Here is a 135518-nt window from a genome sequence, read left to right on the forward strand (position 1 = left end):
GTCTGGTGCCCTCTTTTGGCCTGCAGGCTGAACACTCACTGTATACATAATAAATAAATAAATAGATAGATAGATAGATAGATAGATAGATAGATAGATAATAAATAAATAAAAAGTTCAAGGTTCACTTCATTATTCCCTTCCAGCTTGAGAAACATGCTACCCTGTCTTCGTTTTGGTGTTTTGAGACTGGGTCTCACTATGTTCCTCTGGCTAGCCTGGAACTTGCTGTGTAGACCTGGTTGGCCTTGAACTCATAGATCTTCCTGCTTCTGCCTCCCTAGTGCTGAGATTAAAATATACCACCATGCCCTCCTGAGACCCTGTCAGAGAGAGGGGAGGGGGGATCTAAAGGAAGGAACTAAAACCAAAGAAGAAAGGTAAGTGACATAATTGGTTACTTTTGGTTGCCAACTTATTTAGAAATGATTAGATGGTTTAATTCTAATTTAATTCTAATCAATGGTTTCGTTCATTTATGAGCTCAAAATCTGAATAGGCTATTGGGAGGAAAGTGGTGAGATTGTGACCCTCACAGGAATGGAAATGTACCAGCTTTTTTTTTTTTAATTTATTTATTTAGTTTATATGAGTACTGTATCTGCATGTACAACCTTATGCCAGAAGAGGGCACCAGATCTCATTACGGATGGTTGTGAGCCACCATATGGTTGCTGGGAATTGAACTCAGGACCTCTGGAAGAACAACCAGTGCTTTTAACCACCGTGCCATCCCTCCAGCCCTCCTTTCTTCTTCTCCCGAGCCTAGATTTCTCCTCCTATTTATTCTCTCTGTCTGCCAGCCTCACCTGTCGCTCTTCTGCCTAGCTATTGGCCATTCAGCTCTTTATTAGACCAATCAGGTGCCTTAGGCAGGCAAGGTGAAACAAATAAATGCAACTCATCTTTACATAATTAAACAAATGCAGCATAAACAAATATAACAAAACAAAAACAAAAAAACCATAACATATCTTTGCCTACTTGAAATAATATTCCACAACAGACTAATTAGTACCCTCAAAGGGTATGCCTTGCGCCTAACTCTTGTTAATACTTCTCTCTGCTTCCTGGCCACTGTGCATGAGCAACCTCTGCCACTGTGATTCTCTCCCTCACCTGAAGCCCAAAGAAATGGATTCACCTAACCTTGAACTGGAACCTCTGAAGCTGAATCTGGCTTTCCCCCTTTAACTGGACATGGAGGTGCTTTCACTCCGGTAACCCCAGCACTAAGGTGGCACTGCATTCATGCCTGTGCCTGTAGGCCCAAAGAGGGCCTTGGATAGCCTGGAACTGGAGTTAAGGACAGTTGTGAGCTGCCATGTGGGTGCTGAGAATCAAACTCAGATACTCTGGAAGAGCAATAATGCTCTTAACTGCTGAGCCATCTTTCAGTCATCATAATTATTTTATATGATTGTTTCACAAATAGAATAATGGAAGTGGAGTTGTTTACTAAATTGTAAAGTACTAAACAAATCTCAGAAGTTATTAGCCACAACTATAATTCTGCAATCAACTAAGTGTCCTTGGACATTGACACTTTTTTTATTTTTTATTTTATTTATTTATTTATTTATTTATTTATTTATTTATTTATTTATTTATTTATTTGTCATTGCTAGGGAAGAAGCCTAAAGCCTCTGCTAGCTAACTAATCACAAAATCTACCACTCAAGGTACACTCTCAACCCCTAAATGCTAAATACTCTTAATAAATTCAAAGATGATGAGCTGGGGATGTAACTTAGTCAGTAAACTGCTTGCTTGGCATGCACAAAGCCCTGGGTCTGATCTCGAGGACCACATAAAAACAACCATGTCATAAATAAATACTTTTTTTAAAAAAATTAAGAGGGGGCTTAAGTTTGTTTTTTTTAATGTGTGTTTCTGTTTTGCCTGTATGTATATATTTGCACCACATACATGCAGTGCCCACAGAGAACAGTAGAAGACATTGGACTCCCTGCAACTGGAGTTACAGATGGTTAGGTACCATCATGTGGATGCTGGGAACAGAACCAAGGTCCTCTGCAAGAGTATTAAGTGCTCCTAGCCACTGAGACATCTCTCTAGCCCCAAATAAATTTTATAACTTTTTTGAGGGGTGGGCAGGAGAAAGTGAGACAGGGTTCCTCTGAGTAACTGCTCTGGCTGTCCTGGAACTCACTTTGTAGGCCAGGCTGGCCTCGAACTCACAGACATCTGCTTGCTTCTGCCTCCCAAGTGCTGGGATTAAAGGTGTGTGTCACCACTGTTTAGCATAATAACTCTTTAAAAAGAAAAGCAAAACATGTTAGCCTGGCCCAGTGGTACATGCTTTTAATCGCAGAACTCAGGAAGCAGATGTAGGTGGGTCACTGTGAATCCAAAGCCATCCTGGTCTAACATAGGAAGATGCAGGCCAGCCAGGGCTACATAGTGAGACCCTGTCTCAAAAAACAAACAAACACAAAACACACAAAATGCCTGGAGATCAGGAATTCAGAGTTATCCTCTGAAGCATACTATGTCTTGGCTGCAAAAGTCCTTGTCTTAAATCTACAGGAGGGCCGGGCGGTGGTGGCGCACACCTGTAATCCTAGCACTTGGGAGGCAGAGGCAGGCAGATCTCTGTGAGTTCAAGGCCAGCCTGGTCTACAGAGCTAGTCCAGGACAGGCTCCAAAGCTACAGAGAAACCCTGTCTCGAAAGACAAAACAAAACAAAACAAAATAAAATCTACAGGATGAAACTAAACCTGGAATATAAAGAAGAATGGGAGGTGTGACAACTAAGTACTTAATTTTTGTTTTTTTCCGAAACAGGCTGAGGCTGACTTCTAATTTGCTGGGATCTTCCTGCCTCAGCCTCCTCAGTACTGAGAATTAAAGACAATGGTGATTAGTTAACCTTGATTGTCAAGCTGGTACACAGTGAACTTAAGAAGCTAGCCTCATATACATAAGACCCCATCTCAAAATAAATAAATAAGAGCCCGGCGGTGGTGGCACATGCCTTTTATCCCAGTACTTGGGAGGCAGAGCCAGGTGGATCTCTGTGAGTTCGAGGCCAGCCTGGTCTACAGAACAAGATCCAGGACAGGCACCAAAACTACACAGAGAAACCCTGTCTGAAAAAAACGAAAATAAATAGATAGATAGATAGATAGATAGATAGATAGATAGATAGATGATAGATAGATGATAGATAGGTAGATAGATAGATAGATAGATAGATAGATAGATAGATAGATTTTTAATTTTTCTTTCTTTCTTTCTTTTTTTAAGTATGTAGCCCAAGGTGACTTCACACCTTGTAGCCCAGGCCGACCTTAAACTCCGAAGTGTTAGGATTACATGCATGCATCTTGTTTTAAGTGACCAAACTCTAACCGTTTCCTACTAGCCAGGCTAATCTTTGACAAACCAGTTCTCTGTCATCTGGGAAGTCACTTAACAGGCACTCGGCTGGGAAAGCTCTCTGAGAGAAGGGCAATGGGTCAGGCTTGAAGAAAAACAGGGATGGACAATTGTCGGATGACCGAGGAGTGCTGAGACAAACCGCGGGCTGCTTTTATTTGAACCTGCATCACCACCCAACCCCTACCCGAAGACATCACCCCTGCCTGCAGTTTCCAGCGCTGTTGGTTGAGGACGCCCCCCACCCCCTTTCCATCCTCAGGTTATGTTATCTGCTCCATGTCTGAGTCAACCTTGAATGCGCCCTGGGATGAAGCTCCAGTGCCATTCTGTCCCGGCTCGGCCTCGCTCAAGCACGGCCCTCCTCTTCCACGCTGCTAACTTAACATTTTTTAGAATCGTTTGTACAATTTGCGGGTTCAGGGGAGGCCAAAGTCCAGGCCTAGCACGCTCCCTCGCTAACTTCACTAGGGGGCGCGACGGCCCCGGCGACGCAGCGACTGTGGCCCAGGGGCCCCCACCCGCTAAGGCCGGAGCCTTTGGCTTTAGGTTCCCGCTGCTCCTCCTACGACCCGAGCAGCGGGAAAGCCCGGGCAGCGCTGGAGCTGCGGCCGGGGACTTCTAAGAGACCCCACACACAGTTCGGGAGGCACGGCCCGGGCCTGAGCTCGCTCGCCCTCCTGCGCCGGGCGCCCCGGGCCAGTAACCAGGCGCACATGGTCCGCCCGGCCCTGTTTGTCCTGGCAGCGCGCCGCCGCTATTTGAGGCGGTTTTTATCTCCCAGAAACCAGCAAAACCCCAAGCCCAGTCTAGGAAGATGAAAGGAGCCGAGGGGCCCGGGAGGGGAGGATCGCGAGGCTGCGGCGAGCGGGAGCTGGCACCGGACAGGCGGAGCCCGGGAGGCGACACGGCCAGCCCCTGGGGGGTCCTGTGCGCCACGGGGCCCGGGGTCCGCCCTGGCCCCCCACGTCCTGCCCACTCTCCCGGGTGTCCTGCGACCCAGCCCCCAGCCCGCTCGACACGTCCTCGGGTTTCTTCAAAGCGCCTTTGAAAGCGGCGCGCCGGGCGGAGGGCTGGGAATCCTGCACCTGGGCACAGGCGCGCGCGGAGCGGGGTGGGGTCGCCTTCGGGTCCCCGCTCCTCCACCCCGGCGGCGGCGGGCTGGACTGCGGTCCGGGCGCCGCGGCCCGGGGAAGCGCCCCGTGCACCCCCTCAGCCCAGCGGGGGAGCCCCGGGGGCGGGGGCCGCACAAAGCCCTATTGTGGCTCGGGGACGGCCGTCACAGAGTGGCTTTTGTTCCCCTGCTCACTCCGAGGCAGGCTCGACTGATTGCAGGCCCCGGGCAGGGGGCGGGTTACGTGCCAGGCGGGTCAGCCCTGCGGGGAGTCTCACAGCCGACACGCCGGGGCTGCGCTGCCGGCTAATCCATACGGTGACCACAGTTCTGATGATACTCCGGCCCGGACACTGCCCGGACCACGGTCGGGGGTGCCGACGGAGAAAGAGCCCTGGAAGAAAGCACTGGCTTTCCTGCACTCGGCGACTAAAATCCCAACTCCAGTAGAGAGTATGGCCGACCAAGTTTTCTTTTTCTTTTTTTTTTTTTTTTGGTTTTTCGAGACAGGGTTTCTCTGTGTAGTTTTGTGCCTTTCCTGGGACTCACTCTGTAGCCCAGGCTGGCCTCGAACTCACAGAGATCCGCCTGGCTCTGCCTCCCGAGTGCAGGGATTAAAGGCGTGGGCCACCACCGCCCGGCCTTTTTTTTTTTTTTTTTTTTTTTTTCTTTTTTACTTTGAGCGTGAATGCAACGGTGCCGGATTAAATATCTCCCACAGGAAGTCCCCGCTTTGCTAAGGAAATGTCCCGTGGGTCATCCATCTCCCTCCTCTTCCCCTTTTCTCACCAGACACAATTTCAAATCGAACTTTAATTTATTAAATTAAAAAAAAAGACTCCACAAGGGGATGAACCTTTCAACGATGTTATGATGCTCTTCCCAGACTCCACTGGCTTTACCCTTTGTCTTGGGGCCTAGAAGGAGCAGGGACAGAACAGGAAGATCCAACAGTCTCAGGAAAGGCATTCAAAGGCACAAGCAGCTTTTAAAAGTCATTGGAATGGAGTGGAACTCCTAGACTGGGGGCCTGTGGATGTACCCCAAATCCGTTTAGGGACCTCTGTCCTGCTATAAATTCTTTCTCATGGCTTCTAGGCACCAGGCCTTGCACATAGTAGGCGTTCAATAAATACTTGATGTACTTGGATTTGATCCCAGAGAAAGCCTTTCCCCACCTGTTTCTCAGAAGGGGCACCTCCAAACCAAAGTCCCCCGTTAGGTGGGCTTCCCCCAAAGGACATCTTTAACATGGCAGCTGCAAGCTCTCCATAACCATGACAACAGGGGACGAGCCTGATGAGGTCACAGGGGATGAGGAGAGGGTTAGTGGAGGAACCTGCCCTGAGGTCAAGAGAGCTGGGGTACAGTCCAGTCCTCCCCTCCGTAGGACTTGGAGTTTCACAGCTTCTGGCGGGGGCTGGGGATCTTAGTGACCTTACTGAGACACGCCCACAAAAACTCAAACAACCCAATTTTAAAAACTCCACTGAAAAAGAAACCACACTGAGACCTCGATGATAGAGAAGACCTCTATGAACAAGATCTCCACTATCGTTTTGTCTACGCAGAGATGCATTTGACTAGAATTTCCTTAGCAAAAAAAAAAAAAAAAAAAAATCCCCTTCCCTCTCCAGCTCACTCTACCTGACCCGCCATCATAACTTAGATAAATAGAATTATTATTATTACTATTCTTTACTCCTGGGTGCATAGGGGTTAAGTACTCAAGGCTGGGGGCAGCCTCCCTGACCCTGGGGTCACCCCATCTTTGGGATCAGATCCCCCGTTGGTCTGCCCCCTTCTTGGCACTCTGCTCCCGGCCAGGTTACTAACGCCAATCTCCCTAACTCGGCTTCCTAATGAAGAACCACCAGGGGGCAATAAATTATCATCATCATCATTGTGTTCGTTTAAAAAAAAAAAAAAGGCTCAAGGGACTGGAAAGCCCAGGGGAAGTCTGGAACAGCCTGAAGCTGCGGGGTGGGGTGGGGGTGGCAAACAGGGTTGGGAAGCAGAAAAGAAGAGTGACGGGAAACGGGAGGAAAGTAAGAGAAGCTGTGAGGCGGGCAGGGAGGGAAAAGTTCAGGAAGCCAGAGCACAGGACTAGACACAAGCAAGGGCTTGAGAGGAGTTTGCCTAAGCCTCGCGGCAAAGGGAAGCGAGCTAAGGAGACAACCCAGGAAGGTCTAGGGGAAGGCAGAGAGCCCCAAAGTATAGCATGCATAGGAAAGAGCGGGGGGGGCAGCAGTGGTCCCCCACACCAAGAGGACCTGGAGCTGGAGATCTTCCTCTACCCAGCTCAGATCTCTAGCAGGTTGCTCTGCTCCGGGCTGCCTCCAGGGGCTTTTTCTGGGGGTGCAGGCGAGGTGGAAGATCGGGGAGGCTGACTGCCTTCTTCTTCACCGACGCTACGGCCCTCCCCCAGCTCCTTAGGGCCACTTGGGGGCGGCCCCGGGCCTGGCTCCCCGTGGGTGCGCTGGTGTTTGCTCAAGTGATCGCTCCTGGTAAAGCGCTTGGAGCAGAGCAGGCAGGTGAACTTCTTCTCCCGGGTGTGAGTGCGCACATGGCGCTCTAGCTCGTCCGAGCGGGTGAACCTCTTGCCGCAGAAAAGCCAGTTGCAGACGAACGGCCTCTCGCCAGTGTGCCAGCGCAGGTGGGCTTTCAGATGTGAAGCCTTGCCGTACACCTTGCCGCAACCAGGGATGTGGCAGCTGTGAATGGGCTTCTTCCGCAGCCCAGCCGCTGCTGCCCCGAGCCGCTCTAGCTCCTGACAATTGGGGCAGTCGCAAGTGGAACGCCCTGCCCCACTGCCGGCATATCCACCGCTGCCCCCGGTGCCCGCACCCCGGGGGGGCTCGCCTGCACCACTTCCCTCCAACTGCCCACTATTGCCAACTGCCTTGGGCTTGTAGACATCTTGGGGTAGGACATGCTGGGGCCCTGGTTGCAGGAGGTGGGGCGCTGGGTAGGGTGCTGGATTAAGTGGGGCAAAGTCAGATGGGTACGTAGGCAGCTGGGGGTTCAGTGGAGGCTGAGTAGGGCCTGCGGACAGTGTCCCTTTGCAGCCCATCACCCTGGCCCTGCCCTCCACCTAGCCAGTTACCCCCAGGGTGCATGTCCCACCAAGGAGTAGGTGTGTTGCCTGGACCTGGTGAGATACCTGCATGGATGCCTGCCTTGTACCAGGAGCCATAGGGGTGTGCCATGTCCAGAGAGGTGTAGACACTAGGCAGGCAGTCGGAAGAGCCGTGCCCCTTGGGTACCAGTAACCCAGGGTCCTGGGCGCCAGTGGGCCCAGGAAATGAGTGGGGAAAGGGTGGATAGTCATTGGCATAGCCAGAGGCTGGGGCTGGAGGGCTGCCTGCCGGTGAGAGGAGGCCGTTGGTGCTGGAAAAGGGAGCTGGGTAGGCATCCCCCATGGCTTTGGGGGCTGAAAGGTCAGAGTATGGCTTCTTTGTGCTTCCTTTTCCCAGTGCCGCTGAGTCCCGCAGAGGGCTGGAGCCGCCAAACTTACTGCAAGCCGCCGTCAGCATGGCCAGGGGACTGGAGCCATAGTGAGCTTCTTCCTGGAGAGAGAGGGGAGGACGTGTGAGGAGTGAAGGGCGCAGTACCGGACTGAGACCCACAGACACGGAGAACAGAGCACGCACGGAGGCTAGGTGAAAGAGAGAGATGAAACAGAGGGAAGAGCAATGTGCCAGGGCAGAACTAAGGCTGAGTCAGGAAGGGACAGGAGAGGCCCGAACCCCATGCTCTAGTCCAGCAGACCGGAAGAGCCCCCTGTGGAGTCAGTAACGGTGTGCCAGTGTCTGAGGAAGAGCTGGCTGGTTTGTCCTGACCTAGAAAAGTGGATTTGAAGCAGACAGAAGCCAAGCCATGGACAGGGACTCAAAAAAGATGCCCCTCAAAGAGGACCATGGTCTGAATGTGGTAGCTCACACCATAATCCTAGAACTTAGGAGGTGTAGGTAAGAAAAATCAGAGGCTCAGCTACATAGCAATTCCAGGCTAGAATAGGCTACATAGACCCTGTCTCAAAAGCAAACAGGCCAGGTGTGGCGGCGCATACCTTTAGGCTTGAACTCTGTAAGCAGAGGCAGGAGGATCTGTATGCATTTGAGGATACCCTGGTCTACACAGTAAGTTCCAGGACAGCCAAGGCTATGTAGAGAGACCCTGTCTCGAAAAACCAAAACCAAAGCAAACAAAAAAGGCTAGCTCCTCAGGACGCTGAGGCAGGAGGGTCACTTGAGCCCAGGAATCTTTGAAATGAGCCGGGTCAGCACAGCAGGGACACCTCCCATACCCTCTCCACAGAAAGCAGTAGGGGGGCGCAGAGAGAGGCAACAGTACTGGGACCACATTTGACCCCAATCCAGATTTTCCCGGCTTCACCTCAATTCCTCAATTCCGTTTCCTGTTTCTGCTTCAGCCCCCGACTAAAGAGCCGCGCCTCATCTCCTTGAGGTCAAGTCCACATGTCCCTGGTAAGGAATCTCTTGGCATGGACTTTGGAGCTGGGAAGCTGGAGGAAAGGACAGCAGAGACACTGGGACATTGAGAGGGAACAGGGCTGCAGCCAAGCCGAGACTGTGGTGAAGCAAGAACGTCTTTCAAACAGGCATTGGGCAGCTCCTGCTTCTTGGTCCTAGCTAGTATTCCTCTGGGCGATGGAAGAGTCCAAAGTCCTCAGGACTCTCCAAGACGGAGCTGGGTCACAGCCTTACTCCTCTAGGGACATGGGGTTAGTCTGCACCGTACCATTCAAGTGCAGCGAATGGAAGAAGACATGAAAGTGGGCTGAGGAAGGTCTTTTACAGACACAGAGGTAGAGGCCAGCCTGGGCTACAGAGTGAGTTCCAGGACAGGCTCCAAAGCTACACAGAGAAACCCTGTCTCAAAAAAAAAAAAAAAAAAAGAAAGAAAAAAGAAACACAGAGGTAGCCAGGTGGTGGCGCACGCCTTTAATCCCAGCACTTGGGAGGCAGAGGCAGGCGCATCTCTGTGAGTTCGAGATCAGTCTAGTCTACAGAAAGAGTTCCAAGACAGCCAAGGCTACACGGAGAAACCTTTTCTTGAAAAACAAACAAACAAAAATCAGGGTTATCTCCTCAATGCCTACCAATCTGCTGTGACCAATCTGGCCACCCTCATGACGATTGTGCCTCGGGAGCGCATGATACCCCTCCTTAGGTCAGACTCAGAACCTCTTGGTAAGAAATGCACTCCAGCATCCTTGGCTAGTATGTACAAGGTCCTGGGTTCAATCAAATTGCCTTATCAAAAAAAAAAAAGAGAGAGAGAGACAGACAGACAGACAGACAGAGAGAAAATAAAAGACATCCTTCAAAGGCTTGACCACGTGGGGCCAGTGAGGTGGTTCAGTGGGTAAGGGCATTTATTACCAAGCCTGGTGACCCAAGTTCAACCCCCAGAACCCACGCAGTAGAAGGAGAGAACTCCCACAAGTTGTCCTTATTGTTCTTCCAGAGAACTGGGGTTAGGTTCCCAGCACCCACATGGCAGTTCCAACACCCTCTTCGGGTTCCACAGACACCAGGAACACTGTGGAGCACATGCATCCATGCAGGCAAAACACCTATACACATAAAATTTAAAAAAAAAAAGTACTAGTTGTGGTGGCACTTGCCTTTAAACACAGCACTCAGGAGGCAGAGGCAGGCAGATCTCTGAGTTCAAAGCCAGCCTGGTCTATAGAGTGAGACCCAGGATAGGATAGCAAGAGCTATAGAGAAACCCTGTCTCAGGAAAAAAAATAGGAAAGGAAGAAAGAACGGAAGGGAGGGAGGGAGAGAGGAAAGGAGGGAGGGAGGAAGGAAGGAAGTGAGGGAAGGAGGGAGGAAGGAAGGAAGGAAGGGAGGGAGAGAAGGAGGGAGGAAGGAAAGAAGGGGGAGAGAGAGAGAGAGAAAGAAAGAAAGAGTCAATTGTGTAATAGTCTGGTGTCTTTCTAATAAAACTTACAAAGGCAAGAATCCAGGGTTCTCAGACCTGCCTAGCGGCTCCTGGTTCAGTATGTATGTGTGTGAGATTCGATGCCAAGTCCTATAGGTGAGGCTAGTGTCTCAAGGTTTCAACGAAGGAGTTTGCGATCACGACCTCTTCCTGCACCCCAGCTCTCTCTTTCTGAGGTCTGAGAACCCTATGGACTCCCAAATATGAGCCATCAAAAGCCACCCAAATAAACGGTTGCTTATTGTCCAACAGTAAACCCCTGGGCTTTCCCAGAAAGGGAATGGCCCAAGCAGAGAGGAGGCCGGAGAGCTGGTGGGCAGGAGTGAAATCCCAGCATGACTGAGGGGTGGCAGCATGGGAGCTCAGAGACACATGGAGATGCATAAACAAGGGGCACAAAGGACACTGTGCCATGCCAAGCTCCATAGGGACGGAGAGGGGGGCCCACAGAGGGAGATGTCTGCATTAAGAGACAGAAATGGACAGGAGAGTTTAAAAACAAAAGGGTGGGAGAGCTAGTAAACCAGAATAAACAAAGGAGAGGTGAAAAGAGATCCTGGGCCAGGAGAGCTAAGGAAAACACAGGAAAAGACGGGAGAAGGAAGCCGGAGGAGGAGGAGGAGGAGGAGGGAGGCACACGCTTCCCACCTAAGAAAAGCCCACCATGGCGATGGGCCCCAGAAAACCTCGACCAGGCCATTCCTCCCTCCTCCTCCCCCTTAGCTGCTGCCCCCTCCCCCTCTGCCCAGCTCGGCCCTGCTCGGCTCCGGCTCCGGTGGCTTCCCTGCGGTCGGTTTATTTTTAAAAACGCCGACGCGGTCCCCCGCCTGCCCGGCCCTCACACTGTGGCCACAAGGGCCTCAGCCAAGCCCAGGGACCCCACCCAGCTGTGGGGAGGCAGGGAGGGGTAAAGAAGACAGCCAACCCTAGGCTGACATGAGACCCCGACTTTGGGGACTAACAGGGCCCCTGAAGGCCAGAAAGAAAAAGCAAAGTCCTGGACTGCTCTGGGGGTCCATCCCCTCACACCCTCAGTTTCCTTTCCTGGCGGATTGCTCTCCGTGAGAGCTGGGGGAAAGTGTTCAGGATTCTGGGTATGCTCCTATATATCTGATCATGTGTATTACCTTGTAGAAACCAAGATACCCACTTTCCAGTTTCCCTGTTCCCCATCCGTGCTCCACCACCCTTGGAAACAAAAGTCTTAGCCAGGTGTGCTGGCTCATGCCCTTAATCCCAGCACTCAGAAGCAGGCAGGTCTCTAGGAGTTTGAGGCCAGCCTGATCTACATAGGGAGTTCCAGGACAGTCTACATAGTGAGACCCTGTCTCAAAAAACGAAAACAAACAAAATAAAAGGCCTAAAATACTGAATGAGGGAGGGATCTCAAAACAAAGCTCATGTTAGGGGCTGTCTCAGCTTTTGTCCTGATGTCAAGTGGAGCAAGGGGACCCCCTCTTCCCAAGTAACTCACAATGGGAACCCTTACTATACATCTGACAGCTGGGACTAGCTACAGAGGCTGAGCACCGAAGGTCCCTGTTCCTAGTTCCTGACTTTCTCCCAAGTTTCTTAATTCACCCAGCTTTATAAAAATTTTAAAAATTTTCTTGCCAGGCAATGGTGGAGCATGTCTTTAATCCCAGCACTTGGGAGGCAGAAACAGGCGGATCTCTGTGAGTTCAAGGCCAGCCTGGTCTACAGAGAGAGTTCCAGGACAGCCAGGGCTACACAGAGAAGTCTTGTCTTGAAAAACAAACCAAAAAAAAAAAAAGTATATTTTCTTTTATTATGAGTATTTTATTTTTATCGTTTGGCATCCTAGGAATTGAACCCAAGGTCTCATCCCTGCTGAGCAAGCACTGTGGCTCTGAGCTGCATCTCTACACAAGCTTCCCAACTCCATGCCTCCTCTCCTCCCCTCCCCCCTCCCCTCCTCTCCTCCCCCTCCCCTCCTCTCCTCTCCCTCCTCTCCCCTCCCCTCCTCTCCTCTCCCTTCCCCTCCTCTCCTCTCCCCTCCTCTCCTTTCCTCTCCTCTCCCTTCCCCTCTTCTCCTCTGCCCTTCCTTCCCCTCCTCTCCCCTCCCCTCCCCTCCTCTCCCCTTCCCAGCTCCCCTCTCAGTTGGGCTAAGTGTCTTACCCAGCAGCTGCTTCCCTGTCTGAATCTCAGGTTCCTCCCACTGCTACTCATGCCAGAGAGAGGGATTCCCAGGGCATTACAGAAGAGGTAAAAAACCTAGGACCCTAAAAACTAGGTAAAAGAAATGGAGAGATTGCCTTGTGCTGGCCTTTAATCCCAGCACTCAGGAGGCAGAGGCAGGCAGATCTCTGTGAGTTCAAGGCCAGCCTGGTCTATGTAGTAAGTTCCAGGACAGCCAAAACTATGTAGAGAGACCCTGTCTCAAAAAAAAAAAAAAAAAAAAAATGGAGAGACTGGTGTGTCTTTGGGTTAAGCACCGCCCGGTCATAGGGAGCTGGGGGACCTGCAGGCCCAGCATCCATGACACATTTTTATGGCCAAATGCTGCCCCAAGTCTGTGTCTTTCCAGAAAGTCTCTGGGCTGCCCCTCCCCCAGGCACGAGTGCCACGCTGGCATGGCTGGGGTGATGTGCGTACCCAGGACACTGTCCCTGCCCTGGGCAGACCCAGGACTTATTACATGCACCTTTCCCTCCTGCTTCCTCAAAACCATTGTTTCAGTGATGGCTCAACATAGAGTCTGTTGAGTAAAAATATGTGCCCGCAGTCATACATAGACATAATAATAAGTAAATAAATTTAGACTCTATTGGGGAAAGGGCCACTTAACAATCTGTACACAATGCAGGCCCAGCTTTCCAGTGGAATTTTGAGCACACCCTTTCCCCAAGCCTCTGCCTGTTTGTCTGGGAGCTAGATGACAATGGCAGCCACCCATACAGGGACTACTGAATCTGGGCTGGTGCTGTACCAGGTACACACATGGCAGATGTCCCTGTTTCTTGCCACCGGGATCCTATCACAGCCACCAGAAAACACAAAGAGTCCTGACCTTGTACTGTGTCTTAGTTACTTTTCTATTGTGGTGGTGGTGCACATCTTTAATCGCAGCACTCTGGAAGCAGAGGTAGGTGGATCTCTGTGAGTTTGAGGCCCCATCTCTCTTCCCAACCTTGTGAATGTCCCTAGAAGTCCTGCGGCTATCACTGTCAACTTGCAGCCTCAGTTCAAGGGGAAAGACACCCCCACCCAGCACTACCTAGCCTTCTGTCCATCCATCTCTCTATCTGCCTGTTGATCCATGCATCCTTCTTCCCACCCACCTTGCCCCTCTACCCATGTCCACCCAGCTATCCACTAATATAAACCTCCACCAATATATTCCTATCTGGTCTATTTCTTCTTATGTATTCTAACCCTTCCCCAAGGCCACAGAGCTGTCAGTCAGTAGGGAGCAGTTGGGTGTGGTGGGGCCAGGGGAGGTGTAAACTATCGCCAAGCCTGGTTGGAATGATCTTGGGCAAGGGGGCACAGCTGAATGCCCCCAAGATGGCAGTTTCTCAGCTCAAAGGGCTGTCACTCACTAGCAACAGTAGGTAAGGAAACGACGCCCAGAGAGGTAAAGAACGCGCCTGGGGCCAACCAGCCAGGAGAGAGACAGAACTGTCTCCAGGGGTCCTGAAAGCTGCAGTGAGCAGATGAGCATCCAGATCTCACTCTACCCATGTCCTGGTCTGACACACAGTGGACTAGATCTTACTCTTGTCCTAGCTGGCCACTGAGAGCTTGCCGTTTCTAACTCCAGGGGCCTTTCTGTGGAAGAGTCTAGGTGTTGCCAGAGGTCCATCTGAGACCTCCACCAGACCCAGGAACCCAGGAGCTGGTGGGAATCTCAAAGTCTATGGGGCAGCATCCATCAGGAGAGTTGAGGGCAGGGGTTCTCAACCTGTGGGTCATGACCCCATTTGAGGGTTGCATATCAGAATTTGCATTGCAATTCATAGCAGTAGCAAAATTACAGTTATGAAGTAGCAACAAAAGTAATTTTATGGTTGGGGGTCACCACAACATGAGGAACTGTATTAAAGGGTCGCAGCCTTAGGAAGGTTGAGAACCACTGGTCTAAGAGTTTGGGAGGCAGGGACTGGAAATCTTTTCCATACCTTACATTCAGATTAATTCAATTCCACTTCCAGCAAATACCTGCTGAACCTACCATGTGCCAGAACCAGCACTGGGATTGCAATAATGGACATGCTCACAGGGGCATGATGCTCTTGGGAGATGGTCTTAGAGTGATCTCAGAGCACCACCCCTGTCCTTGGCCAGGTGAGGCTAGGTTGGTCCTGGGAGCACCCTCCGAAATTCCTCAAGTGCAGGTAACTGCAGTCTGGATTACCTCTCTCACCTCATGCCTTCCTGCACGCAGGCCTCCTTACCTTCCTGCTGACTACAGATAATCCAGCAGCAACAGCCTCCACTTTAACTTACCCTGCCCCCTACCCACATGTCCCTGCCCTGGTGCACACTCTATTCTACCATCTCTCCCTGGAAGAGGCCCTGAACCTCCAGTATGCCACATCTCTGGTTGATCTTTCCTATAAAGCTATTATTTCCTTACATGAAATGCTTACTACTTAAACAAAATATTTGTAGATTCACGATGAGATATGTGGGGGAATAGTACTCAAGTCTAACCATGAGTCACTCATGTCACCTATAAACCTTACACACTGCCCGAAGGTTCCTTTGTACAATACTGTGTGTGTGTATGTGTACTCACATGTATACAAGTAAGTGTATTTTGCACATGTGGAGGCCAGCGGACAGCCTTAAGTGTTGTTCCTCAGGTGTATCATTCCCTCCTCCCCTTCTTTTTGGCAGGGTCTCTCTATGTAGTCCTGGCTATCCTGGAGCTTGCTGTGTAAACCAGGCTGGCCTTGAATCACAGAGATCCACCTGTCTCTGCCCCCTAAGTGGTCCCTGTGCTCAGCATTCAAGTGCTAGCCTGCTTTGTCCCAGGGCCCAGACACCCAGGGTGCTTGAATCCTGAGATGCACTTTCTGTTTTTAACTACACACCATGGCTCTTCTTTACTTCTGCCTCTCTCGGGATGATGTTTGGGAACATTAGTCCCCAGAAGGGCATCTGAAAAGGTTGGGTCAGGATGTTTTTAGCTGCCTGTAAGCCAGATAAAAGGTTCTGTTGTGGCAGAGCTATTCTGCTCCTAGATGCATCCATCAATTTCAGGAATTATCCGGCCTCACTCAGGAAGAAGGAGAGAGGCCTTTGCCTAAGACAGGAAGGGTTCATGTGTGAAGTCAATGATGGTTTATCACGGTTGACTCTTCCTACCCCAAGTATAATCAATATCTAAAGTTTCCAGGAGGCAAGAGCATACTATTTCCTCCAGGCAACTCTGTGGGATAGGAAAGCTGTCAGCATTTACTGAGAGGGTCTTCTGGGGCCGAGAAACAGAAACTTACAACCATTGGGTGCTGTGGATTCTACACAGTGTGTTTAGGAATTCAGAGAGTGGATTTGGGCAAACAAAAACGTTTCTTTTGGCTGGGTGGTGGTGGCACACACTTTTAATCCCAATACTCAGGGGGCAGAGGCAGGCGGATCTCTGAGTTTGAGACTAGCCTGGTCTACAGAGAGAATTCTAGGACAGCCAGGGCTACACAGAGAAACCCTGTCTGGAAAAACAAACCAATCTCTTTTGTTTGTTTTGAGACACTATCTCCTGTAGCCAAGGCTGGCCTTGAACTCATTATGTAACTGAAGCTGGTTTTGGACTCCTGATCTTCTGGCCTCTACTGCCTGAGTTCTGTGATGCACAGGTCTGTTCTTACGGCTCGTCTTTAAGTTATGCTGTGCGACTATTTCCTCTGAAGTGCAACACACCCCTGGGTGGAGGGAAGAGACTTAAGAACCTGAGGGAGCTTCAATGCCTCTGGAAAATTGCAAAATCCATAAGGACATCTGTTAATCCCTAAGATGAGAAGAGAAAGACCACTGACCCAAACCATCATGGCCAAATTAATAAAGCAAGCTTTTTTATTCATGTACATGAGCTGTCTCCTCCTAAGGCAGGGTTTGAGAGGTCAGCCTTGGATGTGGTTTTTATAGAGCTCAGGTTAGGGAGGTTTCCAAATGAGGGATTTGGTGGGCAAAATAGGTGGGATTACAGGATCAGAACATAAGTATAGCAAGTTAGTCCTACTCGGGCCCCTGAAACAAAGACATAGTTGCAGGGTGGACATAACAAGGTAGTCATAACAATCGGTAGTCATAACAAGGTAGTCATAACAATTGGTAGTCAGCCGGGCGGTGGTGGCGCACGCCTTTAGTCCCAGCACTTGGGAGGCAGAGGCAGGTGGATCTCAGTGAGTTCGAGGCCAGCCTGGTCTCCAAAGCGAGTTCCAGGAAAGGCACAAAACTACACAGAGAAACCCTGTCTCAAAAAATCAAAAAAAAAAAAAAAAAAAAAAACAATTGGTAGTCATAACAAGGTAGCCAGAGGTAGCTACATAACCTTTTGTAAGACTAAGATGGAGACAGGCTAGTTCTTCACATCCCCAAGGTTATGAAAACATCAGCCATTGCTGGGAAAGGATGCTCTATGGCTTTGCCACAAGTCAGTGGGGAGCCCCAGTGGCGCAGCTTTCCCGGTCACCCAGGCTGGGGTGACACAGCTGTCTGAATCACCTGGAGGCAACACTAGTAACTGCACTGGTTCCCTAAGCTAGACTTGGGAAGGATGGTTTCTTTAATCTGTCGTCCGTGATATATCTGCGTGAACAAATGTTTGTTTATATCTCTCCAGGAAGAGTCATACAATACACATGCAGGCGGGAAGCAAAAGTCCAGGAGAAGAGTTTTTAAGAAAGTGTCGGGGGCTGGAGAGATGGCTCAGAGGTTAAGAGCACTGCTTGCTCTTCCAAAGGTCCTGAGTTCAATTCCCAGCAACCACATGGTGGCTCACAAGCATCTGTAATGAGATCTGGTGCCCTCTTCTGGCTTGCAGGGATATGTGCAAACAGAACACTGTATACATAATAAATAAATCTTAAAAAACAAAAAGAAAGAAAGAAAGAAAGAAAGAAAGAAAGAAAGAAAGAAAGTGTCACAAGGTGAGGAAATGTGCCAAAAAGATAAGAGAAAATTGCAGACTTGAGTTTTCATAGTTTCCTGAGCTAAGATCCAACTACATCAAAGCTAGAAGAGATCTCGGTCAATTTTTGGCTAGGTCGTGCTGTGTGACGTACAGTCCCCCAATCTGGTTACTGCAACCGGAACCACTGCTTCCTCGCTCACACTGTGTGTCAGCGGTGGAGGGACCAGCGGCCACTGCTTTTGGACGGCTGCCTTGGCCTTCATTTCTTCCTGTATCTTTTACTGTTTCTGTTTCATCTTGTTTGGTTGATACAGGGTCTCACTGTGTCACCCTGGCTGTCCTGGAACTCACCCACGAAGACCAAGCTGATTTTGACTTTGCACTGATCTTCTGCCTCTGCATCCTGAGTGCCGGCATCACAGGCACCACCTCCCCGTCTCCCTGTACAGCTTCAGGACAGATTTTTGTGTCTGGCTTATTCATTCATTCAGCAAATGTTATACTGGGGTGCGTGGATACCGTGCTACCGTGGAAACAGCAATGAACAAAATCAGCCCTCCAGCCTATGGAATTCACATTCTTCGGGAGACACTAATGGTAACTAAAGCAAGGTCTGTGTAGTTGACACTCACTGTCCATAGGGCATGGTTCCAGGATAGCCCACAGCAGATTTCTCCTGCAACTGAGGTGCCCTACAGAAGTGGAGTAGAATTTACACTTCCTTCACAATTGTCTCATGTTCTTTCAATCATCTCCCGATGATTTTAATAACTAATGCATATCATTACTTACGTATCATCAAATACGTGTATCACCAAATTTGTGATGTAAGCAGTAGTTACACTGAGTTTAGGGAATGATGACAAACAGAAATGGCTATAGTTGTTCAGTGTAGACATAACCTTGGTCTAACTTGTTTTAATCTATGTTGCAAGAGACTGAGCATGCATGTGTGTTCTGTGTGTTTGTGTGTGTGTGTGTGCATGTGTGTGTGTGTGTGTGTGTGGTGCTAAGGAGAATTTTTAAAAGGCAGAGTGAGGAAATAAGACATGCTAAAGGGGTTGTTTTGGATGGAACAGCTAGGGAAGCCTCTGTAAATAGATAGATAGATAAATAGATAGATAGATAGATAGATAGATAGATAGATAGATAGATAGATAGATAGATAAGATTAGCGCCGGGGCATTTGCAGCCTTTTGCTCTGTCTCCAAGCCCTGCTCCTAACTGTGACACCAATGAGTATACCAGGCCCCTGGACTACACAGTGGTTGGTAGTGATCTCCTCTGCCCCCAGACTTAGGGGGTCACCTGGCCTGTTCAATTAAATGAGAGCTCTGGGGTGGTACCTGGGCTAGATTCTTGGCACAGCTGTGGTTTTGATGGGCAACCAGGAAGAGGACACACCCTGCCTCCTCTTTGTACCTACAAGGAAATGGAGGTTCCAAGAGGTGAGGGACATGCCCAGTGCCCCCCACCCCAGTAGCAAACAGTTTTGCAAATCAGGTCTTCTCCGTCCCGCTGACCACTCCCAGCTCAAAGCAACTCAGGAAAAGAGAAGCAGGTGTCACTGGGCATGTCCAGAGGCTGAGAGGAAAGGGGCCAGCTGGAAGACATAACACCTTCTTGTCCCAGTCAGGGGGTAGGGGCTATGCAGGAGAGCTGAGACACAGATGTACCCTTCCTTGTGGAAACCAAGGAACACAGCGGGACTTTCAGGTTCAGCTACAGGCTAGAGCGGCTGGAAACGTCAGGTCAGCCCTAGACCCACACTGAAGGCAGATCACAGGTGGTCCCTATGGGTTCAAGTTTAGGAATCCCAGGAAGGACCCTGGAGCAAGCTAGAACATCCAGACACTCACGCCTCCCTCTAGGGAACATCCTTCTAACCTGCTGCAGTTTCTCCATCTAGGACACATGGGATAAAACTGAACAGGGAACGGTGAGCTGGGAGGACCAGAGATGGGGAATCAGGTGACCCGGCTCGGCCAGCGGGAGGGTCGAAGCAAGTGTACAGCTTCCAGCCAGCAGATTCCCGTGGAGGATGCCCCGGGGTGGGGGTGGGGAGGGGTGCTGATCACGAGCCTTCCAAGAGGTCCCCCGAGTTCTCTGACTCTATTCCAGCAGACTCTGCTAGAAAAGAAATCTTACCTCCCACTTGTAAAACCCAGGGATTTGGTTCCAGGCCCACGTCTTAATGATCTAAATAGACAACAAAAGATAACCAAAACACAACTTTGTGCCAAGGGAAAGAAGCTGAATGAGAACGAAAAGAAAAATATGTCTACACACACACACACACACACACACACACACACACACACACACACCCCGCCTCCGGCCCCTTCCTTCAAGTCCTCCCCCTCGTCATTTGTTCTTGACAGACCAGGTGCATGCCTGGGCCTGCTGAACCTGCTGGGCCTGAGAATGCCTCCTCCTCCTCCTCCTCCTCCTCCTCCTCCTCCTCCTCCTCCTTCTTCTTTACTCTCTCTCTCACTCTCTCTCTCTCTCTCTCTCTCTCTCTCTCTCTCTCTGTGTGTCTCTCTCTGTGTGTTTATGTATATATATGTGTGTTTGCGTGTGTCACTGCTCTATGTATAGCATGATGCTAGTTGTATGTGTGCTAGTAGATGTGGGCATGCATGTATAAATGTATCCCTATACAGATGTGCACGTTTTTGCATATGCCTGTATTTGAATGCTAGTATGTGCACGTACAAATATACACGTGGCCTTGTGAGCCTGCACTCAGAGCCTTTGTGTGCATATGTGTGCCTCTGTGTTCACTGTGTGTGTACATATGGGTGTGGGAACCATGGGGTGAGCTAAGGCTGTCTTTAAGAAGCAGTTTGAGGGCTGGAGAGATGGCTCAGTGGTTAAGAGTACTACTGGCTGCTCTTCCAAAGGTTCTGAGTTCAATTCCCAGCAACCACATGGTGGCTCATAACCATCTATAATGAGATCTGGTGCCCTCTTCTGGCCTGCCGGCAAAACATGCAGGCAGAACACTGTATGCGTAATAAATAAATAAATCTTTTTTAAAAAGCAGCAGCTTGAGAAGTCCAGGAAAGCCTGGATATTGGAGGATTTACCATGCCATTCTCGCTGGTTTCCAGTGCATTATGGGTCCACAGTTTTCATCATGTCTGATTTTGCTGAGGCAAAACTGTCAGTGCAGAACTATGCTGGTGGGTGAGCTAAGCCAACCCACCTGGAGATGAACAGTTCCTTCTGGACAATGACCTCGAAGAAGCCCAATTGCTAGGCTAATGATGGACCAATAAAGACATCCGCTAAAGAATCAGGAGGGGCCAGGATGAGGGCAAAGTCAGTCAAGTGCTTGCTGTACAGGTGTGAAGACCTGTTTGCATCCCCAGGCTCGGCATCATGTGCCAGCAATCACGGTTCTGGAAAGAAAGGCAGAGGCAGGAAGATACCTGGCCAGCCACACAGGCGGGAAGGTACCTGGCCAGCCACACAGAGGGAGCAGGATACCTGGCCAGCCACCCAGCTGAATCCCTGAGCAGCAGGTTCAGTGAGAGACCCTGTCTCAAAAATAAAGTGGAGCTGGAGACATGCGCAGCAGTGAAGGGCACATACTGTATTTGCAGAGGATGTAGTCTGGTTCCCAGCACCCACATCAGATGCCTCACAAAGGCCTGTCACTCCAGGTCGCCAGGATATAGTGCCCTCTTCTGGATCCTGAAGGTGACTGCACCCATTTGCACAGGAACACACACAAATGAATATACAAACAGTAAAATAAGGTTTGGTTGTTGTTGTTGTTTTTTTTTTTTCTCTCTTCCTCCTCCTTTTCTCATTCCTCCTTTCTCTCCTAGCTACTGGCCATTCAGCTTTTTATCAGAGCAATCAGGTGTCTTAGGCAGACAAAGTGAAACAGATGCAACACATCTTTACGTAATTAAACACACATCCTTACCTTGTTAAACAAATGCAGCATAAGAAACGGTGACACACACACCTTCACACAGTTAACATAATATTCCACAGCAGGACTACATCTGCCAGAGGCTCTACATAGACATGGAGCATATCGAGGGAGAAATGAAGGTATGCAGTGTCTGCATCTGTCTGAGGACTTAACTGCTATAGGCCCATTTGTTTTTCCCTCAGAGTAGGGCTTCAGCACTAAGGCAGCAAGCAGTCTCTGCCCCTTGCATCCCTACGATCTGAGCCCTCCTGCATCACTTGTGGGGCAGCACAAGGTGGAATAAGAGGAGGTCCCCCTCTGGTCCTGAAGAAGCATACATTAGCGGGGAGTACCTGTACAATCACGCATAAGCCTGGACTATAATGCAGATGTTTTGAGGTCCTACAGTGAGCGAGACCAGTGGTATAGGCAAATCAAGTTCCTGTGGGAGAGAAATAAGCATCTACATTAAGAGTAGCCATGAGACTAGTATTACAAGAGGCGGAAACGGGGGAGGGACATAACCAAACAGGAGTCCTATGTGAGAGAGTCTCAGCCGGTGTGGATCCAGGTGAGATGTTCTATTTCTGGTCCTGGTCTGGAACAGGCTTGGCATGGGAGTGATGAATCCTGGGGAAGGAGCAGGTGTTGGGGAGGGGTTGTCAACCTTGACTGCAGTTAGCGCTGTCAGGACGGCAGTATGAGGTCCTTTCCAGGTCCATGTCAGTCCTTTCTGAAACTTCTTGATGTATACTTGGTCCTCTAGTTGGAATGAATGATGAGGCACCCATTGAAGAGGGAACTGGATGGGCATCTCGAACCCTAGAAGGGATTGCAGTCTGAACCTGTTGGAAAGACTTTCAAAGAGACTGATGATTAGTCTCCTCAATGATAGGCTCTCTTAAATGGGGCCACAGTTGGGGGGATAGTCTTCCAATCTTAATCTCATAGGGGCAGATCTTGCCTTGTAAGGAGTACATCTTGTGCCAAGAAGGACCAGGGGTAAAAGGTTTGGGGCAGTGTTTACTGGTTTCCAAAATTAATTTAGAGAGAGTGGACTTAATAGTCCAGCTTATGTGTTCAACCTGCCCAGAGCTCTGAGGTCAGTAGGTGTAATGGAGCTGCCAGGTTACATTTAAGTAAGGCCTTACTGACTACTGGAGCTATGGACAAAGTGAAGGCAGGTCCATTATCAGATCCAATTAACAGGGGAAGCTGGAACCTATGAATAATCAATGTTTTAAAAAAATAACTTTTGGGTCACTGTCAGAGCAGTCTCCCTCAGAATGAATAAATGTTTTTATTCATTCTGAGAAGGGTGTCCACAGACATTAACAGATACTTACACCCAATATGAGAAGGCTTCATTGGAGTGCTTATGTAATTACTCCTTATCAATAAAGAAATCAGGGGTCAGATATTGGGATAAGAACCTGAAAGATCAGAGAAGAAGGGGAGCATTCACCAGTCACCTCCTACCTCTTCTGTTCCTTCCTCCAAAATGGCCAAGATTCTCTCTCAACCCTACCCTACTACTTTCTGTCTCCAGTTCTCTAAACCTCTATGATTAATTTTGGTCAGCTAGTGGCTAGCTCTCCCCTCTGACTCCAAGCAAGCTTTATTTGTCAGAACACAAGCAAAATATCACACAACATTTCCCCCTTTTTGTCTAAATAAAAAGCATAGGTTTTAACAACCATAGTAAATCTATATACAATAAAAGTACAATAACTATATACAAATATATACAGGCAAGAATTACATTAACAATGTTCAGTCCATTTGCATTTGACAAATTCAGAGAAAATACTCCATTATCCTATCTTGGTGAGTCCAAAGTGTTGTATCTAATTCACTTCCTATCCTAATTTGTATTACCAACCCAAAACTACCTTTTGATGTCTCTCAACTTTGTACATTTTACACCTCTTTTGTGAGTTTCTTCTCTGAATTTGGTAACAAGGGAAACTACAACTATCTATTCCATCAGAGACCTGAGAAGGATATAATATTACCTGAGTAAACAAGAAGTGCAGAACAAACAACTTCCAAAACTAGAAATGAGAGAAACAGCTGGCTGCCTGGTCACCCAAGGTTCCTCTATAATGTTGGAGCATCCATCTTCGGCCTGCAGGCCTAGAATATCTAACAGACTTTTCTGTGGGGCAGGATTTTGGAAGGACTGTCCTGCCTTGTCTTGGCAAGGTTTGACAGTCACTTTCTTTTGTGTCCTGCTTGTCCAATTCGGACAGCAACTGTGAGCAATTGAGACAAGGGCACTTTCTTGCCCAGTGACTAACTTTTGCCACAAAGAAAGTAAATTACATATGGAGTTTCTTTGATGCCCATCACCTTCTCTGAAGTAGATTGGTGCTGCCAGGAGCAGACGTGTCTCATTGTCATAAAAAAAAAAAACCCCTTATGTTATTAAGATATCTTAAATACCATATTCTGTAGATCTCTGAAGTGTTTGGAGACTGTCTGTCTATCTAAAATATACCTCTTTGACCTTGAAAACATACCTAACATGACTACAAGTATGATTTTAATAGGTGACTGACTAGTAACCTGCGTTTCTTTATTATCCTAAGTAGTTTGTAATAGTAACCTTTAAGGACTAGAAATTTATATTACAATGTTAAATGAGCCGCATAGGTACAATATCTTAAACAAGCATAGAAATGTATGTACAGTATGTTCTAACAAAAACAACCTTACATTTGTATCAATATACAAAAATATCTTAAACAAGAGTAGAAACATATATACAGTATAACAAAAATAACCTCAAATTTGTATCAATATACAAAAATCCATACCAGCGTAAAATATTTAAGACTAGTAGTTGCTTTTTTGGTTTAAAAATAGATTCAATAATCTACCCTTTTATCCTATCATTTCTATATCTCCCCTTTTTCTTTTCAGAACAAGATCCCTAAATCTAATCTCCATTGTTCAGCTTTTTCCTGACCAGTACCAGTAACAACTTGTAACCAACTGCCCTAAATGATGACAAATACCCATAACCCACTGAACAACCAAAAACCACCCACCTTGGGAATGTGGGCATCATGTTCTTAAAATTACTTCCTGTTGTCTGGGGGTGATGGCATAATTGTCAAGTCCTGGGAGAGCTAGCTGTATCATTTGTTGTCCAGTTTCTGTGTAATGGGACAGTGCAGGGCTTATCTTAAGTCCTGGCTAGAGTAGTCTATGAGGCTGGATCATCTTAGCTAGCCACTTTGAGGTAGTCCTAAACAGTTTGTAGTCCAAAGCCAATCTTTGGGTAGTGTTTGTCAGCTTAGTGGCATTACCACAATCCAGGTGGAATTGTAGTTGTGGGGCCCCATCCTCTTTTTGGAGACTTCAAAGGTCACTGTTAGGCATGGTCACAGTTCATTGCAGAAAATTTATTTTAAATGTCATATGCAGCAGATCTCGAAGAGATTAAAGGACCATAATTTGTTATGTACATCCAGAGTACAAAAACTTAATTCCTAGTTACCTGATAGAGACTCAAACCCAAAATCATGTACAGGAAGCTAAATGAAGCCTTTTCTAGATTGGTTAGTACTCTATATGACCATTAATATCATGACCAAAAAGTTTAAGATAGGGGCTGGAGAGATGGTTCAGTCGTTAAGAGCACTGACTGCTCTTCCAGAGGTCGTGAGTTCAATTCCCAGCAATCACATGGTGGCTCACAACCACCTGTAATGAGATCTGGTGCCCTCTTCTTGCCTGCAAGGACACATGCAGACAGAACACTGTATACACAATAAATAAAAATAAATTTTAAAAAAAGTTTAAAATATATATTAATTTTATAATTTTTGAGATAATATTTATACCTTAAGAAAAGTTTTAAAGTGTCAAAATAAAAATCAAAGAATTATGAGATTAGTAGTAATAGAATAGTCCCTTAATTTTGGTTTTTTTTCTATCCCATATCAAGTGGCTCTTCTGACATGAAACAGAGATTTTGGATTTTTCTTTAACAAGCATTCTTGAATTTAGAGAAGGAGAGAGCCACATTCCAACTCCAAAGCCAGATTTAACTTTTAATCGAACTGGGACTACAAAAAGGCCATTTGTATTATATGTCTGTAGAGAACATCAGAAACAAACATTTGGGAAGATTTATGAAATTTTATCCTATTGGAAATGTGATATACCATTAGGCCAATTTACTCTTTTTCTTGGGACTTTTTCTCTGGATCAGTAAAGAGATGGGCCTCTGCCTCAGGCAAGGCAATGTCCTCGAAATCTGAGAAATGTCCAGTGAGTCCTCACAGTCCTGGAAGGGGGTTGTCATCAGGCATCAGGTTGAGACTTTGTTCTTCAGCAAAAGTGAGACAGGAATGATCAAGCAACGGACTATGATACTGAGTGATGTGGGCCTCTGACATCTACTGGCCATTCGCCCTTCAAAGGAGGGTTTTCATAGCATGAAGAGCCTTTAAACTCAAGTCCTGGCCCAGCGTGAGCTTGTCAGCCTCCCTTACTAGTATAGCAGACTATGGCATGTTGTGGGATATTTGGTCCCACTGTGACCCCCGAGACTGTGTTAATAAAGTTAACCTTGAATCAGTGGGCAGAGCCAGTGACCAGCTGACCAGAATTAGCCACCAAGAAGCCAGGAATATGGCTAGAAAAGACGCACAGGAAGGAGTAGGGAGGAACTTTGGAGATTTTGAGGTTTCTTCGAGCTAGGAAATGTAGAGAGAAGGTCAACTGGTCTCTCCTCCACCACTTCTTTGATCTATCAGGTTTTCACCCCAATATTTTGTTTTGTTTTGGTTTTTGGTTTTTGGTTTTTTTCGAGACAGGGTTTCTCTATGTAGCTTTTGGAGCCTGTCCTGGAACTCACTTTGCAGACCAGGCTGGCCTCGAACTCACAGAAATCTGCTTGCCTCTGCCTCCTGAGTGCTGGGATTAAAGGCATGCACCACCACCGCCCGGCTTCACCCCGATATTTGACTCCCGAGTCTTCATTGGTAATAGAACAACTTAGATAAACACATCAATGGCATGCAGACAGGATGGCCAACTAGAGGCCACTGAGTCCGGATACTTGGACAGATTTGCTACAGACCCCCACCAGGGTCCCAGGGTCTGAGTCAAAACACCCTTTGCAATGCCCAAGTCTTGTGGGTGAAGAAGTGGGATGGTTTAAAGATACCTGGGTCAAAGCTGGGGCTTGGGTCAGAGCTTGACTTGGTTCCTGGAAACCCTTTTTCTCTGTTTCGGTTCACTTTAAAGGCTGGTCTTCTGCAGTGGGAGAATAAAATGGCTGGGAAACTCAGAAATCCAGAGCCTGCACACCCCGCCCCCACCCCCCAGGAATTTTCCTACCTGCTTCTCCGTTTGGGGAATGGGGATCTGGAGGATGGTTTCCTTTCCTGAAGCACAGCAAGGATGATTGATTGATTGATTGATTGATTGATTGATTGATTGATTACCTTGAGTGAGCTTGTATCCCAGACAGGAGACTTGTTTGGCAGAACTGAGCTTTTTTTCTCAGAGACAAGACATCTCAATGTCTGGAGCAGCTGGAACAAGTCTTTTGTGTCTTTCAAACAGCTGGTGGTGGCAGCGGCTGCCAATAGATCATCTACATACTGGAGCAGAATGGAATGAGGGTGTGATGCCTGAATCCTGTTATGTATTTTGTAATGCCTCCCCAAAGTGTGTAGGGGAATTTTGAGTCCTTAGGGTAGCCATGTCCAGATTACCTGACTAGCCCCATTGAACATTGGATCAGTCTATTCAAAGGCAAATATGAGCTGGCTCATTGGCACCAGGGGAATGAAGGAAGGATCTTTAAGGTCCAGGGTGGTATAGACCTGGTGGACTGGTGGGAGGAGACTGAGCAAAGTGTACAGATTGGAACAACAGGATGACTGGTTTCAGTCCGTTTATTTACCTCCCAGACATCCTAGACTGGCCGATAATCTGCAGTCCCTGGCTTATGGACAGGCAGGAAAGGCAGATTCCAAGCTGACTGGCAAGGGGTGAGGAGTTAGCTTCTAACAGCATCTTGATATGGGGAGCAATTTCCAGTCTAGCCTTTTGGTTCATGGGATATTGCCAGACCTTATTGATGGGGCTGTAGCCAAGAGACTTACAACTTGGTGGGTGATGTACTGCCGGGGCTGGAGGATTTGTCTCAGCCCATACCTGAGGAAACTGTTGTTGCAAGTCCTGGAGCAAGGTCCCTGGGTCAGGAATTGTTTCTGTTGTGGAGTCTGGGGGAGCTAGAAAGTGTTCTTCAGACTGAGGGGCAGTTAAGCTGAGTTGGTAGCAGGTGCAAAGGAAATTTTAGAAATTTTGGTTTCTTGAGGAGTGAAGATGATGTGGTCCCCCAAATTTCTAAGATCTCTGCCCACAAGGAAAGGGCAGTCGCTGACATCACGAAGGAGTGAGTCACCTGCTTGTAGCCTAGGCTGGCTGTTCTCTCGGGTGTGAGGTGATCGCCCCCAATGGAGCTGCTCCCTGGCACCCTGGCCTGGCGTCTTTTTATTGGTAACTGGCCCTACTTTTTGTTTTTGAGGCTTCCCCCATTGGACACGTGCAGTTTGAACGGAAGGGAGCTCACGGTCCTGCCTGTGTGTGGCTCGTCAGTCGCCAAGACAGCTTGCCCCTAGGGCTTTCGGTGTCTTGGTTTTTGTGGACTTTTGGGGCCACGTTGGTGAACTAACAGGTATCCATCTCTGCAAAGCCCATTAACTTTGGGGGTTTGTTTTTGTTTTTGTTGTTGTTTTGCTTGTTTTCGGATATCCGGAGCTGACTGAGTTGACAAAAGCCAAATTTAATGCCCTAGCATTTTCTGGAGCCCGTGGATCAAAAAGGGTATGAATTCTGAAAGCTTCTTAGAGTCGTGAGAAATACTCCAGGAGACTCTTCTGGGCCCTGAAGGACCCCAGTAGTCTTAGACAGACTAGCGGGTTTTTGAGCTGCACCCGAATTCTAGTCATAAGGTACCTGTGACTAGAAGGTCCTGGGAATCTGTGTAGATATTGGGGTCCCAATCATGTTGCTTTGACGGGAAAATTGCCTCAAAAGTAGCTTTTCAGTATTCACACCAGTGGCTGAGGCCGGAAAAAAAAAAAAAAAAAAAAAAAAAAAAGCTTTTATTGCCTCTGCCCCCTAAAATATTCTCTTTCCTCTGAAGAGTCGGGAGTTGCTGGCCATCATCCCTGGTCGGACAATGAGTGTGGAGGACAGATTGAAGGAGGGCAGTTAGGGCTTCGAACTTATTTAAAAGGAGTTGGGGGGGGGGGTCTGAGTCTTCCAATTATATGCATCTGATATAGATCAGGAAAGGGCAACGCCCTTCCTCTAAGTCATTGCCCTCTGCTGGGCCACGAGCGAGTGGTGCCTCCCTGTGACACAAAAAACAGGCTGGGACCTGAGTCTAGGACGTGGCTGGCCCTCCAGAGGAAAACAAGGATGGTGGGTGAAGTAGGGATGGGGTTCAGGTGCGGTGGTGGATAGAATGCGGTGGGACGGGATAGAGGGGCCTGTGGTTGAGGGGAGGAGGAAGAATCTGAAATAGATGGGGTGGGGGGGTTGTACAGAGAGGGAAGGAAGCCAAGTAGAAGGCAGCAGGACAGAGGACCGGAGGCTGGTGACAGGAGCCCAGCGAGCTGAGAGCAGCTGGCATGTGTCCCCCTCCCTGCCAGCCCTCCGTCCCCACAGCAGGAGCAGGAGTCCCGCACCCCGGATGGAGCTGGGTCGGGGCCCACAGCGAGCGCAGCCTGTGCAGCAGGCCCGGGCTGGAGGTCCCGCCACGCCCGAAAACGACCCTCCACTGTGGATCCCCAGGTCCGAGAGGCGCTGGGGGAGAGACCAAGGGTGTGGCTCCAGGACCTGGAAATTTCCAGCCCTGGAGAGGAAAGGAGACCTTCCTAGCAGACAAAAAGACTGCTAACCATGACATACAGAGGGTGCCACCTACTGGCAGAATCCGGAAAAAGCAGCAGAACGTCAGACTCCCTTGGGGAGTGGGGGGTGGGGGTGGGGCGGGGAGAGACAAAACAGAAACACTAGCAACAAAATCAAGAAATCAAATAAACAACTAACTCCCTAAGCCAAACGTGCCTGTCATGCATTTAGTCGTTCACACAGGTGGCCAGCCATCCATTCCAGCAAAATCGGAACCATCTCTCTCTATTGGGAGACGGTGTAGTGGGTGGCTGTCTGAGCCATGCTTCACCCTAGTAAGGTAGTAGATAGCTGTTACACATGCCTATGACCTTGAGGTACTTGCTCCTGGGGCATGGCCACTGGGGGACCCTTAAGACCTGGGATGCACAAACGCTCTCTCTTCTTCGCGGTCTTGTGGTTTTGGATGCTGGGACAGACCAGGGCAGAGCTCGCCAGAGAACCACATTGGACTGTGCCTCACCCTGCCAGGATCCTGCGACAAATTCCTTTATTCTGTCTTGTGAGTTAACCTCCAAATAAATTCCTTTGTTCATTAAAGGGACTTGGTGGATTAATCCCATTATTGAGACCTAACTATCTGAGCTTTCTTACAGGACCCCACAGAGATACCGTCGCCCCCTCCCTAAACATCAAGAAGCAATTCTAAGAAGACAACGCCCCCCCTCCCAAAGGTTTCATGTTTCTCAGGGTTAGGGATGATGGTTATAGGGTTGGGAGTGGAACGAAAACTTAGACTCAGTATTCTGCTGAGCTCCGTTAACTCATTAGGGATCACACAACTCTGATAGTTTTCTTTCTTGGCTAGGGTATTTCTGAGGCGCATTCCTGACTTAGCTATCGATCACTCATCAGGGCTTTGTCAATATCTTGTCAGTGATTGCTTGGTTAAATTTTCTTCCTTTAGAGGTCACTCAATAAAGGCATACACGAATAACTTAAGTTCTGATTCTTTGTGTCCACACACAAATATACAGATGTACCTATATGCATATACACACAAACATGAAAATGTAAACACATAAACATACGCATGTACACACAAATAGTCCCATGTACACACATGTATATACACATAACTATATGGATGCACATACACACATAAATATACACATGTAAAAATAATTATACAAATATACACACTCATACACACAACAGACTCTTACCATAAAGATACTTTCAATAAACTCCATCCTGGCAGTTTTCTTTCTTTGGGTGTTTTAAATGTGATACTCCATTGTCTTCTCAAAAAGGGGAGTTAATATGAGTCTGATGATAATCTGAATTTCTAAGATTGGTTCTAAGAACCCATATAGAGAAGTACAGAACCAACTCCCACAAGTCACCTGACCTCCACATGTGTGCTGTTGCACATGCACACATATACACCACATGCAAAAAAAAATGAATGCAATAAATGTTTAAGCTTATTTTAAATAGTTTGCTGGGGCGTATTGTCAACATCTTAATGTTACCTATAGTGTAAACTCTGGGTTACTATTAACTTTCATATTATGCAAAAATTTTTCTTCCTATTTATTCTCTGCCCCTTCCCTACTGCTTTTATGGTCATACGAACCACATATTTCAAGGTATGTACATATCAACACAAATTCATAATTGTTATTTTATAGATCTATCTATCAAACAAGGTAATTACAAATGAAATACACTCAGACTTTCTTTTTAATTTATTTATTATTCTTTTATATACATTGGTGTTTTGCCTGCATGTATGTCTGTGTGAGCGTGTCAGATCTTGGAGTAACAGACAGGTGTGAGCCACCATGTGAGTACTGGGAATTGAACTCAGGACCTCTGGAAGAACAACCAGTGCTCTTAACCTCTGAGCCATCTCTTCAGCCCCTCAGACTTTCTTTTTAAGATTTACTTTATTTATGAGACTGACATGCTGCCTACTGTGCTCAGGAGGCCCTGCAAGGCTTATTTTTTTTTTCCCCCTTTGGTTTTTCGAGACAGGGTTTCTCTGTGTAGCCTTGGCTGTCCTGGAACTCACTCTATAAACCAGGCTGGCCTTGAACTCAGAGATCTGTCTGCCTCTGCCTCCAGAGTGCTTAAAGGGATTAAAGGAGTGTGCCACCACTATCCGGCAGCTTGTTCTATTTTTAATTATAGGTATTCGTGTGTGTTTCTGCATTGGGGTAAGTGCCCACGAGTGTAGGTGCCCACGGAGGCCAGAAGCAAAAGAGCCTTTGGAACTGGAGTTATAGGCCATTGTGAGCAACCTGACATGCATGCTGGGATTCGAACTCAGGACTTCAATAAGAACAGTATGTACATAACTGCCGAGAAGCCCCCTATTTACACTTTCTTTCATATTTAACTGTAGTTTTTATTTGCTGGTGGGTAATAGTAAATATAACTGTTTGCTTCTTCATCTGGATCCAGTGTACTGTCTACCAGTCTTTCATTTGTACCTAGAGAATTCTTTTAGTATTGTTCGCAAGATGGCCTACTGCCAGTGAGCTGCCTCATGGTTTTATTTATCTAAATATGTCTTGGTTTCTTCCTCACCTGAAAGGATGGTTTTACTGGACATAGGTTTCTTAGTGGGTAGTTGTTTTCTTTTTTATCCCAGCGTTATTTCTTCTAAACATTGCAGGCCACTGCTTTCTGCTACCGTAGATTCAGATGAGACATCAGCTGAGGAGCTGAGACTCGAACCCCTTCTTTCGCTCCTCAGAAATCCTCTTGGTCGTTAGCTTTTATAGCTAGATTGTGATGTGCCTCCGGGTGACTCTCTGAGATTTTTATCCTGCTCACTGTGTCGAGCTTGCTGGATTCACAAGCTAACGGTTCTCGTCAAATGTAGGAAGTTTCTGGTGTCATTTCTTCATCTACCCCTGCTCCCCTCCCTCCCATCCTCCTGTGACTCACTTTAGAGTCATAGACTAGATTGTATTCCCTGACTCTCTGAGACACCATCCATCTTTCTTTCTCTTCCTCAGTATCAGTAACGTCAAATGACCTTTCTTGCAGTAGCTGGCTGCTTTGTGGGACTATTCAAATCTGTTCATCTAGCAGGATCTCTTTTGGTGTGTGATTCAGATTGCCTCCAAAAAGCCCCCATTTTATCCCTACATGAAAATAGCATTGCTCTTCATAGAACAGTTGGAGTCATGATCCAGTATAAGGAAGCAGGATTGAAAGTCTTGTCATTTTGACAAACTCATCATGATTTTATCAACTTTAATGAAGAGTTTATGACAAACGTCCTAGCAATGGATCCGACCTAGTAAACTAAATTCTGCTGTTCATGACTTTTTGTAAGTACAGCTGTGAATGTTTTGATCACCATCTTTATCTGACCTCTTAGGTAAAAGACCTAATTAGTCATCAGTGCAAGGCAATAAAAACACTGTGGCCCCTGTATTTCATTCTAATCCCAAACCATAATCCTTCACACACTTGCCCCTCCTCTGCAGCACCTAATTGCTGTAAATATAGCTTGCTTGCTTCTGGGCAGTGGTGGCGCGCGCCCTTAATCCCAGCACTCAGGAGGTAGAGACAGGAGGATCTCTGAGTTTGAGGCCAGCCTGGTCTACATAACTGAATTCTGGGACAACCAGAGATACACAGAGAAACTGTCTTAAAACACACACACACACACACACACACGCACGCACGCACGCACGCACGCACGCACGCACGCACGTACGAATATGTATATATTTGCTTGCAAGCAGATATTCTTTTTTTTTTTTTTTTTTTTTTTTCCTTTTGGAGCTGAGGATCAAACCCAGGGCCTTGTGCTTGCTAGGCAAGCGCTCTACCACTGAGCTAAATCCCCAACCCCGCAAGCAGATATTCTGAGGCATGTATTTCTTGTAGTCCCCCAACAGCAAGAACAACCTGCCTGAAAATTATATCATTTATATTAAAGTTGATCCTTTCATATATCAATCACAATCATGTGTTCTTTCTAGATAAAAAGAAGGAAAAGGGAAGAAAGGAAGGAAATTCTTTGTTATTCCACCAGAGGGCACCATGACAATTTTCACTTTTAAAAGAAACTATTAATAGGCCATCTAAAAAAGAAAAAAATCCAAAATTGGAATATTGAAATAAATGGACATAATTAAAGCAGCAATATCTTGGCCAAGACTCAGTCAGTTGCCGGATGGTGGTGGTGCACACCTTTATCCTAGCATTCAGGAGGCAGAGGCAGCCAGATTTCAGTGAGTTCAAGGTCAGCCTGATCTAAGAGAGTCCCAAGACAGCAAGGGCTATACAAAGAAGTCCTGTCTCAAAAAAAAAAAGATTGATTCAATTATGACTTTAAAATCCCTGTAGAAACAGGCGGTGGTGGCGTATGCCTTTAATCCCAGCACTCGGGAGGCAGAGCCAGGCCAGGCGGATCTCTGTGAGTTCGAGGCCAGCCTGGGCTACCAAGTGAGAGAAAGAGAGAAAGAAAGAAAGAAAGAAAGAGAGAGAGAGAGAGAGAGAGAGAGAGAGAGAGAGAGAGAGAAAGAAAGAAAGAAAGAAAGAAAGAAAGAAAGAAAGAAAGAAAGAAAGAAAGAAAAAGAGAAACGAAGAAAAAAGAAACTGATGGGGAACTTACTGACCAGCTTGTAAAACAAAATCCCTGAGTGGGTGACCTGAGACAGGAAGAAGAATCTGCAGTGTGATAAGGATAACAACAGCAGCCGCGTGGCTGACTCCCTCAGCTGGAGTGTTCTGCGGGGACACCAGGGACACAAGGGAGGCCGCTGTGTGTGGAGCGGTGCGCCCTGGGCAGAGGCACGCGAAGTGAACCCAGGCTGGATCGTGCTGGAAAGCTTCACATTGTATTCTTAGTGTAACTTTTAAGCCGATGACACGGTCCAAAGAATTGATTTGACAGGAGGAAGACAAAGTTAGCAAAGAGAGAGTATAAGAAACTGGAGAAATGAGCTAAAACATCATCACAGCGGCTCAGAGGAGAAAATGGTGTCTAGGCGTATGACTTAAGCAACCCGGACTAAAAAGTTTTAGAAATGACATCTACAGGCCTTACCGAGGTGTTGTACGTGGGGAGAAAGTTAAGACAAAAGCGACTTGCCTGTTTTCAGCTGGGACAGCCGGTAAAAGGCTGTGCTGTTGAGTAAGCCTGGGAAAGAGGTGGCTTCCAACTTACACATCGGGGCCTGTGAGCCCACCGTCCCAGGTAAACATGTTCACTCTGAGCACTCAAGACACTAGCTCCATTTATACCACCATGGTCCCTCTTCCTAATGTGCACAGAGACGTTCCCTGGGCGATGTTTTCAAGGTCTGTGTAGTGAAGGGCACGGAGCCCTCCGCCCTCGCTGCACGTCCCGCTAAACTGTACCTGATGTGGCTTCCAATGTTTTCTTCTGTGGACAGAGAATTGGCTCTCTGTCCCTCCGAATAACTCCAAATTGCTATTTCCAGAGAATCGATAGCGCCAACGACCCTGGGTTTGCGCTAAGATACCCAGGCTGTTTTTCTTACTAGCAGTGTAACCTGGGGGAATGTCTTTAACTACGGAAGCCTTGAAGGTCTTTCTGAAGACCGGAGCAGTAATTATAAGTAACCCATTTTGTAAACAGTAAGCAGTTACAAAAATAGGTGTTTTTGTTTTCATTCATCTCGACTGCCACCACTGTTACAAACAACCCGTCACATTTGGCCGATCTCTTCCCTCTGGCCTGCTTCTTCTACCTCCTGTCCTTTCTGCCAGACAAATTTGTTTCCCTGCAAAAGGCTGATTAGTTGGAGACATCATCACCAGCCAATCAGAGCTCAGCACTCCTTGCTGGTAAGCCAATCAGATGTAAGCTCCAAGCCTCCTTTCGGTGTTGCTAGGGCTTCAGGTCTACTTTGCAAAGCTGGCTTGCTTGCTATTGGTTCATCTGTCCCTGTCTCCCTCCCTTTTCCCTTCCTACCTCCCCTCTTCTGGATTTGGAGCAATTCCAAATGCAGAAGCCTTCCGGAAATTTGGATTATTATGAATAAGCAAGGTTTAAACAGTGCATTTTCTTCCTCAAGAAACGGAGGACAGCTATTCCATATTCAATTTTTAAAGCATGTGTTTTAGCAGCTTAATGTCTCTTGGCTCCATAAAACAGAGTTTGTGTCTAAGGAAAAAAAAATGTTTTGGTGCATTGACTTTTACTCAGACGACTAGAACACAAACTGGCATTAAATTTGGCAGTGAAGCGTCCTATCACTTGAACCTCATTGGGCTCCACAGAATGAATTCTAAGTGTTTCCAAGTTCTTCCCGTTTTAACTGCTGATGGATGATAGCATCTAACAGCATCGCAGTTGTTAACTTCTGTCTTAGACTTTCAGTGCTGGGATTTCTGGAGGAAATGATTGCTGGGCAGTGATGGGGACTCTCACCACAATGCTAAGTGAAAATCCCCCCCCCACACACACACACCTGGCTCGTCTATGGACCCATGGGTCCTTTTAGATGCTCTCTAGCTGGGTGTGTGAAGATGCCCTAAACACAAACTGTCTCTGCCTTCGAAAAACCTAAGGGCAATGCTAAATTGGCTAGGAAAATAACAACACATGTTGTGTCTTTCTCTTAACCTTTACCGTGTGCTTAAGAACTAGAATGGTACAAGGACTTGCAGTGTAAAATGACCAAAGATAATAGCAAAAAACCTTAATGATTAACATAGGGGTTGCTGCCTTCAGGCTCTGACCTTTAGAACTAACCCGTCTTCACTAGGGTTTTATTGCTGTGAAAAGACACCATGACCATAGCAATTCTTACAAAGGAAAACATTTAATTGGGGCTGGCTTACAGTTCAGAGATTTAGTCCATTCTCATGGTGGGAAGCATGGCAGTGTGCAGACAGACATGGTGCTGGAGGAGGAGCTCAGAGTTCTACATCTGGATTCACAGGTAGCAGGAAGTGACAGTGACACGTTGGCCAGGCTTGAACTTTTGAGACCTCAAAGCCCATCCCTAGTGATACATCTTCTCCAACAAAGCCACGCCTACTCCAACAAGGCCACACTTCCTAATAGTGCCACTGCCTGTGGACCTATGGGGGCCATTTTTATTCAAACCACCATACCGGCTTCACCCGTTTAGTTTTGCTCCTTTAGGCTAAAGGCATTACCATCTAGCTATCCAAAAAGAAAGAAGACCCAGGCAGTGGTGTCACACACCTTTAATCCCAGCACTTGGGAGGCAGAGGCAGGCAGATCTCTGTGAGTTCGAGGCCAGCCTAGGCTACACAAAGAAACCCTGGGGGGGGGGTGGAGGTGGGGGAGCAGAATAAAGCACTTTGTTAGGGACAGACCGAGCCATCAGACACACCAGTAGTGTGTCTGCAGACACACTAGTACACAGACAGACCAGTAGTAACAGACACAGAGAGAAGCAGAGAATTGAAATTTGGGCTCCCTCTTGGTTAAACTAATCCCAGAAGAAATTGCTTCATTTTCATCCTTTAATACATCTGACTCACTTTGACGCCTTCTCTGTGGTTAACTTTAGTGGGTTAACTGATGCATTGTGATACTAACATGAGAACTTGGAGATAAACAGGAGGGAAAGTTATTAGGTGATGATGTCTTTGTGTGTCAAGCTGACAAGGAGTCAATTGTTGGCTAGTCTCAATGTAACACAAGCCAGGATCATCCGGGAAGAAGTAACTTCAGCCTATAGGCAAGTCTGCGGGGGCATTATTTTCTTGATTAATGACTGAGGTGGAGTGTCCAGCCCACTGCCACCATGGCCTGTTTGAGTTCCAGCCTCCGGTTCTTGCCTTGGCTTCACTCAGTGGTGGACGGTGATCAGGACATGTAAGACAAATAAACCCTTTTCTCCCCAAGTTGCCTTCAGTCACTGGTTTTTGTTGTTGTTGTTGTTGTTTTCCAGACAGGTTTCTCTGTGTTTAGTCCTGGCTGTCCTGGAACTACCTCTGTAGACCAGGCTAGCCTGGAACTCATGATCTGCCTGCCTCTGCCTCCTGAGTACTGGGATTAAAGGCACCAGACACCACAGGCCGGCTTTGGTCTGTGTTTTACCACAGCAATAGAAAGTCATGCTAAGGCAGTAACGATCAATCTATCTTCTATAACTACTTCCATATTGATGATGGGCATAGTCTCTGCCAAGAGGGACCACAAGACTTTGTTTTATCTGGTTGAAGAGGAGTTAGCTAAAATTCCTGCATCATAGGGAGTTTAGTTTGAAATCATTACATCTCCAAGAAGACAAGAATCTTACTAAAATACAAGGGTTAAGGAAGAGTAACAGGATTGTGTCAATGAATGACCACAGAAAGGGCGAGAGAAAGGAAAGCCATGGCATGGGTACAATCCCTTGATTGTGTTGTTGTTTCTCTCTCTCTCTCTCTCTCTCTCTCTCTCTCTCTCTCTCTCTCTCTCTCTGGTTTTTCAAGACAGTGTTTCTCTGTTTAACAGCTCTAGTGTCTTGGAACCACCTGTGTAGACAAAGCCTGCCACCACCTCCTGGCTGTTGTTTTTCAAACATATTGGTGACATTACATTAAGAATGTGGCTTAGCCAGGCGGTGGTGGAGCACGCCTTTAATCCCAGCACTCAGGAGGCAGAGGCAGATGGATCTCTGAGAATTCGAGGCCAGCCTGGTCTACAGAGTGAGTTCCAGGAAAGGCGCAAAACAAAGCTACAAAGAGAAACCCTGTCTCGAAAAACAAAAAAAGAAAAAAGAAAAAACAAGAAAACCAGAGCATGTGAGGCAACAATTACTGAGGGATTTACATAAACTATCTAAATAGTTTATTCTTGTATTATAGCTGAGGTACCTATGGCTATTTTATAAGGAATCACAGTACCTCATATACAGGATCTAATGGAAGGCATATTTAAGGATGAATTTTTCTTATCCCCTTTAAAATCTACTTTATTTTTGTGTTACGGCAATCATTTTAATCTTTGGGCATTTAAGACCATGCAGTTGGCCAAAATGAACCCCCCACCCAACCCCGGCACTTTAAGGCCAGTTAACAGTTAAATCCTTAAGGTTCACTTGGGCTGAGAAGTCCCTGGATCTTTCTTATTCTTTTATACCAGTAATTTCACATGTTGACAATGAACCAAAGGCCTTGCTTGATCATGGCTTCACTTATAACTGATGAATTTCCCTCTAATTGGACCTCCTCTTTGTAAATGTGGACTATTAAGAGTCCATCCGCATATAAAAATAAATAAATCTAAAAAATAATAAAATAAAAAAGAAAGGTTAAATACAGCAGGACTCCAGGTTGCATCTAGTCTAGGATGTGAGTTTGGGCAACACCAGCAGATTACACTAGTGTGAAGACTCCTGGTTTACCCGAAGATCTCAGCTCGGTGGAGCAGGGGTACAGTACTGCTGTCAACCCTTAAAGAGGCAGTGAGTAGGCTGGCAAAATGGCTTAGTGAGTAAAGACAACTGCCACCAACTCTAGAGACTGAGATCAATCCCTGAGACGTTATCCTGTGACCTCCACACATGTGCCTAGCATGCTTATACATACCTACGCACATACACGTTGGCACACATAAATAAATAAAGATTTTTGAAAAAGACTCAGTTCAAGTTAGGGCAAGTAGTTCCTTGGCTCCTAAGAACAAACGGTGGCCTGACGGAGGCCACACTGGCTCTCTGACGATGAAAACCTCCTCAGAAAAAAAGCCAACACTGACAAAGGGCTAAACCCTGACATCAGAGCTGGACCAAGTAGTGGCAGCCCCCTGCCTCACCTTACTCCCTCTAACCAGACATTAGACTCTTCCACGCATCACCTATTTCTTTAAAAAAATATTTATTAGGGTGATCTAACAATATAGAAAGCACTAAACCAGTGGCCACCAGGGCATCCTTTCAAAAGTGAGCCCCGTGTATAATTACACAGCTTCTTCAGTTCCTTACCACCAGTAGCTACTCCCGGAGACTGGAGCACCATTTCTTTCTACAACCCACTCAACAATCAGGCTTGTCACAGAAGAGTTCCCAAACGCATCTCTCTTCTGACAGGAGGAAAATTTCCTAGAAAGTTTCCACATGACAGTTTCACGCTGGTTAGCAGCTTCATGTCCACACACCAGTTAGGAACAAACCAATCCCATGAAAGATCCCCAGCCTCCCCGCCTAGCATAGCTTAGTTTAGCTGTTTTTGAATAAAAGCCTGAGAGGTACTGAGGAGCTCAGTTAGCCACCTGGCCCCAGAGCGGGGAACAAAAAGGTCAGAAAAACACCCTGTACCCTAGACAGAAGCTAGGCGTGGGCGAGCTCGGGGAGAAACCACGAGCTGACCTGGGTTCGAACCTTGCCTTATATGAATCATCCAATCAGAACTGGCCTCATTTGCATCATCCAATCAAAACCCTGTAACCAGGCTTCTTGCTTCTGTACCCGTGCCCGACCCTATAAAAACCCTCTGCTCCAGCCCGTGGGCGCGCCAGTCCCTTGAGCTTCTCGAGAGTCTGTGTCGCCCCGGGTACCCGTGTTCCTGAATAAAGCCTCTTGCTGTTTGCATCTGATTCGTGGTCTCGGTGTGTTCCTTGGAGGCGAGGGTCTCTCCTGAGGGAAGACTGCCTTCGGGGGTCTTTCACCCATTTCTGCTGAGAGGATTCCTAGAAGAGCCTGGCACTCAAGACAAATCCCCACACCTCCCTGGAGGACGATGACTAGTCCAGAATGTGGGAGAATCTAGAAGAAATTGAACCGAAACTCTTCACCAGTAGAGTCCACAGCGGCCTTGGTTCTTCCCGCTGCACGAGGCCTGCAGACCCTTCCACTCTTCTTTCTGGCCGCCTCGCCTACAAGCTGTACCTGAGCTGAATGGGTAGCTGTAGGAAGTGGGAGGGAAGAGTCAGAACTGAGTAACAGCTAACATTGTCCATGCAGTTATGATTGCCCACACAACATTCCTATAATGTCGATATTGTCATTCCCTGATGAGATTCACAAGAGATGCAGTAACTTTTGCCAAAAATGTTAAGATCTAAATAACAGATCCAGGATTTTGAACCCAGGTTATTTAGTTCCAAGAACTACACTCCAACTGGTAAGGGGCTTTGTGGTCAGTAGAATGAACCAAGGCCTAGACAGATGAGCTGGTTTTTCCCACCCCAAAAGCAGAACCAGACGAGGACCTGGGTCCTCCTTCTTCCAGGACTGCTGCCCCGGAGAGGTATATACATTGTCCCTGCTTAGGCGTTTCCCCTGAGCCCATCTCCTCCCACATCAACCTTGCTGAGCTGAGCTTCTCCCTACCCCCTTGAAGTAGATATACTTCCCAGTTCCTCACCAGTCTTTAGAGCCCTCAGGGCTTCCCGCCATTCAGCATCCATTTGAGCCCTGTAGTCCCCAAACAAGGAGCGCATCAGTTGTCTCTTCCGGGGCAAGGGCGTTTTTTCACTGCGCAAGGTTCGGATTGCCCCAACAGCCTGCTCTTCTGCAGATAAAAATAAGGAGCTGGTAACTTCATACATACTCCCTGTCATCCTACTACAAAAGCAAAGATTCCACCCCCTGGCAACACCATCAGGCCACAGCACTGTCACCGTTTATATTTCCCTAACTATAAAGAAGGAGCTCTCACTCTGCTTGGGGGTGGGTCTCTGCGTCTTGAGACCCAGCTCCAGCTGTTCCACACACCAAGCCAGCTCCCTCGCCAGCTGCTCCGCCTGTGATGGGAAGAAGGATGTGGCTGTGAAAGGCATCAGGATCCCGCAGACCCCAGTCCCATCCCTTCGAGTGCCTTAATTCCACACACCTAGACCACAGAGGAATCCCTCTCTTACCTGGGCCTCAGCACTGGGGGGAGCTTCGTCTAGGACAGGTTTCTCGGAGGTCTTTTCGTCTCCATTTGTCCCAGAGACCCTATTCGGGATTTTCTTCTTCTTTTGCTTCATCGACACTGTGTTGCCTGGCGCTCTGGTGGCGGACTCACAAGCAGGTTGCACTGAACTGAGAAGGGGAGGGTCTGAGGCACCGGAAGTCGAGCGGGGGAGCCGGCGTCGAGTTCTCCGGCTGGAGGCTGCTGGTGCCTCCCGAGCAGCATGCCCTGACTCCTAAAAACACGTGGGACAGGACGAAATTCACAGGGGCCCCACACCCAGGGCCTCGCCACAAACACGTCTTCTCCCACAGCTCACCGCCATGTGCCGGAGCGGTCACCGGAAGCTACGTAAGTCCTAACTACAGCGGTGAACTCAGTCCTCTGGAAACACGTCTATGGCACAGAGTTCCGCAGAAGGCAGCGAGCGGCCCAGTGGTCGGTGTGGCAGGGGAAGCGCTCAGGGAGCGGCGCACAGCACTCGGGGGCCCGCACGCTCCTGCTGGGCATGCAGCTCTGGGAGGATCCGGACAGAGAGCCCAGGGACGAACGTAGAGGCTTCGGAGAACCCAGCAGAGTGCACCTCCGAGAAACCAGACCCGTACGCGGTGAGCTAGGGCTGGAACAACACCCGCCTCCCCCCGGGGCGGGGCAGGGCGTGGCAAAACACGACTGTCCCTAATGCCAGTTCCAGGGAATCCAAACACACACACACACACACACACACACACACACACACACACACACACACACACACGTAGGCAAAGCATATATACTAAAAATAAACGTTAAAGAGAGTTGGCTCACTGGTTAAAAGCACTTCTTGTTGCATAGGACCCTGTTTCGATTCCCAGCACCCACATGGATGCTCACCACCTCCTAGGGCACCAAGCATGAATGTGCTGCGCTGATATACATGCAGGCATAACACTCATATACAAAAGTAGTAAAAATAAATCTTAAAAGAAAAAAAGGTGGTGGTGGCGCACGCCTTTAATCCCAGCACTCGGGAGGCAGAGCCAGGCGGATCTCTGTGAGTTCGAGGCCAGCCTGGTCTCTAAAGCGAGTTCCAGGAAAGGCGCAAAGCTACACAGAGAAACCCTATCTCGAAAAACCAAAAAAAGAAAAAAAAAGAAGAAAGAAAAGAAGAAGCTGTGTGTGTCAAGACCAATCGACTTATAGAACTACAGTAATAAGAGGATATTGGAATATTGAAGGTCTAGTGGCTAATTACCTTATCTTGGACTAGTTCTAGAACACCCTTCCCTTACCCATCTCTGTGTCAGAACTAACTTCTTGTTGGGATTAATAGATTAAAACCCTTTTAGAATCTGTTAACTTAGCAGACCACTAATTCCCACCAACGCCAAAGCTCCAATAACACCTTAGACCTATAGAAATGCTTCCCTATCTCATTGTAACTGCCTCCTCTCTGGTGTACTGACCGAGGTATTTTAAACTTGTCTTGATTTATGACTTTCTTTGTTCTGTAAAACCGAGACTCTGTGAAACTGTTTGCACACTGGAACCTGGATTTTAGGATAACCTAAATCTGTGTTCCTGGGTCATGGCCACTCAAAATGGCTCCAGAACAAACCATCTCTTATTCCCTTTTAGTGCTGTGAGCTTTGCTTCTACAAGGCACTCGATTATTGGTGCATTTCTTTTCACATCTTGAGGAACAGCCCGTGACTACTGTTGTATGGCATTTTCCTCAGAATCCCTGACAGGATGTGGGGAGGAGGCTTATGAGGTTCTGGGGGAAAACAAAAGGTCCAGAAAAAAAATGGGGAAGACAGAAAGATCCTCACCAGCTGTGTAAAGGGAGTAAGAACTGCTGGGGAGGGGAGTTTGACTGGCTTTGGTGTGGGGAGGGTTCTCAGACGTTGAAACTGCTACAGGCTGTGCAGAGCCCCAGGGCTACACTTTCCCCAGTCATCACCCAAGCTGGGGTGAGGATTTAACATGGTGCAGTGGTTTGGGGGTCATCCCTGCTCCTGTTAGTACCCTTCACTCAGACTCCTCTTAGTAACCCTTCACTCAGACTCCTGTTAGTAACCCTTCACTCAGACTCCTGTTAGTAACCCCAATAAAAAACTCATTGCTTCACCAACTTGGACTTCAGTGCTATCGTTACTTTGGCCTGTCATGGGTTCCCTTTCTGGGGTGAGTAGCTATGTGTGTGTGTGTGTGTGTACCAGAGGTCATTCTCAGCTATCATTGCTCATAAGGGATCCACTTTATTTTTGTTTTAATATAAAACTATGCCTTGCCGGGTGGTGGTAGTGCACGCCTTTAATCCCAGCACTCGGGAGGCAGAGGCAGGTAGATCTCTGAGTTTGAGGCCAGCCTGGTCTACAGAGTGAGTTTATGCCTAAGTGGCCAGGCAGTGGTGGCACATGCCTTTAATCCCAGCACTTGGGAGGCAGAGGCAGGTGCATCTCAGTGAGCCAGCCTGGTCTACACAGCAAGTTCCAGGACAGCCAGGATTGTTAAACAGAGGAACCCTGTCTCGAAAAACAAACAAACACACACACACACACACACATACACACACACACACACACACAAAACACAAAAAGCCCATGTCTTAGTTAAGGTTTTTATTGCTGTGAAGAGACACCATGACCATGGCAACTCTTATAATGAAAACATTTAATTGAGGTGGCTCACTTACAGTTCAGAGGTTCAGTCCATTATCGTCATGACAGGGAGCATGGCATTGTGCAGGCCGATATGGCTCTGGAGCTGAGAGTGCTACATCTTGCAGGCAACAGGAAGTCAGCTGACTGTCACACTGAGGGAAACTTGAGCAAAAGAGACCTCAAAGCCCGCCCCCACAGCGACACACTTCCTCCAACAAGGCCACACCTCCTAATAGTGCTACTCCCTTTGGGGGCCATTTTCTTTCAGATCACCACTTTACTCTTCTTTGCAATTTTCATTACATATTTGTTTAATTTGTGAGAGTGTGTGTGAATGTGTGTGCATACACTCATATAGACCATGACACACAGGTAGCGGTCACAGGAAGATCTTAGGGAGTCAGTTCTCTCCACCATATGGATCCCAGGGCTCCAGCTTGAGTCCTCTGATATGGTGGCAGGTGCTGTCACCATTGAGCCATCTCACGCCACCCTCCTTGTTTTGAGACAGGGTTTCTCACTGGGATGAAGGCTAGTCAATTAGGCTAGTTTGGCTTGCCAGCAAGCCTCAGATGCACTAGCCTCTGCCCCTCTTAGCACTGAGATTACAAGCATGTCACTAAACCCGACTTTTACATGGGTTCTGGGGATCCACCTCAGGTCCTCATGTCTGTACTTTACCTACAGAGTTAGTTTCCCAGCCTCTGATTGATTTGAAATAGGGTCTCGTGTCCTAGGCTAGCCTTAAACTCACTATGAAACTGAGGATAACCTTGAACTTATGATCCTTTTTTGATCCTCCACCTCTTTGATACTAGGATTACAGGTGAGTTTATGAATTGCTGGAGATCTAACCAAGAGAAAGGTTTGTGCATGCCGGGCAAGCATTGTACCAACTGAGCTCCTTCCAAAGCACAATATACATACACACCTGAATGCACGCACTGAGAGTGTCTGTGTGTGTATTTGTTGTTTGTTGCTAGTCAAAAAAAAATACTAGCTTAGGATAAATACATTTGTCTATATAAACAAAAATAATTTTCTCTTGAGTACACATTTGAGAATGAAGTGTTTCTTTTTTTTGTTTGTTTTGTTAGTTTGTTTTCTGAGACAGGGTTTCTCTGTGTAACAGCCCCTGGCTGTCCTGGAACTCACTCTGTAGACCTGGCTGGCCTCAAACTCAAAGAGATCCACCTGCCTCTGCCTCCTGAGCGCTGGGATTAAAGGTGTTAACCACCATGACCCACCTGCCAGCCTAAATATTTTCCTTTTTTATTTGTTTTTTATTTTACGTGCATGGGTGTTTTGTACGCATGTATGTCTATTCAGGACTTGTGTGCCTAGTGCCCAGGGAGACCAGAGGGCTGCAGATCTGCTGGGAATGGATTTAACAGGTAGTTGTGAGCCGCCATGCAGATGCTAGGAATCAAACTCTTGGTACTCTGGAAGAGCAGCCAGTGCCCTTAACTTCTGAGCCATGTCTCCAGTGCATTGTTTACTTTTCTTCGATTTATAGTCTGCAATTTTCCAGGTAATTTTTATAAGGTTATCTACTCAATATATCTGAAATTCCAACAGGTTTTTTTTGTGTGTGAACGTTTTGTATAGTAACAGTTTTTGTCTAATATGCCTATAAAACGAGCATATAATTAATTTTGTAAATGTTCTACAAAAAATAAATTACTTGCTTAAGGAATTTGTTTTGTTTTGTTTTTTTCACTCACCTGTCAAACCGTTGATTCGTTCTTATGTGTTTACTTTTCATTTACCAATGTGAGACATTGAAGCTGTGGCCTGGCACACACTAGGCAATCCCTCTGCCGCTGAGCTACACACCAACCATGTTACTTTTCCAATCAAGCTACAATCTGTTCTAATTCTTGGAGCCTTTGAATTAAAATCTCCCATTATCCCGGTACGTTTAGTTCTTGCTATGCTTCTGATGGTATCCTCTATACTAAGCTGAAACTTGGTTGTGTGCTCGGGTCCTTTATAAACGCCTATATCCGTGAGGGGATGCCGGAGTTCACCGGGTATAGCTTGGAACCATCGAGTCGCCAGAGTAGCCGGACCTTCTTGGGTCTAGAGCGGCCATGCGGAGGGGCACGGGGCGGGGCCGCGGGCCGGAAGTCGGGAGGGATTTGGAGGGTTGATTGCGGTTGATTTGGGTTAGCACCGTGCCCAGCGCGACTGCGGTGGTGAGTTCATTAGGCGAAGCGTCCGCTTGGGAACCAGCATCCTGTGTCCCTGGCGTGGCGGCAGCCGATGCGTGGGGCTGGTTCGAACTGGGGCAGAGGCGGCGTGGGAGGGGTTGTGATGGAGCTGGGGCGGGGGGACTTGACAGGTGTGCGATGAAGGCGCTCCGGACTTGGGAACTCAGTTGACGTTAGAGAAGAACACAGCCCGGGGTTGCGTTGGTTTGGCTCCACTTCAGGTGTTCTGTCCTTGATGCCCAATGGTGGTGGATCGTTGGAGCCAGTTCTGAGAAGAAAGAATTTTATAGCTGTTATGGGGCTTCTGGGAGGGGCGTGGAGGAGTCCTGCAGAGGCAGTGTGATAGTGGGTCTTTCAGTTAGCTCTGCCTTTAGCCAGGAAAATTTGCCTCCAAGTTTATTCAAGCCATTGGCAAGATCGATTGCCTTGTGGTTGCTACACAGGTGTATATTTCTTTGCTGCGTTCTGGCAAGAGCAGTCCGTAATTCCTGGAGGTTCCTAATGTGGCTGCACATCTGGGGACCGACACTGACTTATCAGGGCTTTTATAGAGTTGGTGGGATTAGATTGGGCCCACGAGGGTCATCCTGTTCATAATTCTAATTCTTTTGCAAAGTCTCTCCTACCCTGTGGTGTAGTGTATCTGCAGGTCCCAGGGATTAAGACATGGACTATCACAGATTAAGTATATGACCGCTGGACGAGATGATTAAAACAAGTACACACTTGGGTATACTTGATAACAAAAAGGACCAAAAAGTGTATATTTGCCTGTGGAAGTCTAGAGTGATCTGGACGGATGCACCAGAAACTAGGAAGGGGCATTTATTCATTAATTTTCTGTTGCTGTGATAAAATATCATGACCAAAGCAACTTATATGAGAAGGGATTTAGTTTGGTTTGTGGTTCCAGAGAAATAAAAAAGCCCATCGAGGCAGGGAGACATTAGCAGCAAGTGTCAGGCATGGCAGCTGGAACACGAAGCTGGGAACCCACATCTTCAGATGCAAGCACAAAGCAAAGGGAGTGAACTGACCGTGGAATGGGGACATAGAACCCTCATACCCCCAGGGATGTACCTCCTGCAGCAAGGCCACACCGCCTCAGCCTCTCCAAACTGCCACCAAAGACCAAAGTTCACAAACCAACCAAAGACCAAGTGTTCACAAAACAAGGCTATGGGGGGCATTTCTCAGTCAAACCATCACAAGAGGTTTTGTTCTGCTTCTCCTGGTCCACACATATGAACTGTGCCTTTTTTTTAAAATACCAGTGTAGAGCAGAGGTTTTATTTATGTATTTTTTTATTGTGGTTTTGCCATGGTTGTCAGATCACCTGGAGCTGGAATTACAGGCAGTTGTGAGCTGCCATGTTGGAGCTGGGAATTGAACCCAGGTCTTCTGGAAGAGCAGTCGGTGTTCTTAACCACCAAGCCATCTCTCCAGCCCCTAACTATGCCCCATTTCATCAGGCAGCCAAGACCTCTTTGAGTCTGTCCTCAGTGCCCACCCCTCTGAGCTCTGTCCTTAAACCTGCTGTGTGACATCAATCTGAGAGTTAGTTGTTGGTTCCTCTGACCTCAGTCCAGCAGCTTTCCAGCCCCTTCTTCCTTCTCAAAGCACCCCAGTGTTGGTCCCTGTACCATCCTCCCACCACCCTTCTTCAGAGAAACCATTGCTCAGCCCCGTTCTAGACCATCTTCACGTCACTTCACTCCACAGACGAGACTGTTGCTGCCTCCTGATATCCCCCTCAACTATCTCTCGTCCTGAAGCCGAACAGAGCATCCCTCCTCCCGGGGGAAACAGAAAGAACAGCCCATTGGCCAAAGACACTGCATTTGGACAGCGTGTTTTCCTATACAGGGTGTGTGCAGGGTGGGGGTTACCTATGTTGCCCTCTAAGCACCTTCAGACCTCATAGACCTGTGCTGCAGAGCCTTTACCTAAGGATGCAGGCCTGGGGGACAGTATCATGCCTCTAGGGTGTGCTCTGCTTTCTCTGTCCACCCTGGCCGGCTCACTGCTTCTAGAACCTGCCCCGCGTGCCTCTACACTCCCCACGTCCTTCGCTTCTACCATGTTTTCCCTTCATCTTTCAGTCACCTGTTGAGTGAGACCTGCTTTAACTACCGAGTTAAAATGGCCCTTCTTCAACTCCTCTGCTGCCCTGTCTCACTGATGCATTTACTGTGCTCTTTTATCCCAGTGAAAGGACGGTGTTCCTTGCTCTGTCACCCCAAGAAACAAGCACGATGGTTGGTGTGCAGGAAACACTCTTTTTATTTTATTTATTCTTTTTTTTTTTTTTTCTCCAAGACAGGGTTTCTCTGTGTAGCCCTTGCTGTCTTGGAACTTGCTCTGTCGATCAGGCTGGCCTCAAACTCAAGGATCCACCTGCCTCTGTCTCCTAGATACTGGGATTAAGGGCATGCACCACCATGCCCATTTCAGGAAACATTCTTTTTTAATAAGAGCGGGAGGGGAGGGTGGTTACCCAAGAGGAAAAAATCCAGTTCATAGGCTGGCAGGCATTAGCTACTGGAGCAGTAGTTCTCAATCTGTGGGTCTCGACCCCTTGGCGTTGCATGTCTGGTGTTTACATTATGCAAAATTACAGTTATGAAATAGCAATGCAATCATTTTATGGTTAAGGGTCACTACACTATGAGGAACTGTATTGAAGAGTCTCAGCATTAAGAAGGTTGAGAGCCATATTTCTTGCCCTTTTTCTGCTCCGGAGATGGAACATTTGGAACGCAGGGTAGAAGGACTGAAGAATATCAGTCCCTTTCTTTTGTGCACCCTGAGGCAAGGTCTAAGTAGAGAGGAGCCAGGGGCAATCAGTGACTCACCTACGTGAAGAGCTCACAGGCCTCTAGGTGGGAGTGTCCTGTCTTCCACCCAGAAAAAATAGTAAAGACTGGAGATGAGCCCGAGTTGAAGAGGCTTGACAGGGTTTTGCTTCCTTGGGGTCAGATAAAATCACTAAGGAATTTAAAACAGGGACTGAAGTGAACCCTGAGACACCAAGAGAAAAGGAAAACTGAGGCTGGACCAATGGATGGTGCTGTAGTGGGAGGGCATTGGCAGGGGTAAGAAACAGGGGTACCCATGACTGCTGCCACACCCATCTCAAACTTGACTGCTAGGATGGGCAAGCACTGAGCATGGCGGCTGTTGTGTCCACAGTGTCTGCTGCCCTTGACTGTTCAGATGTTTAGGGCCGCTGCTTCCTTGCAGTAGATGGTCTTGCACATTCAGCTCCATAGGACTGTGTGACGGGAGCCAGGAGTGAGAAGACTATGTCAGGGCTGTTCCTTTCTTTATGTCAGGACCGGGCCCTTCAGTGAGACGCTTGCCAGGCACCAGGGGCTTACTTTGCCTTGGGGATCAGCACACCTATTCTTCGTACCTACAGTCTAAGGTAGAAGAAGAGCCTCTCTCTTGTAAGATGATGGATCCCTGGTACTGGCTCCTGTGTACACTTACTGGGTCCTCTTTGGTCTTCAGGTCCCAGCCTCAGAGTGCACCCCAAGGAGGCAGAGAGGTGAAGCCCTCAGCTCCAGGACCATCTCCTTGGACTCCTGCAGCGCAGGCCTGTACGAGTGATACTCGCACCGTGGATCTTCAGTCTGTGGCCCCTCTGCTGTCAAGGGGCTGGAAGCCGTCCTCCCTCACCATCAGGAGGCCAGGTACTAGGAACTGGTTCCCCACCGGTGTCCTCATTCTGGAATGATGGTGGCCACATGCCCCTAAGCTTGCCTTTGAGAAGCAGTCGCCTGCGTTACGTTTCATGCATGGACTCAAGGGGCCAAGGCTGGATGTCAGAGCACTGACTTCTCCTCACCCCTTGTCCCCTGAGTGGGATATTTGGCTGTCAGCACCCTTTGCTTTGGCCTACAGGCCTGACCCCCATGACCAGGCTGGCAACAGCTTTGTACCTTGTGACCATCTTGCCTTCTGGTTACGTCCACGTCACCCTGTTGTCCCCACTCAGAGCCCTTCCCAGATCACGTGGGTAAGCGGTAAGCAGGATGGCTCCTCGGCATTTGCTTCCCTTGCTCTAGTCAGGTAGCAATTTTTTTTGATTTGGGATTTTTCTGTTGTTGTTATTGTTGTTTTAAAGATTTATTTATTTATTATGTATATAGTGTTCTGTTTGCATGTATCCCTGCAGGCCAGAAGAGGGCACCAGATCTCATTACAAATGGTTGTGAACCATCATCATGTGGTTGCTGGGAATTGAACTCAGGACCTCTGGAAGGACAGCCAGTGTTCTTAACCTCTAAGCCATCTCTCCAGCCCGCAAATGTTTTTTTTTAAGGGAACACTGTATTCACCAGAGAAGACTGCTCAAACATGTATTTAAGCCAACAGAAATTCTTTATTAGCTGGCTGGTGACTACACTGGGTGTTCAGGATCCCAGTGCAGTCCCAAGCCTTTCTCAGGCTGAGATTTTAAGCACAAAAACCATGTCCTGAGTTGACATACTTCAGTTAACAAGAACAGTTAGCCAGAAGCAGAACTACAGAAGTTAAAAAGCAAGGTTAGTACATTTAGAGACTTTCCCAGAAGTATAGACTTTGATGGATTAGGTCTTTGTTTTAGTTATGGCAAGTGGTGCTGTCTATGTGCTGAGTTTCACAGCCTGAATGGTACTTTCATCATGGAGTCAGTCATGCTAAAGTGTGAGGCCCTGTTACAAACACCCAAGCCAGAACCAATGCAAAAAGGGATGGTTAGGCTAAGGGTAGAGATGGTTCAGACCATGTAGAGATACAACATAGGCTAAACAAAGTATGTTGTAAATGGGCGGGACTGGGGGGGAGATGTGAGAAGGTCCCACAAGTGACCCTGAGGACAGACCTGCTGACCACACTGAGCAGAGGCAAGATGTTAATTAGCTTGCCAAGAGGTCCCTGCTGGGGATGTTAAGCAGAGAAGGATAAGAAATACAACACCCAGCCGGGTGGTGGTGGGGCATGTCTTTAATCCCAGCACTGGGAGGCGGAGGCAGAGGCAAGCGGTCTCTCTGAGTTTGAGGCCAGCCTGGTCTACACAGCGAGTTCTAGGACAGCCAAGGCTACACAGAGAAACCCTGCCTTGAAGAAGGAGGAGGAGGAGGAGGAAATACCCTTCCAGAGTAGGGCTGGGACCTTCGCTGATAGGGACCCCTATTCCTTTCTGGTTTTGTTTCTGTTTTTGCTTTGATCCATATTCTGAAAGCCACTGTTGGGGCCTGGGGAGATGCTCAGCAATTAAGAACACTTGCTGTTCTTGCAGATGACCTAGCTTCACTTCCCAGCACCCACACAGTGGCTCACAACCCTCCCTAACTCCAGTTCCAGGCATCCAGAGCCCTCTCCTGACTTCCACAGGCACGACCTGTATGTGGTGTACATACATATATGTGCAGGCAGAACATCCACAAACATAAACAAATCTGAGAAAAAGAAGTTTAAGCCACTGCGGAACAAATTGTCAAGGCAGGCATCTCTAAGGACCTGGTCCGCGACATAAATGTTTAAGTAGATTAGAAATTGTCACAGCCAACTTCATCAGAAAAGTAGAAAACGGGGCTGGAGAGATGGCTCAGAGGTTAAGAGCACTGGCTGCTCTTCCAGAGGTCCTGAGTTCAATACCCAGCAACCACATGATGGCTCACAACCATCTATAATGGGATCTGGTGCTCTTTCCTGGCATGCAGGCAGAACACTATGTACATAATAAATAAATAAATCTTTAAAAAAAAAAAAAAAGAAAAGTAGAAAATGGTCACGGGTTTGCAGCAATCAGTGACATACTACGTGGCGGCTGTAGGCTAGAAGGACCTTTGTCACGTCCTGCCTGCCTGTGCCCCCACCCCTCCCTGCCTGTGCCCCCACCCCTCCCTGCCTGTGCCCACACCCCTCCCTGCCTGTGCCCTCACCCCTCCCTGCCTGTGTCCCCACCCCTCCCTGCCTGTGCCCACACCCCTCCCTGCCTGTGCCCTCACCCCTCCCTGCCTGTGCCCCCACCCCTCCCTGCCTGTGCCCACACCCCTCCCTGCCTGTGCCCACACCCCTCCCTGCCTGTGCCCTCACCCCTCCCTGCCTGTGCCCCCACCCCTCCCTGCCTGTGCCCCCACCCCTCCCTGCCTGTGCCCCCACCCCTCCCTGCCTGTGCCCCCACCCCTCCCTGCTTGCTATCCTGAGAGCAGGAAACCTGCGTTACCAGTGTCAGACCTGGGCCCCTAGTTCCAGAAGGAACTTAGCAGCAGATCTTGCCCAGAAGTTCCTGGCTTTGCCCTGTCTGGGCTTCTCTGAAAGGACAAGACTTAGCTCTGTTCTGCCTAACTCAATTTAGGACATGAAAATAGCCAGGTCAGAAACATTGTAACTTTTGTTGTTTTTCAAGTCGGGGTTTCTCTATGTAGCCCTGGCTGTGCTGGAACTCGCTCTGTAGACCAGGCGGGCCTTCAACTCAGAGATCCACCTGCCTCTGCCTCCCCAGGGATGGGGTTAAAGGCGTGCACCACCACTACCCCCTGAAACATTGTAATTCTAAAGGAAACCACCTGGTTTATTGTTTATAGTTAACGTATAGTCAGCTACCAACAACCTGGGAAGATACTCTGTTGGGAGAAATGAGAGAATTCAGAGGTACAGTTGGGGAATCTAGAAAGCTGAGCATGGGCCCAGGTAGGGGAGGAGCCCAGAAAGACCTCTGACGACTGTAAGCTTCAGCTCCAGCGGATCTAACCTTGCACAGGAACCGAGAGAGCATTGTTATTGATATCAAAGGGCCGGGCGGTGGTGGCACATGCCTTTAATCCCAGCACTCAAGAGGCAGAGGCAGGTGGATCTCTGTGAGTTCGAGGCCAGCCTGGTCTACGAAGAGAGTTCCAGGAAAGGCGCAAAGCTACACAGAGAACCCTGTCTCAGGGGGAAAAAAAAAAGAGACTTATTGGCAGAATTATAATACAAAATCTAGTTTTTAGCAATTCAAAGAAAAAAAAAAGAGCCCCACAAAATATCATTGAGAAAACCCAGATATTGGACTTAATAGAGACTTTAAGCAACTGCCTTAAATGCACTCAAAGAACTAAATGAAACCATGAGCAGAGATTAAAGGAACCAAGAAAAAGTTTTGTTAATGAAAAGATACTATCAATAAAGAGACACATTTTTTAAAAAATGAACCTAATGTAAAATCTATACCAAAAAGTACAATAAAATGAAATGAAAATTCACTAGAGCATTTCAACAGCAGATTTGAGCAGGGAAGAGAAAGAATGAGGAAATTCCACGTTCAGATGGTGGATTGTCCACTCTGAGGAACAAGAGAAAAGTTCAAAAAGAGACCAGAGCTTCCTGGACCTGTAGGGCACCATCATGTCTTCTGTGAACCCAAGAAAGAAAAGAGAGAGGGATAAAAATATGTATGATAAGAGCTGAAAATATCCCAAATTTGATGAAATAACCTCAGTTTACAGGCCCAACCCAACATACTCAGTAGATTGAATTTAAAGAACTCCACACAAAGTTCCATTATAATTAAATTGATGAGAGACAATAAACATGGTAAGAGAGAGGTATTTAACCATTACCACGTTATCTGGGGCGAGGCGGCTTGCATCTGTAATCCTAGCGGGTGAGAGGCTAGAGGATGCTGACAAGTTTGACTTCCGACTAGGCTACAAAGGAACACCAGTATTTCCTAAAGGGGGAAGTGATTAACAGCTGATGTTCAATAAAGTTATCGAGATCAAAAGGCCATCAGAGTAAGACATATTTAAAGTGCCGATGGCCTTGTCACCCTAGAAATCTGTGAACAACCAAGGCACAGATTGAGGAGTAGTTCAGACATCCCAGATAAACAATAGTTTGTAGAGGGATCATCATGAGTATACCTTCCTCTGAGAGGTGCTGAAGGGAGCTGAGATGACAGGATTCTGGTCAAAGAATTACACTGCTAAGTACTGTATTTTGGCTTGTGAGTTCACGTTTGTTGTTTTGAGACGTGGTCTCACTATTGTAGCCCAGGATGGCTTCAGACTCATGATCTTCTTGCCTCCGCTTCCCAAGGACTGGGACTACAGACATGTGCCACCACTCTGGGTTCTGTGAATCCACTTTTATTTCCCACAAAGAATAAATAAATGTGTTCATATATATATATATATATATATATATATATATATATATATATATATATATATACATGCATACACATGTTAGTGCTGAGGATGGAACCCGGTGCCTCCTACATACTAAATATGTACTCTCCCACCGATCTAAACCTCTAGCTTCATAAACCTTTTGAGCCAAGAGTACAGAAAGATAAATCTGTGATAACAAATTATAAGGGTAACAGCTGCGTTGGGAAGAGTTTTGGCATCAGTTACTCTAGGATATTTGTTATAACTCCATGGTAAATATTAAGGAAACATCCAACAAAGTCACACACAAAAAGGAAAAAAACCAAAATGACACTTTACTAAAAAAATAATAGTTGAATATGAAAGAATGTGGCAATAGAAAAATTCAAGAAGAAAAACGTGAAAAAATATACCCCAAACAAATAGCAGCGTGACAGAAACATTCCATCAGTGCTGAGCCTTATAGTCCCAGCTACCCGAGAAGCTAAGGCAAAGAATTACAATTTCAAATCCAGTATGGGTGACACAGTGGGATTGTATCTCAAATGAGGCTGCGGAGAGAGCCCAGTAGATGGAGCGTTTGCCGTGTGAGGGTGAGAACTCCAGTTTGGATCCCCGATCCCATGAAAAGCACGGCAGGCATGGTCACCATCAGTAACCCCAGCACTAGGGAGGCAGAGAGGAGAACTAGCTAGACTAGTTGGTGAACTTGGGGTTCAGCAAGAGACCTTGACGCCTCAACAAGTGAAGGGGAGGACAACAGACGAAGGCACCCCACATCAGCTTTGCTCCTCCAAACTCATGTGCACACACTGCGGCCACACACACGTGTGAACATGCATTCCCACATCAGCTTTGCTCCTCCAAACTCATGTGCACACACTGCGGCCACACACGTGTGAACATGCATTCCCACATCAGCTTTGCTCCTCCAAACTCATGTGCACACACTGCGGCCACACACACGTGTGAACATGCATTCCCACATCAGCTTTGCTCCTCCAAACTCATGTGCACACACTGCGGCCACACACACGTGTGAACATGCATTCCCACATCAGCTTTGCTCCTCCAAACTCATGTGCACACACTGCGGCCACACACGTGTGAACATGCATTCCCACATCAGCTTTGCTCCTCCAAACTCATGTGCCCACACTGCGGCCACACACACGTGTGAACATGCATTCCCACATCAGCTTTGCTCCTCCAAACTCATGTGCCCACACTGCGGCCACACACACGTGTGAACATGCATTCCCACATCAGCTTTGCTCCTCCAAACTCATGTGCCCACACTGCGGCCACACAACGTGTGAACATGCATTCCCACATCAGCTTTGCTCCTCCAAACTCATGTGCACACACTGCGGCCACACACACGTGTGAACATGCATTCCCACATCAGCTTTGCTCCTCCAAACTCATGTGCACACACTGCGGCCACACACGTGTGAACATGCATTCCCACATCAGCTTTGCTCCTCCAAACTCATGTGCACACACTGCGGCCACACACGTGTGAACATGCATTCCCACATCAGCTTTGCTCCTCCAAACTCATGTGCACACACTGCGGCCACACACGTGTGAACATGCATTCCCACATCAGCTTTGCTCCTCCAAACTCATGTGCACACACTGCGGCCACACACGTGTGAACATGCATTCCCACATCAGCTTTGCTCCTTCAAACTCATGTGCACACACTGCGGCCACACACGTGTGAACATGCATGCAGGCACACCACATACACAGAGTTTCCATTTTAAGGTAAGAAAGAAGGGTGAGGTGTAGCACGAATTCTAATTGGTCTTAATAATAAAAACCTGGAGTCAGATATCAGGGTAAATTCTGAAAGATCAGAGAGACAAAGGAGCAAGCCACAGCCACATTTTACCTTGCCAACTCCTCAGCTGAAAAGGAGGAGATCCTGTCTCTAGGAATCCTCAGACTGAATGGGATGAGCTCCTGTCTCCTTCTTTATATTCTTCTCTCTGCCCAGCCATATCCCTTCCTGTCTCCACCGCCGTACCGCTGGGATTAAAGGTGTGCCACCACTGCCTGGCCTCTCTGGCTAACTAGTGGTTAGCTCTGCCCTCTGATCTTCAGGCAAGCTTTATTGTTAGAGCACACACAAAGTATCACAGCTAGGGATGTAGCTCAGTAGTAGAGCATTTGCCTACTATGCCCAAGGCTCTAGATTTAATACCCAGTATTGCAGGGGGAAAAAAATTAAAGACAGGAAAGAAAAAACAAACCCTTCCAGTCAAAATGATATATTGACAGAATGGGCTGGGCGGTGGTGGCGCACGTCTTTAATCCCAGCACTGGGGAGGCAGAGGCAGGCGGATCTCTGTGAGTTTGAGGCCAGCCTGGTCTATGGAGCGAGATCCAAGACAGGCACCAAAACTACACGGAGAAACCCTGTCTCGAAAAACCAAAAGGAAAAAAAAAAAAAGGAAGAAAGGCTTGGCAAGATGGCTCAGCAGTGAAGGTGCTGCTGTGATTGATGGCTTACAGCCTGACTTCCATCCCCAAACCACGTGAGGGAGGAGGGAGAACCACCCCACTAACTTGTCCCCTGGCCTCCACCCGGAACTGCGCATGCCCACATACCATGCATGTGCACACACACAATAATAACAAACGGTGTTTTAAAAAGGAAAGCTATTGAATCAGTAAGGTAACTTAAATCTTGAGAAACAACAAAACATGCCAGTGGAGATGGGACAAATAAAGAGTGAAAATCAACAAAAAGTTAATTATTAGAAAACTGTTAACTTTTAGAGTAACAAGGAAATAAGACAAAACTAAAATAAAACATGAAAGTGGAAACATTTTTACCAAACTTGTTTGTTTTTTGAGACAGTGTCTCCCTATGTAGCCCTGGCTGTCCTGGAACTCACTCTGTAGACCAGGCGACCTCGAACTCACAGAGATCCACCTGCCTCTGCCTCCCGAGTGCTGGGATTAAAGGCATGAGCCACCACGCCCAGCTAGGCAAACATTTTTTCAAATCTTTTTTTTTTTTTAATTTATTTATTTATTATGTAAACAGCATGTATGACTTCAGGCCAGAAGAGGGCACTAGATCTCATTTCAGATGGTTGTGAGCCACCATGTGGTTGCTGGGAATTGAACTCAGGACCTCTGGAAGAGCAGTCAGTGCTCTTAACCTCTGAGCCATCTCTCCAGCTCCCCAAACATTTTTTAAATGCTATAGCTCAGTGGTAAATCTCATAACTAGTATGCACAGGGCCCTGGACTCAATCCCCTGCACCATTTTTTAAAGGAAATAAGAAAAACTTAGAAGCTAGTACCCTTTATGGTTAGAAATACACACTCAACAAAATAAGGGCAAGCAGAATGAGGACTGTGTTAAAGTATACTCCATGATCATCCAGGATTGAAGGCAGGAATGGAAGGACAGTTTAACAGGAAACCCACCAGTGTAACTTATCAGTAAATACAAAGTGGGAAAGCCATGGTTACCTCAGGTTAGACAGAAAAACCAGCTGCCCTGCAGATAACACTTAGAAAATAATACTCAGAAAGTTTGTAATTGATGCAGACCTATTCAACATGGTGGACCCACCACCAAAACGTACCTAACTTTTGTAAAGAACTTTTAACAAACATGTCTAACTTAGTTAAGAAACAATCTAAGCCGGGCGATGGTGGCACATGCCTTTAATCCCAGCACTCGGGAGGCAGAGCCAGGAGGATCTCTGTGAGTTCGAGGCCAGCCTGGGCTACCAAGTGAGTTCCAGGAAAAGGCTCCAAAGCTACACAGAGAAACCCTGTCTCGAAAAACCAAAAAAAAAAAAAAAAAAGAAAAGAAAAGAAACAATCTAAGTATTTATCATGTGCTGCTAACAATCTTAACAGCTTTGTCCTGTAGGGCTTGGGATGTGTGCCAAGTTCACCTGGAAGACAAAATGCAATTATGAGAAATGTCAATAATGTAACCTTATCATAAGTCAGAGAACCTTACACCCGTCAGAATGGCTAAGATCAAAAACACTAATGACAGTCTATGTTGGAGAGGATGCAGAGCAAAGGGAACTCTCCTCCACTGTTGGTGGGAATGCAAACTTGTACAACCATGCAAACTTGTACAACCACTGTGGAAATCAGTGTGGCGGTTTCTCAGGAAATTGGGAATCGATCTACCTCAAGACCCAGCCATACCACTCTTGGGCATATCACCAAGGGATGCTCAATCATACCACAAAGATACATGCTCAACTATGTTCATAGCAGCACTATTTGTAATAGCCAGAACCTGGAAACAACCTAGATGCCTGTCAACTGAAGACTGGATTAAGAAAATGTGGTACATATACACAATGGAGTACTACTCAGCAGAGAAAAACAACGACAGCGTGAAATGTGCAGGCAAATGGATGGAACTAGAAAAAATCATCCTGAGTGAGGTAACCCAAACCCAGAAGGACAAACATGGTATGTACTCACTCATAAGTGGATTCTAGATATAAAGCAAAGAACAATCAGACTGCAACCCACAGAACCAGGGAGGCTATATAGTGTGGGGGGGGGGACCCCTAAGATGACTGTGGCTTATAATAAGTTTTGGTTTTGCTCAATTGCTGGGCAAGCCTCAATCAAACATTTCTTATCCAAACATTAGGATAAGAATTTATACTGTATCAAGCTGATAATAGAAAAATAAATAAATAAAAATGGGGGAAAGAAAGAAAAAAAAACAAGTCAGAGAGTCTGTGAATGTACATGTTCATAGCATAGTCTCTATAACCAAAAACTGCAAGCAGACCAACTTATATCAGTAGATGGAAAGATGAACAGATGGCTATACACACAATGGGATATAATTCAGTATAAAAAGGAATGTAGTTCTGATACACACAATAAAATGTATGAGTCTCTAAATCAGTATGCCACATGGAAGAACTCAAGACATATATTGTATGATGACATTTTTATGAAAAGTACAGAATTGGCAAATCCATAGAGAAGTAAGTTGATAGTTGTCAGGAACAGAGACATAGGTTGATGGTTGTCGGGCACTGGTAGCAGAAAGAAATGGGAATAAACTCCTTACTAGATACAGTTTTGTGGGGAAAGGGAAGAGGGACTAGTTCAGGGTTTAGCTACATGCCTGCCAATGCTAACCTCAACTAACACCTAAGCTCAAGTGATCCTCCTGCTTCAACTCCCCAAGTGGCTGGGACGAGAGAAACATGTACGCCTATATGCCAGTGAAGGTTTTACTTTGGAGCGATGGAAATGTCTTAGAAATAAAGCTGCCTGAGTGTGGTGATGCCCCTTTAATCCCAGCACTAGGGCAGAAGTGGAGGGGCAGGCAGGTCTCTGTGAGTTTGAGGCCAATGAGGTCTACATAGTGAGTTCCAGGTCAGCTAGGGTTACAAAGTAATACCCTATCTCAAAAGAGAGGGAGAGGAGGAGGAAGAGAAGAGAAAATGAGCTAGTTGTTGGTTACACAACACTGAATGTGCTCAATGCTGCTGCAGTGTCTTCTGGAGAATGATTAATATGTGACTTTCACCTAAGTAAATCATTAAATAAAAATGAAACAAGTCAGCAGGGTGATGGTGGTGCATGCAGTTAATCCCAGCATTCAGGAGGCAGAGGCAGGCGGATCTCTGTGAGTTCGAGGACAGCCTGGTCTCCAGGACAGCCAGGGCTACACAGAGAAACCCTGTCTCGAGGGGAAAAAAAAGAAAAAAGAAACATGTCACTATAGGAGGTGGGAGACCAATGAAGCCACTACTTGAGTGTCAGGTATTTCTTGGATCTATACAGCAGATTAAAAGGTAGCTAGTTGGACATGGTGGCATTTACCTTTAAAATCTCAGCATGGAGGTGGAGGCAGAGGCAGGTGGATCTCTGAGTTCAAGGTCAGCCCGGTCTTAGTGAGTTTGAGGCCAGTCAAAACCACATAGTGAGACCCTGTCTAACTAAATGAATAAAATCTACCATACTCTTGGTTGTTTTTGTTTGTTTCCCTGGCTGGCTTGGAATTCCCTATGTAGAAACCCGCCTGCCTCTGCCTCCTGAGTGCTGAGTTTAAAGGCGTGTGCCACCATGGCTAGTAGAGTGGATTCACTTTTGTTTGCTTGTTTTGTTTTGTTTTGAGACAGGGTCTCACTGCGTAGTCCTGGCTGTCCTGAAACACCCTATGGAAACCAGGTGGTCATTGCTCACAGAGATTCACCTGTCTCTGCCTCTCAGCGCTAGTATTAAAGGCATATGCCATCATCATACCCTGCGTGGATTCACTCTTGTTTCCTAATAAAAGACTCATCTAAATAGTGGCTCAAACTGGAAAGTTCGTTCCTTCTTTGTTTTGTTTGTTTTTCAAGACAGAGTTTCAAGACAGTGTAACCACACTGGCTGTCCTGGAACTCACTCTGTAGACCAGTCTGGCCTCAAACACAGAGATCCACCTCTGCCTCCAGGGTGCTGGGATTAAAGGCGTGCACCTGCCATATCTCTTGATCCACTGCAGTGATGCTTCGTCTCAGTCAGGGTCATCAGATCCATCTAACAAACTCTTTACAGCCTGCAAGCTAAGATTGGACTTGGGTTTTTTTTTAAGAGTTATGGGAAATTTGTGGGTTTATGTTTGGTTCTTTACGGCAGGGTCTCATCTCTCAGAAGGCTTGCCTTTAACTCGCTGTGTAGACACTTCGCCCTGGAATGTGTGACCACCTTCCTGCATCAGCCTCCCACGGACTAGGACTGCAAGCCCACACACCTTGCAGTTTCCTGTTGCAGTGCTTGGGGCGGAGAGAGGGCCTTGTGCTTGCCAAGCAAGTGTTCTCCCACGGGACTACGACATCCCTAGTGCTTAAAGGTTGTTTTAAAAACAACATGTATAGAGGCTGGAGAAATAACCCAGTTTCAAGAACACCAGGGTTTGGTTTCCAGCACCCACATCAGGCGGCTCACAGATGCCTGTAACTCCAGTTCCAGGGCACCCAGTGCTCTCCTCTGGCCCCTGTGGACAGCTGCACACACGGTGTGTAAACTCAGGCACACACATGCACATGAAGTAAATAAATACACATTTTTTAAAAGACATCCATGACCTGCACAGACATGCCACACACACACCTGTGAGAACACTTAGGCAGCTGAAGCGGAAAGATCAGGGGTTGAAGGTTCATCTCCAATACACAGGAATTTTGAGGCCAGCCTGGGCTACATAAGACTCTGTCTTAAAAGAAGAGCTCAGGCCAGACGTGGTGGCACATGACTTGATTTTGGAGGTAGAGACAGACAGGCTTATCCTGGTAGTTCAAGGGCAGCCTGGTCTACATAGCAAGTTCTAGGACAACTGGGGCTACCTAGTGAGACCCTGTCTCAAAAATAAGAAGAGGAGGAGGCAGAGCTGGATAAAGTGGCATGTCCTTGTGATTCCAGCTTTTGAGGGACTGAGGCAGAAGAATCACTGCCAGACCTGGCTACATAGTAAGCCTGGGGGCTATCGAGTGAGCTGATATCTTACAAAAAAAAAAAAAAAACCCAGCCAAGACTGTTTATGACAGAGATCATGAGATCATGCGGCCGGGAAGTCTTGGGTGGGTACTCTCTGACTTGCATGAAAAATAGTTACAGGCTGTTATTGTCATTGTCTCGGCCTTCTTCCTTCCCTGGCTGGTGTTTTCTCACACAGCTAGAGGAGGGCAAGGGACTCCGGGTGGGCAGAGGCACGGCAAGCTCCAGGCTGTCCCTGAAGCCCTCACCCTTTCCTCTGTCCTTACTGGGGACTCGGTAGCATGGGCACACCATGTTTATAGACACTCCGTGAAGCTGGTGCTACTGGAACCCATATAAAGTATGTGCCATAGCATTCCCCGGGGCAACAGGAAGGAAAGGCAACCACTGTCATTTGTGCCAGCCCAATGGCAATGCCGCAGGAGGGAGTCTTGACCCCAGGTGCAGGGTAGGGGTGCACTGTAGCTGAAGTGCCACCACACCGTGGCTGAGCCCCAGGTGTCAGGGAACAGCATGGCACATTGCCAGAAAATAGGCTGGTGCTCTTGAAGGCTGGGCTGAGGACAGGTAAGATCTGCAGGAGTGGCCCAGAGGACTAGACATATACAGACTAGAAACAGATCCTGGGCCGGGCAGTGGTGGCGCACACCTTTAATCCCAGCACTTGGGAAGCAGAGCCAGGCAGATCTCTGTGAGTTCGAGGCCAGCCTGGTCTACATAGTGAGATCCAGGACAGGTACCAAAACTACACAGAGAAACCCTGTCTCAAAAACAAACAAACAAACAAAAAACAGATCCTGCTTGTCACAGATAGAGATATGTACTGGTGGAAGTGGCAAAGGGTAATGGAGAGAGACATCCATCACCACTGAATGTCTCTGAGTGGATCTCCACAGGGATCCTTCCAGACTGTCATAGGAGACAATAAGGATGGGTGAGGAAAGTCCAGAGCTATTGTGTGTGTGTGCAGGAGTTAGGGAACGACTCTCCAGCAAGACCAGTCGGGGAGCCATACAACCAAGAACCAGTTACTTCATTAAAATTAATGAGCATCTCCACACCTACAGCAGGGTGTCACCTCTGCATGCTGGTGAATTCTGAGACTGAGTCTAAATCCTGTTAGCGACACTGACCACATAAAAGACTGCATTCTGGGGAAGAAAAAGGAGTAAGTGTGTGACAGTATAATACAGCTGGTCAGACAAGGTGACTTAGTGGGTAAGGGCTTCTGTCACAAGCCTACTGACCTGAATCTGATCCTGGAAACCAACAAGGTGGGAGGAGAGAACAGACCCAGTAAGGTGCCCTCTAACCGTGCATCACATCATGTGCATCATGATGTGCACACACACACACACACACACACACACACACTCACGGTAAATTTTTTTAAAAATGTGTGTACCTGTGGTATTTCCTTTTACATGGGGGAAAGGTGAGGAACACCTGGGTTTGGGTACTTTTATTTTTTATTTTATATTTATATATATTTATATAAATTTATTATACATTAAATATTAATATAGTTATAATATTTGTGAGAATGTTATATATTCATATTTATATAACACATTAAATATATGCAATATAATGTTATATATAAATACATAGTAAATAATATTAAATTTTATTTTATTTTTAGATAAAGCCAGCAATATTTGCTGGGTGTGAACAGAAGGGGGCGCTGAGGGATGCTCAGAATCTTGTCCTGAGCCAAGGGCAGACTGAAAGTGCATCCTTGGCGTGTGGAGTCCTGGAGAGGGCAGGTGGTTCTTGCTGGTGTCCAGTGCCTGTGTAGCCCTGTCACTGGGAGCTCTCCTAGTCCTTCCACAAGGTCTGGGGGTCGCCTGCCCCATTGCTTCCTCCGGAGAAGCGAGGCCAGTAGTTCTGTAGATCTGTTCTCCTGTTCAGTCACAGTCCCTCCTTTGACTTCGTATTTATGCTTTCAGATTGCAGTACTGAGAAGTCTTATCCCGAGGAACACATTTATGACAGTTGGGATCACAGGCAGCAATACCAAACAATTGTGCTGGTGATGTTTCTCGGTCTCCACAGTGTGGAGGGCCCTGTGATGAGATACTAGAAAGAAACTGGAATGTCTCTGAAGGTGAGAGCCTGGTACAGCCCCTCTACTGGAAGGATGACGTCACACCAGTGACCATGTTCCTTAAGGGCCCCTTAGGGGAGAAGGGTCTGATTTGTAACGGCTTTGACAAAAACTTCCGTTTGAGCCCAAGTCCGTTAGTGTGTCAGGGAGTCTCTACAGAAGAGAGGCCACATCCTGACTACACTCCAGAGAACTTGGAGCACAGTAGAGACCTAACTGGCCAGGAGAGGCTTCCTACACTTGAAAGCCCATTCATATGTGCTGGGTGTGGGAGGACATTCAGAGGAAGCCTTGACCTTGTTCAGCATCAGAGAGCCGACTTTGGAGGGAAGTCTCTCGTGTGTTCTGAATGTGGAAAATCCATTAGCCAGAACTCAAGCCTTAAAGAACACCAAAAGTCCCACATGATTGAGAAGCCTTATGAATGCAATGAGTGTGGAAAGGCTTTCAGGCGGCGCTCGAACCTCATCCAACATCGAAGAATCCATTCTGAAGAAAAACCATATGTCTGCAACCCGTGTGGGAAAGCCTTCAGGCGGAGCTCAAACCTCAATAAACACCACAGGACTCACACGGGTGAGAAGCCTTTCGAGTGCAACGAGTGTGGTAAAGCCTTCAGCCAGAGTGCACACCTCAGGAAGCATCAGAGGGTTCACACCGGAGAGAAACCTTACAAGTGTAATGACTGTGGCAGGCCATTCAGTCGTGTCTCAAACCTCAGCAAGCACCACCGGGTGCACACCGGAGAGAAACCTTACCAGTGCAGCGACTGCGGGAAGGCCTTTAGCCAGAGTTCTAGCCTGACTCAGCACCGGAGAATTCACACTGGAGAGAAGCCTCATGTGTGCAGTGTGTGTGGGAAGGCCTTCAGTTACAGTTCCGTGCTCAGGAAGCACCAAGTAATTCACACGGGAGAAAAGCCGTATGGGTGCAGTATCTGTGGGAAGGCCTTCAGCCACAGCTCAGCCCTCATCCAGCATCAAGGTGTGCACACTGGAGACAAGCCCTATGAGTGCCACGAGTGTGGGAAGACCTTCAGCCGAAGTTCCAACCTCATCCTTCACCATCGAGTCCACACTGGAGAAAAACCTTATGAATGTCCTGAATGTGGAAAAACCTTCAGCCAGAGCTCAACCCTCATCCAGCACCAGAGGATTCACAATGGCTTAAAACCTCATGAGTGTAACCAGTGTGGCAAAGCCTTCAACCGAAGCTCAAATCTTATCCACCACCAGAAAGTTCACACTGGGGAGAAGCCCTACACCTGTGTCGAATGTGGCAAGGGCTTCAGCCAGAGCTCACATCTCATTCAACATCAGATAATCCACACTGGGGAGAGGCCCTATCAGTGCAGTGAGTGTGGAAAGACCTTTAGTCAGCGTTCCGTCCTCAGCCAGCACCAAAGGGTTCACACTGGAGTGAAGCCTTATGGCTGCTCTACCTGTGGGAAATTGTTCAGCCAGCGGTCAAAGTGGGCCAAACACCAGTTAATCCATGCAGCAGAGTAGCCTGGAGGCTGGGAGGAGTATAGCGAGCCATGGTTCCTCCCTGATTCTTCCCCTTCCTAGACCTGAAGCCAGGCTCACTGTGTTTTATGCCCAGTTGCCACAAAACCGGGAGCCCTCCTTTGTAACGACCTGCAAGGCTCTCTTTGCCGGTGGCTGCCGACCCGTGTGACCGCTCATCTGCATTGTGTCATTTTTATGGTTTGAAAGCAGACTCATGTTGGTTAGAAGGAAAAGATGACAAGACTTTCACGTTCTCAGTTTATTATTGTAATCAAAAGGAACAAAAATAGGTAATGTGACCGTTGGCTGGAAAGTACCTCAGTAATCCTTCGTTTAGCATTTAGTCATAGGGAGTGAGTTCTGATTTAGTGTTTATTACTGATATTTTGTTTACGTAAGACCGATGTGAGGGTTTTTCACCAATTGCCATCCTCTCTGGAGGTATTTCTCCACTTCCTTTCCCCTCCCATCCTGTGTCTTACTCCAGATCTTCCTGTGGTCCTGTTTTTATCATGTCTTCAGTCGGTATTGAGTGTTGCCATACATACCACGTGCCCCACAAAGCTGCTTTCTTACAGAACCTGGGACCACCAGCCCAGGGGTGGCCCCATCCACAATGGGCTGGGCCCCTCCACATCAATCACTAAGAAAATGCCCTATAGTCTTGCCTACTGCCTAATCTTATGGAGGCATTTTTCCAGTTGAGACTCCTTCCTCTCCTGACTCTAGCTTGTGTCAAGTTGACATGAAACTAGCCAGCACAGACTCTTGTCTCAAAAGTAAATAAAAAGACAGATAGGTGAAATTAATGTCCAAGTTTCTCACGCTGAAGTTGTTGTTTTCCTTTTCAACTACTGTAGACAACCTGTTTCTCATCAATATCTACCCTGTTTGTGTCTCACCATGATTCTTCGAATTACCAAAGAGTTTCACCTTCTCCATGGTCTTGCCAGTTTATTTCCTATGGGTTCATCATTGGTTCCTGTTCGTTTAGTGAGCTGCAGTCTGGAATTCTCATCATGTGTTGTGATACTCGGATGGTCCCCGCTTTGACCAGTAGAAACCTGTTCTCCATACTCCTTCACGGCCCTTTGCACATCTTGTTATCTCTCAGCCTTTCCTTTGCTTTCTGGCATAAAAAGCTATTCCAAGCTCATCCTGTGTGTTCCTTTCCCCAACTGTGCAGTGAGTCCTTTTCCCCAGGAAGTCCGCATCCTGTTGTGAACATGTGAACATCCCTGTTGAGGCAGGAGAAGTTATGTGTCCGAACTAAGACAGGGAGATATGTCCTGGAGGCAAGGGGTTGATGATGTATCCACCACAAGCTAGGTTTGTGCCCAAGTGTGGTCAAAAGCTGAGCACTTTAGGTGGGGACTTGGGCTGCTGGCAACTTCCGGGGAGGAGCCGCCACGGCCACCAAGAATGCGGAACTGGGCTTTTTGGTGCCTTTTCTTTGTTGGAGATTCTCTAAGAGGATGGGGTTTGGAGAGAGATCAAGTAGGAGTGAGCTAGAGGTTCCAGCTGAACAAAGCCCCCGTTCACTTACCTCCCCCTATATATTGTAGCACTTCGGTGAAGATAGTGGCTGTTTTGCTCCGAGGAACGCTTTCCACACCTATCAATATTCTGTGAAAATACTATACTCGTGTCTTTTTTTTTTTAAGATTTATTTATTTATTTATTATGTATATAGTGTTCTGCCAACATATCAGATCTCATTGTAGATGGTTGTGAGCCACCATGTGGTTGCTGGGAATTGAACTCAGGACCTCTGGAAGAGCAGCCAGTGCTCTTAACCTCTGAGCCATCTCTCCAGCCCCCTATGCTTGTGTCTTGCATGGGTCCCCCCCACTTTCATAGTAGCTATGTAACTCATTTGACTCATTTGTAACAATTGTTGGGGATCTCCAGCTTGGGCCCCATTCCAAACCCCGCCCTCAGCAGGCCAAGCAGCGGCTCCTCCCTGGGAGCTCCTCAAGACCCACTCCAGGGTATTTAATACCCGGCCCACAGACTTGGCCTCGCGGTTACCCCCTCGTGGTTCCTCCTCTTCCCCTGGGACCACGTGGGAATGCTTTGCTCAGATTAAACCTGGACTTATTAATTTGACCTGATCTGACTTACTGCATTGTTGGTTTTTTTTTTTTTCTGTTTTTTGTTTTTTTATTTTTGGAGACAGGATTTCTCTGTGTAACAACCCTAGCTGTCCTGGAACTCACTCAGTAGACCAGCCTAGCCTCAAACTCACAGAGACCAGCCTGCCCCTGCCACCCAAGTGCTAGGATTAAAGGTATGCGCCACCACACCTGGCTTAAGGGACTTCCACTTTTAAACCATAAAATTCTTCAGATGTGAAAGGGAGACATGAATAAATAGTAACAACTCTTTTGTTTGTTTATAGACCCATTATGTGGAAGCTGAAAGTTCTGAATTATCTATGGGTTCAGTTTAGTGCGCGCATGCGCCCCCCACCCTGTATAAATCCAAGTGGAAAACTGGCTTGTAGTAATTCAGATCATGCTAATGGCACAATAATACAGGACTTCCTCCTTCCCTACCATACTTCTGAACTGCTCAGAGAGCACCTTGAGATGCTGAATGGATAGCAGCACGGAGAATTCATCACCACTCACAGCTGATGGTGCTCAGCAAGAAGTAGCTGCTTTCCTCTTCTTGAGTGGGACATCCCTGGCCAGCCACACACAAAAGTCAATACATCTGGCCAAACTTGAGGATGTCATCTTAGCGCTGGGATCCTTAGCCAGCAAACATCCCTCTCCGCACAGGTCTATAAATTCTTAGGCCACTTCCGAAGACTTGCGCCTTTGTTGTAAAGAACTCTAGGAACGCCTTACTGTGCAATAGCTCAGATACAAATCAAGACCACAGATGTGTCAGACTACAAACGATGCTTCAACATAAGAATCCTCATCACACCCCGAGCTCTAGACACTACCGATAGTGGACAAAGTATCTTATTCATTCCTCTCTCCTCACCCCCTTTTTAAAATTTTTATATATAGATATCTTGCCTACATGTATGTGTGTGCACCACATGCATGTCTGGTGCCCACAGAGGCCAGAAGTGGATGTCACACCACTTGGAATTTGAGTTACAGACAGTTGTGAGCCACCATGTTGGTGCTGGGAATCAAACCTGGGTCCTCTAGAAGAGCAGCTAGTACCCTTAACCACCGAGCCATCTCCTCAGCCCCAATATTCATTTCTCAGAATATGTAATCCTGGACACTTTCACAAATTCAATTCAGTTAAGTAAAATAGAATGAGTCAGTTAAACATCAGCAGTGAATTCTAATGAACAGTGTGGCTCTGTGTGTGTGTGTGTGTGTAGGTAGATATATGCATGAGTGTAGATGCCCGCAGAGACCAGAGTTGGATTCCCCTGGAGTTGAAATTACAGGCAGTTGTGAGGTACCTGACTTATTATCATTAATATTTTATGTGTATGAGTGTTTTGCCTGCATATACACACACACACACACACACACACACACACACACACACACACACACAAACACACACACCCCACCTGTATTCAGTACCCACAGAGGCCAGAAGAGGGTAGCAGATCCCCTGGAACTGGAGTTACAGGAGGTTGTGAGCTGACAATGTTAGTGCTGGGATCTGAACTCTGTTCCTTTGGAAGAGTGCTCTTAAGCACTGAACCACCTTTCCAGCTTTCCCGATGAAGGCATTAGCCTCAGACTACCTCTTCTTTTTGCGCCCACATATAGATCAGTTGATAAGGAAGCCTGGGTGCTTTTCCTTCTTCCTTAGGAGTCAAAGGAAACCATGCAAACCTCTGTGTAGTCTTAGAGACAGTCGTGCTGATGGCAGATGTATTAGTTAACTGTCACTGCTTTGACAAATACCTGACAAAAGAAACTTAAAGAAGCGGTTAACTGTGACTCGCAGGTCAAGGACAGTCCATCATGGTGGGAAGGCGTGTGACCTAAGTTGAGGCAGTTGGTCACATTGCATCTGTGGTCAAGGGGAAGGGAGTGTTGCCAGCTCGTACTAGGTTCACTCCTTTTCATTCAATCAAGAATAGCTCATGGAATGGTACTGCCCACATTTAGGGTGGGTCTGCCCTCAATTAACCTAACCTAGACAATACCTTATAGACATGCCCATGTGTCTCCCAAGTGACTCTAAATCCTATGAAGCTGACAAGATGAACCATCACACTACCTTATCCCAGTTCTCTTTGTGCCTTTGAGCAATTTTGGGCCTGTGTAGAGACATGCCCGACTCTTTCCAGAGAGCTCAGCTATATCAATAGTAAATGTGTTCATAGCCTCAAAAATATCTCTAGGGTCCCCACACCGTCCCTTCTGCTTCATCGTTCATGGACATCAACAGCCTCTCTATGTTGTGACTTCTCTGAATGTTCCATTCAGCTTATTGTCCTGATTTAAAACTGGCTGCCCCTGGGGCTGAAGAGAGCTCAGCCAGGCAGCGGTGGTGCACGCCTTTAATCCCAGCACTCGGGAGGCAGAGCCAGGCGAATCTCTGTGAGTTTGAGGCCAGCCTGGGCTACCAAGTGAGTTCCAGGAGAGGCGCAAAGCTACACAGAGAAACCCTGTCTCGAAAAACCAAAAAAAAAAAAAAAAAAAAAAAAAAAAAAAAAATTAAAATTCAATGGCAGCTCCATCACACAAATCCCAACCTGGTCCACAAGGTCTGGAAACAAGGAGGCTGTTCTTGTTCCTTATCTCCATTTCCAGACATTAGTCCCCACCTCCAGCCCCAAACCACCATTCTTTTTTTTTTTTTTTTTTTTTTTTTTTGGTTTTTTTGAGACAGGGTTTCTCTGTGTAGCTTTGCACCTTTTCCTGGATCTAGCTCTGTAGACCAGGCTGGCCTCGAACTCACAGAGATCCACCTGCCTCTGCCTCTGCCTCCCGAGTGCTGGGATTAAAGGCATGCGCCACCACCGCCCGGCTAAACCACCATTCTTTAAAGAACAAAAAACCTCACATATAGCCGGGTTGTGGTGGCAGGTCTCAGTGAGTTCAAGTGAGTTCCAGGACAGCCAAGGCTGTTACACGGAGAAACCCTGTCTCGAAAAACCACAAAACAAAACAATAAAAACCCACATCTAATAACCAGTTAAAAATAATAATAAACCCTTCCTTAAGTTTTTGTTAGGTATTCTGTCACAACAGAAGACAAGTAGCTAATGAAATTGGAGAAATAAAAATTAAAACCATAATAGAGGGGTGGGATCCAGTGCAACTCAGTGGGAGACCATATGTTTAACATACAAGAGTGCCTGAGTTGAATTTCCAGCAAAGAGTGTGTGCATATGGAGGCTAACGGTCCATCTGAGGAGCCATCCACCTTGATGTTTTTTTTGTTCTGTTTTTTTTTTTTTTTGTTGTTGTTGTTGTTGTTGTTGTCGTTTTTGAAAAGGCTCGCCGGAACTTGACACTTGCCAGTTAAGACTAGTCTGGCTGGCCAGAGAGGCCTGGGGATCTTTCTTGTCTCCCCTTCCCGTGTTGGGATTACGAGCACCATCACACCCAGCCATTATTTTTACGTGGGTAAAGGTGACCAAACTCAGATCCTCAAAGTCGGGCAGCACTTTGACTGTTGTGTCTCTCTAGCCCCAGAATAACTCGTTTTTAAAGACCGTTTATATCAAGTGTGGGCAAATACAAGCAGCAATGGAATAGTCATACACTGAGTCTAGAGGATGTGCTGATGCTATAGCATAAACCCAAGCAGCCCGAGTCAGCATGATGGGTTCCGGGACGAGTGCTACCTCCCGGCTACCTGACCACCGGGGGAAATGGCTAGATGGCAAGCACGAGCTTGGCGGAAGTGACCGAAGCCCCCCTGGAGCAGAGGGGGCCGCGGGGAGGGGGCGAGGCGGGGAGGCACTCGGATTTGTAGGGACTGTGGGCGCCCGCTTCCGCCGTTGTCTCAAAGAGCAGGCGCGGTCTCTCTAGGCACCGCGGAGGCCTCGGCTCTCAGTGGCCCCGGGGCGCGGGCCAGGAGGAGTCCTTTACCAAGAGAAGCCGGAGGCAGGCGGGCAATCCGACCCTCAGGCGTCGCGGTCCAGGACGGGGGTTGGGGGTGGGGACAGGGGGCGGGGTCCCCCGGGATTGACGACTGCGCAGACCCGGCAGGACGGCCCCTTTGTCTCAGGGAGCTGAGACAGCCGCCACGGGGCGAAAGGTTGCAGCAGATGGTGAGTGGCGTTCGGTTGGATGCGCGGGACCCTCTCCTTCATCCGCACCCAAGCTCCGCATCCTCACGTGCGCCAGCCCTTCCCCCGATGGATGGCTGCCGCCCCGCTGCTGCCCCCAGGCCGCACCCTCCGCCCGGGTCCCTCGGACCCTCCAGGCCCCTCTTCCCCTGGACCCCTCACGGTGGCTCCCCCTTGCCTGGGTCGGGATGGATGGATGGTTCTGATGTGCATAAGGTTTCTTAGTGGCTAGTTCGGTTGGGATGTGGGTAAGATTCTGTTTGGTGAAATAGCCGCGTCCCAGACTGCTCAGGAAGTCCTGGGTTCTCACGATCCTCCCCCATAGCCGGAGTTACCGGTAGGGTACCATACAGAGTATGAACCCAGGCACAGACCCGTGCGGCATCCTCAACAGCTGCGGCTATTTCCTGTCAAAGTGAAGGTGCTCTGCCCTGTTCCACATAACCCAGCTTCTTCTTGAATTTATTTTTCTGCTGATGCTCTCTTGTTACTTTGCAAAAGCCCCTTTTAATGGGTGACAACAACTTCTCTAACGTGGTATTTTCTTGTTGAATTTTTATGTGTCTTTGTGTTTTATCTGCCTGTATATTATGTGCATACCTGGTGCCAGCGGAGGCCAGAAGAGGGCATCAGGTCCCCTGGAACTGGCTGTGAGCCTCCATGTAGGTGCTGGGAATCGAGTATGGGTCCTCTGGAAGAAGAACATGTGCTCTTAACTGCTGAGCCATCTCTGCGGTCCCCGCATTTAAATTTTAACAGAAAGTGATGTTGCCGGGAAAAGAGGATGGCTCAGTTGAACACCTGAGTCCGGATCACCAGAACCCACTTTTTAAAAACCGGATGTGGTGATGAATGCTGTTATCCCCAAGACAAGCAGATCCTTGGAGCTCACCAGCTTACTTGGTGAGTTCCAGAGACGCAGTTGCCCCTCATCCCCAAAGGTGAAAGGATTCTGAGGAATGATACCTGCCTGAGGTTGTCCTCTGGCCTCCGAGTGCTTGCCAGTGTGTGGGTACACACACAGAGGAAAAATATATACAATAATTCCCTTGTATGTGTGTGAGGGGAGGATTATTCCCTAAGGCCAGAGGACATTGGACGGAATGCCCACTGAGCCATCTCCCCAGCCCACAAGAATTCTTTTAAATGTCTATCCGTGAATGCACAATGGGAGCAGTTTCCTGTGTATCTTTCTAGAATAATTGGAAGCAAGTACTACTGCTGGTGCATGTGCACACTCCCTTGTTATTAATATAAAGGGGAGGCTCCAATGGGCTCTACCACCTACTAGATAGATGCTTCTGTGTAAAGCTGTGTGGACATCAATTCTGTCACTTTGCACACTGGGAATTTCCTTGTGAGGGACACAGAGAAGTGGAGTGAGGTTATAGGCTAGGGTTAGTAAGCCACCTTGCCATCATATATGGAGGCCAGTCCCTGGGGCAGTCTTGCCATAAAGATATTTCCATTTCCATCCTCACTTGTTACTGGTGAGTGTGAAACCACTGCATGTATATGTCTTTTAGCTGTTTGTATTTCTGTTCAGATTAACCAGCTTGTGTTCTTTTTGTGTATGTTAAAATACACACTTCCCTATGTCTTTTTAGTCCATTAAAAGTGTCTTCTTTGATTTTGTTTTATTTATTTGTTTGTTTGTTTGTTTTATTTTATTTTTGGTTTTTCTGAGGGAAGGTTTCTCTGTGTAACAACTCTGGCTGTCCTGGCGGGCCTCGAACTCACAAAGATCCGCCTGCCTCTTCCTCCCCTGCGCTGGGATTAAAGGCGTGCTCCACCACCGCTTGGATGTTGTTTCTGTTTTATGGGCAAATAATTTCCATTAAAGTATGTTGGCTTTTTGCTATGTTTTAAAGGGCTTCCTTATTTCAAGATTATTTTCTAAATAATCTGGTTTTGTCTGGTACTTTGTTTTAAATAACTTACTTCTTTTTATGTGCATTGGTGTTTTGCCTGCATGTGTGTCTGTGTGAGGGTGTTGATCCCCTGGAACTGGAGTTACAGACACTTGTGAGCTGCCATGTAGGTGCTGGGAATTGAACCCAGGTCCTCTGGAAGAGCAGTCAGTGCTCTTCACCATTGAGCTACCTCTTCAACTCCTTGTCTGGTACTTGTAAAATGTTGGTTCTATATGGAATTTATTTCGATAAGGGGTAAAGTTAGAATACAGCTTCACACACACACACACACACACACACACACCGCCAATCATAACCATTGCTAACATTGTCCAATGTATTGGATAATTTGTCTTTCAGTTTACTTGAAAATACACCTGTGTCATAGACTAAATTCTTCCCTATGGGTAGGCCTGTTTGGAGAGGGATATTGTTGTTAGATTTATTTATTTTATTTTGTGTGTGTGTGGGGGGGGGTGTTTTGCTTGCATGCAGGTGTTTAGTGCCCAGGGAGGCCAGAAGAGGGCATCGGGTCCCTTAGAACTTGAGTTACAGATGGAGCCTCCATATGGGTGCTGGGATTTAAACAGCAGCCATCTCCTCAGCCTGTTCTGGAGTTTGGGGTGGTTTTGGTGTGCATAAGGTTTCTTACTGGTTGGTTAATTCTGGTTTGGCTTGGGGTGTGGAGGAGGTTTTGTTTGGTAAAATAACTCAGTGTTTAGAACAAAAACAAGTTTGTTTAGTACACGGCAAAGCACAAGGGGGCGTGGCCGGAAAGGAACTTGCTTGAACATGCGGATAGACTGTGGGCAGCTAGCTTGGTCAGTGGTGGTCCGGGGTGGTTAGGATGAGTCACATTGTTTGTAGTTTCTCACTATGCAAATGAGGGCAATCTGGTATAGAGTTTCAGGTCATTTTGTTTGGCTGTTGTTCCAGCTTTTGGCAGAAGAGAGCTGTGGCTGTTAGGTTTGAGGATGTTTCCTGGTCCAGGCTTGTACTGGAAATGTTTCTGCTCTCACTCACACTTTCCGACCACAGTGTTTGGTTGGTTGGTTTCACTTGAGACATGATCCCTGTGCGGCGTCAGCTGGCCCAGAACTCTGAAGACACTCCTGTCTCAGCCTCCTCAGTGCTGGGATTTCAGGTTTCTGCCTCCATTACAGCTTGATGTGATTTCTTTGTCCTTTTTAAAATCTCTTGCCTTTGTCCCATTTTGTGATAGTTTGTTGAAGAGTGTATAAAGATTTAATTTTATTTATTTATTTTTTTCTTTGTTTTTTGAGACAGGGTTTCTCTGTGTAGCTTTGCACCTTTCCTGGATCTCGCTCTGTAGACCAGGCTGGCTTCAAACTCACAAAGATCCGCCTGGCTCTGCCTCCCGAATGCTGGGATTCAAGGCATGAGCCACCACTGCCCGGCCTAATTTTAATTTTTACCAAAATACTTAAGCACTTAGTTAATCATTTCTTTCTAGCAGTTTGAGTCTCTCCTCCAACCTGGACTGTGCTGTGTCTGTTTCTGAGCTGTCTACTCTTCCTTCTCCTACCTCCGCTATTTCCTGCGTTTCGTTTGTTGTGTTTTGTTTGAGAGTCTTGTTATGCAGCATATATAGTGGCTTAGAACTCACTGTGTCGTCTCATGTTGGCAGTCTGCCGAGCTCAACTTCCCAAGTGCTAGGGTCACAGTGTGTGCCAACACACCTGGCCTGTCTGAGCTGTCCAGCCCAGGCCCATGTGGCTCTCATGAACTCGGTTGGCCCTGTGGCTGGTGGAGCTCCCTCCCTGGTGTTTCTGAGATCTCCCTGTGTTTGTTGAGTCTTCCCAATGAATATAAAACTATTTAGTTATGACACCCTGTACCCCTCTAATCCTCCACAAAAATCTTGATTAATGTTGTGAATAAAGTATACAAATTAGCATTACTATGAGTTGTGGTGTCTCTTCTTTCATGTCTTGGACCAAGTGTCACTTGGTGTGTAGGAAAGGTATCAACTAGATAGATAGATAGATAGATAGATAAATAGATAGATTGATAGATCTAGATAGATAGATCTAGATAGATAGATCGATCTAGATAGATAGATAGATCCATAGATAGATAGATGGATATAGATAGATCGATAGATAGATCTATATAGATAGAAGAATAGTGGGGGAGGACTGAGAAAAGGAGGAGAGGAGGACACCAGAGGCCAGCCACCCAGCCACCAGGCCACACAGCCACACAGCCAGCCATGGAGTAAGAAGGAAAGAACGACATATAGAATAAAGAAATGTAAAAAGCCCAGAGACAAAAGATAGACAGGTTAATTTAAGTTAGAAAAGCTGGCAAGAAACAAGCCAAGCTAAGGCTGGGCATTCATAAGTAAGAATAAGTCTCCATGCATGTATTTGGGAACTGGGTGGCAGGCCCCCAAAGAGTAAAAACAAAATAAACGGAAAAAAACCAAAAAACAAAAAACAAAAAACCAACTACAGTTGGACTTTCTTTCTTTCTTTCTTTCTTTCTTTTTTTTTTTTTTTTTTTTTTTGGTGTTCTGAGACAAGGTTTCTCTACATAGCAGTCATTCCTGGCTGTCTTGAAACTCAGTCTGTAGACCAGGCTGGCCTTGAACTCACAGAGATCTGCCTGACTCTGCCTCTCAAGTGCTGGGATTAAAGGCATGTGCCACCACTGCCTGGCCAGTTGGGACTTTCTTGTCGGACTTTCTTTTGAACTGCCAGCCTCCAAATAATGACATGGAGACTTCTTACTAATTATGAAAACATGGCCTTTAGCTTAAGCTTGTTCCCAACTACCTCTTATAGCTTAAGCTGTTTCTACTAATCTTCCTTTTGTCACATGGCTTTTTACCTCTCCGTTCTGTGTGTCCGACTCCCTCGGTGTCTCACTGATGTCTTTTTCTCTCTTCCCGGAGTCCCTCCTAACCTTTCTGCCTATCTATTGGCCATTCAGCTCTTTATTAAACCAATCAGGTTCCTTAGGCAGGCAAGGTAAAACACATCTTTACACAGTTTGCTCAGATATCCCACAACAAAAATGAATGATTGGTTTCTGATTTAGCTTACAAAATAAAAAGGTGATAACAGCGGGTGTAAGTGGCACATGCCTTTAATCCCAGCACTCGGGAGGCAGAAGCAGGTGTATTTCTGAGTTTGAGGACAGCCTGATCTACAGAGTGAGTTCAAGAACAGCCAGGGCTATAAAGAAACCCTGTCTCAAAATAAATAAATAAATAAATAAATAAATAAATAAATAAATAAATAAATAACAGACCTAAATTCTAAGTTCTTCATGTCATGGTGAGAGCAGATCCCCTCAAACATACTTGGCAAAACATATCTCAATAAAACATATCTCAATAAAACATATCTCAATATATTGTGGCTTGTACTGATTTTCATTAAGTGATTTTTGCTTCTAAGATCATTGATTCCTTGTTTTTCTTTTGTGTTATTCCTTTGGAATGTGTTTTGTTTTTTTTTTAAAGATTGCTTCATGCTGACACCTTTTTCTTTTCTTTTTTCTTTTTTTTTTTTTTTTTCGGTTTTTCAAAACAGGGTTTCTCTGCGTAGCTTTGGAGCCTGTGCTGGAACTCATTCTGTAGCCCAGGCTGGCCTCACCTGGGTCCTCTGCAAAAGTAGCAAGTGTTAGGATCCTGCCCTCACTCCTCGGGTCTTGCGTCTTTTTTTTTTTTTTTTTAAGATTTATTTATTTATTATTCATTATGTATACACTGTTCTGCCTGCATGTATGCTTGGACACCAGTAGAGGGCAGCAGATCTCATTATAGATGCTTGGGAGCCATCATGTGGTTGCTGGGAATTGAACTCAGGACCTCTGGAAGAGCAGCCAGTGCTCTTAACCTCTGAGTCGGGTCTTGCGTCTTACGTTATCTTTTTTTTTTTTTTTTTTTTTTTTTGGTTTTTCAGCAGGCACTGGTGACTACATACCTGCGCGTGGTCACCACGCGGACCCCACCCTCCCTCTCTGTTCCCTCTGCTCTCTCTTTGTACCCTGCTCTGCTCTGCTCCCGCCATCTTTCTCACTCTCCGGGCCTGGCTCTCCTCTCTCCTATCCCCTCCTTCCTTCTAATAAAGCTCTCTGTAACTCTGGTAGTCGTGGCCGAGGCTCGTGACTTTTCCACCGGTAACCAGCACGGCCACCTGTCAGCAAGTACTCTTTAACGTTAAGCCCTTGAGCTCTCTTTCTCTAGCCTTACTTACCTTATTTTTTTAAAGGGGGGGGGGGGGTGGCAGGGGAGTGAAGCCCTGCTTGGCCTAGAACTCACTATGTAGACCAGTCTGGCCTTGAACCCACAAAGATATAACAGCCTCTGGCTCCCCTTATCATTTTCAAGTGGGACTTTCCCTGACTAAGCCTACTAGATGCAGCCGGCCCAGGAACCATATGTTTGCTCAGGAATCTGCACTAGAGAATCCCAGTGTGAGCGTGGGCCTGGGGACACGGGACAAAGCAGGACTACAGTGGCTTCAGCTCCCTGGAGCTCACTTCAGCGTGCCTCTCACTGACTTTACCTGACAAGGGATCCCCTGGGATCTGTCGAACTGGACTCTCATGTGTTCTCTCTTCTTTCTCAGCCCCACAGGATCCTCTGACCCCTCTTGTCCTCGCAGACCCAAGAAACCAAGATGGCAGCAGCCGGACTTCTGCCACTGCCAGCAGGACCTCAGGTGAGTGGTCCCAAAAGCTTATTCGGTGGCTTGGCTGAAGCTCCTTCTGTGCCCAGGCAGTCCGAGTATCACTGCAGCTCCTGAAATGGATTCCTTCAGATCACACGTGACTCTAAGGGGGCTCGCCACCAGTCTCCCGCGTCACATGTACTACCTGTAAGATGTGGACTTACTCAGAACCCGGTCATTCCAGGTGAAGGTAACCTTCGAGGATGTGGCTGTTCTGCTGTCTCAGGAGGAGTGGGCCCGCCTGGGCCCTGCTCAGCGGGGCCTCTACCGAAATGTGATGATGGAGACCTACGGGAATGTGGTCTCACTGGGTAAGGCTCCTCCGTAGCCCCATCCGTGTGTCTTTGTGCACTGGATTCATGTGGGGGGGGGGGGTTCCCAGGGGAGGCAGCTGCTGGGAAGAGGGGGACTTGGTGCAGACTGATCCTGAGGCTGGCCGACCTCCAAGGGTTCAGCTCCAGCAGAATGGAAGTCTTGTCCTTTTTCATGTTCCTACGTGGAGCGTGGATTAAGGGAGTATCTTAGCAAATATTGTATAATACAGGGGCTTCCCTCCTCATGAGCAGGACTCCCTGGATCCAAGCCTGTTGTGATCTCCCAGCTGGAGCGAGGAGAAGATCCATGGGTCCTGGATGGGCAGGAATCTGAGCAGAGCCAGGGCCTGGGAAATGGCCATTCAGGTGAGTAAGGAGAACTGGTCCTGCTTTCACTGAAGGCATGCTTCATACGGAGCCACTGGTGGAAGAAGCTTCCATTGGTCAAAGGAGAGTTCTGTCATTCTTTCTCTGACAGAATGTCCAGACTAGGAGGTCCTGGGCCAAGAAGGAAGTGTGGGTGTAGTGGTGAAGCTAGATGAGGTGGTAAACCTTGTTACCAAGGAGAAGGACAGACAGCTGAGCTGTGTAGAGGCAAGGGATTTTGCCACTGCTCAGAAAGATCATAGTTGGCTACCCAGGTATTAGTGGAATATTTAGGCTGTGAGGGTTACTCTGAGGGTTGATTTAGAACAACAAGGCTCTTAGTATAGAAGGGAAATTTCTCAACCTGATACTCAGGCTGAAAGTCTGAGCTCAGTTATAAAAGAATCCACTGTCCCCCTGACCCATGATATATTGTACTGCAGTCCCATGTATGATATAAAGAAAAGTTAAAAAAAATATATATATATATATATAAGAATTGGAAGGGAAAAGTATTGTTTGAAGTTTATATGATTTTTAACTTAGAAAGATTGGTATTCATAAGAGAACTTAGCAATATTGTTAGAAAGTAAAAATCATTGTATTGTTATCAGCAATAAACAAAGGTATAAATATTAAAAGGTATAAATATTAAAATTGTAACATTTATAATAGCATCAGAAAGTTACTTGTGGCTTAGTGGTTAGGAGCACTTGCTGCTCTTCCAGAGGACCGAGTTCAATTCCCAGCATCCACATGGCAGCTCACAAGCTTCTTTAACTCCAGTTTCAGCGGATCTTATACCCTCTCTCTGTTGGCTTCCACAAGCACCAGGCACACAAGTGGTGCACAGACATACATGTAGTCAGAGAACACTCATACGCATAAAGTAAATAAAAGCTTTTTTTTTAAGTAAAAAAAAAAGCTCATGATTTTATTGTCTGCATAACGAAATTAGCTTAGAACTGGATCACTTGGCTCTCTCTCTCTCTTCTTACCGACTCCCAGTTCAAAATGCCAGCATCTCTTACTAGCCAGCATCCTCTTAGATCTCGGTTGGGCTCAGCCCACTCAACTCTCAGTGTGGTTTTCTTTGTAGGTTGTTTTTTTTTTTTTTTTTAATAATTTATTTTTATTTTCTGTGCATTGGCATTTTGCCTGCAAGTATGTCTGTGTGAGGGTGTCAGATCTTGGAGTTACAGGCAGTTGTGAGCTGCCATGTAGGTGCTGGGAATTGAACCCTGGTCCTCTGGAAGAACAGCCAGTGCTCTTAACTGCTGAGCCATCTCTCCAGCTCCACTTCTATGTAGTTTTAGCCTTTTCATGGAAAACAGGCCTAGTCTTCCCACCATAGTCACGGTTTCCTGTCCCAGTGCCACTTTCCCTGGACATACAAAGAACCCGTGTCCTTGTACTGTGTCACCTTGTGGGATTGGCGCTTACCACATTTCTTGCAGAATGTCTGGCAGGCTTAGGAACGATCACCATGTTGGGAGGAGTGATATCAGCACAGAAAGAGGCAAGACCGGCAACTATAAAAAGTGTTTTTTGTTGTTGTTGTTGTTGTTTTTTTGTTTTTTTTTTTAAGTTACTTGAGAAAAACTATAAACAGGGAAGATGGTATGATGTGGCTAGGTCCAACCTGGAAGTCTGCGTTTACAGTTGCATTAGATGAAGAATCCCCAACTGCAGATAACATCAGGGTCTCAGGAAAACCACAGCCAACCTGTCTGTCCTTCCCGGATGCGCCCTCAAAGTGGGAAGGGATAGCGTAGCGACAACTGTATGGCTGATGGGCTTCAGCGTTTCAGTGGAGCCATTTTTCCCTTAAGAATTATCCTTTCTCTCTAGAGTGGTATGGACAGAGACGTTAACAGTCAGTCTTCCTCTCACTGGCCTGAAAATCATGTCTCCTCTGAGCAACAATGACGTCACACCCCAAAGGAGACTGGCTTTCCAGGACCATAAGAAGAGGGCACAGAGCCGGGCGGTGGTGGCGCACGCCTTTAATCCCAGCACTCGGGAGGCAGAGCCAGGTGGCTCTCTGTGAGTTTGAGGCCAGCCTGGGCTACCAAGTGAGTTCCAGGAAAAGGCGCAAAGCTGCACAGAGAAACCCTGTCTCGAAAAACCAAAAAAAAAAAAAAAAAAAAAAAAAGAAGAGGGCACAGCACTATGTGCGTCACAGATATCTTGCAATGACCTTTTTTGGGGGCTCTTTTTCTTTTCCTCCTGAAGCTCACCTGATCCTTCTGCCTAACCTTTCTGAGTAGCTACAAGTGTGCCTGGCTTTGTAGAGCAAGCTACTGATAGCGGCCATAGGAGACTGGAGTGGGGGAGGGCGGCATTTTCAAATACTGCCAAAGCTGTCTGTGGAGGCCGGCCATAGGGGATTGAAACATCCGCTTGGGAGCCTTTGAGTATCATGCTGGGAAAAACAAAACAAAACAGATTCTGTAGAAATGCAGAAGCACCTCTGTGGCACAGGCCACCACAGGGTGCCACTGATAGCGTGCATGTGCTGGGCTGGAGAGATGGCTCAGCAGTTAAGAGCACTGGCGGCTGCAGGGCGGAGGTGACACACGCCTTTAATCCCAGCACTCAGGAGGCAGAGGCAGGCAGGATCTCTGAGTTCGAGGCCAGTCTGGTCTACAGAGTGAGTTCCCAGATAGCCAGGGCTACATAGAGAAACGTTGTCCCGAAAAAACAAAACAAATAAAAAAGAGCACTGGCTGCTCTTCCAGAGGACCCAGGTTCAAGTCCCAGAATCCATCTGGTAGCTTATAGCTGTCTAACTCCAGCTCCAAGGGAGTTGACACCCTTATGCAGACATGCATGCAGGCAAAACATCAATGTGTATATAATAAAAATAAGTAAATCACTTAAAAAAAAAAAAGTGAAGGTCGGCCATAGCCTCTCCTGTATCTGGGGCCCATACATGGCACACCAGTTCAGTCCCAAGGAGTGAGAACACCCAGTGTTTTTCTATACTAACATCGAAGGGAATGGAAGAGGCATGATCTCTGATGCTGTACTTGCCTGTGATCCTGGCCAGAGCTTACTAAATCTGTACTTTGCCCTAAAGTTGTTGATCCCACTGGTACTTGCCAGAGACCCTTGTGTGTCCTTTCACAAGAGTGAGATTTTTGGAGTTGCAAGATGGCTCAGCAGATAAAAGTACTTGGCAACCTTTGTGAACAGAGGCGGCGGATGGGGGTGGGGTGGGGGAGTGGGGGGGGTGGGGGGATAGATGGGAGGTGGGGGGAGGAAACAGGAGGAGAAGAGGGAGGGGAAACAAAAAAAATAATAAAATTTTTAATTTTAAAAGCTGGATTTTTTTCACAATTAAACAGAAATCTAGATAATTAATAAAATATTTTTTAAAAATTAAAAAAAGTGGGGCTGGAGAGATGACTCAGAGGTTAAGAACACTAGCTGCTCTTCCAGAGGTCCTGAGTTCAATTCCCAGCAATCACGTGGTAGCTCACAACCATCTATAATGAGATTTGGTGCCCTCTTTTGCATGCCGGCAGAACACTGTATGCATAATTAATTAATTTAAAAAGCTATTGTGCCCAAAATGTAATTGGAGATATATTAATTTACTTTTAATCAAAACATGAAAAAAATATTTTTGTCCTCTGACCTCCATGTGCAGACAGTGTATGCGCACCCCCCCCATATTAAATTTAAAAAGTAAGCTTCCCTTCTTACATCTTTCTCTGCTGTGGGGTTCCTATCCTAGGCTGTCTGTCAAGTATGACAACCCATTCAGGGAGTTCCACAGCCAAGACCCTGGATAAGTGGTTAAGGCCTGAGGGCAGGCTAGCATCCTGAGCCTGGCGACTAGGTTGTGCCCTATGGGAGGCCACAGGATGCACAGGAGCCTCAGGCACTGAAAGGGCTACCGTCCTCTGCAGCAGGAGAGTATAGTGGACCTTTTTACCTGAGGAAACCTGAAGGGACTAACCCCCACTGCCGCCATGCAGAATTGGCCTCTTACCCTGTTAGGCCAGTTCTGCATGAGATGGAAGGACCTCTCAGCTCTCCACACTGTGGCCCAGTGTAGCTGTCTCCACGTGAAGACTCAATGTGACAGACATCTTTAAACTTAAGACATGAAACATGGTTATTCTCAATACTCATATCCCCAACCTGGTCTCCCTGTAGAGCCTGTCTCTTGGTTCCGGAACGTCTCCACTCAGCCTTCCTTTTTGTCTACACTGCCGCTCTCTCCAGCCTGTGTCCAACCTAAATGTGGCACCAGATGCCCATTATCTGTCTCTTAAGTATCCAGTGCATTCTCCACATTGAACTGTTGTCCACAAAGGTGACCATCGGCATGTACGAATCCCTTGGCCCAGGATAGCATCCTCTGACCTGCTCAGGCTTCAGGCTTCCCCTCCCAGCCCCAGGCCAGGCTTCATTGCTCCTGTGCTGCTGCCTGCCTCACACAGACCTGCTGGTCCTGCACTCAGCACCACCACAGCCTCTGGAGACTTGGTCATGGTAATTCCAGGGAGAACACGAGGATGTGCCGCCACTATTACGTGCATTCTGCACAGGGCAGACACGTTGAAGCCTTCCCCCTTCATCCCATTATTGGTTGTTTTGTTGAAAGATGTTCCCTTCTGATCTCACATCAGAGACTATGCAGCAAAGCTGACTTTAGGAGTGGATTGCACGCTGCAGCTTGGGGAAGTGCTAACGTTTTGTGGGTTTTTTGTGGTTTTGTTTTGTTTTTCCTTTTTTTTTTTTTTTTTTTTTTCTGAGACAGGGTTTCTCTGTGTAGTTTTGGTGCCTGTCTTGGATCTTACTCTGTAGACCAGGCTGGCCCTGAACTCACAGAGATCCACCTGTCTCTGCCTCCTGAGTGCTGGGATTAAAGGCGTGTGCTACTACCGCCTGGCCCTTTTGTTTTTATTCTGGTTTGGGTTGGTTTTTGGTTTTGTTTTTTTTTAAGATTTATTTATTATGTACACAGTGTTCTGTCCAGGCCAGAAGAGGGCACCAGATCTCTTTACAGATGGTTGTGAGCCACCATATGGTTGCTGGGAATTGAACTCAGGACCTTTGGAAGAGCAGGCAGTGCTCTTAACCCCTGAGCCATCTCTCCAGCCCTTGGGTTGTTTTTTAAAGTTGCTCTTGTAGGTAGCCCAGACTGATACTGAATTCACAGTCCTCCTGCCTCAGCCTCTCAAGTGCTGGGATTATAGGCATGTACCACCCACGCCCTGGCTAGTGTTCACCTTTTCATTTTGTATTTGTTGTTTCAGAATGGAAAACCAAGGACGAGAACCAGAACACAAATTTGAACTTGCAGCCATTGATCTCAGATGAAAAGACACTGCTCCTGGGGGACGCACTGTTGAAGGCTAATGAAGGTCACTACAAAACAGAGAACTTCTGCCCGAGTCCAACCCCTGTCAACCCCCGTAATGTCCAGGGATCGAATCCCAGTGTACCTCTTGCTCGCCACCAGATGGCTCCTAGTGGAGAGAGACCCTATATGTGCATTGAGTGTGGGAAGTGCTTTGGGCGGAGCTCCCATCTCCTTCAGCATCAGCGAATACACACTGGTGAGAAGCCCTATGTATGCCATGTGTGTGGGAAGGCCTTCAGCCAGAGTTCTGTCCTTAGTAAGCACAAGCGGATCCACACAGGCGAAAAGCCCTATGAGTGTAATGAATGTGGGAAAGCCTTTAGGGTCAGCTCAGACCTTGCCCAGCACCACAAGATACACACGGGAGAGAAGCCTCACGAATGTTTGGAATGTGGGAAGGCGTTCACTCAGCTCTCACACCTCATCCAGCACCAGCGGATCCACACAGGGGAGAGGCCGTACGTGTGTGCCTTGTGTGGGAAAGCCTTCAACCATAGCACTGTCCTGCGGAGCCACCAGAGAGTGCACACTGGAGAGAAGCCTCATGGGTGCAGCGAGTGTGGGAAGACATTCAGCGTGAAGAGGACATTGCTGCAGCACCAGCGGGTCCACACTGGGGAGAAACCCTACACTTGCAGTGAGTGTGGCAAGGCCTTCAGTGACCGCTCGGTGCTCATCCAGCATCACAACGTGCACACTGGGGAAAAGCCGTACGAGTGCAGTGAGTGTGGCAAGACCTTCAGCCACCGCTCCACCCTGATGAATCATGAGAGGATTCACACCGAGGAGAAACCCTATGCGTGCTATGAGTGTGGGAAGGCCTTCGTTCAGCACTCACACCTCATCCAGCACCAGAGAGTCCACACCGGAGAGAAACCCTACGTGTGTGGCGAGTGTGGGCATGCTTTCAGCGCGCGCAGGTCTCTGATCCAGCACGAGAGAATCCACACAGGCGAGAAACCCTTCCAGTGCACAGAGTGTGGCAAAGCGTTCAGCCTGAAAGCAACTCTCATCGTGCACCTGAGGACCCACACAGGTGAGAAGCCCTATGAGTGCAATAGCTGTGGCAAGGCCTTCAGCCAGTACTCGGTACTCATCCAGCACCAGAGGATCCACACGGGAGAGAAACCCTATGAGTGTGGGGAGTGTGGGCGTGCCTTCAACCAGCATGGGCACCTGATCCAGCATCAGAAAGTGCACAAGAAGCTCTGATCCATGGCTGTCAGAAGCCCAACTTAGAACATACACGATACATGAACAGCCTTCCTCCTCCTAGGAAGGAATTCTGTTAAATCTGCAGGACCTTTCTTTGGTGACTCAATGTCACGATTCCTTTTCCTTCCTAGGGAAAAACATTCTTCTGTTAGTTTTATTTTCCTCAATATCTTGGTGTTATATTGGAGAATAACCCTACAGTTGTGGATATTGGTAAAGATAGCCATAATTCTCCCTTTGCTTATTTGGCATTAGCTTTATTGAAGCAACTGAAAAGTTCAGACGAAGGGACTATTGACATTTTCAAATGACGTTCCTTTTCTTACTAGCTTCATGACTTTCCTAAATGCATCTGATCATTCTAATATTGTATTTAAATTTATAACACTGGGCTATTTTGGGTATTTTTAAATTTTTTTTTTGGGGGGGAGGGCTAATTTGAGACAGGGTCTCTGTGTAGCCCTGGCTATCCTGGAACTTACCACCTACCTCTGCTTCCTGAGTGCTGGGGTTAAAGGGGTGTGCCGGCACTGCTCGGCTTATTTTTGGTATTCTTATAAAACACTTATGTACTATGTGAATAAAGTGATATTAAAAAAAAAAAAGATCCTGGGGGCAGATGATGGTTCAGTGGGGAAGACCTGATAACCTTTTGCGTTCTAGAACCCACATGGTGGACGAGAAAACCAACTCCCACAGGTTGTCATCTTGCTTCCATGTGAGTTCCGAGTACGTGAGTGTGTGATAAGCATACACACATAAATAAAATCGATATTTTAAAATATTCTTATGAAATATTCTGAAGCGGCAGTTCTAAGTGTTTGGAAAAGTGAAAATAGCTACATTAGTGAGAATTTACGTAAACTGAAAAAGCCTGTTTGGTGTCTGCCTTGGGTTTTCTATTGTCCCGATAAACCACCATAACCAAAGCAATTAAGCGGAGAAAGGGTCTATTCCACTTCCACGTCACAGTGCATCAAAAGTCAAAGCTGGAACTCAGTACACAGGCCATGGAGTAACACTGCTTACTGGCTTGCTCCTCACGGCTGCTTTCGTATCAAGTACAGGTAGGATCCACTGACACCTGTTGGTCCCATGGTACCAGCATGTCCAGAGTGCTAGGCTCTCTTCAAGGACTATAGGTATCAAGCCAGCTATAAGGTGTCAAGCCTGTTTCTCTCCAGGATCCCTTCTACCCTAGGGCTTCTATGACTGAGGCAGCACCTTCACTGGGCTTCAGTGCCTTCAAAACCTGAACCACCTTGAAAAATCTTACACATTACTGAGTTCAGTTGCCTGCCCCTGGACCACAGCTTCTGAATGCTAACCCTGAGCAAAATGACCTCCCTGCCAAACACATACACACACACACACACACACACACACACACACACACACACACACGTACACAGGGTTTCCTAGGTAACCCTGGCTGTCCTGGAACTCACTTGGTAGACCAGGCCTGCCTGTTGGGATTAAAGGCATTCAGCTAATTCTTCAACTCCAGCTGACCTAGACAGTTCCAGCAAAGCAAAGGTTCACTTTAATGGTTCAGGTCTCTTGGTAAGTTCTTTACTCTCAGCTGACCAGAACAAGATTCTTTTTTTTTTTTAAGATAGATTTATTATGTATACAGCATGTATGACTGACTGCAGGCCAGAAAAGGCACCAGATCTCATTACAGATGGTTTGTGAGTCACCATGTGGTTGCTGGGAATTGAACTCAGGACCTCTGGAAGAGCAGTCAGTGCTCTTAACCTCTGAGCCATCTCTCCAGCCCCAGAACAAGATTCTTAATTGAAGTATCACACACCCTTAGTGCTAACACTTGGGAAGCAAAGGCAGATGGATCTGAGTTCAAGGTCAATGATAGCTATAAGTGGGATCCTACCTCAAAACAAAAAATGTCAGGCATGGTGGTGCAGGCCTTTAGTCCCAGCACTCAGGAGGCAACAGGACTAAATTCATACCCAGAGCTACAGAGAAACCTTGTTTCAAAGACACCAAAAAGAGCAGCCCCTGGTCTTTAAGGGCTCTCCAAACTTCCCTCTGAAACACCACTTGCACTGCTCCCAGCATTCTCTACGTTCCCACCATAGCTCATTACGCTCTGCACACTCCATGGTTCTATCCTACAATCCTCCCACCAAAACTGGCCAACAATGTTGGCACCTATTCTGTCTTAGGGTTGCTGTTGCTGTGACGGGCACCATGACCAGAAGCAACTTGAGAAGTGTTTCTTTGGCTTACATTTCCACATCAATCACATAAGGAAGTCAGAGCAGGAACATGGCCCCAGGCACATGCCACCAAGATCGACCCTTAATGGCTTGTTCAGTGTTTTCTTTTACAACCCTTGACCACGTGCCCAGGGGTGGCAGTGCCTACAATGGACTGGGCTGCCACATCCATCATTAATCAAGAAAACGCCTGACAGACTTGTCTATAGAGGCATTCTTTCAATTCAGAGTCCCTCTTCCCAAATGACTCAAGCTTGTGTCAAGTTGAGAAAAAAAAGTGCTATAATTGTATCCATCAGATAGGATGCCCTAACCCTCTAGTGAAAATTCAACTCATGACCTAGCGAGATGGCTCAGTAGGTAAAGGTACTTGCCACCAAGTCTGACAACCTGAGTTCAATCCCCAGAGCCCGCGTGGACAGGGAGAACACTAGTCCTGACATCCACACTCATGCACACAAACACACACAATAAAAATTGAGCCGCCCACCCAAATTCCAGGCCCAGCACATCATGTCCCCCTAGGGTGCAAGCTTCTGACCCTGAACACTTGGGTGTTTTAAGTTCCTGCACCGTTCACTTCCCTATAAACCAAGGGGCTCCATGGCAGGGATCCCATCTGTCCCCCCAAAAACCGAGGCTCACACACACCTATTAGCCAAAGGACAGACTTTATTAGCTCCTGAGCTCTAGTTCTCCTTCTCCTGTACAGTTTTGGTTCCACGTAGTCGCCCAGTCCGGCGGGCAGCAATGAGACCCACTTTGCGCCCAGCAGGGGCATCTCTTCGGATTGTGGAGGGTTTGCCAATGTGCTGGTGGTTACCACCTCCAAAGGGATGCTCCACAGGCTGTAGAGAGAGCATGAGGTTAGAGTAGGGGTAACCTCACCTACCCAGGGAAGACAGTGGCAGAATCCAGTGCCTAGGACCTCCACCACCACCACCACCACAAACACCGCAGATCCTAGCCCAGGAAATACTGTCCACTCAGTTGTGGTTACTTACATTCATGGCCACACCCCGGACACGTGGCCAGCAGTTCCTCTTTGCCTTGTACTTGTGGTAGGCACGACCAGCCTTTAAGATAGGTTTGTCAATTCTGCCCCCACCGGCCACAACACCTGCAAAAATATAGGACACCTCTGAGATGTGCATCACAAAGCCCTCCAGTCACAAAGACTGCCCCCCACTAGTGCTATGCCAGGAATCTACAAGCCCAATGAAATGTACCATCCAAGAGCCTGTACCAAGTTTCACCTAGGAAACCCCTTACACTCTGCAATCCGTCATTTCCACTGACAGGCAATCCAAGGCCCACGCATGCATTATGTTGGCTCTGCCCGTTCCCAGGTGTGCACCTCAATATTCAGTGTCTGAGATCAGGACAGGTCCTCCAACCTCTGAAGACACCTCCCATACAAAAGGCAAAATCCACTGAGCAAAGGCATCCTCTGTGAACATCTATCCTCAGAATCTACCCTGTCCAGCAGATGAGTTTAGCAGATTGGGAGATGCTGCCAGGTAACAAGAGAATCTGACTCAAGTTCCATTTCACTGACTTGGATGTCTTTTAAAAGTCATTAATGCTGGCCCTATCTTCTCTGAAATTAACTAGACACAAGGGCAGCATTCAAGTCCTAGGTTAAGTCACAGTGTACAAAAATAGATGCATTATCTGTATGTATGTCTGTACACATTTGTGCAGTACCGGAAGAGATCATCAGATTCCCCCGGAACTGGAGATACAGTTGTGAGCTGGAAGAGCAACCAGTGCTTTTAACCACGCAGCTATCTCCAGAGTCCATGCTGTAACAAACCCACAAAAATAGATATTGTACTACTCTACAATTCAACCCAAGGTTGTATCCCGTGTTCAAAGACGGCGTCCCCAAGAACCGGGATTAAGGGCCCAGGCCCAGCAGCTGGCAGTTCATATGCTGACCACCCAGTCTTCAGGGTTCCACTACTCTCTGGCACTCACCAACAACAGCTCTGTTGGCTGAGGAAATGACCTTCTTGGAGCCTGAAGGCAGCTTCACTCGCGTCTTCTTGGTCTCTGGGTTGTGGGAGATGACCGTGGCATAGTTGCCAGAAGCTCGTGCCAGCTTGCCCCTGTCCCCCGGCTTCTCCTCCAGACAACACACGATAGTACCCTCGGGCATGGTGCCCACGGGCAAAACATTGCCGATGTTCAGCTGGGCTGTCGAGAGAAGTGGCAAAGCGACCGATAAAGCCAAAAGCATTGCGAACCCACACCGCTCCCACACCGTAAAGCACGGGCATAGAGTGCCCGGGATCCAACCCTTCCTTCCCCGCTTTGGACCTCACCTTTCTTGCCGCAGTACACAAACTGCCCCGTGTGGATTCCCTCCGCGGCGATGAACAGCTCCGTCCGCTTCTTAAATCGGTAGGGATCACGAAAGACCACTTTGGCGAGGGGAGCGCCGCGACCAGGGTCATGGATGATGTCCTGTGGGTCGAGGTGGCAGGATTAAAAGGTCTCCTCGGGGCGCCCTGTTCCCCAGCCTGCTTGCCCCCGCCGGTGCCCTCGTTACCTTTACGATGCCCTTAATATAGCCGTGCCGCTCGGCGAAGTCCACAGCACGCAGGCGCGCGGCGCCCTTACGGTGTTTCACGTGCGCGCGGAACACAGAACCCGCACCTTTCCGCTGCCCTCGGATCACACGGCCCATGGCGGCGAGTCTGGAAAGGACTCACGTTCAGCGTCCAGACAAACAGATCCCCGCCGGCTCCCAAGGCCGAAGACACCGCCATCCCTCCCTCCCTGTGCTGGATGGGTGGACCGGGCCGCACGACACACCACCGAGTAGCGGACGGTGGCGGATGGCGGTGGATGATTTCAAGCCCACAGCGCCCCAAACACAACCTACCTGCCGGCAAGCACGGCCGAAAGAGGAAATACGGGGCTGCAAGCAGCCTTATCTTCCGGGGCGGGGCTCCGGAAGGGGCTCCGCCCCTTCCCCTGCGCGATGTCTGCCGGGGCTTGTAGTCACGCGTGGGTGTCCCTGGTCTCTACCTAGTAGCCGCAGTGAGGTTAGGCACTGAGGTTTACATCTACCTAGGAGCCCTGGGGAGAGGCGGACTCTGTGGAAACTAACTCAGGAGTCTTATGGCGGGAAAGTGGGCCGCGGCGGAGGCTTCCAGAGGTGGAAGGATTTGCCCAGGGCTAGCGTCACTATTGGTCTACAGAGTAGCCATCACTACAGAGACGAACATGCTGTGGTCATTTGGGGCTTACATAAGGTGACAACCATGCTGGTGTCCTGGTCATCAACCCTTCTGTCCTTGTGACACTTTACTGTCTACCCTATCTGTATGCTCACTCAGGACACATAGGCCCTGTCCAAGATCTGGAGAACCTGAGAGTCTCAGGTTGGGATTGCATCTGTCCTTTTTAAAAACAACAAAACCACCTCTTTTGAGATGGTCTCTTCATGCTGTGCTGTCCATGCTGGCTCTGCTGTGCTGGTTAAATGCATTACAGCCTCAGAGCCTGGCAGCAGTGGTCACGCCTTTAATCCAAGCACTTGGGATGCAGAGGCAGGTGTATACTCTGTGAGTTCGAGGCCAGCCTGGTCTACCGAGTGAGTTCCAGGAAAGGCACCAAAACTACACAGAGAAACCCTGTCTAGAGGGGGGAGAGGGGAAGCAGGTTAGACAGGCTGACTACACTGCAGGCTATCAGTCTGTTTTAAGTGGCCTCAAGCTTTATTACTAACATGACTGTGAGGTCAGCTAAAGTGCCAGCTCTTTTAAACGTAAAAGATATTTTCATAGAATGGTCTTACTACAGGTCCAAGCAATTGAATTTCTGAGCAGCTCAGACCCTAGGTTTGCACTCCTGTGCCCAGCGATGTTTGCTCTGTCCTCCACGTCAGAGACGACGTCCATGCTCTGCTTCCACCCGTGCCAACAGCTGGCTCTGTAGTGAAAGCTGTGGAGCCAGACGCAGAGCAGAGACCCGAGACAATTCTAGGAGCGTTAACTGAATGCAAGGCTCAGGCTTCAGGGACCCCAACAGATCTAGACCCCGACTTAATGTAGCCAAAAGTAGGCAACTAGCCAGAAAAATCGAAACCCCACCCCATGACTGACCCTTCCTGCCTCAGCACACACTGATTTCCATAATTCGGCCATCGAGAGCTATAGACTGTCCCTGTAGGAGGATCTGTTGGTCTTATGACAGTCTAATGACTATCGAGTTTTTTTTTTTAATTTTTAAAATGACATATATTTAATTTGTTGGGGAAGGAGCATACCACAGTGGACTTATGGGGACCAGAGGACAACTTGTATGAGATGGCACTTTCCTTCTGTCATGTGGGTTGTTAGGATCTAACTCAGATCCTCAGGCTTGGCAGAAAGGGCCTTTTCTCACTGAGCCACATGCTGACTCCCCACTTTTTTTTTTTTTGTCATCTGAGGTAGGTTTATAAAGTAAAAAGGTTTATATTGGCTCACAATTCCCAGTTCACAATCAACTGGCCCCATTTCTTTGAACCTACACAGCAGCACATCATGGTGTAAGGGTGTGGCAGAGCAACACTGCTCATCTCAGCAAAGGAACCCCCAGTGACTAAAGGACCTTTTGCTAGGCTTCACCTTCTAAAAGTCCTACAGCTTCCCAGTGGTCCCACCCTATTGACCAAGGCTTCAACACACAGGCCTTTGGAGGATCCTGAACATCCCGACTATAGTAGAATGCTACAGGAAAGTGTTGTCACACTTCCGTGGGTCCAGGATCTGGATTTCAAATGAGTCTGGTTTCCAATACAGGACTAAGGGGAGATGCCAGTTGGAACAGGTAGAGCAGTTGAGGGGGAATGGGATGCCTTAGAGATGTGTTGAAAATTTTTCTGAGGGTTATGACTGTAAAGCCTAATGCAGTGGTTCTCAACCTTCCTAATGCCACGGCCCTTTAGTACAGTTCCTCATGCTGTGGTGACCCTCAACTATAAAATTATTTTCCTTGCTACTTCATAACTGTAATTTTGCTAGCTATGAATGATAAACACCTGTGTTTTCTGATGGTCTTAGGCCACTCCTGTGAAAAGGTCATTCAACACCCACCCCCCCCACCCCCCCCCACCCCCCCGCAAAGGGGTCTAGACCCACAGGCTGATAACTAGTGGCCTAATGGGTTATTTGAATCCTGAATCTCCATGACCATATCCCCTAGTGTAGATAGGAATAATATATCCTGTCTCCCCTGCCCCTTTTTGTTTGTTTTTGGGTTTTGTTTTGAGACAGGGTTTCTCTGTGTGGCTCTGGCTGTCCTGGAACTCACTCTGTAGACCAGACTGGCCTTGAACTCAGAAATCCGCCTGCCTCTGCTTCCATAGTGCTGGGATTAAAGGCATTCACTACCATTGCTCCAATTTTTTTCTTTTCTTTTCTTTTTTCTACAAGGTCTCACTTTGTAGCTACAGCTGTCTTAGAACTTGCTAAGGCCGGCCTCAAACTAAGATTAGATTGCCTCTGCAGGTATGCAGCTCAGGGGTTAGTGGTTCTGACTGCTCTTGCAGAGGACTCAGGTCAGTTCCAGAACCTACCTGTCAGGTGGATAACGACTGTAACTCCAGCTCCAAGAAATGTGACACTTCTAATGTCTGCAGGTACCAGCACTCATATGCATATTTACTGAGTTTGCTTAGCATGTGCAAAATCCTAGATTTCGATACCAGTAGAGGGAAAATGTGACCTGGGGCAGATAAGTAGCTCTCCTACTTGACATTATGGGACCTTGGAAAAGACGAGAAACATCGTATGCTTCATTTTGATGTAGGGACAAAAGTATCTTTTTCATTGGATTACTGGAGAAATCAAATGACTACACAGGAATGGCACAGAAATGTGCCACAATAAAACACCAGGACTGGCTGGACGGCGGCGGCGGCGGCGGTGGTGGTGGTGGTGATGATGGTGGCAGCGGCGCACATCTTTAGTCCCAGCACTCGGGAGGCAAAGCCAGGCGGACCTCTGTGAGTTCGAGGCCAGCCTGGTCTACAGAGCGAGTTCCAGGTCAGGCACCAAAACTACACAGAGAAACCCTGTCTCGGAAAACAAAACAAAAACCACCAGGACTGTTAGAAGTTACAGTGACCATTCTCCAGAGATGATCTGAAAGCAGTAGCAGGACACTGAGTTCCCAAGAATCGTGTTTGTTGACCACACGGTATGACAGTTCATCTTGCTATGCTCTATGTAAACCTACTTGCAATTCTGTTCTTATTTTTTTTTTTTGTTTTTTTGTCTCTTGAGACAGGGTTTATCTGTGTACCCTAGCTGTACTGTAACTTTCTCTGTAGACCAGGCTGGCCTTGAACTCAGAGATTTCCTGTCCCTGGAGGGCTGGAATTACAGGTGTATGCCACCATGCCTGGCTGCAATTTTGTTCTTTACGTGATACTCCTACAAAAGGTGTTTTCAAAATGTGTCCTGATAAAAATTCCTGGTAGATCTTCAAAATCTTTGGATTCTGAGTGTTATGGTGCATGCCAATTGAGTCAGGATTGAGTTCCTCAGGGCCAACCTGACCCACACAGTGAAACAGTCTCCAAAACAAAACCTTTCAATGACATGGAGTGCACAGAAGGGCCAACTTAACTTACTGACTTCTAAGTCTGTACTTGTGCCAGAAGGTTTTGTTTTTTTTTTTAAAGATTTATTTATTTATTATGTATACAGCATGTATGACTGCAGGCCAGAAGAGGGCACCAGATCTCATTACAGATGGTTGTGAGCCACCATGTGATTGCTGGGAATTGAACTCAGGACCTCTGGAAAAGTAGTCAGTGCTCTTAAATGCTGAGCCATCTCTCCAGCCCCCAGAAGGTTCTTTTTGAGAAAATCAATGTCATCCTAAAATCTCCCTGCTCCACAGGAATACACCAAGTTTTTCTTTTATTCTTTTCTTTTCTTTTTTTTCCCTGAGATAGGGTTTCTCTGTGTAGCTGTGGCTGCCTGGAAATCACTCTGTAGACCAGGCTGGCCTCGAACTTACAGAGATCCGCCTGGCTCTGCCTCCCGAGTGCTGAGACTAAAGGCATGTGTCACCACTCAGCCCAAAGACATTCTTTATAAGCCCAGTGCTTCCAAACTATTCATGGAGAGACGAGGGTAAAAGTACTAGGCTAGTCCAGTGGACACATTCCAAAGTGGAAATACACTCAATGAATGAACCACTAACACTAAGTAGCTTTTTTTGTTTTGTTTTGTTTTTGTTTTTTGCAGACAGGGTTTCTCTGTGTAGTTTTGATGCCTGTCCTGGATCTCACTATGTAGACCAGGCTGGCCTCAAACTCACAGAGATCCACCTGCCTCTGCCTCCCGACTGCTGGGATTAAAGGTGTGCCCCACCGCCTGGCTGCACCGAGTAGCTTTACTTCACTGGCAGCCATGCACTGGTTGATGCCTCTACAGAGTACACATCATCGCTTACCTCCTATGTTTGCATAGACACCTACCTGTTCAAAGGCCACGCTGTGACCAACCTTGTCATGATGGCCCACCTTCCAAACATACCTGTCCTCACCTGACTGGGCTGTATTCATTGGCACAAGCTGTATTCGTGCGTTTTTTGTTTTAGATTTGTTATTTTATGAGTATGAACATTTTTGCCTGTGTGTGTGTGTGTGTGTGTGTGTGTGTGTGTGTGTGTGTACACCACATACTCGTCTGATGTCCCTGTGCTGGATCCCCTACAACTGGATTTACAGACAGTTGTGAGCCACCATGTGGGTGCTGGGAATTGAACCCGAGTCCTCTGCAAGAACAGTAAGTGCTCTTAACTGCTGAGCCTTATCCTCTATCCCTGTACTCATGTTTTATTTTTTTTTCATTTTTTAAAAATTTTTATTTATTTATTTATTTTTCTATTATCAGCTTGATACAGTATAAATTCTTATCCTAATAGTGAAATGTTTCACTGAGGCTGGCCCAGTGATTGAGTAAAACCAAAACTTATTATAAGCAACAGGCTACATCCTGCTATGTAGCCTCCCTGGTTCTGTGGGTTGCAGTGTTTTAATATTAAAAATATGTATTTAATGACATATATACTAGACATCAGGTAACACACATTTAATATTTATGTCTCCCCCTCTAACCTGCCCACTAGGATGCCGCTTCAGCAAGGCAGGAACTTAAGACAAAAAAAATAAAAATAAAAATAAACCTGTGCACACCAAATCATAGGATTTTCGAAACCAAAGAAGCAGAGAGCTCAGGTCAGGCTGAGCAACCTTGCTGTATATTATAACAGGTCCTTACCTGGACCCTAGATCTATCTCCACATGGCCTCATCCTGCAGCACATGCCAATATCTGGGGAGGGGACAAGTATAAGGTTTAACACCCCAGTAGAAGAACATGTTTTTAATAGTTCTTTACTTGTTTAGTTCAAAATTGAGCCTCGGTATGTAACCCAGGCTGACCTTAAAATTACCATTCTCCAGCCTCAGCCTTCCAAGTGCTGAGATTATAAATTGTGCCACGATGTCCATAGTTCACTCATAAAAACAAAACCAACCCCAAAGTCACAGTTGTCTTTTCCCTTAAACAAAAAATACATCCTTACATGCAGGCCCTCAATTGAGTTGGCCTCATGACCAGTGTGGCTGTGAGCTCTGGTACCAGTTTCAGAATCCACAATACCAGGGTTCAGTCCTGCAGTTTGCGCTCACACTTTTTCTCCAGTTCGGCCATCTCCTTAAGGACCAAGGCTACACTGTACCGCAGCTCCTGGAATTTGGCTATGGGTACCTCGAAGCGGTGTGCAGATCCATCTGTGAGCTTCAGTTGCATGAGAACACTTGGTTGCAGGGAGCGGGTCTGAGCACTGGTGGAGATGGCCACATCCACCCGCCACCGGAAGTAAGACATGTGGGGCAGCCAGGACCCCTGTTGTTGGGCAACAGAGTCGAGAAGCGGGCGCTGACTCCCAAATGCCAAACTGGCCAAATCTCCAATCATATCTTGAGGAATGCCAAGCTCCTGGAGCTCGTCCTGGAACGCATCTGGCTTCAGACTGGCAGGGGGTCGCCGGAGAGCCTGCTGGAGCAGTGTGTGTGTGCCTGCCAACAGGACGGCCAGACGCTCCTCGGACAGGTTGGCACTGGCACCAAGGTGCTGCACAGCTTCTCTGCAGTCTTTCCCGTGCAGGGCCCCGACTACAAGCTTCAGCAACTTCCTGAAGGTGCTCCTGTCCAAGTCCTTCATGAGCTGAGCCAGTGCCGCCACTTCTGGAGATGGCTGGGCTCCCAGGAAACTGACCCGGCCACTGTGACTGTCAGCTGGATGGTGCAAGTATGGAGCTGCAGCCCCCAAAGCAGACATCCTTGCTTCCCTTTTCCTGATCAGTCCGAAGAGAAGGTCCTAACCACAGCTGCCTGGAGAGGTGACGGAGAGACAAGTGACTTCACGGTCAGGAGCTTTATGTACCAAAAGACGAGGGTCGATGTGGGGCCCTATCTGCCTGTCACTGTCCACGTGAACTACCAACGATCGATAGCAAATAGGACGCGTGTTTGGGAGGCGGCGCTGAGACCGGATGGCAAAGGAGCCCACCTGAGTCTAGGAGAAGGGAAGCCTCCCAGAGATGAGCAGTTGGCAAGGAAAAGAGACAAGAAACAGAAGCGCACGCCTAAGTCCTACGGAAGCGATATTAGTGAATTTAGATAACGCAGCTGAGACCCCTCTCCTACTCAACCCCGAATCCTAATCATAGCTCTGGAAGACCTAATGACCTCACATTACAAATATAAACCAAGCCTTTAAAGCCCTCGGCACCTGGAGGAAGCTGTCCGCAGGTAGCTGGCAGCAGCAGGAAGTCAGCCGGGCCTCAGGAAGGACACTTCCGGGCCCAGCGACACTTCCGGGCCGCTCTAGGATAGCGCGATAGAGGCCCTCTATGGTTCCCGGAGTCGCGCGCACGCGCCGGAGGGCAGTCCGTCTCTGGAGTTGTCTTCTGATTCCTGGGTTTCAGGAAATAGGAAGCAGAAGTCAAATTATCTTCCGCGATTGGACTCGGAGCCGCAGCTGTCCGCGCCTAGGCAGTCCAGTGTGAGGGGCACACGCTAGAATTGTTGGAGTTGGTGCTACCGAATTTAATATTTTAAAATAGATGGGTCAGGCGGTGACGCCCATCGTTAAAACCAGCGATCTGGCCGGGCGTGGATCTCTGTGAGTTTGAGGCCAGCCTAGTCTACAGAGCGAATTCCAGGACAGCCAGGACTGTTGCACACAGGAACTCTGTCTTGAAAAACCAAAACAAACAAACAACAACAAAAACAGCACTCGAGAGGTACAGGCAGGCAGATCTGTATGAATTCTAGGCCAGCCTGATCTAGATCTAGATACCGAGTTCCTGGCCTGCCGAGGCCACAAAGTGAGACCCTGTCTTAAAAACAAAAACAAGGGCTGGAGAGGTAGCTCAGAGAACAAGAGCATTGGTTGCTCTTCCAGAGGTCCTGAGTTCAATTCCCAGCAACTATATGGTGGCTCGCAACCATCTATAATGAGATCTGGTGCCCTCTTCTGGTGTGCAGGCATACATGCAGACAGAACACTGTATACAGTTCCCCACAGGGTTTGGGGTGGGGGTGGGGGTGGGGGTGGTAAACGTGTGTATGGTCTATGCAGTATAGCTCCATAAAGCTTTAATTGAGGGTAGGGGCTAATTAAGTGGGCAAAAGTAGATAGACATCTCATCAGGATGATATGAATGGCTAATGACACAGACCTGGTGATATAAGGCAGCTATCCTAAGAGGCTGGGGCAGGATGATCACAAATCCAAGGCAGGCCTGTCTGGGCTCTAGAGTTGGCTCAAGACCAACCTGAATAACTAGTGAATTGCTTTATCAAAAAAGATTGGAGGAAATTGTGCATTGTGGCACAGGCCTTTAATCCCAGCACCTGGGAGGCAGAGTCAGACAAATCTCTGAAGTCCAGGCCAGGCAGGGCTACACAGAGGCTCTGTCTTTAAATAAATTAATAAAGAGTGGTGTGTGCGTGTGTATACACATACATATGTACATAAAATATGTGTATATATACATATACACATATATGTTCAATAAACACATAAAAGAACGTGCTCACCACTACTAAAAATTGGAATCACCATAAGGTGCTATTTTTCACCCTTCCAAGAAACAGATTGATGACATCTGAGAGGTGTGTGCCGTGCAGTAACTGCAACAACCGCCCTTGTCTGTCGAGTGGAAAGCTGGACAACTACTTGGGGGAGCTGTCCAGAGGCTTCTTTTAAATTTAAATACCCAAGGGTGAAGGGAATAGTTCAGTGGGAGAGGTTTGCCTAAGAATCTTGAGGCCCTGTATTCATCAGACCCACAGGGGGAAAAAAATTTAAAAGGACAAATGCCCTAGGATCCGGCAATCCTACAGCTACATATTTCTCCATGAGAAATGAAAGCAATTATAAACAAAAACATTTCCTAAGCAGCCCAAACAAAATATTATAAATTTGGCGACGACAGAAATGCAGTGGTTCTAGAAGCTATAAGTGTTGGCAGGACCATGGTCTCCTGCCTCTTGCCACATCTGCTTGTAGCCAAACATCCCTGGCATCCCTTGGCTTGGATATACCACTCTAATCTCTGCTTCCGTCTTTATGTGAAATTTCCACTTTCTTGTAAGCATATCAGTTGCTGGGCTAGGACCCATACTACTCTAACAACTTCATCTGCCGAGACCTTATTTCCAAATAGCACGCCATTTACTCTCAGGTTCTGGGGATCTTAGGACTTCAGCATATCTTTTGAGGAACGTAACTTGAGCTATAACTAATAAATGTTCATAAAAGAAGTCTTATTGTTTGGGGGTCATTTGGGAAGGGAGGGTATGTGTACTTCTCTGTTTGTGTGTGGATCCATGTGTGTGCAGGTGCACATGTGTATGCATGTGTGCGTGTGTAGACAGAGGTCAACCTTAGGTGTCACCCTCAAGTGCTATCCACCTTGGTTGCTTGCTTCTCTTTTTGTTCTCGTTTTTGTTTGTATGTTTGTTTGTTGTTTTTGAGTTTCTCTGTGTAGCCTTGGCTATCTTCTGTTGTTCATTCTGTTGATCAGGCTAGCCTCGGAACTCAAGAGATCTGCCTGTCTCTGCCTCCCGGGTGCTGGGATTAAAGGTATGTGCCACCATGTCCAACTCCAGTCTCCAGGTTTTCAAAAAGCCTAAGGAGTTGTTTGCTAGGTGGACAGCAATGGCTTTAGCATATAAAAATTTCTGCTACTGTGGTGTCTACAACAGCATCACTATTACACTACTGAGTACACCTTGTCTTGTGTCTTGGTGCTGCTGGGTTTTAGGTTCAAAGCAGGCCCCAAAATGACAGTGCTGCTGCCAATGTCCTAAATGACAGTCTGAGCTTAGCTCAGGCTGGAGTCTGACCAGGTAAACACAAGGATTGCTAACAGATAAACAAAACTTAAGCTAGGCGGTGGTAGAACACTCAACTTTAATCCTAACACTCAGGAGGCAGAGGCTAGCCTGGTCTACAGAGTGAGTTCTAGGACAGTTAGGGCAACAAAGAGAAACCCTGTCTTGAAAAAAAAAACAAACAAACAAAACAAAATCCCAAAACAACAACAATAAAGCTGGGCAATGGTAGCGCTGGACTTTCATCCCAGCACTCCGGAGGCAGAGGCAGGTGGATCTCTGTGAGTTCAAGGTCAGCCTGGTCTACAGAGAGAGTTCCAGGACAGCCAGGACTGTTTCACAGAGAAACCCTGTCTTGAAAAAACAAAACCAAAACCAAAACCCAAACAACAACAACAACTGCCCCCAACTCAGCATTCTTCAGAAACCTTGTGAAGCAGGTTTTTGTTTTTCAGGAAAGCCCATACTATTCTTATCCACCCGCAACACCAATTATCTCCAGCTGTACTGGTCCGAATACCCCCTCCACCCCTGCCCCTGCTACTTGTCCCCTTAAAACTGGCAAGACTCTTCTGCCATTCTTGTTCTCTGCCTCCTGAGAGACAGTCCCAGCAGTTTGATTCCCTGAATGAACCTTTCTTTACCCATGAAGTGGTCTAGTTTGGTGGTTTCACTGCACTCTCACTTACTGTGGGAAAACCTAACTAACATAGCCTTTGGTTTTGTGTTAATTTCCCCCGTAGAAATTCTAGCAAATTTTGATAAAATTTGATACAATTTTTCCCATATTTTCTTTTGAGTGACCTAAACAGACCCCCTTAACCTGTTTTACCGTTTTATCGACCCCCATTTTTTTCTAAGATGTATTTTTTATGTGCATGAGTGTTTTGCCTGTATGTCTGTGCTCCACTTGTGTGCCTGGAGTCCATGAGGACCAACGCAGAGCATTAGATCCCCTGGAACTAAGGTTTCAGACAGTTGTAAGCTGCCTTTGTAGGTGCTGGTAATTGACCCCCTGGGTGTTCTGGAAGAGCAGCTAGTGCTCTGAGTCATGTCACCAATCTCTGAATTATTTACTCTTTATTCATTCATTCATTCATTTTTAGTTTTATTGTATGGGAGTTTTGCCTGAATACTTGTATGTGCATGACATCTCTGCCTGGTCAGAGGCCAGAAAAGGGTACTGGACTGAAACTAGAAACAGTTGTAAGCTGCCTCCCTCCCTCTTGATTGCCTGAACACTTTACAAACCAGTTAAAGTGACTTCGATTTTCCAGAGCTTCTACCTCCTAAAGATTCTGCCCACCATGGGGCTCAGCAAAGCCACTAAAGTCTGTGTCATCCCAAAGCCCCAAATAAACCTTTTTTTTTTTTTTTTTTTTTTTGAGCTAGAATTTCACTATGTAGTCCTGGCTGACCTAGGGTATGTAGACCAGACCTGCCTCCAACTCATGGAGAACCACCTGCTTCTGCCTCCCAAGTGCTGGGATAAAGGCATACACAAGCAAACCCTTTTTAAACTCTACTGTGACATGTAATGTGAACGAGATACCCCCCATATTCTCAGGCATTTAAATTCTTGGTCTTCAGCTGGTGAGGTTTAGTAAAGCCTAGGAGGTGTGGTCTTGCTGAAGAAAGGACATCAGCAGAGGTGAGCCTTGAGAATTTTTAAAGACTCTTGCCAGCTGGGTGTGGTGGCCCCCAGCTTTAATCTCTGCTCTCAGGAGATAAAGGCAGAAGTATCTCTGAGTTCGTGGTCAACCTAGTCTACATAGTGAGTTCCAGGACAGCCAAGGCTATATAGAAGGAAAACAACAAAAAATTAATTGATTAAAATAAAGATGATTGCCATTTAGAGTTTGCTCTCCCCGCTTCCTGTTTGTGGTGTGAGATCTCAGCCTCCAGCTCCAGCTGCAGTGCCTGCCTGCTGCCCCACTTCCCCACCTTAACGACGATGGACTCTTATCCCTTCGGAATCATGAACCCTTCAATAAGTGGCCTTGGACATGATGTTTTATCACAGCAACAAGAAAGTAACTAATACAGAAATTGGGACAAGGGAGTCTTCTATTACTGTGAAGGTCCTGATCATGTGGTGTTTTTTAGAGGAATGCAGAAGACTTTGGGACTTTGGGATAGAAAAATGGTTAAATTGATGTGTAGAAAAGTGACTGACTTCATCCAGTAACCGATGGAAGCAGATGCTGAGATCCATGGCCAGGTGCCATGCCAAACTCCAGGAGTCCAAACAATGAGAGAGAGAGGAGGAATTCTATGAGCAAGGGACATAAAGATCGTGACGGGAAAACAAACAGAGATGGCCAGCCAAACTAGTGGAAACTGATCAACTGTGGACCAATAGCTGTGGAGCTCCCATGGGACTGGACCAGGCCCTTTGGATAGGTGAGACAGTTGTTTAGCTTGAACTGTTTAGGGGACCCCCAGGCAGTGGGATTGGGATCTGTCCCTGGTGCACGAGCTGGCTTTTTGGAGCCAGTGCCTATGGTGGGACACCTTGTGCAGCTTTGGTGCAGGGAGGAGGGGCTTGGACCTGCCTCAACTGAATGTACCAGGCTCTGCTGACTCCCCATGGGAGACCTTGCCTTGGAGGAGGTGGGAATGGGGGGGGTGTTGGGGAGGAAGGCTGGGGGCAGAAGGGAGGAGAGGGAGATCTGTGGTTGGTATGTAAAATGAATAGAAAATTTCTCAATAATAAAAATAAAAATAAAAAAAAGTGGCTGAATTGTTGTGGCATCCAAATCTACTGGGAGAAACCAAAGTCTTAGATTCAATTCAAATTTATATTAAATGAATTTATTCTTTGTTTTTCTAAGACAGGGTTTCTCTGTGTAACCCTGGCTTTACTGGAATTTGCTCTGTAGACCAGGCTGGCTTCTAACTCAGAGATCCGCCTGCTGAGTGCTGGAATTAAAGTCGAGTGCCATCACCGCTGGCTCCATCTTCTGTTTTTGTTTTTGCTTGTTTTTTTTTTTTTTTTTTTTTATCATTAACCCTCCTCCAAACCCAGCCTGGGAGCAGCCAGGATGCTTTACAAAACACAACTCCAAGGGTGGGGTGGGGCCCAATGGCAGGAGTGTGGCAAGGCCCAGGGTTCCATTCCAAGCTCAAGCTCTGGGGAGAAAACCACTGAAGAAAACATAAACAGCCCGGTAAGATCCTCCTAGTGGTGCCCCGTGCCCCATATTCTAGAGCAAATCTCAAAATCCAAACGGGCCGGGCGGTGGTGGCTCACGTCTTTAATCCCAGCACTCAGGAGGCAGAGACAGGCGGATCTCTGTGAGTTCAAGGCCAGCTTGGGCTACAGAGTGAGTTCCAGGAAAGGCGCAAAGCTACACAGAGAAACCCTGTCTCGAAAAACCAAAACAAACAAACAAACAAACAAACAAAAAATCCAAACGGGGCTTACAAGATTTTGATCCGTTCTTCACTCTCCCATCTCATTCCCTGGACCCCAACTCCAGCATCAGACCTTCTATTCTGTCACCCTGTCCTGGACCATGAGGCACAGGGTTCCACAGCCTGAGCCATTCCCCTCCTGACAGTGGCCTCAAAAGGTCTGGTAGGCAGACATTCAGGAGCAGAACTGAGGGACACACCCAGGGAGAGCCCAGTTCTGGCTTGGGGTTCCTTCCCTTCGTCCAGACTGACCAGTTCTGACTTCCCCTGGGAAGTGGAGAACTGGGAAGGTGCTGTTTGTGATTGGAGGGAAAGGATGCTCATGTTGCTTTCTTATCCTCTACCAGGATGTTAACGTATACACCTGCACATTAATTCTGTATATGGCAGTGCATTTTCAGTGCATCCATTTTAGGGTGGGAGATATTCTGGGTCACACAGCAAGCTCCTGAACCCCAAAATGACTTCAAGCCCTGGTCAAGTGACCATGATATTTCTACTTTATTTTTTTTAAAAAATCAAATCTGTTTTCACTTTTATTTTTTTAATTTTATGTGCATTGGTGTTTTGCCTGCATGTATATCAGTGTGAGGGTGTTGGATACCCTGGAACTGGAGTTACAGACAGTTCTGAGTTGCCATGTGGGTGCTGGGAATTGAACCTGGGACCTCTGGAAGAGCAGGCACTGTTCTTAACCACGGAGCCACCTCTCCAGCCCCTCTACTTTATTTTTATCTTATGTGCATTGGTATTTTGCCTGCATGTATGTCTCTGTGTGTCAGATCCCCTGGAGGTGGAGTTACAGGCAATTGAGAGCTGCCATGTGGGTGCTGGGAACTGAATCCAGGTTCTCTGGGAAAACAGCCGGTGTTCTTAATCACTAAGCCATCTCTCCAGCTCCTGGCCACGGTATTTCTAAACCTGGCATTGGTGTCTACTCAGTGCTGGCCATCCTCACATAAAAGCTGCATTCAGGAACCATACCTGCCTCTCAACAGAAGGGGGATGGAGCCCCTGAGTGGCTACGGTGGGGGATACATTTTAAGTGGGGTCAGCTGGGGCTAGGGATGTAACTCAGTGGCAGAGCACTTGAATAGCACACTTAAGCCCTCCGTCATGACCTCACAAAGGAAGACAAAACGGGATAAGTAAAGCAGAAATGAATTCTAACATCTTTGCGTTTGACTGCCTTTTAAATGAGCTACAAGATTTCCTTATTGTTGAAGCCATGTTAAGTAACTGACCCAGAGGGAAAACATTTTGGGTGACTTTTTTTTTATATATAAACACATGGTCTAGATGACTTTTTGCATCTGCCTGGATGCTGGGATTGCAAGTATGTACAGCAAACCTGGATTTGGTGGCTTCACTTTCTTTCTTTCTTTCTTTCTTTCTTCCTTTCTTTTTCTCCCCAGAGACAGGGTTTCTCTGTGCAGTTTTGGTGTCTGTCCTGGAACTCTGTAGACCAGGCTAGCCTCAAACTCACAGAGATCCACCTGGTTCTCCCTCTGAGTGCTGGGATTAAAGGCGTGTGCCATCACACTGGCTTAATTTGTTTCTTAAAAGGGCTGCCAAGGCTTTCCTGATATCTATTTCTCATGTGTAGGGCAGAGATCCACTCTGAGTTCAAAATACAGGCTACACCTTGAGTGTGACACATATTTTATTTAATGGGTAAATGCCAAACATTCCAGAAACAAAACAAAACTTATTTTCATAAGTAGAATATTCTTTTTTTTTTTTTTTTTTTTTTTTTTTTTTTTTTTTTTTTTTTGGTTTTTCGAGACAGGGTTTCTCTGTGTAGCTTTGCGCCTTTCCTGGAACTCACTTGGTAGCCCAGGCTGGCCTCGAACTCACAGAGATCCGCCTGGCTCTGCCTCCCGAGTGCTGGGATTAAAGGCGTGCGCCACCAAGAATATTCTTAAAGAACAAATCTGAATCTTCCTCAGCATTCTCAAGTTTCTGTTAGCATAAATTACCCAAATAAAATAAGGCTTCAGGTTTAGTCACAGTTACATATTTATACAGTGTGGTGGATTGAGAAGAATGGTCCCATAGGCTCATATGTGTGAGTATTTGGTCCTCAGTCGGTGGAACTGTTTGGGAATTATTAGGAGGTGTGGTCTTGGAGGAGGTGCGTTTGAGGTCTCAAAAGATTCTCGCCATTTCCAGTTAGTCCTCTCTGCCTAACAACTGTCTCCAAATGTGAGCTCTCAGCCACAGCTCCAACACCATGCCTACCTGCTTACCTGCCTGTCATGCCCCTACCGTGATGGCTATGAATGTTCTCTGGAGCTGTAAGGCCCAATTAAATGTTTTAAAGTTACCTCGGCCCTGGTGTCATCACAGCAGTAGAGAAGGAACCAAGACGTTTAGGTGAAGGATTTATCCCGTGTGAATCTTCTGGTGCTGCGTGAGCCTTGAGCTCCGATTAAAAGCTTTGCCACAAGCACTGCATTCGTAAGGCTTCTCTCCTGTGTGAATCCTCTGGTGTATAATCAGGTGTGAGCGCCACCTGAATATCTTCTCACAGTCATCACACTGGTGCAGTTGTTTTACAGTGTTCACTTTTTTCGGGTTCAAAAAGGTGTTACTTTCAACGGTGTTTCCACATTCATAGTACCACTGGGCTCTAGTGTGGATTCTCTGGTGTTCAATAAGGTATGAGCTCCGACTGAAGGCCTTTCCACACTCACTACACTCATAGGGCTTCACTCCAGCATGAATTATCTGGTGTTGGAAAAGGGTGGAATTCTGACTGAAGGCTTTCCCACACTCACTACACTTATAGGGTCTCTCCCCGGTGTGAACCCTCTGGTGGATGGTGAGCTGGGTGCTCATACTGAAGGCTTTTCCACATTGGATGCATTCATATGGCTTCTCTCCCTTATGAATCCTCTGGTGGTAGATGAGACTGGAGCTCTGGCTGAAGGCTTTCCCACAGTCATTACACACATAAGGCTTCTCTCCTGTGTGGATTCGCTGATGCTGGATAAGATGGGAGCCCTGGACAAAGCCCTTCCCACACTCATCACACTTAAACGGTTTTTCTCCGGTGTGAGTCCTCTGATGGCGAATGAGCCGCGAGCTACAACCGAAGGCTTTTGTGCACTTGTTACACTTATAGGGTTTCTCTCCGGTGTGAATGAGCCGGTGCTGGCTCAGGCGAGAGACCCACCTGAAAGCTTTCCCACACTCCTCACACTTAAAGGGCTTCTCCACAGTGTTACTCTTCTCACGGGCAATAAGGCTTGGGCTCTCTGAAGCTCTCGGCAAGTGAGATTTCTCCCCAGTATGCATCCTCTGATGATGGGCTAGAGTTGAGCTCTGGCTGAAGGCCTTGCCACACTCGGGGCAGGGGTAGGGCCTCTCTCCAGTGTGAGTCCTCTGATGTCTGACTAGCTGGGACTGCTGGCTGAAGGCTTTCCCACACTCCTGACAACCGTAAGGCCTTTCTCCTGTGTGGATTCTCTGATGGTGGATAAGGCTTGAGCTCTGCCCGAAGGCTTTCCCACATTCCTCACATCTGTAAGGCTTCTCTCCCGTATGGATTCTTTGATGCTGAATCAGTTTTGAGCTCAGACGGAATGCTTTCCCACAATCAACACACTTAAATGGTTTCTCTCCAGTGTGAATTCTCTGATGCTGATTGAGTTGTGAACACAGCCTGAAGGCTTTCCCACATTCCTCACATTCGTAAGGCTTCTTCCCAGGGAAGTTACTTGTGCATTTCTCCTCTAAGTGGTCAGGTAATTGTTTTTGGCACTCCTGACATCTGAATGGTTTCTCCTGCACACTCACTTCCAGATATGGATCCAGGTTCAAAGCTGGTCTAATGACTCTACCACACACTTCACAGTTTTCCCATGTCCCTTTCACACTGTGTCTCTGTTCATCAGGCTGAGAACCCAGGACAGTGGCCGGTAGCTTCTTACAATCCTGGACCGTGTCCTTGGGAGCCATAGTTTCATTATTCAAATGCTGCTTTTGGAAAAGTGAGCCACTCACTCTTAGTCCAGGGCTACCTGAGCAATTCTCTGACCAGACCTTAGAATCCCAATTGTCTCCACAGCCAGGAATCTGCCTTTTGGGAACGTTCATATACTCACAGTTCTGCTTGTGATCAGTTATAATAGTAGAATCTGAAATGAACACAAAGTAAAAATGTTCCTTACACCTGAGCTCCGAGAAAAGGCAGGAACAACAGGGGCTTGTGGGAGTGTCAGCACTACAACACACCCAAGTGGAAAGTGTGGCAAAGAGATCTAAGGGGAAATTCTCACAATTTAGTTCATTGGACAGTGACGATATGCTCATGTCTACAAGGCAGGGGGCTGAGAGTTTCGTGTCCTAAGAGGGTCCACGAGCAGAGTTTCATCCTATAGGGCACTGAGGAGGGACTATCCTAGAGTAGGACTGAACAGAACCAACCTGAGGACAGAATGTCAGTCAAGAATTCATCAAAACAGGTCAGAGGCCCCCAAACATGCTAACTGGCCAGTGAGGACAAAGGGGGGTCTGACCAAAAAATAGACAGGCATGTTGAGACCGTGGCTGAAGAAGAGGTGGTGTCTTAGCAGGAAGGGCCCAGAGCAGAACTGGGTGCTCAGCCTATGCAGGGCTGTCCTCTAAGGAGGGGCTTCTCTGAGAACTCAAGCTGCAAACCCACACCTCACAAGCCTTGCGGTAGGTGTGATGGCTAGTTTTTACTGTCAAATGAGCACAATCTAGGATTACCTGGAAAGAGGGGCCCTCAACTGGAAACTGCCCGGATCAGACTGGCCTGTGGCCATCCGTGAGATTGTCTTGATTGATGATTTGTTATGGAAAGACCTAGCCCACCGTGGGTAACATCATTACCAGGCCGCTTTGTCCGGACTGCATATGAAAGCTGGCGGAATATCAGCCGGAGCGCAAGACGGTAGGGAAGCAGTGTTCCTCCACCATTTGTGCCTCAGTTTCCGCCCTGACTTCCCACAATGATGGCTTCCGACCTGGAAGTGTAAACTGAAAGAAACCCTTTCCTTCCTACGTTGTTTCTTCTCAGAATGTTTTGTCATGTGACACAGTAAGATTAGAACACCAGGTCATCAACCGAGTGACCATATCCAGTAGTTGACGATGGTTTCTTCCCTGGGGCAAGTGTATGCAAGAGTCTGAGCATCCAGAACCAAGAGGCTTTCCTGACAGCTACTTCCCTTCTAGACTCTCCAAATCCACATAGGCTGCCTGCCTGTCCTGATCCCACAGGCCAGATTTCTCTATGACCATTAATTACAGGACACATGCAGTTGAATGGACGAGTGTGCTGTGTGTGCCCTTGCCTCTTTGTGGTACAGCCTTCCCAGAAGTGGCCACACACCTAGGGTTGGTCCTCTGCAGTGTTCTTTAGCAGCCCAGCCTGGTCAGCAGGACTCACCCCAGCTATTCCTTATTCAAACCTTCTCCGTGACAGGGCCTGGGCCTCACCTGTCTGGCAAATCCATGGTGCCTCTGTCCCCTCTGTCCCCTCTGCTCCCTGTAGGTCAAGGACCCATGGTTCTTGTCCTTGTTCCAGCCGAGAGATCAGTTCAGGCTTAAAGACCAGGAATCCTGCTGTGTGTGAGGCAGAGAAGGAGAGGATAGAAACATGGCCAGGAGTCAGCCCTGCTCCTAGGTTCCAGCCATGAAGAACGGGAGCTGCTAGATAGATGGGTAACCTATTCAGGGGGGTGATGAGGGATGAGGAGCTGGATACACAGCAGCCCCTTCTGTCTGGCTCCTTAGACTAGACGGGAAGGGGCACCCAGGCTTCCACAATCTTCAGGGAACACTGTCACCAAAGAATAGGCTGGATCTACTTGGGGTACAAAATGAATAGGAAAGCTTAAGCCCAGGCCAGCACCACATTCTGCAAAGCCACAGCTTTTTCTTCCCCCAGGTCAAAAGGCAAGGTTATTCCAAGAGGTAGGGGTAGCCAAGAAATAAAAATTTAAATTAGTAAGTAATTAAATGAATGAAGCAGATTTCAAATCACAAGTAGTGGTCCCAGACTCCCTTTATGGCCAATTCATAAAAGTGGGAAAGGTGTTGATTCAATCAGGGATCAACAAAGCGGGACTAGACCCATGGTTCAACAGTTAAGAGCACTTGCTACTCTTCCAGTGGACATTTCCTAGCACCTACATGGCAGCTCTCAACTGTCTGTAATTCCAGTTCCAGCAGGTATATGGACATACATACAGGTGAAATACCCATACACATTAAAAAAAAAAAAAAAAAAAAAGAAAGCTAATAGAGCTTGAAGCTTCCCTCAGGCTTCCCACAACATGGTAAAAGAGGCAGAGAAGTCTGCAAGATCCATCAAGCATGTCTAACCTGCAGCCAACAAGTCACACTCGGACAAAGACAGTTATGAATGTGGTCCAACACAAAATCATGAACTTATTTAAAATGTGAAATGTCTTTTTGTTTTGTTTTGTTAACTCAATTGTAAGATTCTTGAGTGTGAATCTTGTAAAGGACATCATGTCACAATATCAACAAGTTAAACAAATGTCATAGCAACAGGTTCAAGCTTTAATTAAGAATACGCAGGGTCTCACACTCATCAGAAAACAAACACCCTTTTTTAAAAAAGAAAAGAGAAGCCAGGTGGTGGCAGCGCATGCCTTTAATACCAGCACTTGGGAGGCAGAGGCAGGAGGATCTCTGTTAGTTCAAGGCCAGCCTGGTCTAGAGAGTGAGTTCCAGGACAGGCTCCAAAGTTATACAGAGAAACTCTGCCTTGAAAACCAAATAAAAAGGGACTGGAAAGATGGTTCAGAGGTTAAGAGCACCGACCGTTCTTCCAGAGGTCCTGAGTTCAATTCCCAGCAACCACATGGTGGCTCACAACCATCTGTAATGAGATCTGGTGCCATCTTCTGGCCTGCAGTCATACATGCTGTATACATAATAAATAAATAAATCTTAAAAAAAGAAAAGAAATATGGCTCAGTGGTTAAGAACACTAGCTGCTTTTCCAAAGGACATGGGTTCAATTCCAAGCCCACATGGCAGCTCACAACTGTCTGTAACTCCAAGATCTGACACTCTCACACAGACATACATTCAGGCAAAACACCAATGCACATAAAATAAAAGTAAATTATTAAAATAAATAAAAAAGAAATCTGACCAAAGTTAACATGAGAAAAGGAGAATATATAATACATAAAACATGCAACTACTGTTAGTTATATTCTTTTCTTTTCTTTTTTTTTTCCCTCTTGGAGTTTCTCTGTGTCACCCTGGTTGTCCTGGAACTCAATCTGTAGACCCAGCTGGCCTTGAACTCAGAGACCCACCTGCCTCGGCCTCCCAAGTACTGGGATTAAAGGTGTCACCACCATTAGCCTCCTAGCAACCTGGAGGCAGAAAGGAGCGGCCTCCCCTGTGCACGTGTGGGCTTGGTTACACTCTCAGCTCATCACTGCCGCAGCTGAATCACTAACACCATCACATAAACACATACTGTTGATTTACCCTGTACTTTATAAAACTAGCCTATGCTGGGTGCAATGTTATACACTTATCATCTCAGCAACAGCTCAGGAGGCAGAGGCAGGAGGATCACTTACTTTAAGCCCAGGAGTTCTAGGCCAGCAGAGTGGGCCAGACTGGGCAGCAAAGTGAGGTGCCCATCTAAAAAACAATAATAATAATAATAATAATAATAATAATAATAATAAGCAACTTGGTGCTGAAACACGAAATTATTGCAGAAGTAGAAACTGTGGGAAAGAGTAACAGGTTTACTTTTGAAACTGGGTAGTTTGCCTAAGGAAGCCCTGCAGGTCCACTCCCGGGCACACTGTAACTGTGTGTGCCAAAGACTTGAGGAAAGACAGAAAATGCAGAGGAAGCTGTCTTTTGTCACTGAGCAACATGCAAAAGGAATGGCTGCTATGTGCTGGGCAAAGCTTAGGCACTGACCCCACAGAAGGTAAAACCCTAAAGAAGAAAGAAAAACATCATCACTCCTGGCAGGTCAGAGCCCCATGGGAAGTAGATATGGATGATCGAGCAAGAGGCAATCCTGGCCAACGTACTCCGTGTGTTCTCCTTCTTATTAGTGACGTGATAGGCTATACATAGTCTATGATAGCACCTGCAAAGTACCAAGGAAGTTAAAATTGTTGGCGGTACAATCAGTAGTATCCTTTGTTAGAATTCTGATATGTACATTTAATAATGCATTTATAACATGTCATCTTGGTTTTGGTGAAATCTAACACAAGGAACACTAAACATCTAAATACCCCTAAGTCAGTAAGGCACAGCAATCCATTTTTTGTTTTGTTTTGTAAAGACAAAAGAGCTGCACAAATATATGATTTCAGAACCTAACAAAATAATAAGCAAGGATATGACAGGATGCCCAACCTCTCAAAAACTAGACAAACAGAACAACAGAATCTTTTTTTTTTTTTTTTTTTGGTTTTTCGAGACAGGGTTTCTCTGTGTAGCTTTGCGCCTTTCCTGGAACTCACTTGGTAGCCCAGGCTGGTCTCGAACTCACAGAGATCCGCCTGGCTCTGCCTCCCAAGTGTTGGTATTAAAGGCGTGCGCCACCACCGCCCGGCAACGGAATCTTAAGTTGTTTTAGTTTCTTTTCTTTTCTTTTCTTTTTTTTTGTTTGTTTGCTGTTGTTTTCAAAACAGGGTTTCTGTGTATCCTGAACTCACTCTGTAGACCAGGCTGGCCTCAAACTCAGACATCAGCCTGCCTCTGCCTCCTGAGTGCTAAGATTAATGGGATGCACCAAAATGCCTAGCCTGTTTTGTTTTTCTCTTTGCTCTCTGTAGTGCTAGGGACTGACCCCAGAGCTTTGTGTGGGACCAAAGAATGCTCAACCACTGACCTGTATATACTCCAGCCCTTGCTATACACTACTTAACTAAGACATAACAAAACTGGATTTTGCCAGGCTGTATGGGATGAACAGTTACTGGCCTGGACTAACACTGAGCAAAGTACCTGGTAAACCAACTACATCCCATCCCCATCTACTCCACTCCTGGTCTACCAGCCCAGGCATCCTCTCAAGAACCCAGGATACTCCCATGTTGTAGGGGCCAGGATGATGTGGGGCCAGCCCTGAAGAGGGCTCAGTAACAGGGGAGAGACACAGCAAGCCACAAGTAAGACATACATTCTACCATAAGCTGAAGCAAACTGCAATGTTGTATGTGCTGGAGCAGCCTGCAGGGAAGCTGGCAAGAATAGAAGTCTGACGGCAGGACAGAAGGAAAGAAGGACAGAAGGAAAGAAGGACTCAAGGTATCACTGACACTCTGGTTCCAGAACAGTTTTCCCTGGCAACTCCTCAAGCTAATAAAGATCTTTTTCCTTTTTCTTTTTTGTTGTGTGTATATGTGTGTTTTAAAGCTATTTCAAGTATGGGTTCTATTTCTCCTATAATAGTTTAATAGCTTAGGAAAAACAGAGGTTTTCCTAGTTCCCAGATGTCCACCTACCTAGTAAGGGTTAAGTTGGGTGACATGTATAAAGCCTGCAGCTAGCCTGGCACACTCAGCTTCAAGGTTTAACCCCTAAGGCCCAAGCAGTTAGCATCCACATCCCCTCTCTCTGACAAGTGTGGGGTGGATGCTGACCTGTGTATGGAACGGATCCCCAGGTGTAGCCTCACCTAGTCCAGCCACACTGCTGTGGTTCTCCAGCATCACCTCCCTGTAGAGGGCCCTCTGACCAGAATCCAGACATTGCCACTCCTCCCGAGAGAAGTGCACAGCCACGTCGCCAAATGTCACCGCCTCCTGAAATCAGGACACACACTAGCACCCCAGACGTCCTTCGGAGCCAGCTCCAATCTGACACTACAGCATGGCAGGTGACCCATGGGATTGGACTAGAGTCACAGGGATCCTTTTAGCTCTTAAATCTTGGGTGAAAAGAAGGGACTTAGTCCATAGTAGTTAACCTCTCCACTGAGCAAGCACAACTAGGCTCTGGTCTGGGCAGACGTTTACTAACTGCCTCAGGTATTGAGCCTGGCAAGAGTCACAGTGAGGACCAAAGCTAGATCTGTGCTCAGGCCCAGTGGAAAGGGTAGATCCCCAAAGTAGGAAGTGGAGGCTGGACAGGACAAGTTGGGGGATACAGGCATCCAGGCTTCCTACCATGAGATTTGGAAGGTGGGATCCACTTGTCTTGACTCAGACACCTGTGAGAAATTATGAAAAGATCAGAGGTCAGGGTTGGGGAAGCTCCCCAATTCCCAGGGTAATCCAAGGGTCTTTGCATCCCCTGCTTCTTTACCACCAACCTCAGGCATACCGGGACACCAGACTGGGCAAACAGAACCCTGACATTTGAGTATCAGCCCCTGAGCCCCTTGCCTGTGTGTGGGGTTGAATCACTTCACAAAAACATTAAGAACGGCTGCCAGGGGCCACACATTCAACTAAACAATGAATTTACAAGAAGTTTGCCTTCACGAGGCACCTAGAAGAGACAAACAACCACACATAAAATCACAACCATGATAGCGCTGAAGTAAAGGGAACTAGTAAGGTGTTTAAATGAGAAATTCTGGTAAAGTCTAAAAAAGTCTTACCCCAGGGGCCCGAGCCAAAGGGATGGTGGTAGGGGGGGCCTCAAATGGGAGCAAACTGAACCAGTGTGTCAAAGCAAGCACGGAAGTAGAGTTAACTGAAGGCCAGAAGAAAGGGCTTCAGGGGGAAACAGAATCTCTGTTCTCAAGTATCTAAATTCCAGAACAGGTACAGCTGTCCTAAGTCATCAGGACAGCAACACTAAGGATTCGCGAAGTCCCCTCCGCTAAACCAAAGCCCTTAGGCCCCTCCCCAGTCCCACCCCCACCCCAGCCCCCGGGCGAGGTAAGAATGGGAGGAAGCTGGCTTCCTCGTAGCCTTTGGCCCAGGTGTCAAGCCATTGGCTAACCCAAGCAGCAGTGAACACTGGGAAAAAGGTTCCCCTCTCAGACTCCAGTATTTGGACAGCCAATGGGAAATCGCGGTCCCAAACAGAGGACAAACCCTGAGGTGCCATCTGAGTCCACAACCGTGACAACACTTTCAGCCTCTGTCACTGACTCTAGGCTTTCAAGGTGCAGAAACTGAGGGGAAAGGTGGTCCCAGGAAGTGATTACTCAGGAAAAACTAGGGAGGCGGCAGGCAGGTCCAAGCCTGGAGGGAAGCAACCTAACTCAGGCCCAACTCTGGAGCTCGGGAGCAGGCTGGAGGAGCTGTGGTGCTCGGCTATTCGACTCGCACCCGCTGGGACCAAGTCCCCCGCCAGGCACTCACAACAGCCCCGAGCCGCCCACGCCTTTCATCTCTTCTGGGGGAGAGCCGGATGCCCCTTGCCCACACGACAAGGATTGCCATTGCGCCGACTCACCCAGCCTGGGCGCGTCTGGGACCCGCCAACAGAGCGAGCCACCGGAAACGGCTCCGCACGCCCATCCCTCCGTGTCCCTCCCTGCAGACTTCCGCCCGTTCAGATCCGCCGGCAGGCCAGAGCATCTCGATGGTTCTCCAGCCCCGCCCCCGAGGCTACAGGGGTGGGGGGCGGGGCCAAAAGCTGTCAGCCGGTAAAGGTCTGGGCTAGAGTCTAAGGGCAGGTCCAGGAGTGGGGAGCCCGGAGCCCCGAGGAGCCGCTGAAGATCACGGAGGGCGAGGGCGCGAGCGGGAGGCGGGGCCAGAAGCGGAGGCGGGGTTAGGTCCGGAACCCAGCCTGGTGCGGAGGCGGGGCCAGAAGTGGAGGCGGGGCCAGGTCCGGAACCCAGCCTGGTGCGGAGGCGGGGCCAGAAGCGGAGGCGGGGCCAGGCCCGGAACCCAGCCTGGTGCGGAGGCGGGGCCAGCCGTGGAATGTTTCGGGGCTTGCAATAGGCTGCTATCTATGGATGTTGAACCGAGCTGAGCGGGTGAAAACCCTACCAGCTAGCTGGAAAAGCTGACCTCCGGGGAAGGTCACTGCAGCTGGGACAGATGCCTCTCGAACCACCAGCTTAGGGTTCTCGTATTTCAGGCTGACCCTGTCAGGGCGTAGCCCAGTTAGGTTTTCCTTAGCAGAAAGAAGTGGTAAGCATCAGAAGCCTTTACCCTCCGGAGGCAGAGCGCCCTGGCATGGCGCTCTAGGGGATGGCACCGGTCTGGGAAGCCGGAGGTTGGACAGGGGTCCACTGCAGCTGTTGGGCCAGATGCGCTAGGATCTGAGAGGCTGTGGAGATCTCTTGCCCACTGGTCAGGGGCTTTTGACAACGCACTCCAAACCCCTCCTCAGCTTCTTGCAAAAAGGAGCCGCTCTGGGTGTCTGGAGCTCCCAGACCAAAGATCTCACACTTAGAGACTCTCAGAGCAGAGGTCACAAACAGGCTCTGAAGATACACACAGATGTCAAGACAAAAATGTGAAAAAGTAAGGTAAAGTCTTACTTCAATAATCCATCTTCAACCACAGCGACAGAGACAAAGGCGGACCAGCCTGCTGGAGATGTTTAACTCCCAAAGCCTTCTTGGGAGTCAGAGACCCCGGACATCTGATGGCCTTTATAATAATACCCTTCCTTGGTCAATCTTTCTTCTCTGTCTCTGCCTCCGCCTCCTGACAGGATTTCAAAATACAAACTAGGCTAGCCTAAAATTCACTATGTAGTCCAAACTGGATTTAACTTGCAATCCTCCTGCCTCTGTCCCCAAGTGCTAGAAGCACAGGGGTGCACTACCATGCCAGCGCCTTCCTCAGTCCTTAGGTAGCCACAGGAGGGTAAAGTGTAATATTCAGACTGGAGAAGGAAAGAAGGGTACACTTCTGATGAAAGATCCTGTCCAGCTCCCAGTCTTTTGCCTTCTCCAAAGCCCTTCCCCTTACCCAAAATCCCTTTGGGGCCCTGAACCCTAAAGATAAGAGTTTTGAGGAGAAAGCACGTAACTTCTCAAGAATGCTGGATCCTGAGTGAATCTGATCCCTCCTGCCAACTCTCCTTGCCCAAACATTGTCCTTCAACTGTAGGAGAGCCTGGGCTCTAGTACCGAGGAGAAACGAGCAAAGGGTTGAGAGGTTGACAGAACTAGGTGAAGGATGGCAGTGTTAGTGATAAAGAAATGAGGATTTCAGGAGGGTAGAGGGCCTCTTGTATCCGGACTGCTGAGAGGGTGTGAGATGAAAGGAAAAACCTCAGGGAAAGCAACACTGGGTGAGATGTTAACAGTATCTAGAGGCTATTAGGAAGGAGAGAGACACAGAGAGAGAGAGAGAGTTTGCGCGCGTGCATACATGTGTGCATGAGCTGCCCCTGTGATTCCAGCTTTGGTCACCTCTTAACTGAAGGCTTTTAGAACCACCTGATCTTTATGTCCAAACACACAAGACTTCTGTTTCATTGACATGTGTCTACATTCTGGTTTTTTTTTTTTTATTTATGTGTATGTGCATCTGTAAGAGTTTATGCCTTGGAGGCTAGAAGAGAGTGTAGGAAGCCGTGGATCTGGAGTTACAGATGGTTGTGTGTCACCTGATGGGAATGCCGGGAACGGAACTCCAGTCATCTGAACGGACAGCAAGCGCTCTTCAGCACTCAGTCTTCTCTGCAGCACCCACATTCTTTTCTTTTTCTTCTAGTAGCAATAGCCTGTTCTGCAGTCCCTGTTCTTTCTGAACATTAAATAGAATTTCTTACAAAGGAATTGTAATAGCCACTGAGTCAAGCAGCTTCAGGGGTGAACTCATGGATTAGTATACCTTCAAGTATCTTTTTATTTTGAGAAAAAAAAAAAACCTTTTTGGTTCAAGCTGAACCTGCAGAGAGGCGTCCCATGTACTCTGTGACCTTGAACTGAGCATGCTCAGAAATGTATTCTTTAACATCTTTTAGGAGAGGGCCACCCCTTATATGAATCTGTAGAGGCTCCTTGGATTAAATCTTTATGCTTCCTTTGTTCCAGGAGGGCATTGCTTTTAGCTTCCTCCATTCTCTTGCCTGCTGCAGATAATAATTTCTCAACTCACTTAGGTTTTGATTGTGCTTTTTCTGGCTTTGCACTCATCAAGATGGGCAACTGCTGTGTTTGGTCACAGAATTTACACTTCTGTAACTTACGCAGCAGCATGCATGGATAAGTTACCAGTTTCCCTGTATCCTGCAGAACACTGAGCTATCTGAACCTCTGTCTTCCGATGTAATTTCTAAGAGCCTAACTATGGTTTATTTACTTTTACAGTTTTGGAGTTTGAATTGATTGACAAGCTCAAGTGAAAAGAAAACTAAAAAGTATCCATTGTTTTTATAGTTATAATCTCAACTCAACTGCCTGCTGCTTCACCAAAACACCACACACACACACACACACACACACACACACAACTGGTAAGAAAAAATATTTAAAAATTTGGTCAGAATTAGAGAGAGAGAAAAAAAAATCTGTTTCTCTTTACCTTGACTGTAGCAGTATTACAATTTATAGAAAAGATTAATAAATGACAGAAAAGCAGCTGGGTGGTAGTGGCACACGCCTTTAATCCCAGCACTTGGGAGGCAGAGGCAGGTGGATCTCTGAGTTCAAGGCCAGCCTGGTCTACAGAACGAGTTCCAGGACAGCCAGGGCTACACACAGAAACCCTGTCTCAAAAAAAAAAACAAACAAGGGCCAGGAGAGATGGCTCAGCGGTTAAGAGCACTGGCTGCTCTTCCAGAAGACCCGGATTCCAGGTTCAATTACCAGCACCATATGGCAGCTCACAACTGTCTGTAACTCCAGTTCCGGAGGCCTGGAAAACCATGGATATGGCAAAACAGTAATGCATATAACAAACAAAAGAGAGAAAAGCATCAGATACGGATTTATCAGTAAGTTATCAGGATCTTTCTCTCGGTGACTGGATGCTCCTTCTCCGGCAGTTAGAGCTTCAAGTTATTCCCACCCCAACATGAGATTCCCTGGAGAAATTAAAATTTTTTTCAAGACAGAGTTTCTTTGTGTAACAGCCCTAGCTGTCCTGGAACTTGCTCTGTAGACCAGGCTAGCCTTGAACTCAGAGATCCGCCTGCCTCTGCCTCCTAAGTGCTGGGATTAAAGGCACTGGGCAAAATCTTAATTTTTAAAAGGTCTGTGTAACACTGTCACAATCTCATCTATTCATCAATCCGAAGAGATCTGTTCTGGGTTTATGTGAAAATTCTTGAAATATGCTTGTGCCTAAAAGGAACAGCATGAGCTGAAAATAAGTAGAAACCAATGTCAGAAAGCATGCTATGAGTGTTAGGTAACCTTACTTTAGTTACTTTTGGCAGGTGTGATACAAATGACTTGGTGTGTTGGGATTTTGAGGGATAGACATTGTAACAGGGTCTCATTCTGTAGTTGGGCTGGAACTCACTATACAGCCCAGGCTGGCCTTGAACTTGTAGAGTCCTTTTGCCTGAGCTATATAAGGCTAGGGCTATAGACATGAGCTCCCAGGTCTAGTTTTTATTGTTTTTCTTTTTTTCTTTTACAATAAGAACAGGATGAGTGAGATGGGGAAAGTACTTAAAACAAAGCCTAGGCATCTTAGTGTGATCCCTAGAGCCTACATAGTGCAAGGAGAGGACGTGCACTATGATGAAAATATGATGAAACATGATGGGTCAAATGACTCCTCAAGTTATCCTCAGGCCTCCTCCACACATGCACTGTGGCACACACATGCATGAACACACACACACACACACACACACACACACACACACACACACACACACCAGTGATATGGCTTGCTAGGAAAGGTGTTAGCTGCCAAACCCGAGGATCTGCGTTTGATCCTCAGGCCTCTTAAAGTGGAAGGAGAGAATGAACTCCTGCAAATTGTCCTCTGGCCTCCCCACACAAACTGTGGCAAGGGAACTGTGGTGTGTGCCCATCCCTCACCAATAAATAAGAAATTAATGCTGTTTAAAAGTTAAAGGTAGAAAAAAAATATAGGGCTGTTATTTGCAGCAGAAAAGATCTCAGGGAGTGTCAATATGAAGCAAGTTGGAGTTTATTCAGAAAAGATTTCAGGCTGGGTGGTGGTGACAGTTCCTCCCTTGGGGCCAGGGTTTCCGCAGGCTATTCTCAACCCTAGCATAGAACTTTCTAGAGAAATTTTAATTCTTTAATATCCCTGTTACAGTTTTAGAAACCAGGAGATCACTGTGTCAGAAACAGCTCTGCCACGCTATCTTGGCTTTTCCACAGGCTATGTGGCGACAAGGATTATGCATCACCTGTTTTGAGTTTTGAGACAATGGCCTGCGGCTCCTCCAGAAGTTTTTTTTTTTTTTTTTTTTTTAAATTTATTTTATTTATTATGTATACAGTGTTCTGCCTGCATGTGTCTTTGCAGGCCAGAAGAGGGCACCAGATCTCATTACAGGTGGTTGTGAGCCACCATGTGGTTGCTGGGAATTGAACTCAGGACCTCTGGAAGAGCAGTCAGTGCTCTTAACCACTGAGCCATCTCTCCAGCCCCCCTCCAGAAGTTTAACAAACATCAGTGGTAGCGGTCCCATTTTCAGGGGACTCTGGGACTTTGCAGCTCTCCTTGGTGGTGCCCCCGAACTGCAGGCTACAATGTTTCTCCATACCACTGCTTTCTCTGCTGGTTCCTCAGCAGTAAGAGCAACAAATAATCTAAACTATTTCCCGTCACACTGTGGGCCTAGGAACATGGCTGCTTGGGAATCACGCCAACCTTGCTTAGCTGTTTGGAGAAGAAACAGTCTGTACCCTTTCCACTCAGGATGGTCAAATGGTTTGGAAATGCAGTAAAGTAACCTGAACATCTGTGGTAGTGACAATGTGAACTAGAGCCAGCAGCAACCACGTTGCTGTCTAGGGACAGCCTGGCTGTTGGTAGTTGGTAACCCTATCAATAAGGGGCACATGTGGCTACAAACACAGGCACTTGTAAAAGAAAAACAAAAAAGTCAAACATGCTATAGTCATCCAACCAGGATGATGGGTTTCTTCTTCTTTCTTTCTTTATTTATTTATTAAAGATTTATTTATTTATTTATCTATCTATTTATTTATTTATTTATTATGTATACAGTGTTCTGTCTGCATGTATGCTTGCAGGTCAGAAGAGGGCACCAGATCTCATTTTTAGATGGTTGTGAGCCACCATGTGGTTGCTGGGAATTGAACTCAGGATCTCTGGAAGAGCAGGCAGTGCTCTTAACCCCTAAGCCATCTCTCCAGCCCCGATGGATTTCTTTTTAGTCTTTATTCACCCATTCTTCATGTGTTTATACTGTGCCTGCTGAATCAGGGGTAACTAACACAGTGGGTTCCTACTTAGATAAGTGCAAAACCAAAACAACTGCAGCCGAGACACACTAGAGATCTGGGCACGCCTTTAATCCCGGCACGTGGGAGGCAGGGCAGGAGGGTCTCGGTGAGTTTGAGCCCAGGTTGGTCTACACAGTGAATTCTAGGCCAGCCAGGGCTACACAATGGGACCCTGTCTCATAAGAAATAAGCAAGTAAATTGATTAATTAAAATGGAGGACAGTTACACATCTGGATATGTTTAATGTGCATAAGTTATTTTTTGTTTATTTTTTATTGGAAGGGGAGAGCTCAAATGCAGTCCTCCACTACTGTTAATTATACAGTCCAGTTTCCTGCATTTAGGGGTCAGCACATCTGAAGTGAAATGGATAAGCTCTGGGAAAACACCTTCGTGATCATGGTATCTCCCTTGCCAGGTAAATATATAAGTTCTTTAAATTTTCTTTTTTTTTCCATTTTGCTTCCATGTATGTCTGGGCACCATGTGCATTGAGTATTTTGCTCCATGTATGTCTCTGCAACTTGTGCATGAAGTACCTACAGCGGCCAGAAGAGGGCATCAGATCCCCTGGAACTGGAGTCACAAACAGTTGTGAGCGGCCCTGTGGGTCCTGGGACTTGAACCCTAGCCTTCTGGAAGAACAGTAAGTACTCTTGACTGCGGAGCCATCTTTTTAGCCCCAGTTTACATAAGTTCTACCTGGGAGAAAAAAATGAAAAGGAAAAGGCACTTTGAAAATGTATCAATATTGTAGTTTTCCCCTAAAAGGTGCCTGCCATGTTTATCAGTGAACACAGGCGCTGTCACCAGCCTGAGCTCAAAAATTATAATGGACTTTTCTATTCATTTCTGTTTATTTCCAGATGCTGCTTGCTAGAGGTAGGTAAAGCTCTGTGCCAGTAACCACATGCTTTCAGCTGCCAAGCATTAAGTTATCCCATATTCCCAAATGTGCAGGAGTGCCGGGAGCAGGAGGTATCAGACAGGTTCCATCTAGTCTGGAGGTAATTTTGACACTTGGAAGACAACCTTGGCATCATTATCATCTCATTATAATGATGAAAACCACCCACAGGCTCCCTGAGAGATGCAACCAAATTAGCAAAGAATAAAGGTGGCACCGTGATCCTTGGAAATAACTCTTCACAAAGAACTAGGACATGGCTGGTATGGAGGCTATGCTTGTGATCACGGTACTTAGGAGGCCAAGGCAGAAGGATTGAGCATCCCACACCAATCTGGGTAAAACTGTCTCAAAACAAAGCTCTCAAAATTTCATTGATAGCATTATGCCACAATTGTCATAAACTAGTCCTAGTAAAAAATCCAGGCTGCAAGGTCATCCTTTCTGGCACAGGCCTGTAATCCTAGCACTGGGCAAGGCTGAAATAGGACGATCACCACAAATTCAAGACCAGCCTGAGCTAGTGAATTCTAGGGGAATATGGGGTAGAACGTGAGAACCTGTCTTTATAAAGCAACCGCTGTTGCGGGAATCTTTCTGGAATGACCGCTCTGACACCAGTGAGAATGGAAAAGGTGTCCCCTTTTGACTGAAGCCAGGACAGCTCCTGAAAGGCTTCGATCCTGGGTCCAGTCTGTATACTTGTTTCATACTTTAAAACGACAAGGTGGGGCAGGCAAGCAGCAATGACCCATGGCCCATTATTTCAGCTATCTCTCCAGGTCATTCTGTTTCAGGTAGCGAGTAATGTCATGTTTGGCAAATCGGCAGTACACACAGTGCTTTAAGTAAAGCACTAAATAAGTCAACAGATCAATATCTAACAATTGATCTTTTCTATTTCACTGTTACACAAAGACTCAGGCCTTAGATCTACCCTGGGAGAAGAGGATACATTCTAACTCTCTATTCATGACCATGAATAGAGAGTTAGAATGAGGCTGTCAGCCTCAGGAACTGCTTGGTTACTTGCCAGCAGTACTACCCGGTGAGAGAAGAACCTGCAAATTCAGAAACAGCATCAAAGGAAGCTTTGTAGCCAGGAGGCTATTCAGAAGACCCAGGCAGGACAATTGAACAAATTCAAGGCTAGCCAAGGCTTCATAATGTCCGTTTGAAAAACAAAGGCTTTGTTTCTGTGTGGCTTAAACGCCCACAGGTACAATTGAGATTACATCACGACTGATTTTTCCAACAATTTCCACATTTTAAAAAACATTACACTGTGGCAGTGAATTGGAGGGCTGGAGAGATGGCTCAGCAGTAAGTATTCTGTCTAATCTCCGCCGGCTCAAATTTGTGTGCAGAGTGCGAAAATTATTTTGGGCAAAAGATAGTTCTAGTTTTAAACAATCTTTCTTTGTCCCAGCCACCAACTCTGTCTCCTTTGTTTTACCAAGTTCGTTCCCTCCACCCCCACCTCTTTTCTCTTCTCCTTCTCTCTCTCTCTCTCTCTCTCTCTCTCTCTCCTCCCCTCCCCTCCCTTTCTCCTCCTTTCCCCTTTCTCTCTCTCTTTTTTAAAACAGGGTCTCTACATAGCCCTGGCTGTCCTGAATTCCCTATGTAGACCAGGCTGGTCTCGAACTCATGGAGATCTTCCTGCCTCGGCCTCTCAAGGGCAGGGATTAAGCTCAGCTGTTGTGGCTTTTTTGAGATAGGGTCTTGCAATATAGTTCATGCTGGTCTGGAATTCGTAATCCTCTTGCCTCAGTTTCTCAAGCACTGGGATTTACAGACCTGCCCCAAACACTCAGTTCAGGTGTTACTTAACCCGTGCTTTACTAGCGACTTGGTTTATGAACAAGAGGAAAGGCAGCGGAACGCCGTGGATTCGGCAAGCACCGGCAGGGGCGTGGTGAGCATCCCCGGGCCCCGCCCAGCCCGTGCGTAGGGGCGCCGTTCTCCGAGACCCTAAAGGAGCTCCGGAAGTGCGCGGCCACCGGCGCCGCGCGTGCGTAGCTGGGCTGCTCCGCCCCCAGTCGGCAGTCCGCTTGCCCCCTGAGCGCGGGGCCCGGCCCGGTGTAGGTGGGTGGCTGGTCCCGCGGGCTCGGGCCGAGGTGAGGCTCCCGCGGTCGGTCCTGTCGCTTTGCAGGTGGGCACGGCCGGCCGGTCCGCAGGTGCAAGGGCGCCGAGTCGTGGAAAGACCGCGCCGAGCCCACAGACGCGGCGGGTCTCGGGCTGGCTGCCTCCGCTTCTGGCCCAGGGCGCTGATGATGCTGCGACACCTGGGAGGAGGGAGAGTGGAGGAGGAGGAGGAGGCAGCGGTCTCGGCCAGACGGGCCACCCAGCAGCGGGAGGACCGGTGGGAGGGACGAGCCGCTGGCGGCGACGCCGCCTTGGGAGGCATGGCTGTGAAGGACGATGGCCTTTAGGTTTGGCCCAGAGCTGACCCTCGCCGCCTATTTGGTGTCCTCTCACACCCGCAACCCCTGAGGCCTACCGGGATGAGTCCCACAGCCTTTCCCAGGCTGGCCCTCTAAGGCTGAGGCGGTGCTATGCGCCCATTCTTGGTGTCCTGGTGCATGGCTGGAACTTCCAGCTTGCATCGTGCCTGGGGCAGTTCTCAGTTTGGATAGCAGCACGGGACAGGTCACACGTTTGGCTCTCACGGCTTCAGTACACCCCCCGAAGGCCACTTCAGAAGCAAGGGCTGTCGTCTTCCTCTGACCATCTGTCCACTGCCCTAGCTGAATGGGGCTGAGTTTGTCTGTTTTCTCTCCCTGAGAGTAAGTTGGGGAGGCCTCAGACCGGGGCTGCCTCCTACCTACCACGGATTCCAAGGTGGTTCACGGCCCAGATGGCTGCCAAGTCCTGCTCCGGGGCTCTGGTGAGTTATTCTTTCTCCCTACTGCCCTGATCACAAGCTCTCTCTAGAGCTGTGAGGTGAGCCGATAGTGGAAAGAACCAGGATGCAGACTGCAACCTCTCATAGGGATAGTGCTCTGTGTTCAGTTGGTCTTTGCCTGGTCCCCTGGTCGGTCTCAGTTCTGCTACCCCATCAGAAACCAAGAAGCCACACCCCTGGTGCACTCTCAGCCTATTGTCATTCCAGGGAGAGATGCCTCTGACCTTCCAGGATGTGGCTGTGTACTTCTCCAGGGCAGAAGGGCAGCAGCTGGGCCCCCAGGAGCGGGCGCTGTACCGGGATGTGATGTTGGAGAACTATGGGAACGTGGCCTCACTGGGTGAGAACTGCCCTGGAGTCCTGGCTCACATGGGGAGTCTCGAAGGGACTTTGGGGCTGATTTGGCTCTTAGATTCCCAAAGAAAAGAGACTCCTGCTCTTGTCCCCAGTTACCAGTCTACCTAGTTCTAGGGACTCTTTTCCTTGTTGCCAATGGCCTCACAGTGTCATCCTTTCCCCATCTAATAATAGAGTTCTTAGGCATTTAAACTCCCTTGCCCCTTGGTCTCCCCTGACCAGTGTGCCCATGCAGGCAGAATACTCTATCTGGTGCGGAGGACCCAGCAGGCAGGGTCCCGCTCCATCCCTCCAGGCTGCAGCAGCTCACCCAAGGTCCTCATCCTCAACAGGATTTCCAGTCCCTAAGCCAGAGCTGATCTCCCAGCTGGAGCAAGAGGAGGAGCTGTGGGTCCTGGATCTTCTGGGGGCTGAAGAACCAGAAGTCTTAAGAAGTTGCCAGAGAGGTAAGCGTAAGCCAGAGGCTGGTCTCAGGAATGGCCTCCCAGTCCTGCCTTTGGTAGCTGGCGTGAGGGCTAGAAGTGAAGGCAGATATGGTGATGGTATACAGTCCAGCCCTCTCTAAAGGAAGACATAGCTCCTGTGTATGCACATGCTTAAAAGGTTTTCCTTTGCCGGTGCATTTGCTTTGCCCTAAAGAAAAACCCAAGCAAAACCAAACCAAGATTATAGTTTCTGGTCGTAACATGTTATGTTCTTTCACACACCTTCATGAACTTTTTTTGTAGAATATTCTTTCTCTTTTCATGCTAGCTACAGGTTCTGTATCATGCTCCTTTCTCCTTCATCGCTTCCTCTTCAACCCTCAATTTTGGTCAGCAGTACTTCCTGGTTCTTTCTCTTTCTGGAGGCTAGGTCTTTTTGCGTTGCTCAAACACGTATCAGACACCTTGGATCAAGTCATCCCTCCTGGAGCCTCAGCCTCCATAGTAGCTGGGACTAAAAGTGCATGCCCCACTACATCTGGACCGTTAGCGTTCTTTATAATGTCTCTTGGATCCCTCCCTCCCTTCCCCTTGCCTCAGCTTTCTCCTGTAGCCAGGGCTGCCCTTGAACTCTGTGTAGATGAGGACAGCCTTGAGCTGCTGATCCTCCTGCCTCTGCCCCTCAGGTGCTAGGATTACATTATAGGCGTGTGCAACCACACCTGGCCCTTTGGAGGTGTACTGTAGCGGTTCTGCTTTAGTGACCAGCTCTGTCTTTTGACTCTCAGCTGCTGCTGAGATTCTTTCTGTTTCCTGCGCTTTTCCTCTTGTTCCTCTCTGTCCTGCTCTGTCACATGTACTGTGCCTCACTGTCAGAGAGCATATAGTATTTCATCAGTCACGGCCTCACATTTGCTGTTATTTTATCTTGAAAAGTTGAGTATATATCAATTGTTTGCTCTTTATCAGTTGTTGGTCCCATCACCAAAAATGAATGTATCATCATTTCTGAGTGATTGACTCAGAAAGGCTCTTTTGAACAATATATCCCCTGAATTTTTACACATTTGAAATTGGCTACAAAAAAATTGTCCTTTTCTTTTCTAAAATTGGGGGCTTAGATCGTTGATTTATAATTTTTCTTCTTAAAGCTGTCTACAGCTAGGCCTTTGAAAGTACAGTCTTAAATACAGTTCACATGTTTACAAATACTACTGTTGTGTATGTCTGTTTTGGGGTATGCGTACTTTAGCTCAGCTAACTGCAGAGGTCAGAGACATTAGATCTGCAGAAGTTACAGGCATTGTAAGCTGCCAAGTGAGGGTACTGGGTACCAAACTCAGGTCCTCTGGAGAGCAGTATATGCTTTTGACTGATACATCTCTCTGGCTTTGTGTGTGTGTGTGTGTGTGTGTGTACTATATATTGAACTAATGTATGTTAGGCAAGTGCCCTACTAATGAGCTATATCGTGAACCCTTTTTGTGTCTTTTATTTTTATTTATTTATTTTTTTGGTTTTTTCGTGACAGGGTTTCTCTGTGTAGCTTTGCACCTTTCCTGGAACTCACTTGGTAGCCCAGGCTGGCCTCGAACTCACAGAGATCCGCCTGGCTCTGCCTCCCGAGTGCTGGGATTCAAGGCGTGCGCCACCACCGCCCGGCTGTGTCTTTTATTTTAAGACAGAGTCTTAGTTGCTTTTGATGGCTTTGAACTCACTTTATAGTCTAGGCTGGCTTTGAGTTTGTGATCTAACCTCAGCCTCCTGAGTACCCAGGATTATAGACCTGCACCATCAGGCTCAGATACATTTCATGAATTTTCTCTAGGCTTTATTAGCATTTAGTTCAAAATACCTTTTTTTTTTTTTTTTTTTTTAAAAACAATTCTTTGTCCCAATCAATACTTGTGTGAATTTCTAAGTAGTTGGTTTTTTTTTCTAATTATCTTACTGTTGTTAACTTACTATGTGATTCCACTGTGGTCAAGGAATATAAGTATGTATGGTTTTATTCTTATATTTGCTAGATGTCTTACGACTTCCAAGTCTCTTGGTAAGCATACTGTGTGTGTATTAGTAACTTTTCTGTTGCTGTGATTGAACGCCCTATCAAAAAGCAACTTAGAAAAGAAAGGGGTTTATTTATTTTGGCTTGGAGTCCCAGAGGGGATAGAGTGCACGATGGAGGAAGGAGCCCTAGCAGCAGGGGCGAGAGGCCAGTCAGGACACAGAGTGATCACATCTCATCTGCAAAAGGAGGTGGTGGAAAGAAACATGGATGGGGACAGGAAGTCCTTCAGCAAGGCTCTGTCTCCTAAAGGTTCCATAACCTCCACACTCCCAGAGTACCACCAACTGGGGGTCAAGTATTCAAACACATCAGCCCGTGGGAGACATTTCTCACTGAAACCACAATATCCATGTAAAAAAAAGATGGTGTTATGGGTGTTCTGTAGTACAGGATTATACAAATGTCATTTAAGTTGATTTAAGGCTAATGGTGTGGTTCAGATCTTCCCTGTGCTTTTCCTGAGTTTTGTTGTTGTTGTCTGTTTGCTTGTTTAACTATTCTTTCAGTTGCTAAGAATATCCAAGGATGTGAAGTTGTCTTTCCCTTGGATTTATTTGGTGTCTGCTAGCTCTATTTTGAAGCCGTGTCATTGACTTGTTCTCATGTATGAGCTACATTTTAGGTGATGCTAACATGGCAACTCCAGCCTTCTTGCTGTTTTTGTTAGCGTGGAGTATCTTTTCTATCTGTCTAATTTCAGCAGTGTCTTTATATTTAAAGTGTCCGTCTTCCAGATAGCACACAGTTGGGTCCCATTTTCTGTCCATTTTGTCTTTTCATTTCTGTGTGCAGTCTTAATGTTTGTTCAGCTCTTTTCCTTGCTTCCATACCTTCCTCTCTCCTCCTCTGCTTTAGTGTTGGGAATGGAACCCAGGGACTTTTGCATGCTAGGCAAGCCCTCTAGCATTGAGCTGCACCTCTAGCCACAATGCAGTATTTAGTAGATAATAACTTTGTTGTTGTTATTTGTTGTCTATTTTGATTTGAGACAGGGTCTCTCCATGTAGCCCTAGCTTTCCTGGAACCACTATGTAGACCAGACTGGCCTTGAAATCACAGAGACCTGTGTCTGCTTCCCAAATTCACCACCACACCCAACTTCTTGTTTTCGTTTTTTGACACAGGGTGTCTTGCAGCCCAGGAGAGCTTCAGGCTTATTATGTATTTGAATCTGGCCTTAACCTCTTGACCCTTCCACCTACACCTCCCAAGTTCTGGAATTAGCTACCATGCCTACATGTTTTGCACTTATTTCCTTTTTGAACATTTTTTATTTCTCTGTTTCTTTTTCTTTTTATAACTTCCTACCATCCTTTATTTTAGTTATATACAATATATATGTGTGCGTGTGTGTACATACACATACAACTTTAAACTTCATCATATAGTACTATAATTTTAAACAGTCAACAGATAGTTGATGATTTACAAGAGGTTGAGTCCTAATAAGTACTGTAAATATAGATGATCATACATTGAAAATGCATTTCTTATTCCTACTTTCTTGACATCCTGCTTTAATCATAGCACACTAGAGTTTAGTTGTTTAGGTTGACGGGGAGCTGTGACATGCTGCCACTGCCTGGGATTGCAAGAGATGGTCATACTGCATATTGATAGCCTAGAAATATCAAAATTCAAAATAGGAAATAGATGTCTATTGCATACAGACCACTTTTGCACCACTGTAAAGTTAAAAAAAGTCAGCAAGTGTGGTGGCGCACATCTATGATCCCAGCACATGGAACGCAGAGGCAGGAGGACTAATTAGTTCCAGGCTGGCCTGGGCTATATGGCATGATCCTGTTTCAAAACAGACAGAAAAGTTGGAAATGTATTCAGCCAAATCATGGTAAATGCTGTAGTTGGGACCTGACATGTTCCCCAAAGTTAGACTAGAGTACCACCGGGAGGTAGCGGGAACCTTAGAAACTGGGATCTAAGAAAGGTCGCCAGGCCTCCTGATGAAGGAAATATTGAGACTCTGACCTCTCCTTTCTTTTTGCTTCGTGGTTGTCCTGAGGTAAGCAGGCCTCCTCCACCCTGTCATGATGTACTGGCTGCAACAGACTCCAAACAGCAGGGCCAAGTGACTGGACCGACCTCTAAAACTGAGTCAGACATAAACCTCCTCTCCTCTTCAGTTAACCATCTCAGGTCTCTTGTCGGTGACAGAAAGCGAGTGAGCGCAGTCGGGAATCATCTGCATACAGTTTATATGAAAAGAAAAATGAGCTGCAGATAGGACTCAGTTGTTACAGGGCTTGTCCAGCATGAACAAGACCCTGGGTTTGATCCCTAGTATGGAATAAAACCAGACAGGGTAGTGTACACCTGTAATTCTGGCACTTGGAAAGTAGAGGTAGAAGGAGCAGAAATTTAAGGTTAATCTCAGCTCTGTAAGTGAGTTTGAGACCAGCTTGGACTCTAGGAGACCCTGTCTCAAACAAAAAGCTCAGCCACAGGCTAGGCAGTGGTGGTGCACGTCTTTAATCCCAGCACTCAGGAGGCAGAGCCAGGTGGGTCTCTGTGAGTTCGAGGCCAGCCTGGTCTACAGGCACCAAAACTGCACGGAGAAACCTTGTCTCGAAAACTTAAAAAAAAAAGAAGCCCAGCCACACTGAAATCTCACCAACCTTTGTGGCTCTCGGAGAACTGAGGGCAGAACCAAGTGTGTGAAGTCAGGAATATCACCCACCCGTAACTGACAGTTCTCTGGAGGCTCAGTGGGGACTAACTGAGTTGAAAACTCCATGGCAGGCCAGCGAGAGTCCTCGGTGAGGAAAGGCCCTCACATGGAAGCCCGACAACCTGAGTTTAATCACGGGAACCCACATAGAGGGTGGAAGGAGAAAAGCGCTCCCAAAAGTCGTCTGACCTCCATAGGACACATACAATAAATCCAAACATTTAAGGGGGGAAGAGAACCACACCGAAAAACAACCCAAAGAGACACTGGGAAAGAGGGAGCATTTTCTGAGTTTCACCTCCAGAAGCTTTGTCAGGACCTCACAGTAAAAAGCAGTAAAGGCCGGGCGGTGGTGGCGCACGCCTTTAATCCCAGCACTCGGGAGGCAGAGCCAGGCGGATCTCTGTGAGTTCGAGGCCAGCCTGGACTACCAAGTGAGTTCCAGGAAAGGCGCAAAGCTACACAGAGAAACCCTGTCTCGAAAAACCAAAAAAAAAAAAAAAGCAGTAAAGGAAGGGAAACCATTCTGGAGTATGCTAGAGCATCCTGACCTAACACGGCTGCCCTTCAAAGACACAGTTTCCCCACTGCCTACAGAAACTGAGCTCACCTGTACTGTGGTCCTCTCCCCTCCCCTGGTCCTGAGCCCATTGCTGAGACCTGCTCCATGTTGCTCTCCCACCAGCAACAGAAATTGAAAGGCAAGGAAGTATTCTTCCTTCTTGTGAGACACACTCATCTATAGGTCAGGTTGGCCTCTCTGGGAGTTCCTGCTTCAGGCTCCTGACTGCTGGGATGTCAGGTGGGCACCACTCCACCTGGCTCAACAGTATACAGGGTCCAAAAGCAATCTCAGAAATTTAGAAATACTTTGCACTGAGTTAAAATTCCACCTACCAACATTTGTGGAGTGCGATGGAAGCAGGACTTTCTATAGAAATGTATGTAGCAAATGCGTATTCTCTTGTATAAAAGAAGAGAGTTTTGTATTGTTTGACAAGCTGAAGTAGCACTGAGTGGACTGATGAACAGTTTAAGACAAAAACAGGAGTATGCCAGAAAGATCTCATGGCCTTGCTCTCTGATCCATAGTTGTGTTTTTCTATGCCGTTTTCCTTGGAGGAGATCCGGGGGCAGACATTGGCTAGGCTGGGGTCCTTTCTCTGTTCCTGGGGTAGGCAGGCACACGGTACACCAGGTGGTTTAGCTCTATAGTAGGTAGCTTGATTGGCTGATGTAGGTGTGATTTTGTTCCGTCATCATTGTTTCAAGCCTTCTGTTCTCTGTCCAGTTGACTGGATCTCTGCTCTAGAAACCGTGTTAACTTGAACTTCACTCATCCTTGTTTTGAAGTTTAAATGGTCCCTAATGGATTCCTGTGAGACTTGATCTTCCCACATGCTCTGTTCAGCCTTTCCCTTTTGTGTGAGACCATGTGACCCCCTGAGGAATGGAAAAGGCCCTGCTGAACACCTCCCCCGGGTTACAGGTAGATTTCCCTCAGATTTGAAGCTCTTTTCTGTTTTGTTTTGTTTTGGTTTTTTTTTTGGTTTTTTTGGTTTCCCGAGACAGGGTTTCTCTGTGTAGCTTTGCGCCTTTCCTGGAACTCACTCTGTAGGCCAGGCTGACCTCAAACTCACAGAGATCGGACTGGCTCTGCCTCCTGAGTGCTGGGATTAAAGGCGTGCGCCACCACTGCCCGGCGCTCTTTTCTGTTTTGCATTAAGCTCTTTGTTACTAATCCAGGATATAGTTAGCAAAGATGATTATGTTACTAAGGCCTTGCCTGGAATGTTGTGTTGTCACATATGACCAGCTTACTTCAAAAAACTTGATGAAGCCAAGAATAGTCTTTGATGAACTTTGTATTAGGTAGTATTGGTAGTATTGTATTAGGTAGATATGGTTATATCCAGAACCAAGACTCTAGCAGCTTCATCTACCCATAAACAGGGACCAGAGCTTTCTCTCATCTGGAAAATATGGGAACTCAAGGCATGGGTTGGAAACCTCAAAAGACATAACCTGGGCAGCCAGTACTCTTGGAGCCTGAGAACAGCACCTCTGATTGGGGATCGCCCAGTGGCTGTTGGTTCCTTAGCTGTTAGCGGCCCACCCTCTGGTGAGTACCACAAACTACAGAAATTCCCTTATGAGCAGTGAGGAGATGTAGCCTCCCAAGATGTTAGAACCGCAAAGGCATCAGGCGGGGACAGAAACCAGTGATCTTCCCTTATTTCCTGGACAGTGTACTGGATCATGGCTGTCAGTCTGGGCTGTCATCTTGACATCTCTGGTCCCCATGTGGTAAGGCCCAGGGGGGAAAAGTGCCAGGAATAGGTATGAAAAGTGTTTATGTAGAGCCGGGCAGTGGTGGCGTCCACCTTTAATCCCAGCACTCGGGAGGTAGAGGCAGGCAGATTTCTGTGAGTTCGAGGCTAGCCTGGTCTACAAAGCAAGTTTCAGATTAGCCAGGGCTACACAGAGAAACCCTGTCTCAAAAAAGCAAAAAACAAAGCAAAACAAAAAGTTTATATGGAAATCCTACTTTTTTTGAAGTCCATATCAAACTCCCCTCCTAATAAAAAAATAATGTATCATTGGAATTACCTCCAAGTCTCAAGGACCTTAGCAGCAAAATCAGAGATGAAACAAGAAAAGAAAACTGCAGACAGGTATCGCTTATGACCACAGAAGGAACAATTCCCAAGAAAGCAATAGCAAATCAAGTTTAACTATGTATAAAAAGAACACCTGTGTAGGAATATACCTTCCTTGAGTTCCCTTCTTGTTCTTGGGAGTTATTTCTCACTTTTCCATAATCTGTTAGATCTCTTGAAGAAAACAAAACAAAAAGCAAAAACATGAAGCTTTCTAAGATCAAGAATACAAGTGGTCACCAGCTATTCACTGAGAAGTCCTTGTTAATGTATCAGACAAGGACATAAATTACATACAAGGAATCAAACTTGTTTACATGTGATGTGATAACAGACAATCTGAACAAAACGACCCCTGTAACTAAGTACAAAGCTTCATGACACAGTGTATGTAAGTCAGCTGCTCTCTTTGCCCCTGAAATGAACAAGTGCTGGCTGGGGTGAGGGGGTGGAGAACGACACTTTTGGTTTTGTTGACTGTTGCTGTTTCCTGTTTGGAGGAGAGGTTGACACATTCTCACTCCCTAGCCTTAGCTGGCCTGGAAGTCCTGTGTAGACCAGGCTGGCCTCCGATCCACACAGATCCCCCTGCCTCTGCTTCCTGAGTTCTGTAATCAAAAGTGTGTGTCCTCATGCCCTGCCAAATGCAGTTTAAATTAAAACAATATAAAGGTAGGCAAGATGGTTCAGCTGGTAAAGAGCTTTGCTGCCAATCCTGAGGACCTGAGTATGCTCCCCAGGGCCTATTTGGTAGAAGGAGAGAACCAAGTCTTAAAAATATGCCCCACACCTTTCTTTTACCTTTTTTTTTTTTTCCTTTTCTTCTTTTTTGTTTAGCCAGGGTCTCACTATGGTTCTCTGGCTGTCCTGGAACTGACTATATCAGGCTGGCTTCAAACTCACAAAGACCTTCCCTGCCTCCTAAGTGCTAAAGTTAAAGGCATGCACCACTGTGCCCAGCCCCTCCATCTTTTAAAAAAGAAAAAATGTTAAATTATGTAAGCACTCCAAAGGTGAAATTTTTAGCACATTCAAAATGTACTCACCTAATACATTCAAAATCTAAGTGGAAAAATACCAAACCCTGTTAAAAATATACTAGAAGAGGAAATAAATGAAGAAAGAGTCCATGTTTATATATAAAAGAACGTTGTCAAGGTATTAATTTTTCCAACTCGATCTATAGATTCAGTACAATCCAAATAAAAATATCAGCACGTTATATTATTTGGTGGCCATCAACAAACATTTCAGTATTTATATGGCAAAGTAGCTCGTTGTTGAAGCAAGCAAGAAAACTGAACTCATACTACCTGATTTCAAGACTTAACTATAAAGCTTAATTACCAAGGCAGTGGGGTATTGGCAAAGATAAATGAAATGACCCACAATCATTGGAGCAGCATAGAAAATGCAGGTATAAAGGACTACATAAATACCAACCGACTTTTGATAAGGGAACAGGTTCACAATGGAGAAAGAATATACAAGATGTCTTCGTACCAAGATGGCTCAGTGGTTAAGAGCACTGTCTGCTCTTCCAGAGGACCCGGGTTCAATTCCCAGCACCCACATGGCAGCTCACAACTGTCTGTAAGTTCAGAGCTCCAGGATCTGATACCTTCACATCAATGCATATAAAATAAAGTTAAAATAAATTTAAAAAAAAAGAAAAAAAATTATAAAAAAACTAAGTCTTGGTTTGCTCATACTTATTCTGCTGCTGTAACTAACTGCTTAGTCAACCACATTATTTTATCACTGTTTTGGAGGCTGAAAGTCTCAGGTCCAGATGATCTCAGTATCAGTCCAGATGATCACTTTGTCCTGACGTGGTAGATGGAGAAATCCGCCTCCTCCAAGTACTCTCTCTGTTTTGTTTTTGTTTTTGTTTTTTAAGGTAGAGTCTTTCTATATAGCCCTGGCTTTCCTGGAACTCTATGTAGACCAAGTTGGCTTTTCAGAGATTTGCCTGTCCCTGCCTCCCAAGTGCTGGGGTTAAAGGTGTTTGCTACCACCTCCCAGCTGAAGATCTTACTTTTAGGTTTATGGGTATTTTATTGCATGTATGTCTGTTCATCACATTCACGCAATACCCTCAGAGGCCAGAAGAGGGAACTGGGTCCTCTGGAACTGGAGTTACAAATGGTTGTTAGCCACCACTTGGGTACTGGGAACCTAACCTGGACCCTCTGGTAGAGTAGCCAGTGCTCTTAACCACTGAGCCATCTCTCCAGACCCTTCTATGACATTCTTTTTTAATGTTTTAAAATTATTTTATATACCAGCCACTGTTTCCCCTCCCTCCTGTACTCCCATTCCTTCCCCCTATCTCCTTTCTGCTCCCCCATCCACTCCTCAGAAAGGGTAAGGCTTCCCATGGGAGTCAACAAAGTGTGGCATATCAAGTTAAGGTAGGACTAAGCTCCTTCCTCCCTGCATCAAGACTGAGCAAGGCATCTTACCATAGGAAATAGGTTCCAAAAAGCCAGCTCATCCGTTAGGGTCAGATCCTGCCCCCACTGCTAGGAGCTCTGCAAACAGACCAAGCTACACAACTATCATCACATGCAGAGGGCCTAGGTCGGTCCCATTC

At 47.2% G+C, this 135518-nt stretch overlaps 8 protein-coding genes across 11 annotated transcripts; 3 read left to right on the forward strand and 5 right to left on the reverse strand.

Moving 5' to 3' along the window:
• Nucleotides 1-6439: 6439 nt before the first annotated feature.
• Nucleotides 6440-8086, reverse strand: LOC131897000 (transcription factor Sp7-like). The gene is given in 2 exon segments (XM_059247850.1): nt 6440-7578; nt 7580-8086. Coding segments are annotated over 2 exon segments (1233 nt in total). The 5' UTR covers nt 8054-8086; the 3' UTR covers nt 6440-6819.
• A 31953-nt stretch (nt 8087-40039) lies between these two features.
• C20H8orf33 (chromosome 20 C8orf33 homolog) lies at nt 40040-41846 on the reverse strand. The gene is made up of 5 exons (XM_059247585.1): nt 41583-41846; nt 41229-41498; nt 41027-41111; nt 40733-40879; nt 40040-40271 (listed from the first exon to the last, which is right to left on the reverse strand). Exons 1-5 carry the CDS (start codon nt 41586-41588, stop codon nt 40132-40134), a joined length of 648 nt encoding a protein of 215 aa, XP_059103568.1. The 5' UTR covers nt 41589-41846; the 3' UTR covers nt 40040-40131.
• Nucleotides 41847-63551: 21705 nt separating this feature from the next.
• Nucleotides 63552-66196, forward strand: Znf16 (zinc finger protein 16). Its single transcript, XM_059247697.1, has one exon. The coding sequence runs from the start codon at nt 63933-63935 to the stop codon at nt 65385-65387; it is 1455 nt and encodes a 484-aa protein (XP_059103680.1). The 5' UTR covers nt 63552-63932; the 3' UTR covers nt 65388-66196.
• An 11938-nt stretch (nt 66197-78134) lies between these two features.
• LOC131896880 (zinc finger protein 250) lies at nt 78135-86308 on the forward strand. Its single transcript, XM_059247696.1, has 4 exons — nt 78135-78229; nt 78423-78549; nt 78805-78918; nt 84192-86308. Exons 1-4 carry the CDS (start codon nt 78188-78190, stop codon nt 85508-85510), a joined length of 1602 nt encoding a protein of 533 aa, XP_059103679.1. The 5' UTR covers nt 78135-78187; the 3' UTR covers nt 85511-86308.
• Nucleotides 86309-88407: 2099 nt separating this feature from the next.
• Rpl8 (ribosomal protein L8) lies at nt 88408-90778 on the reverse strand. The gene is made up of 6 exons (XM_059247158.1): nt 90644-90778; nt 90308-90455; nt 90081-90222; nt 89734-89952; nt 88758-88873; nt 88408-88601 (listed from the first exon to the last, which is right to left on the reverse strand). The coding sequence occupies exons 2-6, from the start codon at nt 90443-90445 to the stop codon at nt 88443-88445; spliced, it is 774 nt and encodes a 257-aa protein (XP_059103141.1). The 5' UTR covers nt 90446-90455; nt 90644-90778; the 3' UTR covers nt 88408-88442.
• Nucleotides 90779-95840: 5062 nt separating this feature from the next.
• On the reverse strand, nt 95841-97661 carry Commd5 (COMM domain containing 5). The gene is made up of 2 exons (XM_059247485.1): nt 97562-97661; nt 95841-97161 (listed from the first exon to the last, which is right to left on the reverse strand). The coding sequence occupies exon 2, from the start codon at nt 97106-97108 to the stop codon at nt 96434-96436; it is 675 nt and encodes a 224-aa protein (XP_059103468.1). The 5' UTR covers nt 97109-97161; nt 97562-97661; the 3' UTR covers nt 95841-96433.
• Nucleotides 97662-105737: 8076 nt separating this feature from the next.
• On the reverse strand, nt 105738-115460 carry Znf7 (zinc finger protein 7). 4 transcript variants are annotated; one of them, XM_059247393.1, is made up of 5 exons: nt 114997-115430; nt 113754-113797; nt 113264-113390; nt 109060-109182; nt 105738-107732 (listed from the first exon to the last, which is right to left on the reverse strand). In XM_059247393.1, the coding sequence occupies exons 2-5, from the start codon at nt 113754-113756 to the stop codon at nt 105976-105978; spliced, it is 2010 nt and encodes a 669-aa protein (XP_059103376.1). In that variant the 5' UTR covers nt 113757-113797; nt 114997-115430; the 3' UTR covers nt 105738-105975. The 4 variants fall into 4 exon arrangements, with proteins under 4 accessions (XP_059103376.1, XP_059103375.1, XP_059103374.1 ...); XM_059247392.1 differs by having other exon boundaries at nt 109060-109185; nt 114997-115429; XM_059247391.1 differs by lacking the exon at nt 113264-113390 and having other exon boundaries at nt 109060-109185; nt 114997-115429.
• A 7933-nt stretch (nt 115461-123393) lies between these two features.
• LOC131896932 (zinc finger protein 251-like) lies at nt 123394-126315 on the forward strand. The gene is made up of 3 exons (XM_059247780.1): nt 123394-124702; nt 124928-125060; nt 125410-126315. The coding sequence occupies exons 1-3, from the start codon at nt 124673-124675 to the stop codon at nt 125640-125642; spliced, it is 396 nt and encodes a 131-aa protein (XP_059103763.1). The 5' UTR covers nt 123394-124672; the 3' UTR covers nt 125643-126315.
• Nucleotides 126316-135518: the final 9203 nt, after the last annotated feature.

Source organism: Peromyscus eremicus, chromosome 20, assembly GCF_949786415.1.
Source record: "Peromyscus eremicus chromosome 20, PerEre_H2_v1, whole genome shotgun sequence".
Classification (NCBI taxonomy): domain Eukaryota; kingdom Metazoa; phylum Chordata; class Mammalia; order Rodentia; family Cricetidae; genus Peromyscus; species Peromyscus eremicus.

Coding starts and splice junctions, on each gene's coding strand:
- Rpl8 (XM_059247158.1), bottom strand. CDS start 90,445: ATGGGCCGTGTGATCCGAGGGCAGCGGAAAGGTGCGGGTTCTGTGTTC. Junction 89,953..90,080: donor TGTGTACTGCGGCAAGAAAG/GTGAGGTCCAAA, acceptor TTCTCTCGACAG/CCCAGCTGAACATCGGCAAT. Junction 88,602..88,757: donor TCCGGGGTGTGGCCATGAAT/GTAAGTAACCAC, acceptor CTCTCTCTACAG/CCTGTGGAGCATCCCTTTGG.
- LOC131896932 (XM_059247780.1), top strand. CDS start 124,673: ATGGCTGCCAAGTCCTGCTCCGGGGCTCTG. Junction 124,703..124,927: donor AGTCCTGCTCCGGGGCTCTG/GTGAGTTATTCT, acceptor TTGTCATTCCAG/GGAGAGATGCCTCTGACCTT. Junction 125,061..125,409: donor TGGGAACGTGGCCTCACTGG/GTGAGAACTGCC, acceptor CATCCTCAACAG/GATTTCCAGTCCCTAAGCCA.
- Commd5 (XM_059247485.1), bottom strand. CDS start 97,108: ATGTCTGCTTTGGGGGCTGCAGCTCCATACTTGCACCATCCAGCTGAC.
- LOC131896880 (XM_059247696.1), top strand. CDS start 78,188: ATGGCAGCAGCCGGACTTCTGCCACTGCCAGCAGGACCTCAG. Junction 78,230..78,422: donor CACTGCCAGCAGGACCTCAG/GTGAGTGGTCCC, acceptor CGGTCATTCCAG/GTGAAGGTAACCTTCGAGGA. Junction 78,550..78,804: donor CGGGAATGTGGTCTCACTGG/GTAAGGCTCCTC, acceptor CCTCATGAGCAG/GACTCCCTGGATCCAAGCCT.
- Znf7 (XM_059247391.1), bottom strand. CDS start 115,121: ATGCTCTGGCCTGCCGGCGGATCTGAACGGGCGGAAGTCTGCAGGGAG. Junction 113,798..114,996: donor CCCAGACGCGCCCAGGCTGG/GTGAGTCGGCGC, acceptor AATTTCTCACAG/GTGTCTGAGTCAAGACAAGT. Junction 107,733..109,059: donor ACCATGGATTTGCCAGACAG/GTGAGGCCCAGG, acceptor TGTTCATTTCAG/ATTCTACTATTATAACTGAT.
- Znf16 (XM_059247697.1), top strand. CDS start 63,933: ATGTTCCTTAAGGGCCCCTTAGGGGAGAAGGGTCTGATTTGTAACGGC.
- C20H8orf33 (XM_059247585.1), bottom strand. Junction 41,112..41,228: donor CCCCCAGTGCTGAGGCCCAG/GTAAGAGAGGGA, acceptor TTCCCATCACAG/GCGGAGCAGCTGGCGAGGGA. Junction 40,880..41,026: donor GAGACCCACCCCCAAGCAGA/GTGAGAGCTCCT, acceptor TTTTATCTGCAG/AAGAGCAGGCTGTTGGGGCA.